This window comes from Pantherophis guttatus, chromosome 4 (assembly GCF_059756535.1).
Source record: "Pantherophis guttatus breed Tessera chromosome 4, ASM5975653v1, whole genome shotgun sequence".
Classification (NCBI taxonomy): Eukaryota; Metazoa; Chordata; class Lepidosauria; order Squamata; family Colubridae; genus Pantherophis; species Pantherophis guttatus.
The window spans coordinates 62,384,494-62,498,573 of NC_142066.1; the positions used below are offsets into that span (position 1 = coordinate 62,384,494).

Genomic DNA, 114,080 nt, shown 5'->3' on the forward strand with positions numbered 1-114,080 from the left:
TAAATGGCCACATCCACCTAGTCATGACCTAGCCACGCCCACCCAGCTAGTCCACCCCATCCCCCGCAGTCTGAGGGATCGTGAATTGGCTCCATTTAAAAAGTTTGAGGACCCCTGGTCTATTTTAACAGTCTGGCCCATGTTTTTAAAACAAAAAAGATTGTGTATCTGCTCTCACACCTGCCTTTTTTAAAGCATATCTGTTCCTATTAGAAAGCAAGAGAAGGAATAGTATTTGGTGATGTTATCAAAACATTGAATTCAAAATGAGAATGAAAATTGAGTAATAACATCTGAGAAAAATGTTCACTGAAAAGATGTGTGCTACGGAAATTACCTGAAGATATATAGGAAAATTGGTGGATCACGACTATAATTAGCATACTTGGATTTCACCAGATAAATAGGCAAGAAATAAAATATTGACAATAAAATGGATATCAAACATTCCAGATGAATTTAATTTTCAGATTCTGGTAATATAAAAGAATTCTGATAGTTGCATTTTTTTACTTCAATATAATTTTCATGGTTTTTTTTTTAATATCACAGGATCTCAATGACTATAGAGTTTTAAAGCATTTCTACAGGAGCATTATAATTGGGGTTAAATGAATAATGACTAAATTCTTGGTTGATTTGGCTTTGACAGTCAAATTTGATTTGTGAAGCCAGTCACTGCAGCATGTGAACTCTGGTTTATTATTTAGTGTTAAGTAATCTTAGCAGTTTGGGGCTTTGCCAGCAGATTCATGATTAATTAAATGGTAATTAACTGAAAGGATCGGCATACTTCGGAATCAACTGTAAGCTTTTCTTTCTGGTTATTCACTCTAATAGTGAATTGGGCTGCTTACTCTTGGAGCAAAGTAGAAAGATGATCATTTTTTTTCCAGGCAGAAGTAGGAATTTGAAAATACCTTGGGGTTTTTCCATCCCAAATTATTTATCTGCTAAATGGGAAAGAAAACTGTATTATCTGTGCAGAAAAAATAGCTGCGTCTGCAACGTCCTATGGCGACAACTTAGCAGGTGCATTCATGCATGGAAGACATCTATTGCCATTCTCCCAGGTTCTCTAAGCAGGGGTGGGGGTGGAGATAAAAACGACTATTTCCTCAAATCCTCAGCGTTTTGAAAAGGCGACTCAAGAGACTGGATTAAAAAAAGAAAAGAAAAGAAAACGTGCGTCAATTCAACTTCACGTTTGCATTTCTTGACCCTTTGCACCAAGCCTCCAGCGTGAGATAGTCCCGCTTCTCCAGGTAGAAGATAGAGGGCACTGATGTCCAGGCTCGGGATTTCTTAGGCGCTCGATTAATGCGCTTTCCGGGACGTATAGAAATGCACATATGGCAACCCTTGGAATACTGCACTATGGTCAGTTAAAAGTTATGCTATTAGGAGATTTAGATTCTCTTCTCCCTCCCACTTCCGTCTCCCCAAACTCTTATTTAAAGCAAGTTAAAGGTATTGCAAGTCTCAACCGCCTCAGTGGCCCCTTTAACTCCCTCACTCATTCCGTCATTCAACTGCAGCCTTGCAGGTGTCGAAGTCGCATTTTATACGACTGGGGTGTGTCTGCGTGTGTGGAATCTAGGACGCCTGAGAACAGCGTCCAAAGTTTGCTTCGTGGGCATGTGCTGTGACGCGCCCATAAAACCCTCGATTTCTTAACCGACTTCTGGGGTCAGGCCTTCTTCCGCTTTGCGGTAGGAAAAGCCAAAAGCGGAAGTCCGGATTGTGCTCCTTCTCGATCCCCGTGTGTTCTCGCCTCCTTCCTTCAACTTCCGCTGGGCATTTTATTTATTTATTTCTTCGGTTTGATGTGCATCCGGGTCCCGCCGGCGTGCTTAGCGGCAGTTGTGGAGAGCGGGTAGGCGAGGCGCCGGGTGCAGCGAGCGCGTGGCTGGAGGGTGAGTAAATAGAACTGGCCGGCCAGGCGCGCGCCCGCCCGCCCGCCCGCCCGCCCGAACGAACGAACGAACGAACGAGCGGCTTTCCCATTTTGCACCTTTGGCGAACTGCGTCCGTAAGAAGCGGCGAATGGTTTGCGCTGGGAATTAGCGTCTCTCTTCGTCCTGGTTGCGATGACCTGAAGTCCCGTCGATAGTGACCGGTCTGTTGTCTACAGGCATTGCCCACATTCCTTTTTCTTTACGGGACACGCTTTCTTCTGTCCTCCTGCCGGACGCGGCTTCTTGTGCGAATGCTAGGTAGAAAGAGATGAAAACAAGCCCAGATTTCTCTTGAGGGAAAGTGATTTGCTTGTTGCATTTCGAAACCCTGACAAGCGTTTGGTAGTCGTGTATTTAGAGTGTCAGACAGTAGCCAGTTTTACTAGGTAATTGTTGGGTAGGGTGAGGATTATGCCAATAGAGAAAAGCGGGTGCTAAATCAACGTTTGACTTCTCTCACCCAGGTGACGACCAAAAAAAAAAAAAGTGGGGAAGTAGCATTTATTCCTGTGTTGAAGTAAATGCATTTTCCAGCCAGTTCTTGACCTTTCCGGGAGAGGGGAGGGGATCGAAACTTTCTGTTAACTGCTCTTTTGTTTGACTATGCATACCTAGTGCTTTTGTTATCTTCTTGGTTCACTTGATGCGCAGTTCATAGATCTCCCAATTTTATGGCTTTAGTGTAATCCGGGCCCTAAGCAATTAGCCCGCAAGATCTAATGTTGAGGAATCACATGATCAGTCTGTACTGCTGCTTTAAGTGAATCGCGGTGAAGAAAAAAGAACATTAGTAGTTAAAGAGACAAAAGATGTGTGCCCTTACAGCCGAAAATTAAAATTAATGTTGTAAAGTGGATGTAAATTGGGGTTCCAAGCCGACATTTCTCACATTATCAACTTGGTACTTATACAATTTATACAAGACATTCCCTCTTCAAGAATGGCACTTGAATTAGACTTCCTTTGGAATAAGCACACTTTAAATAATGGGATTTAAATTTCTGACGGTGAGCAAAACTGCTTTTTATTTTTCATTTCTCCACAAAGCAGGTCTGTTTGGCTGTTTTATAAATGGACATATAATTATTCCATTTTACATAATGAGAAAGAAAACATGCCTCAACTATTATCAGCTAAAGGAGAAATTTTGTATTACAGACCTTATAGTCACAAAATGCTACTTCTGTTGGTTGGACATGGGCATGTTAATCTCATGCACGAGGGTTTACTACATGACTTTAACAAAGCAAAAATAGCATTGGGAACTGAATCAAATGGAGGCTTTGGTATGAGGAGAGATAGGTTTTGTCTTGTTATAGCCTGTTCAGAAACGTTAAGATGATACTTTAAATCAAGCCTAAAGGAAAACATATAAGAAAATAGGTCTGAAAGCATTCAAAGGACTGCTATTCAGGAGCATGAACAAATCATCTCTCTTCAAATTGTTAGAGAATGCACATCTCTTGCAAGGTTTTTTTTTGAAGATGGCTTCTTAAGAACGTCTTTGGGCCATCTCCTTATCCATGGTTGATTTTTCATGCATTAGGAGATAATTGGGAACAAAGTTTTAAAGCAGATACAAAAGGCTTACAAAAAAAGCTATTTTAAAATTAATGGTAATTTCAAAAAAAGCGTTTTGTCCTTATATTTGAACATTTCCCAGCATCTCTTTGAAATGTTTTGCACAATGTTAATGCAGGTAACAGAGGAAGTCATCTACATCTGTTGTCAGTAATTAAATTACAACAACTGAATGCATAATTGAAACATGAAAATAACTGTACAGAGAATCATAGCTTTTACAGAGTTTTAGGAATTGTCTTTTCTAAAATAACTTCCTATCCCCGGGATAGTTTTGAAGATAGGTTTGTTATCAATATTTTACCTATATTTAATTTTGGAGAGCTTCTGTACTTTGTAGCTACTCCGGGCTTCTTTGGTGGGAAGGATGCTAGTGCTTAATGTGATGCATTTGAAAATCATGCCAGGTAAAGATGAGCAATAGGAACAGCAATGAGATTCAAGATTGCATATTCCCCATTCTCTAGAGCAGTGGGTCTCAACCTTCCTAATGCCGCGACCCTTTAATACAGTTCCTCATGTTGTGGTGACCCCCAACCATAAAATTATTCCTAAAACCATTGAAAATATGTGTTTTCCGATGGTCTTAGGTAACCCCTGTGAAAGGGTTGTTTGACCCCCAAAGGGGTCCCGACCCACAGGTTGAGAACCACTGCTCTAGAGGTTAGGGAAAGATAGCTGTACTGGCTTTGGGTGCAGTTCAAAGTGTTGGTTATGACCTTTAAAGCCCTTATTAGCATAGATCCAGGCTACCTGATAAAACATCTCCCACTAGCACAAGCCTGCCCCATTCGTGATAGTAGAGAGGACCTACTTCAGATCGCATTGGTGGAAGAATTTCTGACTATTGGGATCCAGAAGAGCCTTCTCTGCCATAGTGCTTGCCTGTTAGAACATCCTACTCTCTAAAATGAGATCTTCCCCACCCTCCTATAGAGCCTGAAGACCTGGCTCGGCTGGTTAGTCTGGGGACCCAATGGAAGAGTACTACACTACATTTGATAGCAAACCCCACTTTCTCCCTCATTCCTTGCTTCTCCACATGCCCATTTTTTATTTTCATATCGCTATATTCACGTTGTTTTCCTGTTCATAGTTTATTCTATTGTTTCATTACTTTGCTACTGTTATGTTTACACTTCTTTTCATTTCTCTGTCAATTCTAGGCAGCTGTATGCTGCCTAGAATAGCCCCATGGAAAAATAGGTGACAATTAATAAATAAATATCTGCCATTTTACTCTCTGTCTTTATAGTTTGGAATTAGTGTTTGGAGCTCTTGTAGTATATTTTAGCTTTAATCATCTGGAATAATTTGATTTTTGTCTATATCTTGCTTACCTCTAATTTTAGATGTATCTATATGTTGGTATGAACAATGTTTTTTTATCATTCTTATTGTTTTATATTGTGAACACTCAATCATATTCCCTTCTCTCTAATAGTAATGTTTGTCATTCCATTTGATTTCCATTCAATTGTACAGAAAGATGCATTTTCATCTGAATAAATGTATGGATGAATGAATTGTTCCATATCTATTGTCTGCAGTGCTAAATGGAAATTTCAGAGTGTATCTGGATATATTTATGCTATTTTAAGCTGCACTCTGAAGTGTTCTTCTTTTAATAGAAACCAGAATCTTGATGTAGAAATTGATTTCCATTCTATTGGAACATTTCTGAACCCTGTTATTCTATGCTGGCTTTATCCATGCTTGACTTAATAGTTTAGAACTTACAGTTTGGGAAATTACTTCTTTGTTTAAAATAAGTTTTCTACAGCTAGTTGGAGTTACTAGATTTATCACCCCATAGTTAAAATGTTGGTGATCGATGATGAAGTAGATATGGGAAATATCAAGACAAGAGATACATGTTTAAGTCATTAGAATTTTTTATTTTGCAAAAGGACATTCTCAATTATTTAAAAAAGATTAGAAGTTGTTAATGTAATGATCATTAAGAATGCAATTAATCCATGTTGAAAAAAATCCATATTCAGTGTTTATGGCCATCCCTCTTAAATATAGCTCTTGATTACTAACAGTGAAAAAAAACAGGATAAAATCTTCATAAATAAATAATAACTAACCTAAATAGCCGCTAAGATAATAAAAACCACACAATAAACATAACTACAATAAAAACTCAACCACACATCTAGGCCCTAAGGTCAGTAACCAAACTAAGTATTTAAGGCCTTAGGAAAGCTAGTAGGGTTGAGTCAAGTCTATTCTCTGGAACACTGATGTTCCATGGAATGGGCCCCAGAAAAGACTCTTCTTGGATGCAGTCAAATGACTAGTATTTAAGGAGTTCTTTTTAAAAAATAAATTTTTCGTCATTTCATTTTTGTTTGTATATTCTTTATTTCTATGCAGTAATATAAAATAATTTCTAATCTTCAGATAATTTTCATTTTTGATGGACAAAACAAAATAATTTTGTAAAAATTTTGAATCGGATGTTGTTGTATTTCTTTTGAAGCGTATATGAGTGATTATTTTCCTAGAATGCTGTCTTGAGCTGTTAAAAAGATTTTATGACATCTGAATGTTAGAAAATGTTATATAATTATCTAAAATCTGCAAAGAACAACCTTTTTGGATCAAGTTATGCCAGTCTATGACTGTTTCACAATTCCAATTTCTTTAAAAAAGACAGTAAAAATTAGTAATTAGGTTCAGAGAGCAAACAAAACATTGTTTAAAAAATTAGAGTAATTCGTAACTTTTATTTCACTGATATTTTATCAGTGAAATTAATATTGTAGGAAGTTAGCATCCAACTCTCTCCTAGGAAAATGAGATATTTTAGGAAATATTAAAAGGGTAGAATATTTCCCCTAAAGGGGAGGCAGAAACTCACACACACACACCTTTGTCAATGGGCCAGTAAAGCCTGGGGCAGTCTATTCTACATAACAAAAATCTACCTCCTTCAGGCAGAGCCATAGTAGGAATTGTCCAAAGCCCTTTCATTATATCATCACCCAGCAAGAGTCAACCAAGCCTGGGACTTAAAAGACAACCTACAAAGTTACCCCTGCATGACCCCATGGGAGTCTGACAATCAATCAGAACACAAACTCAAATTCAAACCCAGCAGAGGGTATAAAACCCAGACACTCTCAGCATCTCTACCCTTTTCTGCCCAGGATCTCAAGTCATGTGATCCTGTTCATCAATAAACCTTCTTTCCAAGCAACTTCCATGAATCCAGTGTCTTTTTCCCACTTGGAACTGAACCCAGATAGACATTTCTTCCAACAATATATAATACAAATTATGGTAAAATATAGTACAGTATAACTAAAAAAACAATCTGGAAGTAAAAAGTTAAAAAAAACTATATATAAAAACTAGTAAATCAAGCTACATATTTAGTAGCAGTTCTCTCACAAATTTTGTGCAGTGTAGGTGGACCCTTTATTTAATAAGGTGCATTTTTCATTCATTTCTGCAATCTGTAAATAAATAAAAAAGAATTATATTGGGCATGTCTTTTTGGCAGCATTGGGTAAATATCTTAAACCAGACCACTTTGAACTGTTGGAATTTTTGTACATTTGATATGCCTGGATTAAATATGTTTTTAATGCTAAATATGATTTTTAATGCTTTTTTAGTTAAATTTATTGGTATTGTATGTATTTGTGGTGATCCCAATAAAATGAAAGCATTATTCACTGAATGTTATTTACTTGCTTTGTTCTACTAAATAGCTTATCATATACTATCCCTTAAGGACTTTTGGCTTGTTTCATGATATGATCTCTAGGCTGCATAGAATATGATCCCTATAATTCCACAATCTTTCTTCTATAAGCATATCAGATGTATCTAATTCATCTGCTACCTCTTTAAAGAATACAGACTTCTCTTTGGCAAGATACTAGGGCAGGTAACTCTTTAAGAACAAAGTATCCAAGACTAGTATGGTTACTACCAAGTCTGTGGGAAAATAATAATCTTATCAGCCAACATAGAATATAATATTACTAAAATCCATAAATAAAATCTTAATTTCTTCTGTTCAATCATGTCCGATTCTTGAACAAGTTCCTGCAACTTTGAAGTGGTTTGCCTTTGCTTCCTTTCTAGGCTTCAGATAAAGTGGCCCATGGTCATTCAGCTTTGTGCCCAAGGCAGAACTAGAACTCACAATTTTCCAGTTTCTAGCCTGATTCATTATTTATTTATTTATTTAATTAATTAATTTTTATACCGCCCTTCTCCCGAAGGACTCAGGGTGGTGAACAGTCAGAATAACATACATATAATGTGAAATAAAAATATTTTAAGAATAATTAAACCAATTTGGCTCATCAATTAAGATCTTCAGCGTAGAATTTAGATAATCTGAAAAAAATTTATGCCAGTCCGGCTTGATGAAATAGACAGGTCTTCAGGGCACGATGGAAAGTACGGAGATCTGGGATCATTCGTATCCTTGGGGGTATCCTGTTCCATAGGGCAGGTGCCCCCACAGAGAAGGCTCTCCTCCTGGGAACCACCAGCCAACATTGCTTTACTGACCGTACTCTGAGGAGGCCCACTCTGTGGGAGTGTACTGGTTGGTGGGAGGTTATCGGTGGTCTCGTAGGTACTCAGGTTCTAAACCTGGAGCACTTTAAAGGTAAGAACCAACACCTCGAATCGCACTCGGACGGCCACCGGGAGCCAGTGCAGCACGCGTAGGAGAGCTGTTACATGTGAGCGCCATGTTGCTCCCATAATCATCCGCGTGGCCGCATTCTGGACCAGTTGGAGTCTCCGGGTGCACCTCAAGGGTAGCCCCATGTAGAGAGCATTACAGTAGTCCAGTCGGGAAGTGACGAGCGCATGAGTGACTGTGCATAAGGAGTCCCGATCTAGAAAGGGTTAGGTTCGCCTGATTCGCAACTGGTGAATCAGGCGAACCTGATAGAAAGTTCCCCTGGCCACGGCCGTCATGTTCTTCTAGAGACAGCCGCGTGTCCAGGAGGACACCCAAGTTGCGAGCCTTCTCTGTGGGGGCCAATGACGCCCCCAATAGTCAATGATGGTATCAGCTGGCTATATCGGGACGCCGGCAGTCACAGCCACTCGGTCTTGGAAGGATTGAATCGGAGCCTGTTTTTCCCCATCCAGATCTGCACGGCTTCGAGGCACCGGGACATCACTGCAAGGGCATCATTGGGGTGGTCTGGGGTGGAGATGTACAGCTGAGTATCATCAGCGTAAAGATGGCACTGTACCCAAAAAACCACGGATGAGCTCACCCAGCGGCTTCACATAAATGTTGAACAGAAGAGGCGAAAGGACCGACCCTTGCGGCACCCCACAAATGAGGTGTCTTGAAGTCGACCTTAGCCCTCCTGCCAACACAGACTGCGACCAGTCAGAGAGATAGGAGGAGAACCACCATAGAACAGTGCCTCCCACTCCCAGTCCCTCCAGTTGGTGCAGCAAGATACCATGGTCGATGGTGTCAAAAGCTGCTGAGAGATCTAATAGGACCAGGATAGAGGAGCAACCCCTATCCCGGGCTCTCCAGAGATCAACCAAAGCAACCAATGCTGTTTCAGTGCTGTAACCAGGCCTGAAGCCGGACTGGAACGGATCAAGGTAGACAGTTTCATCCAGGTACTGCGGGAGTTGCTGTGCCACCACACTTTCAACAACCTTTGCCAAAAAACGAAGGTTGGAGACTGGACGGTAGTTTGCTAAAACAGCCGGGTCCAGAAAGGGCTTCTTGAGGAGGGGCCTCACCACCGCCTCTTTCAGGGCGGAAGGCAAGAAACCCTCACTCAAGAAGCATTTATAATTCTCTGGAGCCAGCCTCGTGAAACCTCTCGGGAAGCCAGTACTAACCAGGAGGGGCACGGGTCCAATAAACATATGGTCGCGTTCAACTTCCCCAGTAATCTGTCCACGTCTTCAGGGGTCACAGGGTCAAACCCATCCCAAATAACATCTTCAAGACCTGCCTCCATCACCCCGTCTGAACCCACCCAGTTAGATCCAAGCCTTCCTAAATTTGAGCGATTTTATCATGCAGATATTGTGCAAAATCCTCAGCTCGATCTTGTAAGGAGTCTTCTGGAGCTCTCAGGTGGAGGAGGGAGCGGGTCACCCTAAACAAGGTGGCTGGGCGATTTTCTGGTGATGCAATAAGAGCGGAAAAATAGTTATATTTTGCCGCTGCTATCGCCACTAAGTAGGTCTTAATATGAGACTTCACCAGTGTTCAGTCAGATTCGGAACGACTGGCTCTCCAACTACTCTCCAGGCGTCTTTTCCAGCGCTTCATTTCCCTCAGCTCCTCAGAAAACCAAGGATCCGGGCAATTTCGACGCTGGGTCAGAGGCCACAAAGGCACAACCCAATCCAAAGCACCAGCGGCCATTCTATCCAGGCTGCCACCAGGTCTTCAGTTGAGTTGTGAGCTAGAGTCTCAGGAAATGGCCCAAGCTCCATCTGGAATCTATCAGGATCCATCGGGCGCCTGGGGCGGAACCACTTAATTGGTTCCACCTCCCTGCAGTGGGGTGTAGCGGACAGAAAGTCAAGCCTAAGGAGAGAATGGTCTGACCATGACAAGGGTTCAATGACTATATCCCCTATATCTAGGCCATTCAACTACTGGTCAGATGAGAAGACCAAGTCCAGAGTGTGTCCCCCCGTGTGAGTAGGGCCATGAACTAACTGGGTCAGGTCCATGGCCGTCATGGAAGCCATGAACTCCCAAGCTGTCTCAGATGTTTCACCAGTGGACGGCAGGTTGAAATCTCCCAGGACCAGAAGCCTAGGAGTCTCAACCGCCACCCCGGCTATTACGCTGAGGAGCTCAGGCAGGGCTGCTGCCACGTGGCAGGGAGCCAGGTATGTAATCAGCAGGCCCATCTGTAACCAATGACCCCACTTCACTAGGAGGGACTCACATCCAGTTGTCTCAGGAACAGTGGCCTCCCTAGGATCAAGACCTTTCTTTATAATAACCGCCACCCTTCCACCCCTACCCTGTGCCCTTGGCTGATGGAATGTGTGGAAACCTGGTGGGCACATCTCTACGAGGGGGATGCCCCCTTCATGGCCCAACCAGGTCTCTGTAATACCCGCCAGGTCCGCTTTCCCCCCTGAATTAGTTTACAAATGAGGGGGCTTTATTAACCGCGGATCTGACATTGCATAACATCAGCCTAAGGCTAGGGCCCTGAGACTCTGAGCAATCCAGGGAACGAGAAGAGCCTTGGGAGTCGGAGCGTGCCACCACTTGAAGACAGCGGGTGCATACCCCCCTAACATGATGTGGCCCCCTGCTCCCACCATATCTGCCCCTCCCAACCATGACCTTGATGGAACAGCCCTCTTCCATATAAGTATTAAGCCCCTCCATTCCCAGCTCTGCATCTCCAATGATGTAACTTTGTGCTGGATCTGGCCTCCCTTTTGAAAAGTTGTCCTCTAAGCCCTCCCTCTGTGGGTTGCCCCCCAAATCCACATGACCCACCCCGCTCCCACCTACCCCTCTTTTAGAAACCTTTAAAATTTTGGATAAGAAATTAGATAAAAAGACCCTCAACCCCCTCTTTGCAACATGCCACCTCTCAGGATTCCAAAATCCGTCATCAAGGTAGGCCCTCGATAGTGTGGAGGGCCAGGTCTGAGAGACGGGGGAGTCTCGCAGAGCAAGAAGCTCAGCCGCTGAGTACATCCGGTGGCCAAGGGGTGATGTTAGGATGGCCAAGAAGATGATGTAAGTTCTGAAGGTCCTGGAGAGAAGGAAGATGTAGATCTAGGTGTTGGTAGAGTAAGCTTATAGTCCTCTCACAACAGTAGGAAGAGTCTTATACCATTTACGAGCACCAGGGAAATAGTGTCCGGGCCACCCTCTCACGGTGGCTGGCTAGAGTATAACTGGCCATGGAATCTGATGTGCCGATCCTTCTGGTGGTGAATAGAGCAATGTACCGACTCCTGCAATATCCACATCTTAGATGTTAACTCTCTGTCCGACTGAAAGAGTTGATAAAAGTATAGGGCTGGTCAATAGAATCCTGCTGGTGGTCATGTTATGAGAAGGTGAGATGGATTAGCAATGGAATACAAGGAAGATGTTATTTGCTGTAGGATAATAAGTTAGATGGTCAGTGATCGATGTATGTTCTGAGACCAGACCGGGGGGGGGGGTGTAACATGAGGCAGCCGGGATTATCGTTCACAATCATCCGCTCGCCCTCCCAAGTCCTCCAGGTCATGTTTTTTTTTTCTAACCTCAACTGGTCTTTATATGGATCACAGGTCATTATGAGAACCGCCCCTTCAAGAAGATTAAGTGTCCCGTGGCAGTCCAGGGGGGTTCTGTGATGGTGAATTATAAAAGATATCCCTGCAGCATTTGTTAAGGGCTGCCACTGCTGCTGCTGGCTTTCAAAATGTCGCCCAATGGTCAGAGCAGCACTCTTCCGTGGCCGTTACCACTGCCGCTGTCCTTGGTGCTGAGATCTCGCCATGGAGGCTCCAAAAATATCTGGAGACTTCCAGGGCTCCGATAAGGACCTCCCCTCCGCCGACATAGCTGTTGCCATCATCACAGTGCTGTCGACAACCCAGCCATCGCTCTCAATAAAAAGACAGCAAGCCGTAACAATCTGACCGCCGTTGGTTCTTACATCCTTGCGGCATGGAAAAAATGCCGGCCCCATCCCAGCCATGGTATTTCGGAGAGCGGAAAAGCTCTCAGATGGCCGGCGGGAAGCTCAGACAGCCGGGTTGGGGGGGACGATTTGTTTAGCCCCTGAAGACCTCAGATGGCCCGAAATCACCCCCATCGGTATCGGGGCTCAGGCAGGCGGCACCATCTTGTCACATGCTTGCGGATAGTCCTCAATTAACTACTACACCAAGCTGGCTCTCTAAAATAAACCATGTATAATGTTAATACTGTATATAAAGGGAGTATAAGATAGGTTTGATCATGATTTAGAGACTGATGTACTAAAAAGATCAATTGCAGTACAGGTCCCCACTTTATAATTTGTAACTGCATTTCTTCATCATTGTTGATTTTATTGTGAGATCTGTCTGTTTTGTTAATTCATTCTTTCAATTATGGCTGCTAATATTTGCTAACAAATGTCAAAATAATTGCTCATCCTTTCCATAGATATATGTGCAATTTACTATTATTTTGGTGGTGAGGTAGAAGCTTCAGTTTGTAGATACAAAGCTGATTTTCAATTGATAAACAACTGATGTTATTAGTTATCAGAACATGTAGCTCTGATTTCTTTGCAATGTTTCAATATGGAGAACATTTTCTAAGATAACATTTTGCTTGACAGATAATTTTACATTTTATTTCTTTTAGAACTATTGCTGGCTGGATGCCTTCTGATTTCTGCTGTTTCTTATTTTTACTAGATTTAGTTTTTCCAGTCAGTTTTCTGAGGGAAAAAACCCGCTAGTTTATGCATGATATCTATTAATTTTTTCTCTTTGCTGTGTAATGGTAAGAACTCTCACCAAGTTCCTACTTCTGATACTTAAATAAACCTTTAAAATTATTTTAATTTTTCTAGCAATATACTCAATTATTTTTCTGTGTTATTATCGCTTTGATTTGTTTTTCCAGTTTGTACTCGTTTGACTTATTTAAGCAGCAGTTCCATAATTTGGAAAAGCTTTCTTACCTTTTATGGCTTTCTTAATCTATTTATTAACAAAACTGGCATCTTCTTAGACTTCTTGGGACTTTTCCCAATCTCTGGTACATACTTTTGCTGAGTTTTTGTTCTTGAGATTTTAAATAGCTTCTATGAATATTGAAGAGTTTTGATCTTTCTGCTTTTCTATTTTAGCTTATATTTTAATGTTATTTTTGAAAAGATTCATTGTTTTGATGTCTGATGTCACTGTTCTCTGTACTTTGCTATCTTTGCTTGAGTTATGCGTCTGTATGTGTCTGCAAATTTTCAGTGTTGAAAGAATCTTTCCCATTTTAATTTCTTATCAAGAATTTTGCTTGAGACAAGATTTAAAAGCAAAGCCTATGGTAACAGTATTATATTTCTTTGGAAGCCATAATGCATACTGTATATTGCTTTTTCTCCATCGCATGAGATTTTGTATGCAGAATTTATTGCTATAGGGGTAATAGTATCTAATTTTCAAATAACCTCTTTTCTAACAGTGTTTAAGTGTTATAAAAATGTGGCAATTGAAAAAAATAATGACTCCCCAGAAACTGGTATTTACTTGAGTAAAATAAGTCTCCACGCATGACTACCTGAGTAATGCCATCTCTGCTCTGACCTATTGCAATGTTCTCTACATGGGGCTATACTTGAAGTCATTTGGAAACTTCATCTGGTGCAAAGTGCAGTGAGAGAAGTCTTTGGGGCCCCTAGGATAGCCTATATTATACTTTTGCTTAATGAACTTCACTGGCTACCAGTCTGCTTCTGAAGTCAGTTCAAGGTGATGGTTATGACCTATAAAGCTCTTAATGACAAAAGTCCAGGCTACCTCATGAACTGTCTCATCCTGCTAGGACAAGCCTGCTGCACTCATGCCAGCAGAGAGGACCTATTTCAGATTCCATTGGTCAAAGATAATCCTATTTTGTGGTTCCCACCAGCTTTGGTTGTCATCATTATCATCACATTTTGCTACCCTTTTATGTAACAAGGAAAAAAGCGTATTTTTATGGTATGATAAATTGCTCTATGATCTGGTTTTAACTGTTCAAATGTGGTGATTACAAAAATGTTGATCTGGTAACTATCTTGGTTAGTTACTTACAGTGAGGGTGATTATAATTTATTAGATTTATTGTATATTATTTCTTCTTATGATTTCCTATCATATCAATAATAGTTTTATCTATTAATACTTAATTTAATATTGTCATTTAATTTAATAATTAATAAATATTTATGTAATTTAACAGTAATAACTATGTTCTGTTAAATTATTTAAATCTTAAATATATTTTTCAAATTGAAAATAGAGTGAAGGCTTATCTGTGCACAATAGCTAATGATGTGTTTTCTTATGTAGATCTAAAACTATAAGTGTACTAACAGCCACTATTAAAATATATTCAAATGGAGCTTCTATTGTTGTGCAGTGATTTGAATTTGGAAGGGAAACATAGAGGGGTGTGTTAGTCACAACTGTTGGCAGTTTTTTAAAGAACTCATCTTGGCAGATCACATAATGGATTTACGGAGATGCCAATAGAAGTGATTTTTGCCTTTGTGTTTTCTGAATATCTTTTTGTCTTCTTTCTTCAGATCTGGATAATAAGTTACAGATCTTAACATTTAGATCTAAAATATTTTAGTATACATGACTTAATAATTTAAAATAGTTAAAAAAGTAGAATAAAAAATTGATTGAGTCAAACTCATAAACTTTATGCAGTATACAGTTTATTATATCAAAAAAAGTCTATATCTTTTTCCTCCTATCTGGCTCTCTTAACTGCAAAAAAAGCAACACAATGCAACACAACACAAACTAGTTGGTGCTTGCAAGAGGAAGTTTAATTTACTTTCAACATTCCAGTTTAATTCTTGTTAACCATCTTTTAACCCACGGAACATTCTTCTAGGTAAAACCTAGATTTCAATAACATTCTTTACAGTGCAACCTTCAATTCTGCCTCTGAGGGTGATCAAAGCCTTCCAAAGCTCATGTAGGTGTTTGATGGGTAATTAAGAATCCTTTATTCTCATGGAATGGCATTTGCCAGCACAGTAACACCATTGTTTTGCACTGTGCATATGAATTTGAACAGAAAGGAACAACATAAAATTTTATGTTCATGCTTTTTTTTCTATTCTATATGACTGGACATAAAATGAATCAACATTCACTTCAACTGGCTTGCTCTAATTTGAATAATTTTCCAAATATATAGTAAAAATGGTTAAATGTTTAAGATCAATAGTGTGAGAAAAGGGAAGAAGTCAATAATGCCCCCAGTATCTTTTTTTTGGTTACACTACTGTTAGTTTAGGATTATCTTTTGAAGATGATGAAAACTATATTTAATGTGAATTACACCCTCCCCCCATCGTGATCGACCTCTTCCTTTCTTAACTATATAGTTCTGAATGATTGATATATCTTTGAGATTCTATGCGAATGAGTTATAAATTGTAAACTCCTCTGAAAGTGGGTATGAAACAATAGCATACAAGTGGAGTACTAAGAAATATGAGGTGAGATGTCAACAGAAAAATCGGCTATTTCTATGAACATAGATTTCCTAGGGCACTTATATGATCATAACTATATGCCAGTTGCCAATTGTCCAAATTTTGATCATGTACCCATGGGGATGCTATAGTGGTGGTAAGTCTCATAAGTCAATATTTTCAGTACTTTTGTAACTTTGGTCATTAAACAAATTGTTGTGCGTCAAGGACTACCTGTATAATTCTATAAACAATTATATGATATTTTATGTTTATGCAATTCATTTATAATAGTGCATAGGAAACTGATATGTGATCCAGATTATGTCTCTATAATATCAAGATTTCATTAAATTATTCTTCTATATTCCTGGGAAATTATCTGAGGTAATTCAACAAAGGATATAAACTTCCTAGTATCATCTACTGGGATAATCAATTGTTATTTAGAATGGCTACTTTATTTTCAGAGAGAATGATATGTATGGGGACAAACTGTTGACTAAAATGTTACTGGTGCTTCCCCCAAAATAGCAGTTGCCATGGACTTTTGGCCAAGAGTGTAGGGTGTCAGTTTTGAGATCCTGTGTAAGAAGGATGCATGTTGTTGAGAGTTCCATGTGATAGTATTTATAGAACTTGTCTCACATATCTTTCCATGAATAAAACAGCTGTGAAGCGCTTCAGTTAGCTTTCGGTAACAACAGATAAATTTTGCAATAATACAAGAATGCTGCAGTGTTCAATACTGCTGTTGATATTAATTGATATTCAGATTTTTGCTGTATTTGTAATTCTGGCCAACACTATACAAGCACACTTGCATGTAACCCAAAACCAAGATTTTGGAGAAACCTGGTTTATCATAAATGAGAATACAGGCTGTTTGTGTGGACTTGGTTACCCTTGCTTCTATGGTTGACTAAGAGAAAATGAACCTATCTGAACCCAAACTCTTGCATTGTTGCATTTTTGCTACTGATAACACAAATATTGCCTTGTTTGAGAATGGCAAGCAAAAATCTTTGGTTTGGATAATACAATCAAGTTATAGTTCTGGCAAACTTAATTTATCATGCTAATGGGAAGGTAAACAGATCCAGATGGGCAATCAGCATGCCCTTTGCTCTGGTAATCCAAGATAATCTAATTTGTTTCATGGAGACCTGGCTGTTATGTTGAACACCATAATCAACTAATAATTCCTTGAAAGCTGGTAACAAAGGAAAAAGATGAAAACCAGACTATAACATGAGATTGTATAAAATGTTAAGTATATACTTTTTACATACTGTTGCATTGATTGATTGGATTTTTATGGACAGGAGGTACATTCTTTCATATATTTGAAGCTTATGTGCCTCTAACCAGGGTGGATTTGATTTAAATCGAGTTGATTTAAATCACAATTTAAATCATGATTTAAATCACTAGTAAAAAGGCTTGATTTAAATCATCTCAATTTAAATCATAATTTTTAAAGAGCAACTGTCATCTCTGCTACTCCTTTGACCCACTGTTGACTCACCAATAGTCCCAGTGTTGCAGAATATACAGCCTCATGCTACATAACTAAACTCCATTTCATGCTGAATAAACTAAATTATTTATGTATCTTAAATAGAAAACTATCTTACGATAGATTTTTACCCCAAAAGTTTTTTATTAAAATAAATTCGATAAAAATCAAAAAAATCCGATTTAAATTAAAAAAATCTGATTTTTTGATTTTTTTAAAAAAATCATTGATTTTTATCCACCCTGCCTCTAACCTCAGAGTAAGCTTTTCTCTTTGTTAGCATTTTTAATAAATCATCCATAGTAATAATTCATAGCAATAATTTAAGGATTAGACATTCTTGAAGTAACAAATATAATCTTAGCTTCAAGAAATGTTAATTCAGATAATCTTTTGGTTTGATCTACATAAATGTTATTCTGGAGAACCCTGTAAAATATATATTGAAATTCAAGACTTTTCATTTGGGGCTTGAAATATAGTTAACAAACATAGTCTGAAAATCATGCACTTTTTTTAAAAAAAATTTTTTTCTTTTTTTTACAAACATATCAAATCAATGTGTGAACAGTGTGGCACCTGAGTGTCATACATTCTAATACAAATAAAACTAGTAAAATTAATCATAGTTATTACATTCAATCAACATATATTTCTAATAATGATACACAATTATAATAAGTTGCAATCTATCATTGTTCAATTATTCCATGTTTTCTCTTATTGTTACTTTATTTTATTAGTAGCTGATAACCCAGCGTTGACCGGGTATTTATTTATGCCCCCCCGTGTATCTCTCTCTCTCTCTTCTCTCTCCCCCTCTCTATCTCCCCCCTTTCTGTATCTGTGTGTGTCTCTTTCCACCTCTCTCCCCTCTCTTTGTATCTCTCCCTCTCTCCCCCCCTCTATATCTCTGTGTCTCTCTCCCCTCTGTGTCTGTCTCTCTCCTGCCTCTATCTCCCCCTGTCTTTGTATCTCTCTCTCCCTTTCTTTTCCCCCTCTCTGTATCTCTCTCTGTCTCTCTCTTTCCCCCCACTTGCCCCTAGCAATAGGACGTGGCTTACAGCTCTGAGCCCGAAGCAGCGGGAGGGCTGCCTTGAGTGCAAATGTGGCACGAAGGCAAGTACAGGGTCGCTTCGCTCCTGCACTAAGGCTCTGGCCATTGCCGTGCTGTGTCCTCCGTCCCCCCCGCAGCTCTTTGGCTGAGCGCCATGGACGCGAGCTCCAGCCTGAAGTGGCAGGAGGTGAAGGCTTCCTTGAGCACAAATGTGGCACAAAGGCAAGTATAGAGCCGCTTCACTAAGGCTCTAAGCTAAGGCTCTGGTAGCCCTCCTCCTCCTCCTCCTCCTCCTCCTCCTCCTCCTCCTCCTCCTCCTCCTCCTCCTCCTCCTCCTCCCGTGGCCCCTGGCCGGCTGTGGCAGGGCCGGGAGTGTGCGCCATTACCATGGCAACTCCACTGTGCTGTACAGTAGAATCTATTTTAGGGCAGTATAGTAGAAGCCATTTTAAGACACAACAGGCTGTATCTTAACAGAACACTCACCCCTAGGGGTGTCTTACCCCGACAGTATTTGTTTCCAGAGAGTAAGTCATCTGTGTACCAAGTTTGGTTGAAATTGCTCAAGGCGTTCCAGAGTTATGCTGGAACATACATATATATATACATACATACATACAGCCTTTTATATATAGATATAGATAGATAGATATAAGTGTCTGCACTAACATTCCCCTTTCTCCATTGTGATGGAGGTAGCATCCAGGAATGGATTAACTCCTTCTGCTAGCTGATTGGACTGAATCTGCCAAACTTGTGATGACACGCCTCCTCTGCTTGTGTCTCCCAGCTTTTTGACTCTGTCTCAGCTAAAGACAGATGTATTTAGAGTTGATCTTTGGATTCCTAGATTCATCCTTACCACAGAGACTGGTTGGAGACAGGTATTCTGGCTGACTTCCAGTCTCAACCGGTGGAGCCGCTGGTCTTTTCCCAGCATGATGAACTTTTATCTCAAGCCCGCTGAAGGCCACAGATCAGCGGTCAGATTGCCAGGAGGCAATTCTGATAGGAAAGCGTGAACGAGCTTGCTCAAACGCCACTACCCCGGGTCTTGGCAAGGGAGGATATTTGCACTCCTGGTGATTCCTAGCTCGACCACACAATAAGCAGAGTGAACGCGCAATGCTTGATGTGAGCCCAGGGACATTCGAAGGGCTTCCCATATACTGGAACCCCTTGGCCAACACCCAAAGCCCCTTAACCTCCAGCAGTTCGCTGAGGCACACGGAGTCCCTGCTTGGTTCCCAGGCATACTCATTAGCTCTGGACATTTGACGCGCTCACAGCAGCTGTGCCCCAGCCACGGCGAGTCTGTTCCATGGAGCCTGACAAAATGGTGGATGCGGCTGCCACTTCTAGCAGAGAAACCGTGGTCCTGCACCCAGCACAGCCCTTTCTTCTCAGGCTCCAGGCCCTACTGGATCTGTAGCAGTGCTTTCGTCAGAGACTAGGAGAGCAGCCTCAGGCACTAAACAGGCACCGGGCATTTGAGTAAGGCCTCCAAGGTCGAGGAACGAGATGCGAGGCAAAAGGCTCTAGAAAGCCAAATTGCTAAATGCCAGAAGGAAGCTGAGCAGCAGGGAAGTGTCAGTTCCCGCCCTTTTGCCTCACAACTGTTGGAAACACGTCCTGAACCATTTGACAGGCTGCCTTCTCAGGCATGGTCTCCAGATGGCACTGGAGAGCAGCCTTCTCTTCCAGGCTGTAATTTTCCTAACAACAGTGATCTGCCCGGCAACAGTGGTGCTTATTTCAGCTCACTGTCAGCTCCATTATACACAGTGGCTTTTTGGGAGCAGCCTATGAGGCAGAGAATTCCTTCCAGAGAGGCAACCTTCACCCCCACAGCAGCTGGGCTCCATCCAGGGGGCAGCCAAGAGCCTCAAATTCCAACCAATATGCGTGCTTTAATCTCTGAGGCAATTAAGCAGGGAATAGCCGGTTTAATGCAAAACCAAAGAGCTGCTTCGGTACAGTTGGAATTTCCCATGCATACTGGTCATCAACAGGTGACCCATGTTTCAGGGGATTTGTTAGTCCCTCAGGGGACATACTCCCTAACACTTTCCAAGTGGAGTCATTCCTCACTCTCAGAGGAAGAGGTTCAAAAGGACCTAGAACTATCTGATGACGAGGGCCTACGGTCAGAGCAACCAACTTTTGCTGGCCTCTTTCACCCATCAATATTCCAGTCTCAGCTTTATAAGGCAAAGAATACTGCACACCTGGGACCAAATCCAACTGCTCAAGATCCGGCCTCAGGATCAGGCTTTTCTCAGAACTACTCACAGAGACAGAAGTGATTCCTGCGCCTAGGCTGTTTCTTGATGTGGTACAGAGGCAATGTGCCTCTCCAGGGGCAGGAGAAAATCCCAGCATTCTGGATAAGAGGTTTTACAACATGGTCCTGACCTTACGAAGGCGCTTCCGGTGCCAGTGGTGGATGCCTCGGTAGCAGTATTAGCAGCGCCTTCTGCCATGGCAGGTACTCCAGAGGACACCCTCTGGGGTGAGGATAAAAGGGCTGAGTAATCACTAAGAAAGGCCCATCAGGCACCGCCTGGGCTGTCAAAGCATCCACAGCTGCCTCTTTTTTCAACAGGGCCTCCCTGCTCTGGCTGCGACAGCTGCAGGAGAGAATCCCCACAGGGGACACAAGATTCCATCAAGACATAAACAAATTGATGGCGGCAGTTGAATTTTCCACAGATGCTGCGCTCAACATGGCCAGGTTTGCATCTAAGACTATCACCTCGTCAGTGGCAACCTAGTGCCTCCTGTGGCTCTGCCAGTGTTCCCACCACCATCTTATTTCGCTGCTCATCCTTTCGGGGGCCGGATACCGGATTTGGGTTTTCATGTTCCCAGCAGCAGTACTTTCCGAGGCAGGAACAACATCAGGACAGGTCCAGTAGGAACAAGCAGCAGTTCTTCCCAAAAGATTATTTTGTGGCGGGGGAGGTCGCTCCTTTCGATGCTCAAAGTGACTGCATAGCTAACCCTCCCATTAGGGGCTGTCTGGCTTTTTTTGCCAGCCGTTGGGAAGACATCACCATGGATGCCTGGGTCCTGGAGACAGTAAGGTCGGGCTTCTCTAGAGTTCCTCTCCACACCCTTGAGGTTTTTCATTCATTGTCCCATGTCAAACAACAGTACGAAGTGACTCTTCATGGAAACCGCAATAAAACATCTATTGGATATTCAAGCAATCCAACTGGTTCCAGAGGATCAACAGAGACAGGGATTCCATTCCATCTTGTTTGTGATCCCAAAGACCTTAGAGGGACGGAAGGCAATTCTGGACCTGAAAAGGCTGAACTGCCACATTGTTTACCGATGATTCAATATGCAATCCATCCTGGAGAGCGTCAGAGAGGGCGACTTCCTCACATCCATAGACCTGATGGAAGCGTACCTGCATATGCCCATTTTGCTGTCACCGGCAGTTTCTCTGCTTTTATCATGCAGGAAGACACTACCAATTCAGGACTCTGCCATTCAGCCTGTCATCCGCCCCTAGGACGTTTACCAGGCTATTTGCAGCATTGGCAGCACATCTCCAGACTCTGCCCGTACAGATGCAGTGTTACCTGGACAATATCCTAATTCAATCCTCCTCTGGCCTTCTGGTGAGGGAGGATCTACAAACCACGATCCAGGTACTCCAGGACCACGGGTTTTCAATAAATGTAGGCAAGAGCCACCTGACACCAAGGAATCATCTGCTCCACATAGGAGCAGTCATAGACACTGTAGCGTGCAAGGTCTATCTCTCCCAAGAGCGACAGTTCAGCCTACAGGACTTGGCAGATTGCATAAAGAGAGAGCGTAGAGTTCCCCTGGTCCTTCTCTTATAGCTCCTGGGCAAGATAGTGTCCTGTATTTCCATCATCCCATGGGCACGACTGCACGCCAGAGGTCTACAATGGTTCCTCCTGCCTTACTAGAGGTCCAGCAGGAACAACTCACCAATCAGGGTATGTGTCTCGCCGGATATTATTCAGTCCTTCAAGTGGTGGATGATCTGGGCCATCACCAAGGGCTGCCAGTTCAAGGAGCCTGAGCGACTGACAATCACAACAGATGCCAACCTCTTTGGTTGGGGGGGCTCATCTCCAGTCCCTGATGGCTCAGAGGCAGTGGACCCAGGTGAATCGGAGTCACAACGTAAACTGGCAGTCTACTTGGCCCTCAGGAGGTTCTAGGAGATGGTTTTGGGCAGACATATTCTGGTCTTAATGGACAACATGGCCGCCAAGGCTCACATCAATCGCCGGGGGGGCACCCATTCTAGGTTCCTCATGCGGGAGGTTGAGCAGCTGGGCCTCTGGGCGGAGACTCACCTTTTGTCCATCAGGGCAGAGCATATTTCAGGCGTGGTGAATGTGCAGGCAGACTGGCTCAGCAGAGCCTCAATCGACTACGCTGAGTGGCGCCTGCATCAGTCTCTATTCTGGAAAACTCGGCCTCCCGGTTATGGGAGGTTTTATGCCAGGTTTGCGGCACCGTGGGCAGAAGGGGTAGATGCACTCAGCAGTCTGTGGCCTCCAGGGCTGCTGTACGCCTTCCCTCCCCTTCTCCTTATTCCAAGTGTGATCAGGAAGGTGCTGGCGGAGGAAGTGGAGATTTTACTCTTGGCCCCCCATTGGCTCAGAAGACCATGGTTTGCAGACCTGATCTGTCGGTAGCTCAGCCGTGGAAGATCCCTCAGAACAAGATCTCCCTCAGCCAGGGGACCTTGGTCCATCCAGAACTACAGCGGCCCCAATTGACTGCGTGGCGCTTGAGCGGAGCATTCTGAGAGGGGACAATTTTTCCTCCAGGTCATTCAGACGATACAAGCCTCTAGGAGGCCCTCCACCATCCGCATCTACAATGCCACTTGGAAGGCTGGGTGCCAGAGCAGGCTTGATACCCACGAATGTTTCGATAGCCCAGATTCTGGAGTTTCTCCAGGAAGTACTAGATAACAGACTACCCCTAATACCATCCAGAGGCAGGTGGCGTCCCTGTCCTTGGTACTGGCGTGCGGAACACTGGAATCTCTAGCCCAGCATCCCAGCGGTCTGCAGGTTCATCAGGGGCGCAACCTACTTGAGTCCCCCAGTGGTGCACAGATACCCTACCTGGGACCTGTCCAAGGTGTTGAAGGGGACAGAGGGCCCCTTTGAGCCATTGAGATCGGCCAGTCTGAGCTTCCTTACATGTAAGGTTGCCTTTCTGGTGGCCGTTATATTGGCCAGACGGGTGTCTGAACTAGCGGCCCTCTCTGTGAGGAAGGATCTGTGTGTGTTCCACCCAGATAGGGTAGTTTTGCAGTTGGACCCCTCCTTTATTCCTAAGGTAAACACCTGGTTCCACAGGGCACAGGAACTGATATTGCCTAACTTCTGCCCTGACCTGGCCCACACCCTGGAGAAGGGGTGGCACACCTTGGACGTTAGGAGGGCCCTCTGCATATATGTTAAAAGGACTTCATCCCTAAGGAGAACAGAATCCCTGTTTGTCTCATTCCAGCCTGCCACGCTGGGTAACAGGGTCATCCCTTCAACTGTGGGACAGTGGATTAGGGCATGCATCACTAAGGCATATGAACTCCAGGCCCTTCCGTTGCCTCAGCAAGTAACTGCCCACTCCATCAGGAGCGTGGCCATGACTGCAGCTTGGACAACACAGGCCTCTATAGAGGAGGTCTGTCGGCGGCCTGTATAGAGGAGGTCTGTTGGCGGCGACATGGTCCTCTCCATCCCCTTTCATCAGACATTATAAGCTGGACGTCTTCACTTCGGCTGAAGCAGCCTTTAGCAGGTGAGTTCTCCAGAGCAGGGGTCGCTAATCTTTCGGATCTCAGGGACCACTAAATTCAAAATTTTAAATCCTGTGGACCACTAATATGATCTGCCTAATGACTGGCTGAGTGGGTGTGGCTAGGTGGTCATGTGATTGGGTGGGCGTGCCCAATTTGATGTCACTCACATCGAGGGGTGCCTCGCCGGCCTCTACTCGCCCCACCCGTCTAGGGCCCCAACAGGAAGCAGTTGTTGGAGCTAAGCAGCCACCGCGAGAAAGAGTTGGCAAAACAGCTGGCTCAGTTCAAATTGGATCTGATCAAGAAGGAGGCTCAGCAGAAGCACCTCACTGAGGAGTACGAGTATATGCTTTCCAAGGAGAGGGAAGACCTGTGGGAGTGCAAGGCCAGGTACCAGCGCCTGAAGGCTTAGCCAGCTGAGATGATTAGTCAGTTCTAGGTCATGATGCAGTCCCACTGGAACAAGGCCCTCCAGCTCTTTGCCACCAGTGGTGCTTCCCTCCAGCCTTCGCCCAAAGCCCTGCACCAGGAGACCAAAGCAGACCCCAGGTTGGAATTTCTGCCCCCTTCTTACCCACACAAAAAGACCCCCAAGGGGGAGACTCTGCAGTAACACAAGCGTTCGTTGCACATATCCGGCCCAGGGGCCATAGTTTGAGGACCCCTGATTTGGTGCAATATAAAAAATGCAAATAATTTTTCTGCGGACCACCAAAATTTTTTCGCAACCACTGGTGGTCCACGGACCACCTGTTGGTGACCACTGTTCCAGAGGGTCCACTCTGATCAGGGGACTTCGGACCAGACTGCGGCCCACCGGTAGGACAAGCCAGCTTTGATATGTCCCATTCCTAAATGCTATCTCCACCACAATGGAGAAGGGGTGTTGGTCTTACCTGATATGCTCCTTCTCGTTGGGTGGAGATAGCATCCAGCCCCACCCTGGAGACAGTCTGATCCTGGGTCTGAGTGTGGGCACTGATAAATGAACAGCACGTCAGTCTGCCACTACGCCTTCACCAAAAAGCTGAGAGACACAAGCAGAGGAGACGTGTTATCACAACTATGGCAGACTCAGTCCAATCAGCTGGCAGAAGGAGTTAACCCATTTCTGGATGCTATCTCCACTCAACGAGGAGGAGTGTATCAGGTAAAACCAATGCTTACTTCTCTTATTTCTATCATTTATTCTAACTTTTACTCATATCACCTTTAAGTGAAAAAACATTTTCTTTCTATCTTACCTGGCTTCTATTTGTGTCACCTACCTGAAACAAAGAAAAGAAAAAAGAAAAAAGAGAGAAAAAGAAACGCAAATCAGAACAACAACAAAGTCAAAGAAATCATTTATCCATTGTCTCTTGCCCGCTTCAGTACTTTGGTTGCTATTCTTTTTTTTAATTTGTCTCCTATCTTTCATTCTAGGATCTTTAATTCTATTATCTCTATCTGGAACTACTTCTTGACTATTCAGTCTGGATATTTCTCCCACCTCTACCCTCTTCCACTGCCAAATGTTATAGGCTAGTTGTCTTTTTCTTCCTTCATTTCTTTTGTTGACTCCTCCCTTTCCTGGGCATCTTGATCCTTACTCATCATCCATCGTATGACTTTTTCCATTTGTTCTGTGATCTCCTTAAATTCTTTCTCCATGTTGTATTTTGTATTTTGAAAAAGTAATGCCATCTCCTTCGAAGTTTCACTAATTTCTTCCTTAAAATGCATCTTACTTTATTTTATTTTTAAATTTAACTTTTGTCCAACAGTCCAAAATGCTATTTATTCAGTCCTTGAGTTGCCCTTCAAAAGTACACTAGTCCCAGTTCTTTATATCCCATAGGTTGACAGTCAGTTTCATTTAGATAATCCCAGAGGTTAACAAAAGCCTCTTTGCATCTCCTTTACTAGTATAATCTTCTAGTATAACATTCAGAGGACCCTTTAGTTAAAAACTTTTTTATTTTTATACTTGGGTCTCCAGTAGTCATAGGGTAGTTAAAAGTAATCCAGTAAAAATTTTCACACACCTTCATATAAATTTTTCCAGACTTGTAATATAGACTTATTTCCAGACTTGTAATTTTCTCTTTCGTCAGCAGATGGCACTCTCAGCTTAAATTTCATTATCACCATATTTCCAGCATTCTTTTAGTTATAGAAGAAGGATAAAAGCAGAATAAATTTTGTAAATAAATGATTCCAGCATTTTAAAATGCCTTCCCAGTATCACGCCTTCCCAGTTTAAGAGTGCAATTTTCTGCATATTTCAAAGTTTATTATTTGCAGTCCTGCACCCTTCACTTCTGCTCTGGTGGTTTCTCAGAATGCCTAGACACCGCTTTGACAGATGATTCTGAGCAGATCATTCTAAATTGTTCCTTGGGGTTAAATGTAAAGTGAAAAAAAATCCTCTACCCCAGTTCCACTCACTGTTCACCTATTTTGCTCCAGGACCAGTCTAAGATGTTCATCGGCTGTCCCAGCTTTGTGGCAGCCATCTTTAGGCTGCCTCTTCTTGCCGTGGCTGAGAGGGAGAAGAAACCCCGAGGCCGACAGAGCTGCAACTTTCCTCAACCTTTCAGGGTGCCCCTTGTTGCTTCATTGCCCCTACAGGGCAGCTTTGGCTCCTCTTGGAACCCACAAACATGGAGAAGTCAGCACAGGGAACTCAGAGACCTATTCCCTGCATCTGTATCACCACAACATCAACAGGAAGCTCCTGAAAATCGTGCACTTCTGATTACCAGTAGCCATTCTGAGTACAATTTATATGTCAGTAGTAGGAATTTCTATTCCTACCACTGCTTTTTTTTCTTTTTTCTTTTTTTGGCTAAACTTTATAATTTCCCAGCCATATCCCACATGTTTGTTTGTTTATTTAAACAAAACATAAACTGTCTTTTGGATTAAACCGTATAAAGACAGCATAGAACACACTTAAAACAAATACATTGGTTATATTGAAATGTCTCCAAATCCATCTGAAAAAAGAAATTACAGTAAGTGGTCATCAAGATCTGTTTAATGCCAGGCATGAAAATGTTTCTTCTACAATTGAAACATAAGCCCGCACACTATTGTAGTAGTGGAGAAGATAAACCTGCTTCCTACATATTTTGCAGTATCTAGAAGAAATTGATATTTTTGTTAATTTAAATTGTAGATTTGTGCAGGAATATAGTATGACGCTCATTGGATTCTCCTTGTTTTTTTCTTATAATTATGAAAAGTCAGGCTAAGTATTTAACCTGTGGCTGAGAGCATATTTGAATCTGGATCTTCCTAGATTTTACTTTAACCACTACACCACACTATCTGATCAAAAATGGGACATGTGCAGGTGCTTAAGTCTATTCTTCTCCTTCAGGGTGTTAATGGTCCAGTGGCATGGAAGCAGGCTTGCAGTTTTTATTTTAGAACAGGGGTCCCCAACCTCCAGGCTAGTGGGCCTTGAGCCTATCAGAACTGGGCCGCGGAAGTGGCGGGCGAGCATGTGCATATGCGCATCCTCACTTGTGTGAGCAGCAGGCAAGTGTGTGTGTCCGCTCCATTTGCATGAGTGGGAGGTGTGTATGTCCGCTGCTTGCAGAAATGGAGCTGCGCTTGCATGCTTACCCAACACTTGTGCGGAACCAACCCCTCCACCTCTGGGCTGCAGTGCTGGAAAGATTGGGGAACTCTGTTCTAGAATACTATGTCTTCTGAAATCCAGACATTTTGTCAGGCTTTAGGGGTTTGGGAAGAATGCCTTTTTCCTTTGCTTATCTTTATTCTCCCAAATGGATTTTGCCAATTATACCTATTATACTGCATTCAGAGAAGCCACCCAGAGGGATGCAATAAGGCATAATATTCAATTTGTGAATAAATTAAAATGATCTTGTTCTATATTCCTTTGTTGTACAGGTAATCCTCGATTTACAAACATTCAAATGGTTCAGTATCCATTCAAAACTATGTCAGTGCTGAATGAAGAGATTTAACAATCTGCAAAGTTCCAGTCCTTGCAATGCCTCTGCAGTCCTGTGATCACAATTCGGTTGCTGGGTGATCCACCTGTCCTTACAACTGACTAGGATGCTACAACAATCCCCACCTGCCTGTGTTTCTTCTTATCCAGCCTATTGGGTCACTTGGGTCAACTTCCTGCTTGGCTAGGTCCCCAAGGGCCTTGGGCCTTCTTCCTGCCCACACATTTGGTCTCACACATTTGGGCCTACTTTGCTCCACTTATGACTTCCAAAAATTGCCTTTCCAAAAGAGAATCAGCTGATGCATTATATGACCTTTTCTGTACAGAAGCTTCCCCATGCCATCCTGGAAGCAAACACCAGTTTGGAAGTTGCCCAGTTCTTACTATCTAATAATTGTACTGAGTTCCAAAGTAGTCCCTGCTTCTGGGATGGCACAAGGTGATTTCTGTATAGGAAAATTGTGAGGCGTATCAGTTCATTCTCCTTTGGAAAGGCCATTTCCAAGGATAATCTTTCTGAAAGAGCACCCAGCTGATACAGAACATGGCTTTTAGAGAGGGCACTTCATTCCATTCTGGAAGTGGCCACCATTCTTGCAATGTCTCAGAAGGACACAATTTGCAAAATCATGTCTTTCTGAGTTTAAATGGCCTTTGCCTCCAGAATGACACAAAATGGCTTCTGCAGGAGGGCCACATATTATATTTGTTTGCATTCTTTTGAAAAATTTATCTTTGGAAGAGGTATGTGTAACAAGGCATGATGGATTGAACAGGAAGCCCAAGGATAAAATATCTAGCAGGGTGTGAAGCTGGGCAAGAGGTGCATCAGTTATGAAAAGCCCAGTGTTGGGCCAGGGCCTGGGTCTGGGCCATGCCTTCCAGGGCCTCCATCCTCTGAGTTCTCCTGATTAATGACCCATAAAGTTTCTTAATGACTGCAACAGGGAGAGCCAAGACTATGATTATCAAAGAAATCATGTGGGCATCTTGCTTAATGATCACAATAACCAGAATTTTGGGTTCAGTTGTAGTTATAAAGACTACTTTGTAATTGTTTCTATTACAGTTGTGTGTGTGTGTGTGTTTACTGCCTCTTGGACTTCTGGAATGCAGGCCCTCCCTCCTGGGAATCCAGTCTATGTTCAACCACAATTATAAGTTCAGGATAGCTTTAAAAATGTGAACTATTACCTCTTATCTCCTAGAAAAAAATGTATTTTGCCCTACCTTCTGCTTTTCTGTATTTATGGGAAATTCTGAAGATTTAATGATACTTAATTTGCCATGAGAGAGAGATGTGGCAACCACTTCTTTGTAGCATTCACTGTATATTAAGGTTTGCCTTCTGAGATAACCTAAAATTACAATCAGTAGCACCATATATAGTGGCTTGATTTGTTGCTTCATTTTCAAACAAGTCATAGAATCATAGGATTGGAACAGGACCGTCAATGTTCTATAATTTACTTTAAAAAAAATATCTTTGAATCAGTCTTGACTCCTAGCGACTGCCTGGACAAGTCCCTGTAGTTTTTTTGACAATGTTTTTCAGAAGTAGTTTGCCCTTATAGAATCCTAAGCCTGAGAAGGAATGTGGAAGTCTTTCTAGTTTAACTCCCTACTATTTCCACCAGTAGTCTGACCTCTTCTGTCTGCAACTCTGTGCTGCAATGCCTTTCACTCCCTCTTCTTTAGCTGGTAATACTACCTCATAAACTAATAAATTTATTCTAGCATTGGTAGTTAAGGGTTGATAGATTCTCTAGACAACATCCTTTGTTCATTACATATATTTTAATGATGAACTATTTTGGAAAGTTCAAACTTTAACCTCTTCATATAAGAAGTAAGCTACCTTTGTGTGTTTAATATTATGTAGTAATATGAATAAATTTCAATAAGAATAAATTTGTGGCTCTGCTATACATTGTACTAAATCCTACTTTAGCAAACTAATCTTTGCTGGTTTTGTCTCCAGGTGATTTTCCCCATGTTTATGACTATTTTGTAATCTCCAGTATTTTGCCTATAATATTGTGCCATGCTGATCTAAACTTTGAAGGATGGTCCTATGTGAAGAATCCAAATTTTGTAAAAGACATAATTGGGTATTTTAAATTTGTCTCAGCCAAATTATTTAATTTGTTTTTATTCTATTTTAAATTTTTGTATTTATGTGTTTTATTATGTGGCTGTTCACTGCCTGAGTCCTTCGGGAGTAGGGCGGTATATAAATCCAATAAAAAAAAATTGGTGGAATAATTCATAAACAGATAGACCTTACTTAATAACTGTCCTATTTAGAAATAATTCAAACTTACAATGTTCTGAAAAGGTATCTTTGAAACCAGTCCTTACATTTATAACCATTGTAGTGTCCCCACAGTCATGTGATTATCATTCGGGTGCTTCACAATTGCCTGGCATTTGCAGCTGTCACAATATCCTGTGGTCATTTGATTGTCAATTGTGTATTTTATAGCTGATTTCCAATAAGCAGAACCAATGCTTTTGAAAATTTAAGCTTTATTCTGGAATCCTGATTTCTCTGGTTTGCAAATTGTATTCAACTGCTTAAAATGCGTACATTTTAGCAAATGCTTTGCCTCAAATTTCTGATTTATCTTATTCATATCTTATATTGCTGTCATATTTTCTTCAAGGGAGTTAGGAGTAATATACATGATTATTCCTCTCTCATTTTATCCTATCATATTGGTTAGGTTGATCAAGTGCAACTACTATACTCATCCAACTGCAAGCTCCATGACCAAAGGAACATTCATGTTTTACAAAATACTTTAAAAATGCCAAAAAAATCAGGATGGAATGAATCTCAGGTAATAAGATTCTAACTCTTAACTGTAACACAATCTCCTATAACCGTGATGGCAAACCTATGGCACGCGTGCCACAGGTGGCGCGCGGAGCCATATTAGTGGGCACGGCAGCTCAGCTCTGGGGCACATGTGCGCGCCGGCCAGCTGATTTTCGGGCCTTCTGGGCCCACCAGAAGTAGGGAAACAGGCTGTTTCCTGCCTCTGGAGGGCCTGGCGGGGTGGGGAAGGCCTGTTTTTCTTTCTTACCTGGCTCCAGATCCTCTCTGTGTATCTGGGAACGGCGAAAACAGCCTTTCCCACTCCCTTGGAGGCCCTATGGAGGCTCAAAGGGCCCATTTCCCCACTCCCAGTGGGACAGGAAGTGATGTTTTTTCCTGTCCCCAGCCTCCAGAGACTCCTAGAGAGGCTCCTAGAGACTCCTAGAGAGGCTCCTAGAGACTCCTAGAGAGGTTCTGGAGGCTGGGGACAGCAAAAAATGTCACTTCCTGTCCCACCGGGAGTTGGGAAATGGGCCTTTTCAGCCTCCGTAGGGCCTCCAAGAGAGTGGGAAAGGCTGTTTTCGCCGTTCCCAGATACACAGAGAGGATCTGGAACCAGGTAAGAAAGAAAAATGGGCCTACCAGGCCATCATGTGCCAGGAGCTGGGGGGGAGGGGGGAGGGTGTTGCGCACACATGCACGCGGGCACGTGCGCCTGCGACCCTCCCCCGCCCCCCCTCTCCTGGCACGCGATGGCAAAAAAGTTAGCCATCACTGTCCTATAAGATGAAACAAGTGTAATATCCCTGGTCTACTGTGTTGGTGTAGAGATAAAATAAATGGTCATTACCAGTGATGAAATGTAAAATTTGTTACTACCAGTTCTGTGGGCGTGGCTTGGTGGGGGAGGGTAATTTGATGGTGGGCATGGCCAACTTTTTTTTTTTTTTAACTTTTAAAACCATTTTTTCCTACAACCTTTTCGGCCGAAGAGGTTATAAAAAATGCTTTAAAAAGGCTCTGCCAATCAGGCAACTCAGCTGGGATCGTCAGAGGCTTTTAAAAGCATTTTTTCTACAACCTCTTTGACTGAAGAGGTTGTAAAAAAATGCTTTTAAAAGCCTCTGACGATCCCAGCTGAGTTGCCTGATTGGCAGAGACTTTTTTTTTCTTTTAAAAGCCTCTGAAGATCCCAGCTGATTTGCCTGACTGTCAGAGGCTTTTTTTTCTTTTAAAAACATTTTTTTCTACAACCTCTTTGGCCGAAGAGGTTGTAGAAAAATGTTTTTAAAAGCCTCTGACGATCCCAGCTGAGCCGCATGATTATCAGACACTTTTTTTTTTACTTTTAAAATCATTTTTTCAGCCTAAGAGGTTGTAAAAAAAGGCTTTTAAAAATAATTTTAAAAAGACTCTGATGATTGCGCGGCTCAGCTGGGCATGGGGGGAGCAGGGATTTTCGCTACCGGTTCTCCAAACCACCTGCTGCCATCGCTACCGGATCAGGCGATCTGGTCCGAACCGGGAGCATTTCACCTCTGGTCATTACCCATTACCTAGGCAAAGTGGGATGAAACATTATTTTAGTTCTAGTTAATAAAATAATATTTGGAAGCAGCTCAAGCAAATGCCTCACAGATTCAATGAGGTAAAAAAAGAGGGCACAGCATAATCAGACATTTACAACATTTCGTTATTATAGCTTGTTTAAATAAAGTATAGTTCTAGTCTTCCTGTCAAGTTGATGTTATGATCTTTTTTACAGGTATTCCTCAAGTTATGACAGTTCAATTAGCAGCCATTCAAAATTACCATTCCGCCAAAAACAATACTTATGACCTAGTCTCGAAGTTTTGTATGTTGCAGCACCACAGCGGTCATTCATCCTTAAAACCAACTGCACAGATGCTGCAATATGCCCCCTGCCTATCTCACTCCCATCGTGTCTTGCTAGGTCTCCACAGCCAACAGAGCTTGTTTCTTTTGTCTCATCAGGCTGAACTGCAAACTCCAAATTGATTGGCTGCTGCCACTGCCTTCACGCTCCAATCCCTGAAGCTGGTCATTCAAACCAGGCAGCAAGCAGGAGACTGCTGCGGCGGCACCCAAGCTGGGCCCCAATGGAGCGTGCAGGACACTGGCCTTGTGGCAGAAAAGCCGAAGTCTTTTATTCAGATGCTAGCAAAATTCTTTTCCTTCATGTTCTTACAGCTTCACCAATATCTGCCATGTAGGTCAGCCTCTTCTGGAACTCTGGAGATCTTTGAAAAGTAAGCAAGCCATGGGAAATGGATAGGGAGAAGCAAGTGGAATCTTGGAGTCTAGCAAAACAGGGCGAGTGGCTGTGGAGACCTGGTGGGACAGGATAGGGGGAGAAGTAATTATGGGGATCCCAAGGGACTGTAAATGAGCATGAGATATCTCAATGGGTGGGAGGAGGCCTTCGATGGTCAGAAGCAAGCGGCTGTTCCAGCACTAGGCCTTTGATGGTCTTTCCATCCTGAGATACCTCGTGCGCACTTAACGACTTGCACATTCAATTAGCAAATGTATTGGGTAAAACAGGGATTAGAAAATGTATTGGGTAAATCAATGAATCCTCAGGTTATTAATGTAATTGGCAGGCTCTATTACATTCATAACTTGAGGATTACCTGTACAAAGTGGATCTGACAGTTGATGCTAAAATATCTAGTACTCTTTCATCACACTTATTTGCTTTGTTATTTTTAGGAAAAGTCCCACTCTTTGAATTTCTCTTCCCCCGCCACCACCCTTCCTCTGTATTAGACAGCAGAAAGGGAGATAGTAAGATGGCCCTAGTGGCTGACAGGTTGAGTCTTATTCACTGCTTGAATATTGAGATAATTCATGCTAATTAATATAAGTAATGAAATCATATGTTGATACTGTAACTCTGAATTTTCTGAGTATCAACTTGTTCACTATGAGCTGTTTCCTGTTACCTTGCTACATTGTTGGATACATTCTAAAATGTATTTCTTCTAAACTGTTTTTCTCATCTCAGCTATTCTGGTAAGGCATTAAAGTATAGTAGCTTCTTTCATGATTATTGTTTTAATCTATTTTTTTTAATGTTCTGTTCTCAAATATGATGGGTTATTTAAAATAAAATTGTGTTTTATGACACTTATTGTTTTTAATTGTTTCTAGAGCATAGTGATATATCTGTTGAAGATACCAATTTTGAACTGCTACTTATGCGGATTTTAAATGTTACTTTAGTTTGTATCTTAGTTATAAAACATTTTTATGCAGTATTATTGGTAGATGTACAGTATGTCAATCATATATTTTCCCATGTCACAGTCTCTGTTAATGTTAAACTTTTGAAATATATCCGTTCTTTGTCTACATTTTGATATAAGTGTTTGTTTTTGTTTTCCCTTTACATGCAGTAATTTAAAAGATTAAGACAACTCTTTATCTCTTCTCTGTGGGAACATTTTGTGTCTTTCTATAATACAGCTATTAGAGGACTAAATGGATTCATGTGACTAGAGGTTGTCTTGATTGGGTTAGAATTAAATACATCCTTTCAAGCCAAACAATCCCCCCCTCCCCGCAGTTACATAGTCTTTTGTGTTTGGTCAATCACTGGATTTAATGATTAGATGGATGAATTGAGACTTGTGGGAATCTAAATCAGAACTAAGCTTTCCCACTCTTAAAGTGGGAAAGAGGATGTCTTGATTATAGGGTTTAATGGTGGTAAAGGAAAGCTTATAGAATTGTTTCTGATTACTGGCAGGCTCATATCCAAAATCTTTAAATGTGTAATCCAATCCAAAATCTGTAGTGGTATTCTCATAAGATAACCTTTTTCACAATTAAAATTTTGATCTTCACATAATATTTATAACACTAATGCAGGGCTACTAGCAGCATTGCTGTATAAAAAGAGACTATTGATGTAAATCTTGCTAGATGGCAGCATCTAACTCACCTTGAATGATCTTGAAGGCTAAACAGAGTCAGTTTTTGTGCTGGGATAAGAGACTTCGAAAAAATAACAGACTAGATTGGAATTTTTAAAAAAAGTGGTAGAAATTTTCAAAACAAAAAGGATTGCTCAGGCATGGGATGTGCAAGAGTTTGGGGCTCATATTTACCTCTTGAACTGCAGGTTCTAGACCACTATTATATACCTAAACCCCAGGATTAACAAAATAGAAAGTTAGGATTACCGTAGAGATTTGTAACAATTAAAATATTCACTTATTTAAAAAGAAAAGTATTTAAGGAGGGGAGGGGAAGAAAAGTGATGCCTAGGGTGAACAGAATAGTTTAAACAGAGGTCTAAAACATACTACAATTGGTGCTTCCTAGTGGTCACCAGAGAAGTTCGTTATTTTGAATAATTGCCACTTATAAACTTCAATATCTTTTCAACGATTGTCCAGATCTGCATTTGGAAAGTGTTAATTATTTGTTGAGTATTTTTTGTGCTAGCAAGATGATCCTGAACTTGGTTATGTAGCTAATGTGTTGAACTTGGCTACAAAGCTAGTATATGGTTAGTATATTTGATATATTAGATACCTATCTTTTCTTCAGGAGCTAAGGGTGGCACCAATTGTGGCATGTTTGAATGAATTATATGTATAGCTAACTGACCCAGTCAGCATGATTAATAGTTGCAGTTTCTGGATTATGTGCAAAAATAACTGCATAAAATACTTTTCTGCAATCTGTAAACACAGTATCACAGTGATGTGCTACCACTATCTAGGAAAGACAATATTTGGTATACTAAAATGAAGCTACGTTCCTGCAAAAGTCACTTGTAACTCTAATGACAGTAATGAACTCTGGCTCATCCTCAAATAATTTACCTTTTTTTCCCCTAAGGCAGGGGTGGGCAATTGTGGCTCTTTTATAACCTGTGGACTTCAACTCCCAACTTGGCTCCTTCTCAGGAATTCTGGGAGTTGAAGTCCACAGGTTGTAAAAGAGTCACAATTGCCCACCCCTGCCCTAAGGGAATCAATCCAAGGTAGAACAGAAATAAATCAATGGCATTCTTTGTCCCAGAGTTCCTTTTTGCTTCCTAACTGCCACTTTGCTTTAGATGTCACAAGGAAAGAGATAGATGTTTTTTGTGTACATCCTTGTTCTTAAAATCCTAAATATAATCTCTAGAACTGTGATGGCGAACCTATGGCATGCATGCCACAGGTGGCACACGGAGCCATATCAGTGGGCACATGAGCTAAGCTGCGTTGTGCATGTGCATGCTGGCCAACTGATTTTTGGGCCTTCTGGACCCACCAGAAACAGGGAAACAGGCTGTTTCCGCCCTCCAGAGGGCTTGGGGGGGGGAAGGCCTGTTTTTTGTTCTCTCCTGGCTCTCTAGCGTTTCTAGGAGCCTGGGGAGGGTGAAAACAGCCTTCCCAACCCCCCCAGGCCCCCCAGAGGCAGGAAAAGGCCTGTTTGTCAGCTTCTAGTGGGACCCGAAGGCCCATTTTTTGCTCTCTCCAAGCTCCAGAGCCTTTCTAGGAGCCTGGGGAGGGCAAAAATAGCCTTCCCCACCCTCCCTGGAGGCCCTCCATAGGCTGGAAGTCAGCAAACAGGTGATTTCCGGCCTCCGGGGGGGGGGTAGGAAGGCCGTTTTCGACCTCCCCACGCTCCTAGAAAGCTTCTGGAGCCTGGGGACGGCAAAAAAACGGCCCACCAGGCCATCACATGCCAAAAGTGGGGGGAGCAGGGGGGTCACACGCACATGCATGTGTGGCAGGGCACATAGAATTATAGGTGTGGGCACACATGCGCGTGACCCTCCCCACTCCCCCTGCTTTTGGCACGCGATGGCAAAAAGCTCTAGATCACTGCTCTAGAAACTTCATCTATATATTAAATATACTGCAACAGTGTCCAGTAATAGCTTATGGTACTATATACAAAAGATTAGAAATTCCATACCCAAATGTTACTTTCTAGTGCTATTCTACAAATAAAAATTGAAATACTCTGTGTGCTCCAAATGCAAAACCTATTAACAGAACAATACAAATTGTCTCTCACAGACTTCCCATTAATCAGGATTGATCTTAATAGAATCTGGTTTCTGCAGGGAATGTTTGATGCCATGAAACCAAATTTCACCACATAGTGATGTGACCATGATAAAGGTCATTTTTCACAACCCCTATATATAGATTTGATTGAAAGTATCCTCTGATCTATTCATTGTCTGATGATACCATGGACGTTGATGGGAATGAAGTAAAAGCAAAAAATCTTAATAAATAGTTTCATATTATCAGTAGGATTAAATGGGGTCCTAGTTTTGGAGAACTTGAAGAATATTGGTACTCCTTTCTTGTGGGTTTCAATATTCCTATGTTAATATTCCTAAATTAAAAAGTGTAAAATGTTATCATAAAAGGGAAAACAACTTTCCATGTCAAATGAATACATCTAGACTAAAACCAAAATAAACAAAAGACTATTTTTGTTGTTGTTTCTGCTTCTACCATAAAATGTGCTCTTGCAGTTGTGTGAATTGGGTTGTCATTTTAATTTTGAATAAAGAAGTGCTTCAGTTAAAATCGTGTTATAACATGTAGTATGCAATAAATATGGAGATGATTATAGTCAAACTACTGTATTCTCACAATATCCAATCTCTTAAATTTGCTGAATACTGCTCATGAAAGTTCTTAGGTAAATGATAAACAGAAGTTTAATTTAACAACATAGAAGATTTGTGTCATGCATCTAAAGTCATAACAAAGTAATTACCTAATCATTTAATAGAGTTTGACAATTTATAAAAGTTCATATTCATTTTAAAACTTCTTTAATTGGCTAATATACTCAGTTTAAAAAATTATTTATTGCACTAGGTAAAAATTGTTTTGCATTGCTAGATTTCCAGCTTGATTAGAAACTGAGGCAGTATTTAAGTGCAATGTTTTTTTTCTTTTCTAATTCGGCTATTCTGACGCCAAGATTTTATAATTAAAATTTTTTGTTAAGTATTTCCTGCCCCTCTCTGTGTTTGTGTGTGTGTGTGTTTCACAACTAATATAAAATTGGGATGAGTAATGCCAACTATTATAAAAATAACATGTGTGAAAAGGAGATTTTAAAATGTAGCCCAGAATTAAAATAAATTTTCCCTTGTATTTATTCAGAGGAGGGAAGCAGATTAACAGGAACTCTTTTTAAATTAAATTAAATTAAATTGGTATAAGTACTGTAATCATGACGTTATGCTGTGCTTTAAGTATCCGCCCTATTTAAAATATCCTGCTAAGAGGAGGCATATTTTTACCCTGAGTATAAACCCTGGTTGATACTTAGGAGCTTTGTCTTGCTTTGCAGTCCTGTCAGTGAGTTTTACCAGGAGTTGCTCTGTAAGTTACAGGACATTTCACTTTGCTTGGGATCTCAGCTCCTGAGATGTGACTGCTGAATATGATAGGGTATCTATTTTAGACATTAGGAATGTATTTGTGACTAGCAAGGCATAGTTGCTGAAAGAATTAATTTGGCATCTCTTTCAAACAGCTTAGAAGTACCAAGTGAGTTTATAAGTATTTTTAATTTTTAACAAAATGAATTCAAATTTTATAAAATACATATATTTCTTTTTTACTGAATTAGAATTAAAAAATGAGTCACTTGCATGATTCCAGTTTTATATTGGGGATAAAATGTTTTTTTCTTGGCAAAAATGTTTTAAAGTTTTTCTTAATAAGAAAAAGAAATTAAAATAGTTGAATTCTGACAAATGTTAAATTTCCTTTCCTGGTATAGAAATAATTTTTTCCCTGGTAAATGCAGATATGTTTATCTCATAAATTGTGTATGTGTGTGTGCATCTGTCATATACAACTATTTGTGTGTGTGTGTGTGTGTGTGTGTGTACTATCCTGAAGGTTGCCTTTCAATTAAACATGTTAATATATGATGATAATGATGATTAATATTTATTATTATTATAAACTTAGTTCTAAAAGATTGACAAAATTTATTTAGTAATATAATACTAAAAAAGACCTAGAAATTTATATAAAACATTCCTATAGTCCAGACAAAAGCTGAGTTCATTGAGGATTTAATTATCAAAGGTAAAATTACCTTATAACTCAGTTTGTTACTCTTATAAAAGTGTCTGTAATTAGGGGCTAATAGTCAAAAGTTAGTCTGCATGATAGATTGGATATTATTTCTGAGAATTTATGTTTATATCTGCTTCTTCTAAGTAACAGAAATGCTTTTTAGTTGATACTTAAGGGCAATTATACAGAAATATCAATGGTTACTAAAGTAAAAAATAAGACAAAATAGATTTATCGATTGGCAGGAGTTGCCCCTTGATAATTAGACTATCATTAATAATAAACTGGAATTCTCCATCATGGAATTTCTGTGTGGGCATGATGGAACATATCTGTCTTTAAAAATCTTGCAAAGCACTTATTGTTATTCATCTGCGTCCTGTAAACAAACTCCATAACTCAGCAGGATTTACCCTGAAATTCTGTCAAATAAAACTTAAGGATAACAATTGTAATTTGTTTATAGTTGATTTTCTTTTGAATACAATATTTACTGACAATAAACTGCCTTTCTATGAATTCTGAACTTGGCTCTATAGACATCTTGCATGATTGAGCACCTTTACCTCTGATACTATCTTTGTCTTGACTATGCCTTTTCAAGGGTTGAAAAGATAAAATCAGCTCTAGGTTTGCCTGAGTTAAAATTTTACATTTCCTGAATTTTTAAAATTTATGATTTCTAAAAAAGACATATCCATTTAATAAAAAGGAATTTTAAATTTGTCTGTTGTATTTTTCTTAAAACCACTGAGACCTGGTGCCTGCTTAATGTTTTCTAATCTTAAAGATTATTTGTCTGAATGGTACTTAAAATGTAGTGCTTTGTTAAAAGTTAAATCTGTATCTGACACTTTATAATCCAAATACAGGTAGCCCTCAATTTATTACCACAATTGAGCCCAAAATTTATGTTGTTAAGTGAGACATTTGTTAAATGAGTTTTGCCCCATTTTACGACTTTTCTAGCCAAAGTTAAGTGAATCATTGTAGTTGTTAAGTTAGTGACATGGTTGTTAATTGAATTAAATTGACTTTGTTTGTCAGAAAGACACAAGAGGAACACATGAACCCAGGACACTGCAACTGCCATAAATATGAACCAATTGCATCCAAATTTTGATCACATGACCACAGGGATGCTGCAACGGTCGTGAGTGCAAAAAATGGTCATAAATATTTTTTTTCAGTGCTGTTGTAACTTCGAACAGTCACTAAACAAACTGTTGTAAATTGAGGACTACCTGTAGTTTGGGGGGGGAGAGAAAATTGTCTGTGAAGTTATATAAAACTTTTAAACATGGAACATTGATAAAAATATGGAGCCAATATTTCTGGTAGGAAAATACGTCTTCTACCTTTCTTTTGTTTAAATCTGTAAAGGACTTTGGAAGGCTGTTTGTAATAGAAATATATATTAATAGCTCTTTTTTAATTTACATGCCTTAAATGTGTTTAATTAAAATGTGTTTTTCATAAAGTCCGATTAAGATACTTGCTGCACTAACTTACCCAGGGGAACTGGGTGGACAAAAATGTAAATTTAACAATAATACATAATTTTACAATAGTTCCAATAACATGGAAACAAACTTGAGAAAAAAATGATTTTTTAAATTCTCAATGAAACAATTTTTGTGAACTCACTGTAAGGTTTCCCAAAATATAGAAATATATAATGAAGTAATATTTTATAGTATGAGTTGCTTTGTTTAGGCATATATTAAGTTTTGGATTGGCAAGAAGAACTAAAATAGAAATTGGTAAGTAACTGGGGAGGCACGAAGCTTTTATTTTGAGAATGTGGAAAATGGTGCTTTCTCCATAGTGTATCAATGGGAGGTGCTAAAATGGGTTATCTAGGCTCTAGCTCTATGGACTGAGTTGAATTTTCTGAAGTTCCACCTCCCTGGCGATGTTCCTCAATTTTCTCAACTCAGTCTCAGTTTATGGACGCCTTAGCTCCAGAGCTTGTGAGCTGAGCCGTGAATTTTCCCTGGATTTTTTTTTCATATTCTTCTTTTGTTTTTGCTTGTTTTATTCAGCACTATTTTCCTTAGAGCTGGGGAGGGCTCTCTGTGGCTACGGATTTGAGCCGGGGGTGGCCCACATTGGCGCCTCCCACTCCCCCACCCCCTGGATTGGGGGGGCTGTGTAGAGGGCTTCCATCCCCTCTTATTGTGGCTATTCTCTGCAGCGCATCATTTTTGAAGCCATTAGGAACGCGCCAGCCTCCTGGAGCCTTGGCGCGGTTCCCTTGCTGCTTTGCCATCAACGCTGGTCAGCTGTGCAGTGTACTTGCTCTCTCATCACTGACAACTCGTGGAGTTTGTTTGGTCACACCAGCCTCTTGTAGCCTGGGCATGGGTTGTTAATTTGACTTTCTTTGTGCTGCACCTGTCATCTGTATGACGGGCTCGCTTCGCCATTGCAGTCACTTTACGGAGCTCTTGCAGCCACACCAGCCTCTTGCAACCTGACCGTGAGCTGCTTCTTTCTTTGATTTGGAGTGCACAGCAGCGCAGAAGGACTGGCAGAACTGCAGGACTGCGCTAGCCTCTTCTAGCCTGGCATAGTTTTCCTTACTGTCGAGCGCCTTCGGAGCGGCCTCCGACCTAGTGGCATTTAGTCCGGGCAGCTTTGATCCCCTGGCATCACTGAGCTGCCACATTGCTGGCAGGGCTCTCCGCAGCGGCAGATGGGAGCCCTGACCGTTAACCCGCCACATCTTCCTGCCTGTGGGCTCGCTATTGTGGCCTAAACTGGCCGGCCTGGTGGGCCTGATTCTGCAGGCCATTTCAACTTGTCAATGGTTGACATCTGCCATTTTGTGACTGCAGCGGCCATTTTGTCCTCCTGCCTTGTCATTGTTGGATTCCTGGTGTCAGGGCAGTATATTCTTTGGGCCCTGTAGCTCTCTCCAAGGGTTAGGGCCCTGCCTGCTCCATAGGACTCTGTCAGTTAGCAGGCAATTTGACTCAGGCTACTGGTGGGAGGCTAAACAGGCCTTGCATAGGCCCATCTCTTTCTGGTCTCGCTCCATTCTAGGCTTGGGCCTCGTGACTGGTTGAGGATGGAGGACCACTGGTAGGCATGGATCCTTTTCGGCTAAGGGCTCCTGGTCGCCTCAGCCTGATAGGGTTGGCAAAGCACCAACCAAACCCAGGACAGCCAGCCTGGCTGCAGATGCCAAGATAAGGGCCAAAGCCAGGGCACATAGGAGTCCTCCAGGGTAGAGCAGCAAACAGCCCAGACGAGACAGAAGGTCCTAGACAAGGAATTTGTGAAGGCCTCAGCTGGGGCCTTTGAATGGGGCTTGTCTATCTCTAACATAGCAGAAAGCCAGCCGGTGTCCACGCCCCCAGATCTACCTTTATAGCTGGGACAGATGTTACCTTCCCTACTTGGAACTGCCCATACCTGGTCTCCTGAGGCCCTGGGTGACCCATAGGCATGGCTTGGGCTTTCTGGGGTGGCACACAAGGTCCCTGAAGCTACGTTCACCCCGACTGCGATGGGGCTCTGCCAGGGGAGTTTGGAGAACAGGATATGCCCCAATTCATGAGGCACTGGATTGACCAGGTGATAAGGGTATTGCAGAAGGGATTCGCCAATATCAGCAGTTGCCAGACCATGTATTACCACTGGCCCCAGGAATGGACCCTTGGGGCCACTGGCAGAGGGTGTTGGCTACCAGGACCATGGCTCCCCTGCGCATTCCAAACGGAGCTTCTATTCCCATTCAGCGGGATTCCAGGGTGAAGGGGACTTTTCTGATTTTGAACAGGAATCCCTGGACAGGCCGCCCTTTAGGAGCCTTTTAACCCCACCCTCCTCAAATCATTGCTGGCCAAGGCATAGGCCACTGCCGGTCTGGGCAAGGACTCTAAGGTACCTGAGCCTCCCACTGATTGCAGAGAACAGGACGATTTCCTGTTCACTGAACAAGCCATTGAGGTGGACACTATCCCTATTCCTGTTTCTGGAGATGATCGGTTGGCAGTGGGCCTCTCCGGCCACAGCATCTTGGGCCACAGGGCAGGAGAACCTCCTTTTCAGGGTCGATACGGACCTGCTTAACCTCATGGATGGTCCCAAGGGTGGATTCACCGGTGGCTGCATTAACTTCTTCCTCCATCCTACTGCCTGATGTGGAGGACGCCTTAAAGGTGGAGGAACAGAGGGAAGAGACGGCCCTTCGCCAGGTTCACCTGGTGGACTCTTGGTCTATAGGGGCATCTACCGCAGCATCCTTTTTCACCAGGGCGTCTCTCTGATGGCTCCAACAGCTGCAGTCCCATTAAGCACCAGATGATGTTCGGGCACATCAAGATCCTGGCTGCAGCTGAATACACTGTGGATGCAACTTTGGCCTCTGCCAAATTTTCAGCTCGGGCCATGGCATCGGCAGTTACTGCTTGATGTATTCTCTGGCTACGTCACTGGGGCATGGATGCTAAGAACAAGTGGAAACTTGCCTCTGCCCCCTTTGAGGGGGAGAACCTATTCGGCCAGTTTCTGGACCCTTTACTGGTTGAGACCAGGGACAAGAGGAAGGTCCTCCCTTCCCAGGGCAGATGGGCTGATTTCCGCCCAGCGCCATATTTTAGATGGCCTCCTTTCTGCAGGGGGGAGCTGGGGCAAGCTTTCCGCCAAAATAGCGGTCCTTCCAGTCCTGCTCAGGGTACCAAGCTGATAGGTCTGCCTTTGGGGGCGGGGGGAGATGGCCACAGTCCCTTCAGAGGCAACGGTGGCAGGAGTTTCTTTTCCTCTCCTCCGAGGCTTTATCTCCGCTGTCCACTTTCAGGAGACCCGGTCAAGCAGGGATTCATGGAAGTGGCTATTCAGGATTTGCTGGATATTCGGGCCATTTGGCCCATTCCGCCGGAACAGCAGGGGCGGGGGTTCTATCCAATCTTGTTCATCATCCCAAAGGCCGTGGGAGTGGAGGGCAATTCTAAATCTAAAGGGACTGAACAACTATGTTGTGTATAGGAGGTTCAAGATGCACTCCCTGCATTCCATGTTAGCAGGGATCAGGGAGGGGGATTTTTTGGGGTCTATTGATCTCACAGAGACATACCTCCATGTCCCTATTTGTCCAGACCATCAACAGTACCTGAGGTTTTGTTATGCTGGTCATCATTTTCAGTATGTGGCTCTACCATTTGGCCAGGCCCCACCTCCCTGAAAGTTTACCAAACTCCTGGCAGTGTTGGCGGCATACCTCAGGACGATCCCTATCAGGATCCAATGTTACCTGGATTATTTGCTCATCTAGGCATCCTCCCAGCGGCTAGCAGAACAGGACCTGGCCACGAAAATCAGTACCCTCCGGGACCATGGGTTTTCCATGAATTTGGAGAAATGCCACCTGGTGCCTTCAAGAAAGCTAGTTCATCTGGATGCCCTGATAGACACACGGGCAGGCCAGGTTTTTCTGTCATGGGAGCATCAGGAGAGCATCCGGGATTTGATTCAACTCATCCGGCAGGAGCGGATGGTTCCAGTGGCGCGGTTGTCCCAGCTGCTGGGAAAAATGATCTCATGCCTGGCCATAGTCCCGTGGCAAAATACCATGCCTGACCACTCCAGTGGTTCCTGCTCCCCTTCCAGAGAGCGGGCTCCAGCTCCTCGATGACTCGAGTCACAGAATCGCCATGGGTGCTCTGCTTGCTTCACTGGTGGGTGTCGGGGGCCATCAGGAAGGGCTGCTTTTTCAGGGAGCCTTGCAGACTGATGGTAATGTCAGATGCCAGCCTTTTCAGCTGGGGAGGCCACTGCAGGTCTCAGGTTGTCAGGGATGGTGACGCCATTGGAGCTCAGCCAGAAGATCATCTGGTTGGAGCTGAGGGCAGCCCATCTGACTTTACAGGCATTTCAGCTGGTGGAGGGGTACCATGTTCTCTCATGGACAATATTACGGACAAAGGCCCACATCAACCGGCAAGGGGGGACTCGGTCGACGTACCTTATGAGGGAGGCGGATGCCTTGTGCTGGTGGATGGAGACCCCTCTTTTATCTCTGACAGCAGATCAGTGGCTGAGTCGAGCCACTGTGGATCCATCAGAGTTGCGGCTCCATCCCAGCCTGTTTGTAGAACTCGCAGACCGGTTTGGCCATCCGGTGGTCAATCTCTTTGTCTCTCCAACAAATGCTCACCCCTGGAAAATATATATTTTTATGGAAGGTGGAAAGAAATGGGCTAAGAGCATAAGCAATACTCTCCTGAAGTTTCATTGGGAAATTTGGAGTAAATATAAAGGGAGGTTGCTTCCGAAGAACTCTCCATTATCACCAGTAGTAATTTTGGAAAAGTTCCCAGGGAATTTGAAGAATAAAGTGAATGAAATTTTAAAAGAGAAAAATAAAATGAAACTAAGGGAATGGTTAGGAGGAATGAGGACACGTGGGGAATTGGAAGAGGTTCTAGGAGGAAAACGGTTGTCTTGGTTAAATTATAGCCAAGTGGAACAATGGACTAAAAATTGGATAAGAGAAAATGGAGAGTGTAGAGAGTTAACGAGGTTTGAGGGATTAATTGAAAAAAATGAAAAAAAATGAAACTGTAAAGGAAGAAAATAAAGGGATAAAAGGCTTAATGAGTGGAATCTATAAAATATTGTTGGAGGAAGAGGAGAGGGAAAATTTAGGAAAGATGGTATGGGAAACGGATTTGAAGATACAAATAGGGCAACAGAGTTGGGACAGAATTTGGCAACAAAGAGTGTTGAGAAATATGTCAGTAAGAATAAAAGAGATTTATTACAAAATGGTATGGAGGTGGTACTTAACTCCGGTTAGATTAAGCAATATGAATCAGCACTATTCAGATAACTGTTGGAGAGGTTGGGGAAAAGGAACGTATTTACATATGTGGTGGGATTGTAAATTTGTGCAAAAATTGTGGAAGATGGTGTTTAAGGAGATTGAAGAAATTGTAGGAATAAAGGTAGAAGAGGCACCAAAGGTAGCATTACTCTCACTATTGGAAGATATAAAATGTAAAAAAGAGACTAAAGAGTTGATAATAAATTTGTTGACCGCAGCAAGGTTAATGATTTCTAGGAACTGGAAGACACAAGGTGATTATTGGTTTATTTATTGCCATAAATGATAAATTGACTTGTAATATTAAAGTAAGGAGGGGCATAATGAAAGTAAATGAATTCAATGGAATCCGGAAACAGTTCCTAATATATGTGTTTTCTGGAGGAAGGGGGATACCACCACCAGAAGAAGCTTTAAGATTTTGGAAGCAGGAATGATCCCGAGGGGTGGGGGAGCACTCGTTGATTGTTTGTATTGTGTATTTTGTTATATATTATATATTATGATTCATGTATGTTATGTATGTTAAATTTTTTTTTAATAATAAAAAAAATATGAAAACAAAAACAAAAACAAATGCCAGTTGTCATCAGGACGGTGTTGTCAAAGGGGGCAGAGGTTCTGTTAGTGGCTCCTCATTGGCCCAGGAGGCCATGGTTTGCCAACCTGGTTGGCCTGTCTGTCGCCAGACCCCGGACAGAGTCTTCCTCAGCCAAGGGCCTGTACTACACCCCGAGCCCCAGCGGCTCCAGTTGGCCATTTGGCGGTTGAGCAGAGGCTCCTGAGATGGGAGAAATTCTCTACCAGGATCATCTGGATGATTCAGGCAGCCTTCAACCATGCATATTTACAACGCCATCTGGACTACCTTTCAGGAGTGGTGTACAATGAAACATTTGGACCCTACTTCAACCTCTGTGGCAGAAGTGTTGGAGTTTTTACAAAAGGGCCTGGAATAGGGGCTTTCCACTAATACTTTGTGTAGGCAAGTCGCTGCCCTGGGATCTGTCTTGATCTTTGGGGACCTGGGCTCCCTCGCTCACCATCCGAAGGTGGGAGCCTTTCTGCAGGGGGGGCTTCTGATTGCGACCCCCAATGCTCCACCGTTATCCAACTTGGAACCTGACCAAAGTTGTACAAGCATTGACCAAGGCACCTTTTGAACCTTTGAGGGAGGCTAGCCTTTGCCTCCTCTCATGTAAGGTTGCTTTCCTTGTGGCTGTCACATCAGCCAGATGGATATCAGAGTTCACGGCATTATCGGTGAGGAAGGACTTGTGTATTTTTCACCCAAACAGGGTGGTCCTGCGGCTGGACCCTGCCTTTCTTCCAAAGGTCAACTCCTTGTTTCACTGAGCACAGGAGTTAGTCCTGCCTGATTTCTGTCAAGGCCTTGGCACACCTTGGAGCAGACCTGGCATACGCTGGATGTTAGGAGGGCCCTCCATATTTACATCTCGAGGACTGCATCCTTCAGGAAGACTGAATCCCTGTTCGTCTCCTTTCAACCATCAACTCTGGACCACAAGGTGACCCCTTCCACGGTAGGGCACTGGCTTAGGGCATGTATAGCCCATGCTTATGAGCTGCAAGCTCTCCTGGTGCCTCTGGGGATAATGGCGCATTCTACTCGCAGCTGGCTACCCAGGCTTCTGTCGAAGAGATATGTAGGGCAGTGACTTGGATGTCCCTGTCGCCATTTGTCCGTCATTACAGACTTGACTCTTACTCTTCTGCGGAGGTGGCATTTGGCCGGCGGGTCCTGCAATGGGTCCACGAGAAGGCAGCGTCGTCAGCCCAGGGCAATTCCCACCCATAGGACTGCCAAGCTTTGGTATGTCCCATCCTGGCACCTCTCATCGATACACTATGGAGAAGGGGCGTTGGTCCTACCTGATAAGCCCTTGTGATCAATGGGAGGGTTCAGCCCCACCCAGTTATCTGTCTGGGACGACACCTGAGGGCTGGGGAGTTTTTTTGTTTCTGTGTTTCGGATGGATGTCCATTCACTTCGATGTCGTTGTCAAACTGAGGAACGTCACCAGGGAGGCAGAACCTCAAAAAATTCAACTCAGTCCATAGAGCTAGAGCCTAGAATAACCCATCCTGGTCCCTCCCATTGATCACAACGAGAAAGGGCATATCAGGTAGCACCAACGCCTCATCTTAGAAGGATTGTGGACATGCGGGATGGAATTGGTAAGAGATTTTTAAAAAATGAAGCGGTGTTGCCACATTACATTTGAGGACTACTTAGCTTATGAGATGAGATTGAAGGAGTGCTAGAGGAAGAGGAAAAGGGGAAAGAGCAACCTTTGTAAGGTATCCTTAGATGTACTTTTCAGGTTTTAAGGAAGGTAGGGTAGAAATTCTCAGCATTGATGATGTTATCTAGTTAGGCAACAAAATGTCTGCTAGCAAATAACAAAGCTCGGAAAGCACCAAGGTCTCCAATGTGGAGAGCGAATGCATTTTGTGTCATTTATGTTTATTATAATTTAGTATCTCTTCTCTCTCTCCCTCCCTCATGAGTGCATACATATTTGTTATACTTATCGTATCTTCTTATCTCACATTTCATAGCATATTCTATATTATAAAATATGAAACTGATGTTTATGGAATTTGTGTTGAAAAGTGATGCTTCTCTAGAAGGCTAAAAGTCACTATGTATGCCTGCTCCCATCTGATAAGTTGTCCATGAATGTGTCTAAAGTTGAAATTAAAACAGTTATATAAATCCTTACTCCAACAGAATGGTACAAAAAAGTCTAAACTATTCAATAGCAAAATACTGTGATAGCAAACTCATGGGAATATCATTTCTGATTAATGTTAGACTGAGGGTCTTAAAGAAGATTGTATCTTTCTGTGTTTTCTTTGAAGTTGTCATTCTATATGTATCTATGAGTTGAAATCATCCAGAACAGATTTATTTTTCTGGCTTTATGATGCACTTTGAATGATTCTCATATATTCTCTCTCTCATATATATATCCATTTATATCTTTATACAAATATATGTCACAGAGTGTGTGTATGTGTGTGTGCATCTGTGTATATGCGTCTCTCTCAGATGGTACATATCTTTTTAAATGTCATTGTAACACAGGTAATGATATGCTGATCACTTACGTATTGTCAGTAATAACAGCATCAGTGCTCTGTTGAAATGCACTTTGAACAAATGAGATGCATTGTCAAGAAAATGTTCATAGGAGAAGCCTGGAGTGAAACATTTTTGTGATAGCTGTTAAATCTAGAAATGCATTATCTAGATCTACCATTACGGCATCTAGATCCACCAAAAAGTTGTAGTTTACTTAACTAGAACCTCCAGTAAGCGTTTAATTGACCCTGAGCAGCCTCCTCCTTGTTCCTTTATTATGGATACTGGGTACTGGGAAATATATTTTATAATACAATTTTACATAGAAAACAACCATGCAGTAGTGATTAGAGACATCACTATTTAACTATGAAATTGATGAAATTTGAACCAATCACTTTCTCTCATTATATCCATGGAATTATTAAAAATATGCATGAGAAATAAATGAAATAAACAAAATATGTGTTACAGGTAAATCCATAGTAGAGAATTCAAACCTGTTGCTAACTGCTTTTTTTCTTTTTTCCCCTTTTGTTTAATACTTCATTAGGATGAATTGCTGCCTGCTACATAGATTTTACTGAGTAAAAATGATCACTCAATAAAATTTATCTACTATGTGGATAACTGTGTGTCCATCCTCATAAAATAACTATGGTCCCAGTGAGACAAATGTAAAAAAAAAAAATCAAAAACTATCTGGAAGCTGCTTTCAAAACTTGGATGGATGAAGCTCCATCATGTTGCAGTTCAGTGACTGAATACATCAACATCAACAGTGATGTCCAAATATATTCCAGTTACATCTTTTATGGACATACTTAGCATCTATGGATAAGCAGCTACATCATGACGAAATGGATGCCAATGCTTAACACTCCATTTCATTAGCTCTCCATGGATGGTATCAGTGTGAAATTACTTTCACTATTGCCCTTGATTTAAACCTAAGCTGCAGTTGGAACTGCAAAAAAGTAATGCAGTGTAAAACAACATTAATCACTAATAAAGGTTGCTGGAAACTGTTTACAAAGAACTATAGCCAGGTTATTTTAAATTATTTAATCTATATTCAGTAAACTTGAAAACAACTTAGCATTACCCATTCATTTTGTTACAATTCTCAATTCTATTTATATTAGTTTTTATAATATGTAGCGTATACAGCTTTTAATATACTTACTTGAAATCATTAGTTTTTCAGATTAGGTTATAGATTTGGTTTACAGTATTAGTTATTTTCCAATAAATATATTTAAGACTATTAAAATCTAGTATTATAAATATGAAGTCACTAGGGTCAGTTTTTTCCAGTTTTTTTTTGTTTTTGTGGCAGGCACCAAGCTTCTGAGCATACACATAGTCCCATACTCTGTCAAAGTATGCTGCAAATACTTTGCCATGTTTCAGATTGTTATTTTTAATATAACGTAGCAGCTACATTTGTTACTTTTATTAGAACTAGAAGCTTCTTCCAAAATAAGATTTGGAATGAGAGTTTCTGAAGTTTTCTGTTTCTTCTTGTCTACCCGTCCAATCTTTCTTCAGGTGATTACGTTTTAGAAATTATCAAATACTGAATCATCCATACATTTTTTTTTTCTGTTTAATGTAGGCTATCAGCGTCTTGTTAGAGAGTGCTTGGGTCTTCCTTCCTCTTAATCTTGGGTGTGGGCTGACTCATCCCTGGAATTATGAAATATGATTTTCTTGCTATTTGTGATTAGGGTTTTTTCCTAAATCAATGTGAGCAGCCTTTGGAACAAACCATTTTTTGGCAGCTATTGGATCATATTGGACCCTGCCTCTGAATTTTGGCAATATATTTGTAAAAAATGAATGCTATAATTTCCCACTATTTTGAGGCAGGTATTACAAAAATACCTGCATTACGGGCCCAAAGTAAGATTAACAATTTTTTAAAAAGAAAATGTTTCAATTCCGTCACCCAGTTTCCCTCCCCCAATATTGCCTATGTGCCTAATGCAGTTTTACTTACTTTGTTTCATAGTTTCTTCCTTAAAAAAGTGGAAAGTATAATGAGTTGCATTAAAATTACAACTGCTTTTTCTAGCTGACTGCCTAAAAACTTTTAGAGAGAAAAAATAACAATAAAAACTAGAATAATGTGGCTGCATAAGTGTTCATGCCATATTATAGATAGGTATGTGGCTGTGGTCAAAGTTAACCAGTCACATTCAAAATGATGGTAAATAGTAAGTCAATACACCCCTGCCATCAATTACAGTGACTGACCAAGCTCATATAAAGTTCAATCGTTTTAGTAGGATTTTTATGACATTTAACTCAGTTGCCCATTATAGCAGCAGCCATGGTTGCAAAGAGCTTACAAAGCATCAAGGGGATCTCATTAGATGATATCAGTCAGGAGAAGGGCACAAATATTTTCCAAGGTATTGGCTACACCATGGAGCACAATGAAGACAGTCACTAACAAGTGGAGAAAATGTAACATAACATAGATGTTACCAAGAACTTAATGTCCCTCCAAAATTATTGACAAAGTAAGAAGAAAACTGGTCCAAAGGGCTGCTAAGAGGACTACAGCAACTTTAAAGGAGATTGCAGGAATTTCTGCAATTTGTGTAATACATGTGAAAATAATCTCCAGTATGCTTCCTTTGTCTGGGCTGTGGGTTAGGGTGGCAAAACAGACACTTACAAAGAAAACATTTAAATTCAGTTACATTTTGCAAAACCCTACATCAAATTTGACAAAGGCATGTGAGCAAAAGTGTTATGATGAGACAAAGGTTGAATTTTTTTGGCCATAATTCCAAAAAGTATGACATATAAACAACATTGTGCAAAGTACACCATACCCACAGTGATGTATGATGGTGGCAACATTATGCTTTGCAGCTGCTTTTCTTCACCTGGAACTGGAACTTTAATCAAGGTGAAGGGAATTATGAACAGTTCCAAATATCAGTGAATTTTGGCACAAAACCTTCAGGCCTCTACTAAAATGCTGAAAATGAAGAGGAATTTCACTTTTCAACTCAACACCAACTCAAAGCATACTATCAAATCAATAAAAGAATTACTTCATCAGAAGAAAATTAAAGTTTTGGAATAACCCAGCCAGAACTCGGACCTAAATCCAATTGAAAATCAGTGGAGTGATCTGGAGGGGGCTGTGTACAGGAGATATCCTCACAATTTGACAGATTTGGAGTCTTTTTCAAGGAAGAGTAAGTAAAATTCCCAGGACAAAATGTCCAATGCCGATAGGCTCCTACCCGAAAACTGAATCCGGTCATAAAATCAAAAAGTGTTTCAACAAAGTATTAATTTAAGAGTGTGCAATTTTATGCAACCACATTATTACAAGTTTTTTTATTATTTTGCACAAAATATTTAAATTTGTTTTTCATTTGAATTGTAGAAGCTTATGTTATATTAAAGGTAGAAAATATTCTGAAGTGATTTATCTTGGTCTGATTTTTTTTTACATCTCAAAAACCTGGCATTTTAACAAGGGTGTGTAGACTTTTCATATCCACTATATATGTCTGGCAGGCTTAGCATAATCAGTTGGTTTTTCCTGTTTCTTTTTGTCAGTCATATGAAGTAGATCAGATGAGACCACTTTCTGTGACTCCACAGAAAGACTAGTCTTATACAGATAGTCCTTGCTTACTAATGGCAATTGAGCTCAGGAACTTTGTTACCAAGCAACGTGGTTGTAAAACGCAACATCATGTAACTGCGCTAACTTATGATGGCAGTTCCAGGAGTCCCAGTTGCAATTGTTAGGCAAATCCAATGTAGTCTCAGTTTCCTATTCGCAACCTGCTGCTGGCTTCTCCACTGATGCTACAACGGTTGCAAATACAAAGGCACTGTCAGTGAATTCCTCTCATTCAGCACCATCATCCTAATGGTCACTGAATGAAAGCATGTTAAATAAGGATTTTCTATACTTGAGGTAGGTTGCAGTAAGAGAATCTTGCAAGTCTGTCTGAGTTTTAACTTTCCTTCCTCATATATCCTAAGGAGTCAAGAGGGTCCCTGTGAGTCTTTTTCTGATAAATGTTTCTAGATGTCTTTTCCAAGGTCCCTGCCCTTTTGAGTAACCATTGTATTACTGACCACAGTGGGCAGTTGTAATTATTCAGGTTATAATAAATATGGATCTCTTAAGGCAGATTTATGGAATTTCTTTAGCTGATTGTAAAAAACTAAGGAGGATCAGACCTAGATAGCACTTAGATGGGAAGTCACTGGGAAATTGAAAGCTGTCACCTACACGGAGAAGTTAAAATAAAAACAAAGAGAAACCCCAAAATAGTAATAAACCAGATTCTGACCATGAAATTGCCAGGAGGTGAATCTGACTTAGAGACATCGCTTTTTACAGTTAAGAATTGGATTCTTTTTTATATTGGGTGTATTCTTGTTCATTTTTGGCTCATCACGGTGCATTTATTTCACCGTGGTGATAGAGCTAACATCCTGTCCTTTCTCTTAGGCTCTGTAGAACAAGGTCAGTGTTCCAGGACTTTTCAGGGCAGGAGAATTTGTCAGCTTTCTTTGCCTTTCTAAGGCTTGCTGCTGAGATACTATTTCAGTTGTTTTTAAGGTCTTCCAGATAAATGGACTTTTAAAAAATTAAATGAGGATAGAACTTAGATATAAAGAGTAAGAAAAATGTTTTATTATAAAAATAGTAATAGGAACAGTGGTCTGATGAACTTGAAAGATTTGCTGGAGGAAACAAGTCATTGGGGAGTCAGGTTTATGAAAACATAATTTCACACTATTATTAATCTTAGCCAGGGAAGAATGGATCTGTGATAGAAGCATGAATAGTAAATACAAAATAGGAAGTGCTGATTTAATAATTTTAAATGTAATTATTTAAAATTGGACTAACATGATATTTATTGAGAATGACATTGAATTGAACTGGGACATTTTTAATTTTTAAAAAAGTCTTGCAAATGTTGTAAACTCCTGCTGAGGCCATCATCAACCCTCTTACCAAGTTTAATTTATATAAGTGGATTTTTCAAGGTTTCATTTCTGCAAGAACATATTATAGATATCATATATTGTTGATAAATGACCAAAAATATTGCAGATAATCCACAGTTATGGCCACAGTTGGAATTGGAAATCTGATTATAAATCAAGGCACCTACCCATTTTTTGAAATTTTTCATGATGGTCATTAAGCAAATGGTGCAATTGTTAAGTGAATAGTATGGTCTTTAAATGGTATGGTCTTTAAATGCCATTCTTTTGATAAATGGCAAAAAATAAATAAATCACAAATCACAATTGACTGTGGGACATTATAACTGGCTGTAAAACTGAGCTGTTTGCAAAGCAACTGAAATACCGTCAAATACAGTGGGGCAAAAAAGTATTTAGTCAGCCACCAATTGTGCAAGTTTTCCCACTTCAAAAGATGAGAGAGGCCTGTAATTGTCATCATAGGTAGACCTCAACTATGAGAGACAAAATGAGAAAACAAATCCAGACAATCACATTGTCTGATTTGGAAAGAATTTATTTGCAAATTATGGTGGAAAATAAGTATTTGGTCACCTACAAACAAGATTTCTGGCTCTCACAGATCTGTAACTTCTTTAAGAGGCTCCTCTGTCCACTCATTGTATTAATGGCACCTGTTTGAACTTGTTATCAGTATAAAAGACACCTGTCCACAACCTCAAACAGTCACACTCCAAACTCCACTATGGTGAAGACCAAAGAGCTGTCGAAGAAACAAAATTGTAGACCTACAGCAGGCTGGGAAGACTGAATCTGCAATAGGCATGCAGCTTGGTGTGAAGAAATCAACTGTGGGAGCAATAATTAGAAAATGGAAGACCTGATAATCTCCCTTGATCTGGGGCTCCACACAAGATCTCACCCGTGGGGTCAAAATGATCACAAGAACGATGAGCAAAAATCCCAGAACCACACGGGGGGGGGGGACTTAGTGAATGACCTGCAGAGAGCTGGGACCAACGTAACAAAGGCTACCATCAGTAACACACTACGTCGCCAGGGATTCAGATCCTGCAGTGCCAGACGTGTCCCCCTGCTTAAGCCAGTACATGTCCGGGCCTGTCTGAAGTTGCTAGAGAGCATTTGGATGATCCAGAAGAGGATTGGGAAAATGTCATGTGGTCAAATGAAACCAAAGTAGAACTGTTTGGTAGAAACACAACTCGTCGTGTTTGGAGGAGAGAGAATGCTGAGTTGCATCCAAAGAATACCATACCTACTGTGAAGCATGGGGGGTGGCAACATCATGCTTTGGGGCTGTTTCTCTGCAAAGGGACTAGGACGATTGATCCATGTACACGAAAGAATGAATGGGGCCATGTATCGTGAGATTTTGAGTGCAAACCTCCTTCCATCAGCAAGGGCAAGGGCATTGAAACGTGGCTGGGTCTTTCAGCATGACAATGATCCCAAACACACCGCCCGGCCAACGAAGGAGTGGCTTCGTAAGAAGCATTTCAAGGTCCTGGAGTGGCCTAGCCAGTCTCCAGATCTCAACCCCATAGAAAACCTTTGGAGGGAGTTGCAAGTCCGTGTTGCCCAGCGACAGCCCCAAAACATCACTGCTCTAGAGGAGATCTGCATGGAGGAATGCGCCAACATACCAGCAACAGTGTGTGCCAACCTTGTGAAGATTTACAGAAAACGTTTGACCTCTGTCATTGCCAACAAAGGATATATAACAAGTATTGAGATGAACTTTTGATATTGACCAAATACTTATTTTCCACCATAATTTGCAAATAAATTCTTTCCAAATCAGACAATGTGATTGTCTGGATTTGTTTTCTCATTTTGTCTCTCATAGTTGAGGTCTACCTATGATGTCAATTACAGGCCTCTCTCATCTTTTGAAGTGGGAGAACTTGCACAATTGGTGGCTGACTAAATACTTTTTTGCCCCACTGTAACTTGGGGACATTTTACAATGCTGAAAGTAAAGCAGGCATTTCTGAGACTGTTGTAACTCAGAATGATCATAAATTCCGGATTTTCTGTTTTGGGATCAGAGGGGCTTCCATGAGGTTAGAGTACAATCATTATAGTCACTGTAGGAGAAGATGCTTTAGAAACCTAAAAAGAGTGCTAGAACATCCTTTTTTCTGGACATCCAGTACTTTCAGGAATTATTCTTTTAAACATACATTGTTTAAGTAGAAGTAGTACAAGTAGTCCTTATTTAGCAACTGTCTCATATAGTGACTGTTCACAGTTGTGTTTATTATGGAAAAGTAACTGTGCAGCCAATGCTCGCATTTACAATGTTTGTAGGTCTGTAAAGCAAAGAAAGCTGAAGTAAGATTGTACTCATAGTCACATGATTTTTCACTTAGCAATCTTAACAATTGTGTTGCTGATTCCAGATATGGTTGTTAAACAAGAACTTCCTGAATGGGCAGACTGGTAAAATAACGAAGCTAATTCTGGTAGTTGAGTGTGAGGCTTAGGTATCCTAGGCTCTTTGCTAGTACTTACAATATGTAGTACTTTGCTAGTACATAGTAGTACTTAATAGTTATTATAGACATAATGAATTATGTCATTTGTCAAGTATTCAAAACTTATTCAAGTAGCAGAATTTAACTTTTCTCAGAATAGAATTTGAGTTACCTGACACAAAATATTACCAGTAAAATCTTACGTATATTAAAGCAAAAGTAGGTTTCAGAGTTAGTTCATTTTTTCAAGGATTATAATGGAAATCTCTATTATCAAATATATGTGATTGCAATTCAAGTGGTGTATTTCAATATGTCCCAAACTATGTTTAGCAGAACAGACAATATATTATTGATAGATCTGGATCAAGTAGCCTTTACATTATAAACTTAATTAATTAAGGAACAAGGATGTTTTCAGTTTTCTGAACAGTACGAGGAGTTAACATCGGTCTCTGCTATTTTACAAGAGACACAGTATGATAAAATTTATTCAGGAAAAAGCCCATTCAAGTTATTTTGAACTACATAGATTAATTATGCTTTAATTATGCTTAGTAGGCATCCTTGCTAAAGGACATTCTTGCTTAATCAAAGATTAATTTAATATATTCTTTTTTACAGATACTTTGTGAAAATCAAAATATTATGCCTACAACTCTATTTAATTTTTTAAGTTTTCTAGGAAATAGAACAGTTTCAATTATAATTTATCATTATCCTCTAAATACTGTCAATTGTAATCTGACTTCAGCCATTTTATGTATAGTTACCAGGTTATCATATGACATTCTAGATTTTCTTATTTATAATTATATAAGTGTTTGATTCTAGGTTTTTGTCATTTTTTTCTTTTTGTAGGAGAGATCATTACAACTGTAAACCTACTGAAGTAAAATATGGAATGGATCTCGCTGGTGACTGAATTGAGCCAAACAAACAGTATTGACAGTAGCTTGAAAATCACCAGTTAGCAGTTTCTTCACGCTCCAGTACCACACAGCACTTTCCAGAGAGAACTCATTGTGTGCACAAAATCAGCTTTTAAATCTGCTCACTACCTTTCAGCTTTGTCTAATTAAAATAGTTTTAAACAGGAACCCTAACTACAAGAGCACTTGGAGAAAAATGGCATTGGAAGAATATTTGTGGATGGTCATTGCAGGTTTTATCATTGCTTTTATCTTGGCATTTTCAGTTGGAGCAAATGATGTTGCCAATTCTTTTGGTACTGCTGTGGGTTCTGGTGTAGTTACTTTGCGCCAAGCCTGCATCCTCGCTTCAATTTTTGAAACTACTGGTTCTGTATTGCTAGGAGCAAAAGTAGGTGAAACTATTCGTAAAGGTATAATTGATGTGAACTTGTATGACAACTCAACAGGTCTACTTATGGCTGGAGAAGTCAGTGCAATGGCTGGTAAGTAACCTTATTTTTCTAAGCATTTAATTATTTTCTTAAAACAATTAAAAGTTCTTAGATCCTCTTGGCAAAACTAAAGTAATAATTTGCACATTTCTCAATCCACAAAATTCCTGTAGAGATTGGGGAAGTTATTATTGAGAAATCAAAAGTAGGCCCTGGAATCAGGTTCTGCAAACTCTTCCCTGATCAGATGTCTTTAGTTATTTATTGGAACCCACTTTAATAGAAGTTAATTTTATAGCTTGTTTTTGACTGTAGATTCAGATAACAGTTGATTTAGAGCAAGTTTAATATTAACTATAGTTAACTCTATCATTTTAGGAAAGAAACTCATTGCCACTCCCCAATTCTTATTAAGTTTAAAAGGTTAGAAATATAATTGGTCTTACTAAGGATTCTGTTTATTTACTATTTCAATATAGTGTATGAGATTCTAAAACTATTAAAAAGGTAATATATAACAAGATATTGGCAATACATTATATAAAATGAGGACCCAGATTGTTGGGGGCAATACGCTGACTGTAAACCACTTAAGGCTGTAAAGCACTGTGAAGTGTTATAAAAGTCTTAAGTGCTATTGCTATATAGCACTATAGTATATTAACAATATTGGTGACTTAGATTTATATTTACAGTTTTATTAATTTTTATGAAAAAAAAATCTTAAACTACTAGCTTATTTTATTAATCTATTCTATTTGTGCTTATAATCAGTGTCTCTTGTTCTTCGGAACATGATGAGGGTCATGGGAGACCAGTAATTTCCTTTCTTTACACTGAAGCCTGGGAAAAATAAGCCAGAAGAAGCTCCTATTTTCTTCCCCACACAGCAATGCAAATATGAATAGGTGAAGGGAGATTTAATCTTATCAAGAGAATATAGCCCTTTGTTTCTAGTGAGCAGATCAGATTGCCCTCAAGGAATGACATTTCAAAATATTTTCAGGGATCCATTCTGAGGAGCAGGAGGTTATTCTTGGGAGCTTGATGATTGTCCTGGGACTATCTATAACTCTGAGCATGTATTATGCTATGTGGTTACACTATTGCTTCCTCCCACTTGAAGTACATAGAAGAGAACTTCTAGAATATATTTGTTTTGAATGCTGCCTTTGTCTGTCACTGACGAATGAGCATTGAAGACAGATAACAGCAATAACTAGAAAGTATAAATGTTCCTTTTTTGGCTTCAGAGCAGGATTGGAATCTTCATTAAATAGGCTGTCAAGTACTATATTTTGACTCATTAGTTTATATAAACATTTAACTATAAGACAAAATGTTGAGGATAAAAATGCTGTCTTAAATTGTATCATACTTGATCATGAAATTTAAAGTTATTTAAAGTATGTTGACTATTAATGATTAAATACAGATAATGGTTAAATATTTTTAATACCTACATCTAATTTTAGATGAATGGCAAAGCAATGGAGTCTGCTTAAACTATTATGTTCAGGTTTGTTTATGAAAGGTTCGTTTCATCCTTCCTTAGAGAGATTAGAATATAGGTCTATAAGTCCATCTGCGAGAATATTTCAATACAAAGTATGGTTTAGTTAACATTAGAATATTGGATTTGTCTTGCTAATTCGTTCAAAACATTCCAGAAGTAGAATTGAAAAATGAGTATTTTCTGAAGTATGCTATGCCATGCGAATACTTTTTTATTGGCACATGGGATTCCTTCCTTTCTCCCTTATTTATTACAACGCCTACCCTTCTCTTTCATTCCTGTACACTTTAAACTCTGCAGTTATTTCCTGCAACTCATTGGTGTGATTTTCTTTAACATTATGCTAGTAGCCCTGTTTATTTCTTCAATGGTAATCAACAAATCAAATTTTTATTGTGTAGAGTTCCAGATAATGAAACAAATGAACTAAAATATAAAATTGAATTAATAGAGTCTAACACTTTTGTGAATTTAATGTATTACTACTGCTAGTAATATTTGGCATTGTTACATTTCCTAATTGTTTCAAGAAGAAAAACATTTGCTTGTTAATACAAGAGCACATTTACTACAAGGATTATTTTATCCATCAAGATTATTTTCCTTTTAGATTATTTGAATGTTTCTTTGTTTCTATTTTATACGCTTCATCCAACAATTTATTATTACCTTGTAATATCTGCTTTGTTGGCTGGACTTAATTGAAGACGTTGAAGCTTAGGAAAGAAATACTGTAGTCTTAGACTTACATTTAGCCATTCATTTAGCAACCATTCGAAGTTACAGCGGCATTGAAAAGGTGATTTATGACTGGTCCTTGCATTTATAATCATTGAAGCATCCTGATGGCACATCATCAAAATTTGGGCACTTGGTAACTGATGGTATTTAAGATAGTTGCAGTGTCCCGGGCTCACAAGATCCTAATTTGTGCCCTTGCCAGCTGGATTACGTCAAGCAAAGTCAATGTAGGAAGCCAGATTTGCTTAATGACAGCATGATGGATTTAACACTTGCAGTGATTTATTTAATGGCAAAAAGGTAAAATTGGACCTGACTCACATAACAATTTATTTTGGCATAGAAATTCTGGTCCCAATTATAGTCACAAATTGAGAATTACTAGCAGTAGTAATCCAATAAATTCACAAAAGTATTAGACTTTAAGAATTATATAAAATTGATACTTTGTTGCATAAACTCTATGTCTTTCTATAGCTATGAGTGAGATACTGGATCATATTGAAATATGATGTAGGTGGAACTCTGTCAGATATGCTGAAATGGTAGATAGTGATGGGATTACTGAAAATGGTGTGGGTTGGATAGTTATCAGAATCCCATATTTGATGATGAAATTACCCAAATAAAAGAAATATATTTGTGCACCTTTAGTTTTTTGTCCTTACTAAGTGTATGTATTAATAAAAGTGGAACAATAAAAGATATAGGATGATATAAAAATATTTGCTGAAGATCTTTTGTTACATTATTTGAACTAAAATCAGTAGAGAGCAAATCATTTCTAATTTGAATTGGTAGCATTCAGTAACACTCTTCTTCCTGCCTTTGTAAGATTATAAATGCCTTAAAATTCTGATACTCCAAAATGTTAAAATACCCTATCTTGATTGTTCTCTTTATGCTTTACATTTTAGGATCTGCTGTTTGGCAGCTGATAGCATCATTTTTGAAGCTTCCAATATCTGGAACTCATTGTATAGTGGGTTCAACCATTGGTTTCTCATTAGTTGCAATTGGCACACAAGGAGTCCAGTGGATGGAACTTGTCAAGATTGGTAAATGATATTCTCGTTATGTACAACATGTAATGAATTTTAAAAAGTGTTTTGAAGAATTTCGCTATGATTTTATGTGATAGTTATATTCAGATAATTTATGCAAATTACGAGTTGTCAAGTTTTGTCCAGAATGCTACTGGTTTTTTTTTTAAATCAAGTTTTATTGGGTTTTTTCCCCCCACATTCACCCACATCTTTTTTGAACAGAGTATTGGCCATATCTTATCTTATACAATTTATCAAATTCAAATACATTTTACTCAATTACAATTTTTGCCACAATTTTTTTCTCTTTTTTTAATCATATCTCAATATTTCTATGCTTACTTATATAACCAACATCTTCATTCGCCCTCAAATTCTAATTTTCCTGCTTATTCATATTTATTTTCTTTTATTTTTTAACCATTCATTCTTTATCTTAATATATTTATATATGTTCGGGGTTGCCTTTCTTCCATTTCACCTTTTTGTTGTACAGCAATCTTTCTTCTCAATCCTGCCATCTCCCTCTCTTCTTTCCATCTTACTTTCTTTTTCCCTCTTCTCCTGCTCCTCTCTACTTCTTCTTCCTTTTTCCTTCTCCTCCTTTCTTCCTCCCTGTCTAGCCCTCTCTCCTACTCTGATTTCCCCTCTCTTCCTTCCTCCCCTCTCTTCCATCCCTCTCTCTTCTCCCCCTCTCTTCCATCTCTCTACTCTACTCTCTACTCCTCTTTCATCTCTCTCTATTGCTGTATTCATTTTCAATTCAATATTTTCCACTATGGTGTCCAGGCAAGCCCGATCTTTCTCATTTATTAAAAATATTACTCGGACTTCCTGTTGGCACCGTCGTCGTCGCTAGACGATCTCTTTAAGACCGCCAGCCCCGCCGCCAGTAAAGAGCCGCCCCTACAGCTGAGAGGCGGCTTGAAAAACTCCACGTTCTTGAGGAAACGGGAGGAGAGCTGGCGAGAGCAGGTAGAGCCCCCTGCGAAGTCCCCAGATTGTCTTTTTTGCTTCTGGGGAGGAAGCAGGGTGAGGCTCCCTATCCAGCTCTCCGAGGCTCCGGACTCCAGGGACAACTCTGCATCCAGCAGAGCCAGACGACGCAACCAACATAACCAGCGAAATCCAAGAGAATTATCAAAAATAAACAGGGTGGAATCTGGACTTGAAATTCAAAACTGCAAGTATTTGTATTAGCCCTGTGATTGAACTTAAGAACGGAGAAAAAGTGAAAGTTTGCTAAAATGGCGTCCGGCTTCAGCATTAGGAAAAAAGCTGAAAGCGAAAGTGGATTTGCCTGAGTGTTTTAATACGTTACAAAGTATCTAAAGCAACAGCGCTGGCTTCTCCCTTAGAGACTTGATTAAAGCTGGGGAAATTTCTGAGAGGATTCTGTGGTGAAAAGGGAGGGAGGACTTCCTTCTTAGAAAGAATCAGACTGCGTGGCAGAATGGCTTCAAAGCAGACAAAGCCAGCCACTAAAACTGCAGGGGGGGGTTTCCCCCACTCACAAGTCACAAGAGCAGCTTTTAAGTTTGCAGACTCAGAGCCAAGCACAGGAGACTGGTTTTAAAGATTTGAAGGAATTTATTGCTGCGGCTCTGATGAATCAAAATTAAGTTTTGGACCAGAAATTTGAAAAATCTCAACAGGAAATTAAGGAGGTGGTTCAAGAAAAGTATGACAAGATGAAGCGTGACATACTGACAGTTGTGACTGGCTTGTCAGAAGTAGTTGTTCAGATTGATAAAAAAGTGGAAGAACTTAGTTCAGAAGTAGAATCTAAACTGAAGGAAGCTGATTATAAAATTTCTAATGTTGACAAAAAAACACAAAGGATTGAAAATGAAGTGACAATGATGCAATTTAGATTCATGGAGTTTGCTGTAAGACTGAGAGGAATAAAAGAAAATAACAGAGAAGATTTGAGAAGGGTTTGTGCTGATGCCCTGGCTGTGATGCTAAAGGTTAGCCCTGAGGAGATTTTGTGCAAGATGGACAAGGTCTATAGAGTGAATTCTTGGGTGGCAAGGGAGAGGCAATTGCCTAGAGATGTGGTGATCTACTTTACAGATAGAAGAATAAGAAACGATATTTTGCAAAAGTTTTTGTTTCTACTATTCAAGTGGATGGAAGGGAGATTGGGATTTACAAAGATTTGCTGCCTAAGATGCTAAGAGATAGAAAGGACTTTCGATTTTTGATGACTGAATTAAAGAAACAACAAATTCCATTCAGATGGGATGCTCCAGTTGGCATAATATTGAGGTATCAAGGAGAGAGATATCGATTAAATACTGTTGAAAAAGCGGAAGATTTTTATTTCAATGTTTTTAAAACTGGCGCAACATCTCCACGTACATCCTCAGTGTTAGGTATAGAGGAGGGTGAGAAAGAGAAGCAATTTGAACAAGAGCTTGAAGAGCAGCGGAAACAGATGGAGGTGAAGGTAATGGAAACTCAAGGAGCAACAGGGGTTTTTTTGGATGAACCTTTGCTGGATCTTCCTTTAGAGGCTTTAGGTGGACCACCCAAAAATACAAGAGAAGTGGCAGTGGATCTCGAGTTGATGTCGTATAAAGCTAAAGACCAGCGTATAACTCGAGCAGCTTATAAACAAATTCTAGAGAAACAACAACAGCAGAGATCTAAGCTATCGCAAGATAAGAAGGGAGTCAATGGTAAAGCACAAAAATCCGAAGCTATGGGAGGAGCTAAGCCGAAGACTACCAGTCTGGAACAGAAACTTCAGCAAATGCTCTTAACGCTTCAGGAGACTACAAATGACAAGTTTTTATCTTGGAACGTGAATGGATTGAATTCACCACAGAAAAGAAGGAAGATATTTCACTATCTGAGACAATTTAATAATGATGTTATTTGCCTACAAGAAACTCATATTAGAATACAAGATCAAAAATATTTGATAAATCCTAGATTAGGAGCACAGTTTATAGCCTCAAATTCGGAGAAAAAGAATGGTGTAATGATTTATATAAATAAAAGATTGCCAGCAAAAATTTTAGAAGCAGATGACTGTGGAAGATATATAGCAATTGAACTTTCTACAGATAATGGTCCAATTTTGGTGATTGGAATTTATGCTCCTAATTAGCAACAAGAAAATTTTTATAAAATCTTGTACTCTAAAATATTACAATGGGACTACAGATCTATTTTACTTATGGGAGATTGGAATGGAGTAATAGATCCCAAAAAAGATAAAAAGAGTTTGGCAAAGTCATGTGTTAAATTACCACAGATTTTTTTTGATATGAAAGAAGATTTGGAATTGAAAGATATATGGAGAGTGCATAACCCAAAAGAATTGGACTTTACTTTTTTCTCAGACAGACATAGATCCTTCTCTAGGATTGATTTTATTCTACTTACGGCTGACCTATTCTTAAAAACAAAGAAAACAAAGATATTTCCGAGGACTTTAACTGACCATAGCCCGGTATGGATAGAAATAGAAATGGGAAAGAATGAGAGAAGATCGTGGAGAGTAAATGAAAACTTGTTTAGATATGAAAAGAACGTAAATGAACTTAAAAAACAAATGAAGGAATTTTTTGAAATGAACTTGAATAAGGGTACCCCTATTGAAATTGTTTGGGATGCGAGTAAGGCGTATATGCGGGGGGTACTGATCCATATGAATTCTAAACATAAATCAAATCGACAAAGAAAAAGATTAGAATTAGAAGGAGAGATAAAGAAAAAAGAACAGTTGCTTATAAAAAACCCAACAGATGAAAAACTACAAGGAATTATAAAACTTTTGAAAGACCAATTTCAAATGCTCACAGCGGAACAAGCAGCAACTAATTTACAATTTGCGAAACATAATACATTTTGCAACGCTAATAAGCCGGGCAGGTGGTTAGCTTACATACTGAGGAAACAACAGAGTACTCGGACTATTGGCAGTATTGAGTATGGAGGGAAGGAAGTTTTTCAACAAAGACTAATCAAAGAAGCCTTCTTAAATTATTATACTAAATTATATGCCAAAGATGATATACAGAATGAACTTATAAATAAATATCTAGAAGAAAGGAGAGTTATGAAAATTTCTAGTGATCAAAAGGAAAGAATGAGCTTACCAATAACAGCTGAGGAGATTATTATTGCTATTAAACAATTGAAAACAGCTAAAGCTCCAGGAACGGATGGTTTAACTGCGGTGTATTATAAAACTTTACAAGCAGAAATGATTGAACATCTTAAAGATTTATTTTGTAGCATACAACAAGGGGGTAAAATACCCCCTTCATGGAAAGCAGCTTTTGTTTCTTTGATACTGAAAGAGGAAGTAGGTTCTATAAAACCGGAAAATTTTAGACCAATATCTCTCCTGAATACGGATTATAAAATTTTTGCAAAAGTATTAGCCAACAGATTAATGCCAGTTATTTAAGAGGTGATTCATCATGATCAAGCAGGATTTATAGAAGGCAGATACATGAAGGATAATGTGAGGCAAATTATAGATTTATTGGAATATCTTGAGAAGAATAAACAGATCTCTGCAGTGCTGGTGTTTCTGGATGCGGAGAAGACCTTTGATCGAGTGAACTGGAACTTTCTATTAAAGACTTTAAGAAAGATGGACTTTGGGGATCAGTTCGTGCAGGCAGTTTCAGCAATTTATCAAGAGCAAATAGCACAAATTATCATTAATGGAAGCTTAACTACAAACTTCAGTATAGAAAAAGGCACAAGACAAGGTTGTCCGTTATCCCCGTTGTTGTTTATTCTAATTCTAGAAGTCTTGTTGAACACAATACGGGACTCGAGCACTTTGAATGGAATAGTTATAAGGCAAGAGGATTACAGAACAAGGGCATTTGCAGATGATCTGGTTGTTACCCTAACACGGCCGATGGAATCAATAATTCAGATGAAAGACATTATAGAAGAGTATGGTATGGTATCAGGATTTAGATTGAATCAGAAAAAAACCAAGATGATAGTTAAAAATATGACAGTTGATCAAAAGAAGGAACTTGAAAGGAAGGCAGGCTTTGAAATAGTACCAAAGGTGAGATATCTAGGAGTTCAAGTTGCAGATTCAAATATAAAACTGTTCCAAAACAATTATGAGGTGTTGTGGCGAAAGGTACAAAAGGATATGGAAACCTGGAAAAAAATGCAGCTGTCTCTACTTGGAAGAATAGCAGCAGTTAAAATGAATGTTTTACCTAGTTTTTTATTTTTGTTTCAAATGATTCCGGTGCTTAAAAGTGATAAACAGCTGATGGAATGGCAAAAAGGAGTGAATAAGTTTGTTTGGAATGAGAAAAAGCCAAGAGTTAAATTGAAAATTATGCAAGATGTTCGTGAAAGGGGTGGTCTTAAACTTCCAAACCTACGACTGTACTATGAAGCAGCAGCGTTGACACAAGCAAGTGATTGGTTTGGAAGGACAAAGACTGGAATATTGAGTATAGAGAGTTATGATCTTGAATTGGGTTGGCATGCATATTTATTCTACGAAAATAAAGTGGATAAAGTATTCAACAGCCATATGCTTAGAAACTCCTTGATGAGAGTATGGAAGAAGCATCGGTTCAAATGGGATTATAAAATACCGTTGTGGTTGGATCTTGGTCATATTATACGGAATATAAATATAAAGTCACTCGGGGGGGTGTTATACAAAGAAGTACTTTTTAGTGATGGGGGCAGATGGCAACTAAAGACATTAAATACACTGTTGGAAGAAGGGATTAATTTAACTTGGTTACAATATAATCAACTGAGATGGAGAGAAGATCAAAAAACTGGTTTAATGTTGCATGAAGAAGAATTGGTTAGACAGATAAAAGAGAAAGGCCCAATGCATATCAAGAGGGTTTATAATGTTTTGTTAGAAAGAGACTCAGAAAAGGAATTGGTTAAAGATTGTATGATAAAATGGGCACAAAATTTTGCAGAACCAGTTATGATGGAAACGTGGGAAAAAATATGGGTTCAGAATGTTAAATTTACGCAGTCACAGAATTTGAGGAAAAATTTTTATAAAATGTTTTATAGGTGGCATTTAGATCCTAAGAAATTGTCATGCATGTATCCTAATGTTCAACCAAAATGTTGGAGATGTGACTGTTTGGATGCTACATATTATCATATATGGTGGACTTGCAAGAAAGTGAAGGCTTTCTGGATAAAAATTTGGTGGATTATGCAAAATGTTCTCAAGAAAAAACTCCAATTTTCTCCTCAATTGTTTTTATTGGGCATAGTTAAGGGTTTTTCAATGGGTGAAATAAAATTGATATTGTATATGGTGACAGCAGCTAGGTTACTGATTGGTCAATATTGGAAAAGGGGTGTTTTGCCTACTATTGAAGAATGGACTTTGAAGGTGGCCAGTTTTGCAGAAATGGCGAAGATATCAGCATACTTAAAAGACCGGACTCAAGAGACTTATGTATGGGAGTGGAAGAAATGGATAGATTATGTGCAGAATAAATACCAAACTAGGAAGTACCAGATAGCTTTTAGTTGAATGTTGTGTAGAAATGTCTAGTATATAGGGGGTAGAATAGTTTAATGTCATGTAGAAATGTATAGTACACAGGGGGGAGAATAGAAGGGCGGTAAAGTATGATATGATATAAAATGATTTAGATTTGGATTTCACCTTGGGGAAGTCATGGGAGGAGGGGAGGGCTAGGGAGGGTTAGGGAGGGAAAGGGGGGGGGAAGTGGGAAAATTTGTATTTGTAAAACTTTTTCAATAAAAAATATTACTCGAAATTCCCCTCCTCTTTTTAATTATTAACAAATATTTCAACTTATTGCATTTTTTCCTTGAAACCGTTGTAAAATAATCTTCCAACCCTTGCTTTTTTCCCTTTAAAATATATTTCTTCTGTTTTACTTCCAAGTCTGTCATTTACATCATTTACTAACATTTCATTTTCACTCAATTTTACATTTCAATTTCAATTCACATCTTAATTTCAATTAATTCTTTTGTTACTTTTATTTCTCTCTACTTAGTGCTTCCTCCAACATCAAAAACATAGTTCATTTTTTTTCACATTTCATCTACTGATCTATTTTACATTAAACAGTATTTCACATATAATTTCTACAACTAACATCCTTCTCTTTGTTAACATACTAATATTTTCACTGATTCTTAACCATTTTCTTTTAAACTCTCCAGAATCCCATTTCTTGATGCTTTCCTCCCTTTCTCCCATTCCCTTACCTTCTTCCTCTTCCTTTTCTTATATCTCCCTTTCTGCCTCTTTTCTTAAATATTTCCTCTGTTAATTTTCCCTCTCAGTATTTCCCCATTTATTTCTCTTCTTTTCAGTTTTGAGATGTATTCTCTCTTATCCATTTTTATTCTATCACTGTTAATCCCAGTGTAATCATCTTTATCTTTATTTTCATTTATTTCCTTTTCAATATTTTCTCCTTGTTTCTCTTGCTTCTCATTCATCTTTTCTCTTTCTTTTTTCTTGCTTTCTAACCAATCCTCTGCTTCCTTATTTCCCTTAAACGCTTCTCTTATTTTTTCAAACATCTCCCTTAATATCTCACATTCATCCTCTCAATTCTCCATATTGTCACTTTAGAAGGCTAGAATTTTCCAATTTATTATTTTCATTTACTTATACTTCTAGTTTCAAAGTCCATGCAATATCTCCTTTTTCTTTCCAGATAGTGCCCAGTTCAAATGCTCACTTGAGCCATCACAATCTCAGTCCTTGTCCTCTCCACTTCTCTTAGTCTTTTCAGCTGTATACTCCTACGGCTCTTTCCCACGATCTCTCCTCCAGCAGATGTCTCTCTTCAATTCAAAACTCTTTTGGCAACAAAGTATCCAGTTTATAACTCCACGGGAACGCCCGTTTCCTGTCTTCCGAGTTAAATCTTTTTATTGTTTAAAAAATGTTTCTCTGTCTCCTTTTCCCTTGTCTTGTTTTTATTTTTTTCAAAATCCAATTTTAAATCCAGGTAGAAGATTCCTTTTAGGGCTTTCGTTTTAACTTTAAAGTTCCTTCCCCCCCCCCCTCTGCTTAAATTCCCAAGTGCAAATTAGCCACTAATTGCTTGTTGGGACTTATTTCAAGCTTTTAAAAGTTTTTTCTTCTTACCTGTGAGTTGACCAATCACTTATCCGATAACAATACTCTGTTCAATCACCACTCCTGCACTTCCTCTTTCTGATCGTGGCCATTCCGGCTTTTTGACAGCTCCATGGCTGCCTTCCTTTGCCAATGGGTCGAAGACTAATGCCAGTACTTCAGGGAACTTGCTCCTTCCCTATCTGTGCCAGCCTGCGACTTCTTTCTTCGCTGTCCCTATAAGACAGCTATGATCCCTAGGGATCCCCAAAATCAGCTGGGATATCGGTGCTCTTCTGGAGCTCCAGAATCCACACTGTATTGCCCGATGCCGGCCACGCCCTTTCCAATGCTCGTGTTTATAGTTCAAACATCACGGTAAACTACAGTTTCATTAAGATAATATACAAAAATTAGACTCTCCAGACAGCATAGCCAGAAATGCACAGGAATTCTAATAATTAAAGGTCTATGTATCTATAATGTATTGGGTTAGAGGTTAGCCTTTTAGAATTATATTAATATCTCTCTGAAGGGAAAGGGGAGAAAAAAGTGCTTGACCATATGATATATTTTTGTTCTAATGAATCTCAGGGTTAATTAAGACAAAAAACATTTACAAATCGAAATGCAATTTCAGATGTCACAGGCCCTGAATTCCATACTACAGTTTTTATTTATAATATAAATGCTTCTATTTGTAGTATATATATATATATTCCCATTCAGTCATGTCCAATTCTCCGAGACCACTTTGACAAGACCCTGAGGTTTACTTGGCAAGGTTTTTCAAAAGTGGTTTGCCGTTGCCTTCTTTCTAGGGCTGAGAGAAAGTGATTAGCACAAGGTCACCTACCAGTAGCTGGCTTTGTGCCTAAGGCAGGCCTAGAACTCCCAGTTACTTAGTTTCTAGCCTAATATCTTGAATTAGCATTTCTCAATCTTAGTAAATTTAAGATAACATGGAGTTCAACTCCCAGAATTTCCATTCAGCAAGTTAAAGTTGCTATGCTTGAGGAACACTGCCTTAACTACTACACTAAACTAGTTCTCTAATGTAACATAGTTGCATTAAAAAATAAAGCATTCTTAAAATTGTGTTAAGCTATGAAAACTTTTAGTATTATTGGAATATTATATGTTGATGTCCTTCTGCAACCAATTAAATTTGGTAAAATTAATTGAGTAGACCAAAATTAGAGATAGGCATGTTGATTTCACATAATATTCAATGGAATTTCGTTATGTTTATATTCCTACAAAGTATATGTTACTGTTATTTTTAAAAGTTTTTAAAGAATTTAAAAGGTAGTCCTCAATTTACAACACTTCATTTAGTGAGCATTCAAAATTACAATGGCACTGAAAAAAGGGACTTACAACCGTTTTTCACACTTATGATCTTTGCAGCATTCCCATGGTATGTGATCAAAATTTGGACACTTGGAAACTGGTTCATATCTACGACAGTTGTAGTGTCTCAAGGTCACGTGATTGCCTTTTGTAACCTTCTGACAAGCAAAGTCAATGGGGAATCCAGATTCATCTAACAACTGTGTGATCAATTTAACAACTGCACTGAATCACTTAACAAATGTTTTACTTAGCAACAGAAATTTTGGGCTCAATTGTGGTCGTAAGTCGAGGCTTACCTGTATAAATTCAGTATTTATAAACTTCAGGAGTACTTTTATTTAGTTAATTTATATGACATTCTTTATGCTAGCAGATAAAACCACTTTTACATACCAATACATACATACACATTTGCACACACAATCATTTTTTCCCCCATTTTAAATGGTTTTTCTAACTTCAAGAAATTAAACTCTAGTGCTGATTGTAAACAGTAAAAGCTATATGGAAAAAACTAAAAAAGTAGGATGGACATTTTAATACAAAGAAAAACTAAGCAAACTTGACTTGTGAGCACAGAGTAAAAAAAAATTCTGATGAAATCTTGGAAATGCAAAAAAACGTATTTAAGAGTACTTTTAAATATAAATTTACTTAGTATGACATAACATTTCTATTGAAATCAGTTGGATTCAAACATCTTTACCTTGGCTGAATTTTGGAATTTTTAAAAAATAACTTTGAGTCTATTTAAACGAAAAGAAACTAACATAAAGAACAAGTTGTTTTTGGCAGAATTTTACATTGGATGGAACCTTACTAATTATTGAATGTAATATTTTAAATTTTTTATACTCAGTTGCTTCCTGGTTTATCTCCCCACTACTATCTGGTATGATGTCTGGTGCGCTGTTTCTTTTGATCAGATTTTTCATCTTAAATAAGGTTAGTACTGTTGATACTATAACAATGCATTGATGCTATTTGTTGTACCTCATTCCCATCAGGCACACTGAAAGGCATTATAGGGTTATAAATTATAAAGGTATGGCATTTAATGATGTTTATATTTATTTTGCAGTATGTCTACACACTCTAATTCACAAGAACAGAATAATAATATTGCATTAAAACCATAATGCTAATAAATAAAATGAAAATGGTATGCAAATTAGAATGAAACATAAGCAGTATCTGTTAATTTCTAATGATGTATCTGACATTTAAGCATTTGTATAATAATTGCATAATAGTATTTGTATAAGAATATCTGCATACCTAGTTGGTTTAAAAATTTAGGTCCTCAGTTTTTAAACTGTTTTGGTTAAAATAATAAATTATCTATTTCATAAATACATTTTAATGTTACTCTAAAAATTACATTGAAACTCAGTAACTCCACGGGTACAATAATCATTTTTATTGAATATAGAGGGACACATTAAGTATAAGTAGTCATTGATTTGTGATTGATCGCATAGCAACCTTTTCATTCCCCAAAAAACTACTTTTGACTCGGTCCTGAATTTACGACTATTACACTACCCTCACTGCCCTTATAACTGACCCACAGGGATACTGCAATGCTCCCCCCTGCCTATCTCCTCCCATTTACCCCTTGCCATGTTCCCACAGTTCTTTGGCCTGCTTCCCACCCCAGGCCCTATACTCTTCACTTACCTTTCAAGAGCTCCAGAGCTTGGATTAGGGAACATACCAAGTTGGTTAGCTGCTAGGCCACTTAGCACCATCCCAGTGGCTTCAAAGTAAATGCACTGAATTGTGGCAGCACTGAAAAGGCAGTTCATTCCAGAATGCAACCATGTAGGCCAGGGAAGGAGCGATTTATTCTGCTGTCCTAATATGGTCTGTGCATTTCTTTGGAAAGCTCTGGACACATTGTGTTAGGGAAGCAGAATAGACTGCTTCATTGCTGAGTAATGTGGGGTGATCCTGAAAATGCCCACCATTTTCTGAGTAATTGCTATTCAATGTGGCCATTTGGAAAACAACCAAATTGGGATCTGTGCCAGTGGTGGGATTCAAAAATTTTTTACTACCGGTTCTGTGGGCATGGCTTGGTGGGCGTGGCATGGCTTGATGGACGTGGCTTGGTGGGCATGGCAGGGGAAGGATACTGTAAAATCTCCATTCCCTCCCCACTCCAGGGAAAGGTTACTGCAAAATCCCCATTTCCTCCCGATCAGCTGAGACTTGGGAGGCAGAGAATAGATGGGGGCGGGACCAGTCAGAGGTGGTATTTACCAGTTCTCCAAACTACTTAAAATTTCCGCTACCGGTTCTCCAGAACTGGTCAGAACCTGCTGAATACCACCTCTCTTCTGTGCCATTTGGACCAGCAATGAAGTGTTCCCTAACAGAAGCTCCGAAACTCTGGAAATCTTTGAAAGCTAGGCAAAGTTGGTGGGGTGTGGGATATGATGGGTGGGAAGCAGGGACAAGGTTTGTGGGTTGAGGGAGGCTTTGCAAGGCCTAGAGCAGGTGGGCCTGGCCTCCTCTAAGCTTCCCAAGTCCTTTCCCACCCCATGTTCCAGTTAACCCACACTATTATTTAACTAATCAAGAAGAGAAGCAATCTGCAATTAAGGAGAAACTTCCCAACAGTGAGGACAATGAATCAATGGAATAGCTTGCCTTCAGACGTTAGAAGTGTTTTATCACTGGGAGTTTTAAAGAAAAGACTAGACAGCCACCTGCCTGAAATGGTATAGGGTCGTGATGGCAAACCTATGGCATGCATGCCACAGGTGGCATGCAGAGCCTCTCTGCGGGCACGCAAACCATCACCTAGCTCAGGTCCACTGCGCATGTGCAATTGCTTCCCGCCGGCCAGCTGATTTTCGGGTCTACCCTGCAAGCGGCATGCGTGGGAAGATCTACCTTTCTCTTCACTTTCTGCTGCCTGTGCCCTCCCAGATCTCTGGAGATTCCCCTCCCAGCGATGTTTTGGGAGGTGAGGCTTTTTTTCCTCCTCCCAGCTGTTTTGGAAGCTTCCCCCCCCCCCAGCCATTTTGGAAAGCAAAGGCTTTCACCCCCAGTGCTGTTTTGGGATGTGAGGCCAAAAGGGTGGGGAGGGGTCTCACGCGCATGTGCGGGGGGAGCGGAGGTCATGTGCGCATGCGGGGGAGTCGCACACATGTGCAGAGGGGCGGGGTAAGTGGGAGGGGCATTGCATTATGGGTGTGATCACGTGCGCGCATGCGATAGCGCACGCGCGCACTCTTTTGGCACCCGAGGGAAAAAAGGTTAGCCATCACTGGTATAGGGTCTCCTGCTTGAGCAGGAGGTTGGACTAGAAGACCTCCAAGGTCTTCTATATTCTGACCTTCGATCAGAATATAGCTATTCTGATTGATTGATTGATTGATTGATTACTGCATCAGAGAGATTAGAAGGGGAGTTGTCAAATGAGACAATCTTGTCTAACTATTATTTGCAATCATAATTGAAGGCTCTATTATGGTTGTAGGTCGAGGACTATTTGGATTTAAGATGAAAAGGAGGAAAAGCTTCACAGTCCTATCTCTCCTAGTATTTCAACTACAATTATACACTTTAAAGATATATTTTTCTATTAAAGTTACTGAAATGGCAAAGCTCATCTGATTTCTCTAATAATGCAAGATTCAGCCTCCTCTTAGAAAAATTCCTCCTTATTTGGTGCAATATATTTCTCATTTGGCAGAAAAACATCTGCCCCCAAATGTAAATATGTGCATACTTGATATGAGTTTTTACATTAAACTAATCCTCAATAACAGCCTGGATTGAAACTCACAACTGTGTTAATTTTATTTTTAAAATGGATTTGAATCACTATATTTTATTCATTTTAAAAAATACAGCTTGCTAAAACAGAACTCCATGACACATTTTCAAATGGAAATTAAATAATGAAAGTAGATTGTATTATGAAATTGTATTATTTTGAAAAAGAATTTAGAAAAAGAAAACATTTTGTTTCTTGATACCTTTGCCCCCACTGATCATGAAGTTCTATTTCTTCCTCCAATTGTTGACCTTTTATTCTTTTTTATTTGCTTGTTCTAAATACCCAGGCAGGCTCCCCCGCATTTGTTCACATTTTCACTTCCTTTACTTTCCCTCATACAACCTTGGTGTCAGTTAAAGAAGTGTAAGAAAACCAGGTATAGATCTTGTACTAAGCAACAGTTAATAAAATTAAATTGCTCTTTTACCATTATGTCAAAAAATGAGAGGTAGGGAGTATAGAATTCCAGTGGTTCACTGCTTGTTGCTTGTTTTTGGCATACTACATTATAAATACCTTGGTATGTGCAATTGAAAAAATTTGGTGATAAAATCTCCCTAGCAAGGTTTTGTATTTTCCCTTACATAAATGGTAAGGAAAAGTGAAGAGTTTACTGTAGAATTTAAACATTTCCTTGAAATTGGAGGGCATTCTATTGAAGCTAAAACATTACAAAGAAAGATGCTATCTTAGCAGCTGATCCTTGGCTGAAACAATAGATAATATGGTATATGTTCGTAGGGCGAAAGTTCTTGAAAACAGCTCAAAAAAGCAATACTTTGAACTATCATTCCTCTCAGCAATTATATAATAAATAATTGCAAACATAAAAATCTGTTTGGCTTTTAAAGTCCTTGGTAGTTTATGAAGAGGTCAAACATCTCTTGATAGTTCTACCTCCTCGATTTTCCTTTGGGAGGTGAGTTCTTGTAGAACTTTATCTAATGCTTTGTAATGTCTATTCAAGATAATTTTCTGTATACCTAATCCTGAATGGGTTACCGAACTAGCAAGACAAGTGAAAGAGTGATAAGTTATGGAATGGATTAGGGCAGTGATGGCAAACCTTTTTGCTGTCAAGTGCCAAAAGTGGGGGGGGGAGTGCTGGAGGGTCGCGCACGTGCATGCCACACACATAATTCAATGCACCCCGCACCCCGTGCATACACGTGTGACCCCCCACACACGTTCCCCCTGCTTTTGGCATGCAATGGCCCGGTGGGCCCGGTAGACCTGTTTTTTTGCCTTCCCCAGGCTCCAGAGGCTTTCTAGGATCCTGAGGAGGGTGAAAACAGCCTTCCCCACCCCCCCTCTGGAGGCCGGAAACGGCCTGTTTCCTGACTTCCAGTGGGCCTGAAAGGTCCAAAAATCAGCTGGTCGGCGCATGCATGCATGCTGGAGCTGAGATAAGGCAACGCTCGCGTGCCCACAGATATGGCTCCGCGTGCCACCTGTGGCATGCGTGCCATAGGTTTGCCATCACGGGATTAGGGAATGTATTTAGTTCAGTGGAAATAATTCAGATGTTCAAATCTTACCACCATTCTATAAAATGAAGTATGTGCTCCACTTTTCTGGGCTGATGGTACCATCATTTTTTTTCTTCTATATGAGAATAATATATCTAATAATATATGTCTACCTAATAACAAGCTGTTAGTTATGTATATTCAATATCAATGTCAGCTTCTACCTTTTTTAGGAGAGAATACTGAACCAGCCAAAATTTATCTTCTATAATTTTCAATTAAATCACAGCAGATCAACATTGTATATTTTCATTTTGTTCTTATGATGATGGGGCTGATGTCAGAATTCAGGTTACCTTTTGATTACTGCATGTTTTTCCAAGCAGACTGAAATAATTTTAGTATTAAAAATGTTTAGAGCATAAAGTATTGATTTTTAAAAAACAATCTGATTTTATCAATTACATCTCAAAAATTCTTATTTTTTTAAATGTAGGAAGATCCAGTACCAAATGGTCTCCGTGCTCTTCCAGTATTCTATGCTGCTACAATAACTATTAATGTGTTCTCCATAATGTATACAGGTGCTCCAGGTGAGTAGATGGAGTCTGCTGTGAAAAGATTGTATTATCTTTTGGAACACAGAATATAATTTTGTACTCTTCCCACCTTAATTTACCCTGGCTTTTTTTTCCATGAAAAGGATAATATCTGCAAGCCAAGATTTTTCTAAAAGTTAGCCTCAATACTTGCAATATTTGGCTTGAAAAACAGCAATTGCTGTACATACATCCTTTTTTTAATTTAAGTGAATTAGTACAAGAATTCTATTCTCCTTATGAGAGGTTAAACATTAAATCCAGCACAATATAATATTTCTCATGTTTTATGATTTTAATATAAATTTTAATGTTCATTTGTCATAATATATTTTTCTATGTAATCCAAGACAGGCGGATGGGATGCAATCTTCTGCTTTATAATAATTTTATAAAACAATTTATTGTATTTTTCGGACTATAAGATGCTCCGAAGTATAAGACACACATAGCTTTTGGGGGGGAAAACAAGAAAAAAAAATCTGCATCTGCCTCCCAGCAATTTGTCTCCTTGCATGAAACAGCAAACAGTGTGGACAGCTTGATTTAGCACAAGCAGCTGATTGACGGTTGGATCAGCCTCCTGGAATACCTCCTATCAGCTGTTCCAGGCTGCGGGGATTGCTGCTGCCCATCGATGCCAGCGCCGCCCATCGTTGCTGTCACCTATCACCGCCGCCTGGAACAGGCCGAAAACGGGATGCTTGGAGGCTGAAAATGGGGCATGCGGAGGAGGCGATAGGTGACAGCGGCGATGGGTGGCCACAGCAGCGATGGGTGGCAGTGATCTCCATAGCCTGGAACAGCTGTTAGGCAGTATTCCAGGAGGCCAATCCAACCACCAATCAGTTGCTCGTGCTAAATCAGGCTGTGCTGAAGCTGACCTTGCTGTTTGCTGCAAGGAGGTAAATTGCTGGGAGAGAGAGGCTGAAGGGTGGGGGCCAGCGGGTGAGCAGGGCTTCGGCAACATTTGCTATATAAGACGCACAGGATTTCCACCCACTTTTTTGGAGGGGGAAAAGTGCATCTTATACTCCGAAAAGCACGGTATATCCTTGTATTACAAAGAAAGTGACTTACCGTATTTTTCAGAGTATAAGACACTCCGGACTATAAGACGCACCTACCTTTTTTGGTGAGGAAAACAAGAAAAAGAAATCTGCTTCTGCCTCCCAGCAATTTTGCCTCGTTGCAGCAAACAGCAAATAGCCTGCTTTACTTTCATTTTTGTTTTCAGCATAGCTTGATTAGCACAAGAAAAAAAACTCTGCTCCCAGCAATTTACCTCCTTGCAGCAAGCAGCAGAGGCCTACGCAAAACAGCTGAGAGTTGGGTGGTTGATCCAACGGACAATCAACTTATGCTAATTAGGCTGTGCTGAAGCTGAAATGAGCTGTTTATTCATGCTGCTTGCTGCAAGGAGGTAAACTGCTGGGAGGCAGAAGCCAAAGGGTGGGGGCCAGTAGGTGGGCGAGGCTACATTCGGTGTATAAGCCGCATCTAAATTTTCACCCCCTTTTTGGAGAGAAAAAGGTGCGTCTTATACTCTGAAAAATACGGTAATTTTGTGATTTAATGGCTTATATTTCTGAAACAATATTCCAGATCCTTTCTAAAATATAACAGTTACCTGATAAGTACATAAGAAATGCACACTTTTATTTTCTTCTTTTTTCAGTCCTTGGAATTACACTTCCTCTATGGGCAATAGCACTGATATCAATTGGTGTGTCAATTGTATTTGCTGCCTTAGTATGGATATTTGTATGTCCATGGATGAAAAGAAAAATAGCAAGTATGTTTTTTCATAAAATGATGGGTTGAAATAATCTTATTTTAAATCTTTCACATGAGGACTTCTAGAACACTGCTATAATACTTTAATAACATACTATAAGTATTTATTGAGTGCTGTAAGACTGGTATTTTATTGCTTGCATTTTAAAAATTACCATGATCCCAAATACAATTTTACATACATACAAGAAATGCAAATTGTGTGTAAAAGGAATTAAATTATACACGATTGGGTTTGACTAAGTGCAGAATCTTTTGGTCCTGGCAAAAATATTTCTTCTTTGCAACATACTTTGAAGTAAGAATTAAGAAGACAGATTAAAGTTTGGTATTCCAAACTAAATAGTTGATGATTATGCTAAAAACATTTTTGTTTTATTAGTGTGAAGTTATATATGAACTGTGCCTCGAGCTAACAAAATAGTAAATTATTGTATCACTGTAGTCAGTTTGCTTAAAGGACATCAGACATGTTGACCCTGAAAGGTAGTTCTGTAAATGAATTATTGTTTCTAAACTCCTGCATTTTATCTAGGTCGTTTAAAGAAGGAAAGTGCACTATCAAAAATATCTGACGAAAGCATTGACAAAATTCAAGAAGAGGATATGCCTGTCTTTAAAGAACTTCCTGGTGTAAAAGAAAGTGATGAAAGTACTATTCCCCTGACTAGCTGTGGAACAGAAGATGCTGGCGTATCAGATAATATAGCAAATGGTAGTCATCCACGTGTACCATATGGTGAGAAATTAAGAGTTTATGTATTGTTTCTCTATATGTGTTTTATGTGTAGTGTCAAACTGCTATGTATTAAGGCTCTAGCCCTCTAACAAATTTATAATGATAACAATTAATACAAGCAAAAAAATAATTTGTATATTTTTTTCTCTGAATAATGTGTATGCAGGCTTATGTACAGCTCTAGCCTCCACTGGACCTCATCATCCATGTATCTATCCTTCACCCAGTGCCACACAAACAAGCAGCTCCTTTCTTTCCTCTCAATTAATTTTGCTAATATATTTCAGATTCATTACCACTCTTGGTCAGTTAATCTCAATTAATTTTGCTTATATATTTCAGATGCATTACTACTCTTGGTCAGTTTTCCTAATCTTCTATTGTTCTCTTACTTCTAAGTACTGCAAACCTGTCTCTCTGGACAGTTCATCTTTTTTAGTGATCAAGAACAGGAATATGGAATATTTCTGTGGCAATACTAACAGTAGAATATTTTTATGCTTAAATTAAAACATACAGCCTAATTATCAACATCATCATCAAAACTGCTAGGTCATTCAATGTCAAGTGGTCTGGTGGTCCCTGCTCAACCATCATGGATTTCGATGAAATTTTGTGTGAACATGCACACATGTCCCCAGTGAACATTGGTAAAGTGTTACGTGTGCCGATGCAATACTTATGGAGATATACCGTACTCTTAGGAGTATAAGACATACTTTTTGCCCCCTAAAAGAGGGTGAAAATATTGGTGTGTTTTACACACCGAATACAGCCATTTTTGGTCTCCTGAAATCCCATGCCATATATCCCGTTTTTGCCAAAAATAGGCCCGTTTTTGTAAAAATGGAGCCTGCACAGGGTTTGGGAGGCCTGCAGAGTGCTCCTTGGGGCTGGGGGGGGGCAAAAACGTGACACATGGGGGCTTTGGGGGGCCAAAAATGGATCCGTTTTTGCAAAAATGAGGTGCACAGAGGGTTTGGGAAGCCTTCAGAGTGCTCCTGGGTGCTGGGGAGAGAAAAAATGTGACGTGTGGGGGGGTTTGTGAGGCCAAAAATGGGCCCTTTTTTTCATAAAAAAAGGCATTTTTTGCGCTCCCCAGGGGCTTTTTTGCCCTTCCTGCAAAAAAGGAGGCGTTTTTTGACAGAAATATGACAACTATACCTATACAGTTCAGAATCCTATAACTGTTTAACATGCTAACGTGTGGTGTCACTAAAGTACTTACAGCACATTTAACCTCTATCATTAGTGTAGAAGCATCGCTAGTAGATTAACAGATTCATATACCATGCAAGAAATGAATTATACACTTTAAACTCCAATATAAATGAAATGACAACGGCACAATATAAAAGAATGTGTGTTGACGTACATGACTTTGGTACCGCAACGTCCTCAACTTTGTCCCTATTTTTAGGGCTTTATACTTCAGCGATGAAAAACCAATCCTACTTTTTTGTGTGGGGTTGAAACATGCTCTTTCTTATGAGAATGATTCAACAGAGTTTCCAGGAGGGTTTTTTTTTTTTTTTTTTTTTTTTGTAAAAGTGGGCTGAAAATACCCTATTTTTGGCATTTTTACAAGAAACTTCAACTTTACACTCAATTTGTAAACTATTAGAAAGCAGTAGGAGAATGAAATTTTATATTCAAAAACCTTGTGTTGCTAAGTTATTATGCACAAAGTTTCACGTTTATCATAACTTTCCTTCCAGAGATATAAAAAGCCAAACTTCAACCTTTTTTTGAGCCGCAATATTTTCTGCCAACTTTGCTCCAAATTATCTAGATGGAGATCGCTCATGAGAATGTTTTTATTATTTTGTTTTAATAGAGCACAAAAAGTTCTACAAGATGGCCAAGTTTTGTTTCTCTCAACAAAATATTGTCAGAGATATTATGTCTCAAATTTGCTGGAACCTCAGAGTCATACTGTAGAAGGCTGTGGTATGGGGTCATACCAGTGGTGGGTTGCTACTGATTTGCCCCAGATTGGGCGAACCGGTGGCAGTGGGAAAACTTCACACACACACACACACACACACACACACACACACACACTCTCTCTCTCTCGCCTGGACGTTTCTGCGCATGCACAGAAGTGTTGCGAGTATTCGTGCACCCATGATGCAAGTACACATAACACTTTACCAATGTTCATTGGGGACGTGTGTGCATGTTCACACAAAATTTCATCAAAATCTGTAGTGGTTGAGGTGGCACTTTTCTGAAATCAGACCACTTGACATAGAATGACTTTTCATGTATGAAAGAATACAGGCTTTATCCATAAACTTATAATATAATGGTAAAGACATCACAAATTGCAAAGGAAAGGTAAAAAGAACATGGAACCAAATTTGTTGTAAATACTGCAAGTATAAAAGTGATAGCAGGCCAATTTGAAAAAGCCCCTTCTGCCATCCCTCACAAAGTTGCTGCAGTCCAAGAAGGAGGGATGGCTGGCCAAGTGAGCCAGGAAAAAAGACCTAGCATGTATACATCCTTTGTCTCCATCTCTTCCCTCATTTCATTTCAGAATTATTTGCTATTGATTTAGATAAATTAGTTTTATCCTGATGAGGTCCTAAGTATTAACTTCTATGTTCTGGTATAAAGATGCCCAATAGTTAAAAGATTTTGTCTCTGTGACACAAGAAAGGTAGAAACTTGAAACAAGTCGTTTTCCATTGCCCATTTTATAAGGATATAATGGTTGGGCTTATGTTTCCCCTAATGCACTGATAGACTAGATTTGGCCTATGTCTAATTTCTAGAGGGTGATAATTCTGTACCACACATAGCATTGCAAAATTCTGTTCCACTATTTGCAGCATTTGGTGGATATGTACTGAATATAATAAGTAAAGGAATATCTGCAGATTTTACTCTGGTAATCATTGCTGACTATAGGAGGGGATGCTCATCTCTATTTTAAGGCCATTTAGTCAGTGCTGTCTGAAAATATTTTGCATGGTCATAATGTCACAGAGTGCTGTTAACTTCTACCGAAGTGGTATCTATTTATCTACTCACATTTGCATGCTTTTAAATTGCCAGGTTGGTAAGAGCTGGGGCAAAGATGGGAGCTCATCCCATTGCGTGGCACTCAGGTCTCGAATCTGAGCTTCCAGTTTTCAAGCCAACAAACCAGCTGAGCCATTGTGCTGTCCCTGTAGTGAATACGGGACTAGTTAAATGTGTTGATTTTATCCCTGCCCCTTTTGTATCTTATTGAATTAATTTTAGTCTTGTTCCTTTTTAACTTTGACAGAGCCCACACAGTTCTGGATGCTTTTCCTATATTTTAGCCTGCAGCTGGACATAAGGGCTTGGCACTTTTAATGCATTTTAATTTGAACTACAGGTAATCCTCCACTTAAAAACACATGTGGACCTGGAATTTCCATTGTTATGACTATACTTATAGTTATAGTCTACTTATACAAGTTTTAACTTGTAAACAACCACTTAGTAAATCACCCTGGTCATAAAGCAAATCGCAATGGCATTTTTGGTTGGAAATTAGCAAAAAAAAGATCACAAATTTCAATTGTATCTGCAGGATATTGCAACCAGTTGCAAATAAGGGCCTGTTGCCAAGTGCGTGAATAACAATTATATGTCCACAAGAATGGTGCAATGGTTTAAGTGTGAGTATAGATCGTAAATAACTTTCTGACGCAGTTGCAACCTCATTAAACAAATCATTGTGAGTCGAGGACTGTCTGTGGGTATATTTTCTTAAATAAATAGGATCTACTGTTTCTATTGCTTTTATTATCCTATTTGCACTTGCTAATAGGATAGACTTGTGAAAAAATAGAAAATAAAGAAGCAATATTTTCTAAAATGTGTTGCAAACCTTTTGAATTTTCTTTGAAAAATAAGGTTTTTCTGTAATATTTCAGGAAGGGCATTTTCAATGACTCACAGTATGGTGAAATCACCTGTCTCCAATGGTACATTTAATTTTGATGGCCACATGAAGAGTGACATCCATGTGTACCACACCGTGCACAAAGACTCAGGATTATACAAAGACTTACTGCACAAAATACATCTAGATAGAGGGAATGAAGATAGGCCTTCGCAAGAAAATAACTATAAGTTATTGCGGCGCAACAATAGCTACACTTGTTACACAGCTGCCATATGTGGGATGCCTGTGCATTCTTCCTTCAAGGCTGCTGACATGTCAACTCCAGAAGACAGTGAAAAGCTAGTTACGGACACGGTATCTTACTCCAAAAAGAGGGTTCGCTATGACAGCTACTCCAGCTATTGCAATGCTGTAGCTGAAGCAGAAATTGAAGCAGAGGAAGGTGGTGTAGAGATGAAATTGGCATCAGAATTAGTAGATCCTAATAATCCCAATGAAGATACTGCAGAAGAAGAGAGAGATGAACGGGACACTTCAGAGGTCCATCTGCTTTTTCACTTCCTCCAAATCCTGACAGCTTGCTTTGGGTCTTTTGCTCATGGAGGTAATGATGTCAGGTAAGTAATAATGCCTGCATGTTTATTGTATTATAGCAATTTGTGAGTGTTGTGATTGGTTCCACTGTTGAGAGTTCTTCTATCATTATGGTCTTCACTGATTCTCAACAATTTTAAACATTTAAGATGCTTATTAAAAATGGTTTTATCTGTAACTTTATGTCAACTTTGATCTATTTTTTGCTGTAATTTCTACTCATTTGCATAAAAAACAACACAGATAAACAAGGATCTCACCCCTATGGTGAATAAACCAAGGAATGGTTGCTCAAGTAAAAAAAAAAAAAAACCAGCATGAGCATATAAATTTACTAAGCCAATACAGTCATCAGGCCTCTCATAACAAAAAGAGATTCATGTCTTACTTTTGTGTTTGTTCTTCCAGATAGAGGCCAGCTGTTGCTAATAATTCAAAAATATTCTGTGCTTTCTGCAAATATTTTTAGAAGGAAAATTAGAATTAGCAATTGTAAAACCCAGCTATGTTATAAAAGGAAAATGATACAATTTGATTCCTTGTAACTGTCCACAAGATTATATATGATTGGTTGGAATAGCAATTCATTCCAGGAAGAATAGAAAGCAGATGGTTATTATCAGATAATCCTGGCTTGAAGATGTTGGTGAGCTATAATATTCAAGTGTTGCTGTTTTAACCTTGTGGGTGTTCTATAGTTTCTGCTTCTTTATTATTTCCTCTCCTTTTTTAGAAATATAATAGCAACTCCCAAATTATATTCTGTGAGTACTTACTGAAGTTTCTGCAACAGCAAATTGTCAATGGCAAGTAAACAGCTTGAGAGACCTTCATTGCTATTATGGAAACATCCATACATTTACAAGATAGGGTCATGCTTTTTTTTGCAGGGGAAAGGGGGGGTGGAGAGGATAACCAGATTCAGCAGTTCTCCCTTAACATAAAACATTGCAATACTGCCATAATAGTTTATTTAAAAGATTGCAGGCATGGAACACTATTCATACATAGAAAATGGAGTATATGGAAATCCTGTTGACAGGTAATTACCAATTTTACATTAGCTATTAAATGTATTACAAGCACAATATAATATTCTTGTGACCTGTTTGCAGTTGCATGTAGTTTAATTTTTTGAGAGTCACTATTATCAAAAATAATTTTATTTCCAAAATGTCTCTTGCCTTAATGTAGATACAATTGATATCATTAGAAAATAAAGCAGTTTATGACTGCAAGTCAGTTTTCAACACTTGATACTGTTTAACCTCTATATCAATATTTTTATTATTAAGGAATAACACAATGCAAATAGTTCCAGGCAGGAACTAGAAATTATCCAACTGATGTTATAAGATAGAAAAAGTTCCAACCAAAATGCTTATGAATATTTTTTACATTTATAGACTGCCAAACCCCTAAGGACTTTTGGTGGTGTGTTAGAAATGATATGCAGTAAATAAAAACCAAACAATAAACTACCAATAAATTGATGAAAAACTGAGAATAAAGTTGAATCAACCAAACCAAGATGATGTCAAGACCCACATGCTCCATGGAAGAACTTTGATTTGAGCAGCTTCTGGAAACCAATTAGGCTAAGAACCAACTGAACCAACTGAAACACTAAAAAGAGCATTGATGAGTTTTAGCTTCTCTCACATTCTTAAAGTGAAGCACTGCTAATAAGTTTTTCTGGTAAACTGAACTAGTTGGGAAAATTCCAACTGCAGTTTTAGATTTGTGAGTTTACATATTACATTTCCTGCATAAGCGTGAGAATAAAATATTGCTGAAACTGAATAAAACATTGCTGTGATAGTGTGAGTGAGTAAGGTGTTGGATTAAGAGCCGGGAGATAATTATTCTGATTCACCCTCAGCCACAGAAGTTCACAGATGATTTTGGACTAGTCATTCTCTTTCAGCGCAAATTACTTCATATGTTTGTTGTCTGAAGATAAATAGGACAGGAAACACTATTTATGCTGTCTTGAGCTCCTGAATGAAATCCAGGATATAAATGTAATAAATAGATGGGTTCTCTTTCTTTCCATTTGTAAGTATATGAAAAACAATCAACCTGAATAAGTCTCTATTCTCCTGTTCTTGTCCTACAATTTCATTTCTCTGCTGTTGTTGGGAAATTTATTTTCTGTAATGAACATATACCGGTATATTTATTAGCATTATGCAAAATGGTTTAAAATTGAAAAATTTAAAGCTTGAAATACTGTATTTAGAATCTTAAATAATGTAAGCTCATTTCAGATTGTTTCAAATTTATTTATTGTAAGTTGTATTGTTTTGAAATATATTCAATTTATTTGTCCAGCGACAAATTATTCAACATTGTTCAAAAATGCTGTATGTTAATAATGGTAGTAAAGTAACACAGCATTATTCTCCTTCAAATCTTCTTTGAATATCCCTCATCTTGTCTTAATCATCGGTCATAAACCAAATGAAATAATAATTCTGCTTTTGAATTACCACAATTGCAGTCTTTTAAGTAGGTATTATTGCACAACCAGTCTCAGAAAAAAATGAGCAGGACTTGTATGTTTTGTCACATCAAGATGGTAGATAGTTGTTTTATCAATTGGATTTCCTTAAAACAACGATAACTATTTCCAACCTTGCACAAAAGTCCGACTGCTCATCAAATAGTAGAAAAATGTATGTATGTATGAAATCCAATGTCTTCTAAATCATTTGTCAGATTGAAAGAGTCCTAATCTGGCACTACTGTTTATGAAATTCCTAGCACTTTTCTGATGTCCATTGTGTATTTCAAGCTGATATGTATTGAGTCCTATATTTTATTTTCAAGTTCCAGCCCACTTTTAATTGCATGATTTTTAAATGGTCCATGCAAATAGCCCTGAACATTGAGGAAGAGAAGGAAGGAACCCCTACTTGATCTCTTCTAACACAAATCTAACTTTGTGTTAGAGATTAATATAAAACAAGGTCTTTTTTAGACTCCTCTTGGTAAATACATAGATTTACAACAGAGAAAACATTACCTGAGGTAGCCACACTTGATAACATTTAGCACTTCAAACGAACTTGGATTTGAGCTCAGAAATGAACTTGGGGCTAATGTTGCTGTACTAACTATTACATAGTCAAAAGTTCTGAAGTCATCTGGGCATAAATATCATAAAACCAATTATAAACAATCAGCAAAATACTTTAACGGTTGGTCTATGTTAGGTGTAGATTTTTGCCAAGTAATATTCATGAGACATGCACAAGAGTCATTTAGTATTCTCTAATAGCATGGCCACTATGCTCAGGGAAGCAAGAAATTAAGAACATTGAAGGAGATTGACTGAGAAGACATTTTAAAGCTAATGCTTATAGAAAAACAGCTCTTTGTAAGAAGCTAGTCTGATGTACGTTAAGATAGCCTGCAAGCTATTAAAGCAATGTATTTAGGATTTGATGTTATATTTTCTTCTCTAGCAATGCTATAGGCCCTTTGGTTGCCCTCTGGCTTATATATGATCAGGGTGGTGTAATGCAAGATTCTCCTACTCCTGTTTGGCTGCTACTGTATGGAGGCATTGGCATCTGTGTAGGACTCTGGGTCTGGGGACGAAGAGTGATCCAAACAATGGGAAAAGACCTCACACCTATCACACCATCAAGGTAAGTGCATGAGTGGATAATGATAAATTTTGATAAATTTTGCTATGGCATCTTTGCCCCTAATTATTTTTGCTTTTGAACTGACTTGAATATCTTGTCTTTAAACTAACATAATGTGCCTAAATTGTTGAGGTCTAGTTGAGCAGAAAAGTCTGACAATGTCTCGAATAGCATAGAAAAAATTCATAAATCAAAGTAGTTTAGTTTTGCTTTCCAAAACTAAAAACTGGATCCATGATTTTTATTTGTTTTTAATGCATACTAGAATTCTGCTGCTAACCTAATTGCTAATTAAGTCTTAATTTCTTGGAATATAGATTAGATCAGGTACCAGAAAGCTGCTTCACTAATTTAATCTGGATGAATGTGTGTGTATATAGTTTTCATTATCCAGCAGCTTCTTATTCTTTTAATATAACTCAATGATCAAACATTGGAGGAAAGCATTTGAAGAAGAACGGGTAAGCTTTTGGCATGTTGCAAGGTATAAACCCAGACTGATAGATCAAGTTTTTTTTTTTTAAAAAAAAAAGAATGACTGTGAAGTGTTTTCTTATGCTTCCTGCAGTGGTTTCACTATTGAGTTGGCTTCGGCGTTCACAGTTGTGATAGCTTCCAATGTTGGACTTCCTGTCAGTACTACACACTGCAAGGTATGCCTTTGCCCTGTGACTGCAGCCAAGCTGGTCTGGATTATTCGTTTTTATTTTTTTTAACCTTGCTGCTCAGATCAGTTTATAATGGCATGATACCACAGTAGGAAACTTAAATTGGATGTAGAAGACATTCCTCATATTTTTATAAAATACATGATATAGGAGGTTTTACTTCCATTCTTAAACATTTAATTATCTTTCACGTTTTATACAACTGAGCACTTTTAAATTTGTCAGCATTTATTCATAACTAGATGCACAGCCACATTCAGTTTTATGTAGCTTTGTGTTCCTTTAAAAGGCAGCCTTTGGATTTTTGCATGCCCTGTTAATTTCACAGATCTTGTGCAAAAACTAATGTGTTTTTTATTTGATGCCGAGTTATTCATATGGCTATGCAGTTGCACAAGAGTATTAAATAAAAATTCTATTTACATTTTAAAAGTAAAAGGGAAAAAAATCTAATAATGAGAATAGAACTAAGGCATTTTATCATCTGATACAGAAAATCTAAATGACTCTTGTTCATTACTATGAATACAATAAGCTAAAAAAAAAACTGTTTTAGGCTTTCCCTGAGTGCTGTCTCAAACCTCATTGATAGATTTGGCTCTGAATAGCCACATTTTTTCTGTAGATCATGCCATATGAACTTTGATCTGTTGCATTCTTCTTTGCCAAGAGGTTCTGACATTTACATCCTTCATCCTTCCACTTTCCTGATGAATGCATGGCATGGGATTTCCTGTGTGTCACTTTTACACTACAAAATCTCCATCTGTCTCTTTTTATTTCTTCACAGTGGATTTTGCATTGAAGTTATGTGTGCGCTAACCGTACTTGTAGCCTCAAATGTGGGTATTCCAATAAGCTCCACTCATTGCAAGGTATTGGAGTTTGCAGTGGTCATGCCAATTAAACACATTCACAATCATTTAAGAACATAAATAAATAGTAAATTCTGATTTTTCCCCATTTTGCCTTCACTATGTAATGTCTCATGACGTACAATATATTATATTGCTTATAACATCAACAATCAAAACTCAAAATGTGGCATTTTTATTTACTTTCAAAAATGCTTTAAAAATTTGAGTGATAAATTATTCCAAATAATAGGAAACTGATTTTTAAAACAAATATTAGATTACACAGAGCATAGTTTATTATTTTAATTGCTTATTATTTTTGCAATTTGTGAATTACATGGTAGAATTCATTTTAATAGTCAATTAACAAGCAATAAACTTAACATTTTAGTATTCTTGCTTCCGCATATTAAATTTAATGTTAGCTTTGCATTAATAATATTTTTCTCACAAATAATTTTTTTTTCATACTGGACACTTGTGGGTTATAGAATGTAAAAATTAGGGTGAGTACCACAAGTGCAGTGCAGTCTAAGTCACAATTTTTCTGTTTGAAGGCAAATGGTGTTTAATTTCAAACCAATATAAGCCTAGCTGTTTGAAATTATAGACATTGTAGCTTTTCAGTGATGAACTTAACTGCTTTTCTAATACGTATTGTTATTAAAATAAATACACTAAATTTGTATAATGTATAAAATTGCTTCTAAAAACCAGTATAACTGATGCCCTTTTAAAAATTTGGAGAAGAAATTTGAATTCAAACAGGTAAATTGCATTTTTTTAGTTCAGTGTTTAAATAAAATGTGGTGCTTTTTACATTCTGTTTGTACTACCATTCCACATTCTTTCTCTATAAATTCTTTTTAAAGACAATGTCAACCGTCCCACTGCATTAAACAGCAAAAGAAACTCCTGGGACATTTTTTCTCCGAGAATATAACTTTACTGAAATCCCATATGGGTACAGAAGTAGAAAAACCAGTTCTGAAGTTTTCAAATGCAAACAGCATTGGAAAACTTTCCTTTTTCCCCACTGGAGCTCCCATTGTCCATTTTCCACCAGTCAGTTGCATTTGCTTTATTTTGGAAACAGCCTGACTGCCAGGCGATGACTTTGGGGTTTGGGTCTGTCTCACGCTTTCAGGCGGCACATTTGCATTCCAGAGTTCCCTCACAATCCTCCCTTATATACCAATGTCTTCCATCCTCCCTCCTGTTACTGTTGTCTGATTGCAAGAGGGCTATGTAGAGAGTCAAGTATGATATGCCGACTCTCCAGAAAGAAGATTAACCCAACAAAGAAATAAACAGGCACATTATTTCTACACTCTGGGTTTTCGCACTAACACCCTATCGGGGTCAGAGGCATGAAACTTCTGAATAAGCCTAGGGGCATGGATGCTCCTTACTGCCACCTACTCTGCCTCTGTCAAAGAAAAACCTTTCCATAAGACTAAATAACACAACTTCCCCTTGTGGTATTGAGAATCAAGGATCTTCTTGACCTCAAGTGCTTCTCTCTGTATACCCGTGTGGGGGGAGAGGCGACTTAATGGCAGGTCTCAGCAGTAAACTGTGGAAGTGCTTTAGGAAATACAGTGAAACACTGGATGAATGCACCTACGGTTTTTTTGGTCATTTTAATTCCATCATCACTGGATTTATAATCCAGATGATATGGAAAGGACCTATGTATTTAGGGCTCAACTTTTTGCAAGGTTGGCCCAATTGCAAGAACTTTGTGGACAAGTACACCTCATCCCCTATTCTAAACTTCCTCTGAGGTGCTCTCTTCTTGTCAGCCTTTGTCTTTTGCACTTCCTGTGCTACTTCTAATGTTTGTGCACTACAGGCCAGATGGCTTTCAGAGTACTCATCCACTCAGCCAATTAAGTCGACGAAGGAGATTCTTGAGGAAGCTCTGGCATAGGCACAAATTCCACACCCATAGTCACTCGAAAGGGGCAAATCCAGTGCTATTGTGCACAGAGTTATTGTAGGTCACCTCAGCAAAGTGCAAGAGTTCATTCAATTCAATTGTTTTGCTGGCAGTTCACCTAGCATCAAAGGTACTATTCCATGACTGCATTCATACATTCACAAGCTCCATTCATCTGAGGATGATGGAAAGAGCTAAGACCCTGGGAGAAGCCTAATAACCTCAAGAACTTGGACCAAATTTTTGAGGTAAATTGCACCCCCCAATCTGAAATTATGTGTTTTAGAATACCATGCAGCCAGTACACCTGCTGTACAAAGATCTTAGTCAGCTCCTGATTGGAGGGGATCTTAGGGCATGCCACAAAGTGGGCCTGTTTAGAGAATAAGTATGTAATGACCCAGATCACAGTATTCCCAGTGCTGTCCAACAGTTCCACAATAAAGTCCATAGATATCTTCCCCCAGGAAGGATATCCTCTCTCCATTCATGAAGCTGAGGAAACTCTGAAGTTACATCTTCATTCGCGCTCCCATTCTAAGATCATTTGGACCTTCCGGGGATTCATCTGTATGCCATCTTTTGAAATCCAGTACCCTAGGTAGTCTAAGCTGATCTTGTGGTAATCACACTTGGACAACTTCATGAAAAGCTGAGTCCTCCACAGCTTCTCAAGCACTGCTCTGACCAATTTCATTTGCTCTTCCTTGGTTTTTGTATTATATTGTCCAGATATACCAAGACCACCTTGTACAAGTGCTTATGCAGGACTTCATTTATTAGTTGCAGGAACACTGCTGGGGCCTCACTGTAGCACAAACAAAACTGGTAGCAACCCTGAAGGCAGTTGAACTCTGTTTTCCATTCGTCCCCCTCCTTAATTTTCATTCTATAGTATTCATCCCTCAAGTCCAACTTCATGAAATTCTTTCCCTTTGCAAGATGGGCCAACATGTCCTTCATTCACCACACATATACAGTTTAGCCCTCTATAATTGGCCAACAGCCTAAAGCAGGGGTGTCAAACTTGTGGCCCGCAGGCTGATGTGTCATGTGCTGGCCACGCCCACCTCCAGTTTAGCAAAGGGGGGGAAGTCGCGATACATCATGTGATGACAACATGACGCCGTGAGTTTGACACCCCTGGCCTAAGAGATCCATCCTTGTTTTCTTTGAAAAGCTCAGGGGCTGCTATCCTTGACTTAACCGGTTGAATGAAGACCCTGGCTAAATTTTTTTCTATCAATGTGCAGAGCATCTCCCTAGGTGTCATTGAATATAGTTTTGTCTTTGACAGTTTAGCTCCACGAACCACCTCAGTCGCACAGTCTATGGAACAGAAGTGTGTTAGATTCCTTTGCTAAAGACCTCAGCCAGGTTGCAATATTCCTTGAGAATCAATGGTTCTAAGCTGCCATTTTCCTTTAGTTTATTGGAAGGTTCCACTTTCGCTTTCTTAGCTGTAGGTGCTTGGTGGCTTGGCACTTTCCCTAACTTTTGCTGGTTGGATACTTTTCTTCACATCTGCTACTTGTCTCTATCCCAATTAACTCCAAAACGGACTCCATTTTTTCCACTGGCTCAGGACCATGGCCTCTATCATCTCCAGGGCCATGATAAATTGAATAGTTTCTGGGGGTCCAGATTTTAGCTTCACAAGCTTGGTTAAGTAGGTTGCTGGCACTCCACCCATTACAGAACTGTCTAGCTGAGAAAATGCTATGGGTTTCCTTAGCTTTCTTAGCCTCAATCCTGACTTCTCTACCACTTGGGAGCTGGTGCACCGTGAGTCCAGCAAGGCCGTAAGGACCTGCTTTACTCCTAAGGACGCTGAAATCTCCACTCTAGCAGTCATGGCAATGATGGTTCCACTTACCATCAGATCATTTTCTCCTTCACTGTCACTCTCACAGAAGACTAGTCCTATCTTGACAGGGACCAGAGTTTCTTCCCTTTCAGTGGATAGAGGGGAGAACTCTATGACTTGTTGCCCCGCATGCATTTTCTCCTTTGGCTTCAGTGAAACACTTTTCTTTGGTTGGCTCAGGAGGAAGGGAACAGTCATTGGCTATGCTATGAGGCATTTGGCAGCACAGTGCTCCTTCTTTCCTCAATGAAAGCAACTTCCGAGGCTTTAGCAGGGTTTGCCTCTTTTGGCTGGCGGTGCGCCCCATCTGACTCTTGTGCCCAGTATATTTGTAGAATTCCACCACATCAATCTTTGTCTCTGTGGCTATACAATACCATTGTCGAAGGTTGTGTGGCAGCCGCCTCCACCCTCCCGGAGTAGACAATTCTGATAGTGTTCCTTGCTCAGCCCCTCTCAGAAATGATACACCAGCAAGCACTCTGGCCAGTCTCCCAGGGTAGGTGGTGGAATCCTTGGAGGTAGTTGGAGCTAGTTAACCAGTCACTTCCCTTGATTTAGGGTACTGATACGGGCTTCTGCACAACAGGCTGCCATGGGGTCCTTGAACCGTACTCATAGGGATTGCATAATAGCCTCGAGGTCATCTAGCTCAGGGGCGCTTCATCATGCAGTGACACTAGCCACTCTGAAGCATTCCCTTCCAGATTGACCATGATAACATGGACCCATGTCACATCATCCGAATATATTGCTTAGTAGCATTCCATGTGATGCCAGATTTCAGCCAAGAAATGGGCTAGGTGCCTTAGGCACATATCAAAGAGGACCACCAAGGTGGATGACTGCTGTTCCTCCTACCCCTGCTGGGGTAGAATGCCAGCTGCCGTTACTGGTACCAGTGCCGGAATCCCAGATGCAACCGCAAGGCCAGGGTCCTGACTACAGCCCTGGCCCTGACCACAGCCACTGGTGCTGCTGGCTGCAACAGAAGAGGAGGTGTGGTGAAGGCCATTTACACCGGCATTCTGACCACAGCTGCAACCACTTGTGCTGCTGGCTGAAGGATAGGAGAGGGAGTTGCCAGGGTCGCCAGGTTTTCCACAATTCCTGTACCAGTAGCAGAGGCGGCTCCTGGTGTCGCAGCATGAATCTCCATCCCTGTGAACTTCTCTCGCAGATGCTCCATTGATGGGCTGCGACTGGCAATCGGGATGTTCCACTTAGCAGGGTCATCCTATTCGGCTAGCCACTTTGCTCTCCATCTGCTACCTCAGACTGCTTTTTTTTTTTTTTTTTGGAAAAAAATTTTTTTTTAATTTTTATTTTTTCCAACACACAAATTACATCTTTTCGGAACAGAGCCCTAATCCGGTCATCAATTTATACAGGTTTTTTTTTCCATCTTTAACAAAAAAAATTATATTCTATTTTGCCATAACACTTATTTCTTAATCTTAACTCACCTATCTCAACTAATACCAACTTTTAAAAAAAATTAAATCAAATTTACTTAATCAAAACAATTACCCTTCTATTAACCCCCCTTAAATCTTAATTCAATTAATACTTCATAGTACATTTCACAATTCTTACCCTAAATCCTCACTATTAACAATACTTAATCTTAAATCACCTATCTCCCCTATTACCATCTTATAAAAAGTTTACCCTTATTTATTTAATCAAAACAATTACCCCTCTATTAATCCAATTTAAATCTCAATTCAATTAATACCTCATAATACATTTCACAATTCTTAGCCTAAATCCTCACTATTAAGAATACAGATCAAACATTTTATTTTATTTTATTTTTTATTTTATTTTGAATTTGTATACCGCCCTTCTCCCTGAGGACTCAGGACGGTGAACAGCCAAGTAAAAACATCAAATACAAATATTAAAATACAGTTAAAATATACATATATAAATTTGGCCCCATTAATTAAAAACAATAAACAAAACACTTAAAAACACTTTAAAAAATTAGGCCAGCCCGGCTTGCTGGAAAAGGAAGGTTTTAAGGGCACGGCGGAAGGCACCGAGGTCTTGGATTCTCCTTATCTCTGGAGGCAATTGATTCCAGAGGGTAGGTGCCCCCACAGAGAAGGCCCTCCCCCTGGGGGTCACCAGCCTGCACTGTTTGGCTGATGGCACCCCGAGGAGGCCCTCTCTGTGGGAGCGCACGGGTCGATGGGAGATCGTCGGTGGCAGCAAGCGGTCTCGAAGATAGCTAGGCCCTATGCCATGGAGCGCTTTAAAGGTGATAACCAACACCTTGAAGCGCACCCGGAAGACCACTGGGAGCCAGTGCAGCTCGCGCTGCACTGTTTGAAACATGTTTATGTTTCAAAATTTTATTTCCCTTTCTAAAACTTCCCCACATTTTTTACTTTGTATAATGCTCAATAAATCTTTATTTCTCTCTTAACTTCACCAAATTTAGATCCTATCTCTAACCCCAAAAATATAGCAATTTAACATTGAAACATAGTTCTTAATTCAAATAAGACTACAATACAATTTTTGAATTATTTCCCACAATTCTATCTCTTTAACCATACCATTTGTATAAAAACCAATTTGAGCAATTCTTATTTGTAATTCATTGTCCTATATTATTTCAATCTTCTTTTCTTTTTTTGCTTAGATAGATATATTATCAAAAATATTGAAAATATTAAAATATTAAAGTTATTGAAAATATTCAAATTATTGCAATTGTTATAGGTATTTAAATAATATCCCAGTTTTTATAATCAATTATTCTCAAGTAATACCATGTAACATCTTAATACAAATTAATTCATTATGTCCATTGATATATTTTCTTTTAACATAGTCTATTTCTCATATATTATAGCCTCCATCCCTATTTCAATTTTAAGTATCTGTAACATATTCTTCTCATATTTCTGTTAACCATCATTAATCTCAATATAGTTATTTTGTAGATCAAAATCTTGGACTTTTCTATCTTACCCCATATTCCCCAATTCTTTCACTGTTAATCCCAGTGTAATCATCTTTATAACTATTGTTTTTCACAGTATAGTCTCTAAAAAACTCCTTTTTATTATTACTATCCACCTGTGCATTACTTATTCATATTTAATCACATTGTCTTTGTCTTCTTTATTTCCAGCCGTTATGTCTTGTTTCTTCATTTTCTTGTCTGCTTGCATATACTTCATTTCAGCTTCAGTGTCCTCTAATTTTGTCCTCCATGTGGCATTTTAATTATTTTTCTTATTTCCATTCCAAGTCAAATACATCAATTTGTTCCTTCTCTAATTCCTGCACCATTTTATTCTTTTTAACTTGATGTTATCCCAATTGTAAGAATTCCGTTGTGGTTCCTCTTTTCTTTCTTTTTCCCCCCCCCATAGTCAAGTCGCCTGCAGACAAAGAAATCATCCACCACAAATTCTCATGGTTGTTATCTGTAAAGGGCCGGGGTACTTACGAGACCGCCTTCTGCCACCAATAGCCTCCCACCGGCCAGTACGCTCGCACAGAGTGGGCCTCCTCAGGGTGCCTCCTCAGTGGCGACCCCCAGGGGGAGAGCCTTCTCTGTGACGGCGCCCACCCTCTGGAACAACCTTCCCCCAGAGTTACGGATAATAACAGACCTCCGGATTTTTCGTCGGGCCTTGAAAACTTATTTATTTCAACTAGCTGGGCTGGCTTGAGCTAAATTTTAAATTGATTTTAAATTGGGTTGTTTTAATTACGGCCAAAATATTTAATTATTTTAATACTGTTTTTAAATTTTGTATGCTCTGTTTTTACTTAGGCTGTGCACCGCCCTGAGTCCTATTGGAGAAGGGCGGTATAGAAATTTAATTAAATAAATAAATAAAATAAATAAAGTTCACAATTTCCCAAAACAAAAACCAAGTTCCAATGTTCCTTTTTACTCCAGAAGGTGTCTCTCTGCAATCCACAATTTCCAGTTGTTTAACAAGTATCCATCTTGTTTCAGTTACATAACAATCTTACTTGGCTTCTCTTTTTCTTTTTAGTTTTAAAAGTATCAAATCTTTTTATTGAAGTCCAGTCCAAATTTAAACTCTTCCAATCCTTTGACCTTCCAATCCTTTAACGTTTCCAATTAGTTTTATTCAAAAATCGATTTTCTTTTTTAAAAAAAAAGTTTTTATTTTATGATCAAACAAATATACAATATAGGCAATCATTCAATATATCATCAATATACCTCTCCTTATCAGTTATCATTTAATATAACATTTTTACTTATCTGTTTAAACATTTTTAAACCCCCTTCAACCCCCCTTCCCAACCCCAACCCCGACTTCCCAGAACAAAAACAGGGTATAAATTTTACCAAACATACGCTAATATATGCTAACAATGCAAGATTTAAAACTCCCTAGACCCCTTAACTCCCCTTCTACAGATTATTCATCAGCCTCCCTTTTTTATAAGCTCAAAATAACATATAATCCTTTAGCCCTAAGAGTTTTAAAAACATTAGCAAACACTAATAGATCATTCAAACCCTAAAAATACATCTGTAAAATATTCTTAATTCATTTACTTAATCATTTTACTCTTCCTCCTACTTTTATTCTCAAAATTCAAATATTTTAAAAATCTTAATACAACAATAAGTAAACCTTAATTAATCATTAATTGAATTTCTATATTTTCTTAATTCATTTACTTAATCATTGTAATTAATCATTAACACATCAATAGTTAGACCAGAAAAAGTTAATCTTCCATTCTTCCTTTCTTTCTGTATTTTTTCCAGTCTTTCTTCCTCCCTCCTACTTTTATTTTGAGGAGGTTTTGAATTTTAACTTGAGGTTGATGTATCTTTAAAACTTGTCCCTTTCTTGGAACCATTTCCTCTGATTTAGAGCCCCCATATCGACTCTTTTTGCTTATATAATCAGCCAGTTCATAGAACGAAGAATTGACTCGATAAGATTTATCAGTTTGCAAAGAGAAGTCCAAAACCTCGTAAGACTGGTCAGTTTCTACTTCTTTCTGCTCCAAATTAGTTTTTTGAAAAGTTCTGTCAGTTAATTCCAAAAGAGCAGGAGGAAAGTTTGAAGATTCTTGAGAGCCAGCCAGTTCCAGCTTCTCTGTTTTGGTCAAAATGTCTCCTGCATTGTCATTGTGCTTTCCTTCAAAAACATCCTCAATTGCTTTTATATCCTCCACCAGTTCTGTAAGTTTTCGTTCCATGATTGCTGATTGGTTATTAATAATTGCAATTTGGTTATTCATGGCTTCCTTTATAAATTCTCTAAAAAAATCCTCCTGGCTCTGTAACGCCATTAGAGAGCCTCCACCACTTTCAGGAACTCTTTGCTTGGAAGCCATATTATTATAAAAGAATTTTTCTTTTCACAGCCATAAAGTCTCTTGAACAGCTTTCTCAAATTTATTTGTGATTTATCAAGCAAGATAGTCTTTTCTACACCCAGCTCTCAAATCCCAGCAACTTAAATCCAGTCTCTGAGCACAAATCTGTTAACAAGCACTTTCATTTCTAACTTTCACTTTTACACCCACAACGAGGACGCCATTTCCATCTCCAGCTCAGAAAAATCAAGTAGAAACAATGTATCCCAGGAATTAAGCACAATACTTGCAAAAGCTTGTTCTCCTGCTTCCGTTCTGTCTGCTTTTGAATTCAATTAATCTCCTTTTTGACAGAAGAGTTGGTCGTGACGTCTGGCTCCGTTTAAAATGGAGTCGCCTCGGATCCGGAGCTTCAGTGGGCTGAACGGGGAGCTCTCACCCTCCAAGCCCCTGGAATTGTTCCAGGGGCTTCCGGGGAGCTCTACCCTCGCCCACCGGCTCTCCTCTCCTTCTTCTCCCGAAGGAGAGGTTTTCAAGCCATCTGACAGCTGATTAACGCTGTCAGAACGGCTCCAACGGAATTGCGGGGCTGGCGGTCCGAAAAGACCGTCCGCGATGCCGACGGTGCCAACCAGAAGCCCTGGTTTCTCTTCAGATCGTATAAATATTTCGCCTTTTACAAAAATTGATTTTCTATTGGGTTTTTTGTCTCTTTAAAGCTTCATTTCAAAATCTTCTTTGCCCCTGTGCTCCTTAGCCCCTATTTTATCGCTAGTGGTCTTGTAGTTAAAAGATGTTTCCCTTGATGTTATTACAAACCTGGGTTGACTGTCACTCACCTAGCTTCGAAAAACTCCGTTCTGTTCCACTTTCCTCCTGCTCAATACTTGATCCGGTTGTCCCAACTTCGTGGCAGCTGCCATGGCTGCCGCCCCCCGCCGCCAAGTCACAGAGAGTTCCCTCCAACCTCCAAGGAACTTTCCTGTTCCTCTTGGTCATCCGAGGTGCCTCTCTTTCTTCCCCGTCCCTGCAGGATGGTTCTGGTCCGAAGACCCATCGGCGGCGGTTCGTCAGCCAGGGTTTTCGCAGGGCTCGTCGGAGCCCACTAATTTCCCGACCATCTCTCCGTGACGCCAAATCGGAAGTCCCTACCTCATACCACTTTGATTCCGGCAGGGAGAAGGGGGTCTTTGGCCTCCACTGCCTTGTCCATATTCGTCACCCAGTGGTCTTCACTCCCTGGTATGGGGTATCTCTCACTCGCTCCTTCCTGGCTGCGGATGATTGCTCGGACTCCTTGGGTTTTGGTTTAGGGCATGTGCAAGCGGCCTATGCTCTTGGTCCAGCCTGAGGTAGCAACCGCTGTTCCCGAGCCAGGATCTCTCTCTGGCTTCTTTTTTTCTTCCGTGTCTTTGGCCGTAGCCAACATTTCAAAGATGACCTCTGGTGGAATCCAGATAGGCTATTACCCTGAGCACTAGCTTAATGTCAACTGTCACTGCATTAAACAGCAAAAGAAACTCCTGGAACATTTTTTCTCCAAGACTATAACTTTAATTAAAAGCCTTATGGGTACAGAAGTAGAAAAGCCAGTTCTGATGTTTTTGTGCACGATAACATCAGAAAACTTTTTCTTTCCCCCCCTGAACCTCCCAATCAGTTCCACTGTTTTTTTATTTTGCAAATGGGCTGCCTGCCTCGGATGTTCCCAGGCGATGATCTTGGGGTTTGGGTCTGTCTCACGCTTCCAGGAAACTTCATTCCAGAGTTCACTCCCAAATTTCCCTTGCATCCCAATGCCTTCCCTACCCCCTCCCATTACTGTTGTCTGATTGTGAGCAGGGCTATATAGCGAGTCAATCATAACAGTCAGGCTAGAACTTCAGACACATCTGTTCGTTTTTGCATGTCCCACTCCCCCTAGTCTTTTCTTAATTTTGTTGAAAAGAAGAAAAAAGCTAGCAAAAAAGTGATGGAGATATTACTAGTGAATCTGATCAGCTGGAAATAGGAAGAAAAACCTAAAAGGATGAGCAAGGGATGAACACACTAGAAAGCATCTAGGTAATAGTACTGATTATTTGATATACTAGGATCACGTGTAGATGCTGTTTATATTCCAGTATGAAATGCATTGAAACAATTGACTTAGATACTGAAATTAGCAGTCACATGGCTGCAGATTTCAGGTCCAGGTAAAAAAACAGCTGAACACTATTTATGCCCTTGTAACAGAAATAAAAGAGCTTGGATAAAAGATTTAATAACTATTCTACCATTTAATATGCAATAGTTGGATCAATTAGCAGTTGAATTTTAGTTATGGGCACTATCATCTGTCATTCTTGAATGCTGAAGATTGTGTCCTCCAATACTTCCATAGGTTTCTGCTGTGTCTGGCACCTGCTCAGTGCTGCTAAAAATGTGCTACAGCTAAACTGCCAATATATATTACATGATCTAGAGAAGCTCATGAGGAAAATTCATTCTTGTGCACATGAGAAGAGTGTAACCATATTTTTTCTTTGAAATAAGTGCTGATGCTTCATGGAATGCCATTCTAGATGGTGTCCTAATCTTTGCTGTTAAGCATGCAGCTGGCAATTAAGAAGGATTGAAAAGCCATAGAATCCAGATAAAAATGAGTAGAAGAAATTTATTAGTTTCTATACATATTTATTCTAAGGCTTTGCAGTGTTTTGGATGTGATTCCAAAATTACTTTAGAGCACTTAATGTAACATGTTTACAGCCTTTTAAAACAGCCACACTTTTCTGAGGTTACAAAATAGATTTTTTGGAATTTATTTATTTGTTTGTTTGTAATCCATTTCCAAAATAATGGGGTCAGAATTGATTGATCAGAAATAGTCATTTGACTAGCTTTTAAGATACATTAAGTGGATTATGCTGTTGTCAATAATTGGAAAGAATTGAAAACTTTTAGCATATGACTTGATTTACCAAGAAATGATAAGTGAAGTGGAATATATAGCTATAGAAATATGCCTTTGTATAAATTCATGTACCCATGAAGCAGGTACTTATATGCGTAACAACCTAAATTCGTTTTCAGACATTTTCAGTAAAAATTACTCTATGTAGCAAAGTTTGAACAGATCTTTAGTTGGCAGCATTTATTGAACATGCTCCATGTAAAAATGAATAAGAAATTTAATTGTCAACATTTTTTAGAGCTTTTTAACTTTGGGCATCAGCTGACTGGCACTTATTTATAACTGGGGTCCATAAATATGGTTGTTTAATGGTCACAGCACATTAACTTTTCTGACAATCTTGAGAAAGTGGAGGGTTGGGATGTCATTTATACCTAGCATTAAAATGTAACTTATTAAAGTGAACAGTTTTTCATTGCATCACACATTAGACATACTTATTGGTGGTTACTCTGATAATTAATCCATCCTTTTCCCCCAAATCACTGCTGTGTGCCATGTAACTCAAGGTAGTGTGATGATGGTGATCAATAAAGAATTCCTGGCTATTTAAACAAGCAAAATTTATTGACCCTCAGTCATATATATACATATATGTGTGTGTATGTATGTGTGTATATATATGTCTTCTCAAGTTTTAACATATATATATATATATACACACATACATACATACATACATACATACATATATAAATACACACATACATACATATTAAGATATATTTAATTCTAACTTTTTTCTCAAACTTCCAAGGTTGGTTCTGTGGTAGCTGTTGGTTGGATACGATCCAAGAAGGCTGTTGACTGGCATCTCTTCCGCAATATCTTTCTAGCTTGGTTTGTGACTGTTCCTGTAGCTGGCTTATTCAGTGCTGGCATTATGGCAATCTTAATGTATGGAATATTACCATATGTCTGATACATCATTGTTCTTTCCAGAAAAAAGGGAGTATCTCTTTTAAGTCTCGTTCTCAGAATGCAGAACTCCCTGATCAACTATACAGTAAGAGATAGTCTGCAAGTCATTTATCCTCAGTATCTAACATCTACTGTACATACTATGAGTATCTTTGGTGCCATTTCTTCTGTACAATGTGTGTGTGTGTGTGTGTCTATGTCTGTATATAGACACGCACCCATATACATACACGCTTGTAGTTGATAATACAACCTTAAGTTATAAGTGAGATGAAAATAATTGCCTAGAACTTAATCTATAGTAAAATTTGTATATAATGTATCATTTAGTGGTGATTTTTAAACCCATTAGAGAAGTTGGGACATTTGTCAATATAATAATATATGATGAAGCAAAATGTAAACTGAGTAAGATTCTTTTTTGAAAAAAAGTTTAATGATACTGAAACAAAATAGTATGAAAGTACATTGGTAAAATGTGGTTCATATCATATTGTTGTGTATAATACTGTATGCACATTGATTTTATAAATACTTCTAAAATGTAGCTTTTTAATGTTGCATTTCCCTTATATATTTTGGATAAGAAAGTTTAGACAGTACCAAAGAAGGGGAATAGCTTGACAGTATTATACTGTTTGTCAGTATGTGTATTTGCTATTGCTCTCCTTCCCGAAATATTTTAATTAGCATTCTTTTCTACTCATCAAACACCAGCAATGCCAAGATAATATTAATATTTTCCTGTAAGTAAGAAAGCATCATATTGTTGCAGTTACCTATTACCCACTTGCATTTATTTTTTTAGAAATCCAACTCTGCTTTTATATATGATGAGTTCAAATTTCTTTTAAAAGATGTTTGCCATCACTTGTAAGTGATTCTCATTCTGGTTCATTACCATCAATCTAATGAACAAGTTCAGGAAAAGAAAGATGAAACTGAAATTCTGCCTTGTTTCTATGATTACATTCAGTAAATCTTATCTATGCAGTGGAATTGAGCAATACTGGCAGTGTGCACAGAAGTTGTGACATTTCAGTATCTAAAGAAAAAGGGAATTACTCAAGTAAGACATGTTTGACTGTTAAAATTGGCACTGTGGAGAGCTTTTAATATCAATTCTAACTCCAAGAAGCATTTGGAAGGATTAGTTCTGATACTAAAAGTTGGTGAAGTGAAATCTGCTGCAGTGTCATTTTTGTCCTTTGATAACATCTCATTGCAGCAGTCATCTCGGCCAACTAGTGCTGGCATCCACAGCATGTTGTTCATTAGAACACAGGATGTCAACAAAGAGTGAAAAGATTGATAATGCTGCAGTTCCCGCATTGCTAAGATAATTTAACAGGTTGTATGAGAAATTAGTTTTTACTGTTTGAGGAATTATTTTAGTTTGCCAGTCTTGTGTGTTTTATAAAATGAAGATATTAGTAGATAAATCTATCAAAAAAGCTGCAAATTGATGTAATTCATTGTCTATGCATCTAATAAGGTGTTTTCTAAGTAGCAGTTAAGAGACAATATTTGGTGTCCTTTTACTGCAATGGAACTCTGAAGCATTAGCATTTGAGAAGTTCTCTGGCATTAATCTCAATGTTTGTACAACTCTTGTGTTTTTTTCCCCAGAAGATTGCTCTTTCGTTTAAAACTTATTACTGTAGTTGTATTTACTGGAAAGAATTTGAGGAAGCATTGTTTGAAGTATGTTGGGAGCCCAGAACTGTTGAAATGCTGCTAAAATTTTGATATATGAGCTTTCTTGGTACTCCATTGTCATCCTTTTTCATTGGTCATTCACTCTAAATTTATAATAAAAGAATAAATTGCCTTCAGACTACTTATTAAGCCTTTTTTACTCTCACTGCTCTGAGATTTTAAGATTGATACCAATTCATTTAAAGACGCTTGTTTAGCACAAAATTTTCCTTCTCATTTTGCATTTCTTATAATCCTTTTATTTATGCTCCCTCTTTGTGAGCTTGTTCAGTGTTTTGTAACAATGGAGGTGTGTGCACACATTCACTTACATACCAAGTGACAAAATCTAAATAAAGCCCAGCTCTGTACTGCGCAAACAGAAGCTTCTATTTATTGCTCTTGGGACTGTTTGTTCCAGGATCCAGTTCCCATTGGAATTATTAAAGCCTTCTTCCATTTGCATTCCTGTTAAAAACTTTTCATACATGACAATACAAAAGTGTATGTTCCTAAGACTGAATAAAAATTAAGATGTTTGCATATTGCGATCACAACAATACTTGGGAAAAGGAAAACTTGGGAGGGAAAAATCCACATTTTCCTTTCAAGGCAGTGCCATTATAATGCTTAGGCTTTCAAATGTTCAATAATACCACAAACCTCTGAACTTGAATGTACAATTTGTGACTCAAGTTACTAATGACATAATCTGCATGTTAAATACTTTTGTTAGCCTTAATCAAGTTTTGCTATTGCAGTTGCAAAGTAGTATCCATTTAGAAAAAACTATTTATTTTGAACCTCAAAGAATAGAAATCAGAATGATAGGGTGTCCTTTTAAAATTCTAACCTAGGTGCCTTTTGGTGAGAAGCAAAGAAGGAGTCACAGTGCATTTTATGTTTAGTAAAGATTCTTAGCTGAATTGATTACAAAAAATTTCAAAACACTATTCTACCTTCAGTTTGTTTTTATATTCATTATTGGATTAAATAAATCTTGGCTGATTTTCAGCCTTATAAATTAATTGACCTGCATAAATTAAACATAACTGATCTTCCCATGTAATATTAGTGAAGGAAAGCAGTGTTCCCTTTCCACCTTTCTAAAATATTCTGTTAATAAAGGAGAAATGGAAGTTTTTGTCTGCATAACCCCCTCAATTTTGTTTTTTCTCCCCCATAATTATATACTCATAATTGGAGAGGCTTGTGCATGCTAAGACTTTATTTTCTTGTACCTCCACCCCACCCCACCCCCACATTGTTTTGCCCTAATTTCTGAAACATTCTGTACATCCTATGGGGTTACAGCTTGTCAGGTCATTAAAAAATATGCACCCACATCTGTTCATTAAGCATGAGGAAACCGCTCTATTATTTTTTATTTTCAAAGTGATCAGCATTACTCTACATAATATCTCAGAATAATGTATTTATATTTCTATGCCATCAAGTCTACAGATTCTTAGCAACCACATGTAGGTAGTCCTTGATTTATGACTGTAATTGAGTGCTCAATTACAAATGTAAGTTGTGATCGTTATTAAACGGGTCATCAAGAGACCATTAAGTGGATCATTAAGTTAATACATTGTTCACTATGGGGCCAGTTTTCACCAAAAATCTTATAAATTGTCATGTCACTGCAGAATGATGCAACTTGCAGTAAATGCAAGCTGATTGTCCAGCACCCAAAATGCAGTCACATAACTGGGGAGGGGCAACTATTGGAACTTCAAATCTGGATGGTAAGTACCTTTTATGGACTCTGCCATAATTTCAGATGATCATTAAGCAACAGTTCTAAGTGGACAACTATCTGTAGATAGATTTTATATCTGTTCTCAATCAGGTCCTTCAATCTTTCAGTAATACACCCATTGTTCCTGCAATCATGTTAACCCAACTTACCTCTTTCCCTTTCCAACAAGGGAGATGGCTGATTAAAAAATATGAAGTCTAAATAAGATAGAGAACTTTATAAAAAATAAAGAGCTTTATAATGCAGAGAGCTAATCTTTACATAATGTGTCCAAAATAGATCATTTCAGCTTGGTTATTTGTACCTAGAATGACAACTTTTGTGTTGAATTGATTTGTTTTCAAGAGTCTTATCTAACCCAAAATTTAAAAAGCAATAAAGCTTTTTCTACATTATCTTGTCAAAGCCCTAATTTTATTTGTATAGAGTGTTATAGGGAATATTATTGCTTGCAATTTTCTGATGTTTATAAAGAAATCATGCCTCTAAATATCTTTTCCAGGGCCTTCATGGCCGGTCTCCTAAGGGCTAGTCTACAACATAATTCTTATTGATGGCTTGTCCTAAAAGGCAGAAACTATCTAGGATTTCAGAATCTTCATTCTCAATTGCAGGATTGATTGCTCTATTTGTTATCATTAGATTAATTATCTTTATATTGAATCTTAGTCTCTTTTTCCTCCACTATATTTAATATTCCCTATTAGAACTTGCAGATAATTTGCATTTTTAGCATAGTGTCTGATAGGACAGGTTATTGATGGTTTTTTAGATTACAAAAGCGTGTTCAATTTTAAAATCATACTCATCTTCCTATCCAGGTTCCCTCAGTATAAATTCAGCATATAGGTCAAATAAGGAAAGTATAGTGTCTTATCTCCTTTTTCAATCCAGGCCAGTCATATGTCTCATTCAAACTGGTTTCCAGGCCTTTGTAGGTGGGATGCTATAGAATTCCCATTTTAGAACATTATATAGTCTGTTGTGATCAACATAATCAAAGTATTTTCTTTAATCAGTAAAGTATTTCTTTACAGTATTCTAATATGACATGGGAAATATTATTTAGGCTAAATATACAGTTTTGTGCTTTGATAACTAAATTAAAACAAGTTGTATCTCTTAACTGAGTAAATTATGGAGAGCCAGGGAGATATTCCCACAAATTGAAACACAGGCAGAGTTATTTTTAATGTGCATATACAACAATATATACACACATTTGGGATAGAGTAAAATAGATCATTTATTCTCTGAAATGTTTTGAGTTGAACTGTGTAGAAACTGCCCAATATATTCCTGATGCTGTAGAAACAATCTTAAGTCAGTTTATGTCTTCCTGGAAGTAGTTTGGCCCAAGTCATTCCCTAATTTTGCTGAGAAATTTTTCCTTAACTGGGAAGGAAAATAGAGAAGGAGATGGAGATGCATTCCAAGAGAACAATCAACTTCCACTACATAACTGCTTCTCCAAATCTCTCGGAGATACAAAACAAAATAGTAGTTAAAGGATTCATTCTATCCCTAAAACCCATTCAGACACAACCCATGTTTCCCAAACTACATCAGAATCAGCCAGACTTTGACTATAGTAGCTGCTTGCTCACATAGTTTCTTCATCCTTTTAAAAGCTTCTGATCACATTTTACCTCTGCTCTTCCCTTCTTTTCCATAATCTCTCTGACTGGTGATAGACAATTATCTAACCTAATTTTAGCAAATCTAAAACTTGTAATTAATAAGAAGTTACCTTGATTTAAGAATGGTTCATCATCAATTCTGGCCTACTTCCTTCCATTTCATAAAGGCATTTCATAAAAAAGAGGTTTAAAATATTTATGAGAAAGGGGGGCTAATTTAGGTAGATTAGAATTGTCCTTTCAGATGAATTAAAATTTGTTATGAATTTTCCTACTATAAATTTAAATCAAATGTTCAACTGCCGAACCTCTTGATGAATATAGACATATCATTTTCTAAATTTGATCTCTGGTTATGAATTGGATACCATTAGTAATGCATCCAATCACACTACAGTAGTATTTCTCTTTAGCCTCCATGGAATTATGAAATAATTTTATCCTTGTATTTATACTTAATGGGTGTTGTCACTATCCTAGCAATATGTGTCATGTGTCTCAACAACTAGTAGCATATTTACTAAGTAAATAAAGAGAAGCCTTTCACCTTCAGGTCTGTTTATTAACCTGGATCCAGATTTAATCCTGTGCCAGGCTTGCAGCTCTGTAGGTTTTTCAAATGATCCAGTCTATTTGTGGAAATATTTCCCAACTTTCTGCTTTAAAATATGCAAGGCAGGTGATTTATCCAATATTGTTAATTTTATTTTAACTACGTGTATTGTCTGTTTTTCTCCATGTGTGCAAAATATGCACATTTTTTAAAAAAATCACTAAAATCACTCATTGATAATTGAAAAATTACAAATGAAACACACTCTCAGTTTTAAGAAAGAGAGTCCAGGTTAAACAGTCATTTTTTAAAACTAACAATTAAGGTCAGAGACACAACAGGCTTTTCCAAGCAGAGTGCTCTCGAATTAGTACAGTTGTTGCCACTTATTTCTTGTGGGCAAGGTCAAATGAATCGGGGTCTACATAGCTTGAATAATGAACAAATGTTTCTTTCCAACTGTTGCAATTATCCACTTGGAAATTTACAAAACACAAGCTGAGGCTAAAGTGAAAATTAAACAGGCTGGTCATTTTTCTATGATATTGCAAGACATAAAGAGGGAGTTCCAAGAATGATAAAGGTTCAACAGAATAAGGTAAACAACCAGCTGCAGATGTCCTCAATAAAGAGAATTGCATCCTGGCAATTTAATGTTAATAGGTGTGAGAACGAGAACAAATGTCCAGAGAGATGTATTGGTTTCCAGTTGAAAAGAGTTCACTTGCTGAAGTCCTTGTATGCTGACCCCTTTCATCTCAATAAATTTTGCTAGAGACAACTCTGTAAAAATTGTGTTGGGAAAAGAGTAATTTTCAATTCAGGCAACTGCAAAAGAACATGACACAATGTGAGAACTCTATAATATCAGATGATATTTTATATACACATCTCTCACTTGATTGGTGTACATAGATTGAAACTAATGTGTGAACTGACTACACTGAAAAGTCCAACACACCAAGATTAATTTAGTAACAGCCTTTTCAGCTTGTAGATGTTGCAGTCATCAGGTGCTTAAAAGTTAGTGTACTCTTGAATTTTCTATATTTCTGCATAAATATGCTCTAAAACAAAAGTACTAAAAGTATTTAATTGAGTCAAATTAAATGAGTCAAAACCAGACTTTTTTACTGAGGAAAATAATCCAAAACTACATGTTTGCATATGGCAATGACTGGATTTGCGTTGTGAACAAACAATTTAATAATGTTAGCTGGTTGTTGCAATGCATTGTAGATGGACTTATTGTTTTACATTAGTTAAAGAAGCAGTCTCTACCCACAAACATCTGGGTCTCAAGCAGCTTTTTTTCTCCCTAAGATTCAAACTATATCAGTTCCAAAATAGATTTACTATCAAGATAACTGTTGTCAATGATGTCATGTACATTCTGCATCCCATCATGCTCTTCTAATGCTTCAATACTTCAAACCTGTGCCATTGTCAGATTCCTCCCACTTCATTCTCTACTTCTACAGTACTAAGTTTCCTTCTCCAAAATTAAGAGGAAAAGAAATACTTGCAAACAGAGTTATTGAGCAAACACTAGTGTGTTTGAAGGTATAGAAATGGCAAGAAAACACAAACTATGATTAAAACTGATCATGAAGGTCAACAACCAATATAAACTCAAGCCTTTATTATGGAAAGAAATATGCATTTACACTCTGTATACAAACAGTTAAAATTGCAGCACTTATAGCAGGCATAATAAAAAAAATTAGTTAATATTGGAGCTTGAAATTTAATGAAAAATAATTATACTTCTCTGCTCCCTGGGAAGATGCTTTCTACCCTAAAGTCAACAGAATTCAGCCTTTATCTTTCTATTTCAAATGTGATGTTGATGTTATCTATAAGCAAACAAACCATCCCATTTTTTTCTTAATCATTATGTACTGTAAAAATGTACTGCAAAACAAATAAAAATGTTCTGACAATTTAATTTGAACTTTTCATATACAGCATTGCAAAAGGAAACATGTTTGTAACATTTTCAAACTTTAACAAAAAGAGCAATTCATATTTAAAGAAATAAACCCTTACATATTATTTTATATTGAGGTGAGCTATATTTATTTCCTGTAGATGAATATGAGGTTCATAGTAAGCTTATAAATAAGCAGTGTACTTCAGTTCTCAAAGCTAACACCACCACTCATGGACATCATCTGGTTATCATTATCTGTGATCGAGAATGTTATACTGATTACTGTAAATCCTTGTTTTTTAAACTTGGCAATTTTAAGATGTGTGAGGAATTCTGGGAGATGAAAACCACATACCTTGAAAGCTGCCAAGTTAGAAAAGCATTGCTTTAGACAGATTTGTACCTGTTTCTTGTCTATGATTCAGTCTACATGCTCATGTTGTCCAGCTGCAGAAACATAGATAATTATAGTCTGAATGAACTTTTAACCTCTTGCCCATATTGGGGATTTGATTAATGTGATCTGTCTTTGCACCTGGCAAAACCTTAGCTGTCTCACTGAGAGCATATAAATCACAGTTAATCTCAGAGTCATAGCTGGGTTTTGCTTAGATTTCAGGCTGGTTTATTGCTGTAATGTACATATGCCACACTTTTGCAGAGTGAATCAGAAATCACTAGTATAAAAGGCATAAATTATTTTCTAAGCCACAGGAACAGTTTTGTTTAAAGCAATATAGTGCTATGTAACAGTAGCTGTAGAAAGAAAGGATTCTGCTCAAATAGTAGATCAATGTTTCTAAATAATGCCATAGTCATTAAACTGACAGTCCTGCAATGATGTGTAGTCCTGTAATGGGATGCGTACAAGAACCATTTTGGTACATACGAAATTAATAACAAAGATCCAGCTAACTCACAGCTTAACATTAGCAAATGCCTGTTCTAAAAATAAAGCAACTGTCCAGGAATTTAAATATCATGGACATGCACTTTCCTTATATCAACTTTATGGAATTTTGGAATCACCGTGTTTATAGGTTTAAATGCCCTAAATTTAAGTTTGGATAATTTTTAATGTCATATTCGTTTAGATTCTGTGAAATGAAATACAGAGAGATATTTGTAATGGTTATAACGGATATTAATCCCACAGAAAGACAAATTATTTATGAACATACTATAGGGTATAATATGTTTACACGCAAACATGTTGGAAATGAAAGACTAATTTTCTCTGAAGAGAAACTGAACACTTTCAAAATAGCAAGGAATTTGGCTCAATTGACAGTACTTAATCCTAACTGCAAGTAGTCCTCAGGTTACTACCATTTGTTCAGTTATTGTTTAGGTACAGTAGCATTGAACAAGAGGGACTGCATGATGCCTGAAGTCACAATTGTGGTCTGGGTGCTTCATGCCCAACTTGCAATTACAATATCAACAAACTGCAGTCCTGTAATCATGATTTGTGATATTCCCTTTCAGCTTCTTACAAGTAGAAGCAATGGGGAAGCCAGCAGGAACTCAGAATTCACACATCCTTACTTAATGACCCATGTGACCTTGTTTACTTATCATAACTGGGATTGCTGGAATTTCTGTGACTAAGTAGCATGATCACATGATGACGTGCTTAATGTTAAAATACTGAAGTTCCCAGATGACACAACAGTGATCGGTCTCATTCGAGACAATGATGAATCCACATACAGACGGGAGGTTAACAACTAGCCTCGTGGTGCGACCAGAACAATCTGGAACTGAACACACTCAAAACCATAGAAATGGTGGTAGACTTTAGGAAAAACCCTCCCATACTACCACCTCTTATAATACTAGACAACACAGTATCAACTGTAGAGACCTTCAAATTTCTAGGTTCTACCATATCTCAAGACCTAAAATGGACACTTAAAAATGTAATAAAAAAAAGCAGAACAAAGAATGTTCTTTCTGCGCCAACTCAGTTCAAACTGCCCAAGGAGCTGCTGATCCAGTTCTACAGAGGAATTATTGAGTCTGTCATCTGCACCTCTATAACTGCCTGGTTTGGTTCTGCTACCCAACAAGACAGACACAGACTTCAGAGGATAATTAGAATTGTAGAAAAAACAATTACTACCAACTTGCCTTCCATTGAGGACCTGTATACTGCACGAGTCAAAAAGAGGGCTGTGAAAATATTTACAGACCCCTCACATCCTGGACATAAACTGTTTCAACTCCTACCCTCAAACCAACACTATAGAGCACTGCACACCAGAACAACTAGACACAAGAACAGTTTTTTTCCCGAACACCATTACTCTGCTAAACAAATAATTCCCCCAATGCTGTCAAACTAGTTACTAAGTCTGCACTACTATTAATCTTGTCATTGTTCCTATCACCCATCTCCTCCCAATTATGACTGTATGGCTGTAACCTTGTTGCTGGTATCCTTACGGTTTATATTGACTGTTTCCTAATGATTTGATTGCTTGTTTGTACCCTAAGACCATCATTGAGTGTTGTACCTTATGATTCTTGATGAATGTATCTTTTCTTTTATGTACATTGAGAGCATATGCACCAAGACAAATTCCTTGTGTGTCCAATCACACTTGGCCAATAAAGAATTCTATTCTATTAATGATTATATCATTGTCAGGCACAAGTGACCAGATCCACATGTGTAAAGTTCAAGCAAACTATTTTATTGTATTTTGCCTATAATACAGAAATCTTCCAGATTGCTTATCTTCCCTTGGGAACAGATAGATAAGATTCCATGAAGCTTTGGGATGGGGAAGAATCAGTTCTGGATCTTTTATGACTGCGCAAAGATTCAAGTCTACTTGCTCACTTGTTAGGATATGGTGTAAACCGAACAAGTTGTCCAGGCTATATATGTGTCCTATCACTTTAAATGTATTCTGTAACTTTAAGACGTAATGCTGAGTAATTGTACTGATGATTTATTGTAAATGACTGCTGACTAACTGCTGACTCCAATTATCCTAATTGTACTGTTGAGTCATTGCACTGCTGACTTCACTTATCTTAAGTGGATAATTACTAGTGTAAACTATATATAAGAAGGAAGCCAAGCTATAGTCATTGTTGGACCTGCTCTCATCATTGCTTGCTGCTTGACTGGAACTGTTGATTGGAACTGTTACTGACGTGTGTGACGAAGTGGATGGATCTGTTACCATCATGATTTGTTACCAGCGTTGAATTGCTGTTTATTACCAACTGCTGTTTGTTTGGTAAGAAGATATCTGTAACTTCGAACTGATTTGAATGGCTAAAGACTTGGATTGACTAAAAGACTATGCAATTGTTTTTCATTACAAAGTAAAAGCTTTGTTAAACCAGTTTGTATGTATTGTATTCATTGCTCTCAGTACCGTTTCTCTGTGCACTTACTTTGCTGGTTGGTAACACAACAATATCCTTAACACCTCTTCCCTGCCAGGCAGAGCAATTCCAAAATCACTTAGTCCTGATAGCTATTGTAACCTGAGGACAATCTGTGCACTTTATTGTGAACTATACATCACTAAAACTCTTTAACTGAGCAAACTGCTACATCATAGCAACCATTTTTAAACAAAAGTACTTCCAATAGGTTAACTCAGATTCTGACCAAAATCCAGATTCATGAGTCCTGAGGGAATAATATTTTGGAAAGTTGTGACTGCTTTAATACTACTGGCTGCTGCTGCTCTGCTGCTATGTCAGGTGAGCTTCATTTTCAACATTCCATGACAATTTCCCAGCCAATCTTGCAATCCCTTGCTCCTCCTCACCCAGCATTAGCTACTTACATGCCAGCTGGAAAAGGAAGGGAAGTGGGAGGAAAGGAAGGGATAGGGGTGGGAATAGAGAAGAAGGAATCCTAACATATATTTTCTGATCCATGCTATTCTCCCCCCCCAATATCCTCCCCCAATTTGTGCTGCCTTGTGAGTGCCTTCCCTGACCCATGTGACATTTGCATATTCTCCAGGCACCCTCCCCAATTCTCACCAACTCTGTGTGCCTTCCCTGACCCACTTGGCCTCTTGCATACCTCCATGCACTCTTCCTGGCCCATGCCATCCACCCACACAGACACACACACAATGTACCTGACCTGCACAACATCACTCATACTCCCAAGCACTGGCCAGGCATCATATAACCCCACATAACCTTTCTGACCAACACAGCACCTCTCTCACAGCCTCAAGCCCACTCAGACACATTTCTTCATCCAAGCCACCCATCTATTATGCATGCCCTGCCCTCCCAACATGGCATCACTTGCATTCAACCAAGCACTCTTCCCGACCTATGTAATATCCCCTTGTGCAATTCCTGATCCACACCCCAATGCTAGGGCTAGCAAAGAAAGGAAAGCCAAGAGGGTTTCTCTTTCCTTCTCCCAGCATTAATATTTAGCGTATGGTTGCTAATGCTTTGGGAGGGAAGGCTAGCAACTATACCAGGAAGGAAAACTATGAGAATTTCTCATTCTTAGTGGTAGCCTTTCCTCCCCAGTGTTAACTATGATATGCTGCTAATGCTGGGGTATGAAAGGCTAGCAACTAATGGAAAAAAGGAAAACCAAGAGCATAGTCAGCATCTCAGAAAAAGATGGCAACTTGTTGAATTCTGCCACTTGGCCCGGTGATGGAGCAACCTGCCCTCCTGTACCCCAACCTTCTGGGCTCTAGAGATCTTCAAAGGTATATGTGGGATCAGTGAATGGAGGTGGGAGCTAGAGAAGGAGGCCCAAGAGGCTGTAGGGACCCCCAAGGGATAGGAAGCAGAGTCTGCCCCACCCTGAGGCACCCCATGTTATATTTAACCACCTGTGCATTCATTTAA

General features: G+C 39.1%; 1 protein-coding gene across 8 annotated transcripts; it reads left to right on the forward strand.

The window, feature by feature from the left end:
- The first annotated feature begins 1,724 nt into the window (after positions 1-1,724).
- On the forward strand, positions 1,725-103,468 carry SLC20A2 (solute carrier family 20 member 2). Of its 8 annotated transcripts, none has more exons than XR_015733873.1 (12): positions 1,731-1,916; positions 57,289-57,844; positions 60,968-61,108; positions 71,407-71,492; positions 76,306-76,402; positions 78,087-78,203; positions 78,741-78,944; positions 82,859-83,447; positions 86,895-87,080; positions 87,649-87,733; positions 88,539-88,623; positions 101,468-103,468. XR_015733873.1 is itself a non-coding variant. In XM_060691755.2 (11 exons), exons 2-11 carry the CDS (start codon positions 57,556-57,558, stop codon positions 101,630-101,632), a joined length of 1,959 nt encoding a protein of 652 aa, XP_060547738.1. In that variant the 5' UTR covers positions 1,725-1,916; positions 57,289-57,555; the 3' UTR covers positions 101,633-103,468. The 8 variants fall into 8 exon arrangements, 6 of the variants coding, with proteins under 6 accessions (XP_060547738.1, XP_087748435.1, XP_034272160.1 ...); XR_015733872.1 differs by having other exon boundaries at positions 1,844-2,119; XM_060691755.2 differs by lacking the exon at positions 88,539-88,623 and having other exon boundaries at positions 1,725-1,916.
- Positions 103,469-114,080: the final 10,612 nt, after the last annotated feature.

Excerpts from the sequence above, each read along its gene's own strand:
- SLC20A2 (XM_060691755.2), top strand. The coding sequence starts at position 57,556 with ATGGCATTGGAAGAATATTTGTGGATGGTCATTGCAGGTTTTATCATT. Across the intron at positions 78,204-78,740 it reads GATGAAAAGAAAAATAGCAA|GTCGTTTAAAGAAGGAAAGT; the intron begins GTATGTTTTTTC and ends CATTTTATCTAG. Across the intron at positions 87,734-101,467 it reads TCAGTACTACACACTGCAAG|GTTGGTTCTGTGGTAGCTGT; the intron begins GTATGCCTTTGC and ends CAAACTTCCAAG.